Source organism: Telmatherina bonti, assembly GCF_933228915.1.
Source record: "Telmatherina bonti genome assembly, chromosome: 12".
Taxonomy (NCBI): domain Eukaryota; kingdom Metazoa; phylum Chordata; class Actinopteri; order Atheriniformes; family Telmatherinidae; genus Telmatherina; species Telmatherina bonti.
In genome coordinates this window covers 32,239,110-32,383,288 of record NC_136610.1, presented here as the reverse complement: position 1 = coordinate 32,383,288, position 144,179 = coordinate 32,239,110, and the positions used below count along the sequence as shown (strand labels likewise).

Sequence of the window (144,179 nt, the reverse complement as noted above, 5' to 3'; positions counted from 1 at the left end):
CTGGCTGTAGTAAGATGTGGCCAGGAAGTTGGCAAGGTGAGCAGGCGGGTTACTGAGAGCTTCAAATCAAATCCAATCTAAATGTATTTGTACAGCACCTTTCATACATGAAGCAGTGTAAAGTGCTTTACATATGTTAAAACAACAAGGAGTACAAATAAACACATAATTATTCACACACACACATCCTGAACACACCCCACAATCCCATGGCAAAACTCCAAAACAATCTTGTTTCTCTTTAACCAATCATAATAATTAAAAAAAAAATATTAAAAAAAAACAGCATAAATATCTGGCTTGGCACACTGTGAGGAAACAAGATCCTGGGAATCCTTTCACACCAGGGGCCAGTCCACCCAAAACCGTAGAACACGTCACGACTGGAACAGTCACGACTCAGGGTAGAGGCAAATCTGCACCACAGCCAACTACTAGAAGTGCAGGAAAACCACTTGCGGAAGCCGGATTTACTACAGAACCAGTTAAATTAGGTACGTACATAAGGATCCTCGGGTTGCTTTGGTCCAGTTTTTCCCTCTTCCTGACCAAGGATGGCAAATGGCAAAGTCTTATAGGATTATCCAATGAATTGACTGATTTGTGGTCTGAGGTGTGTTAAGAGTGATTTTGTCCTGACAATCCACTCCAAAACACATCGGAGCCGACAATCGCAAATTTTAAACTTGAATATTTACAAACAAAAATCTTCATGTGTGTGGAGGGATTGTGACGTGGAACAGAAGGTAGCTAGTAAAGAAAGTGAGCTGACTGAAAGATGAAAGACTATAGACTATAAATTCTCAGTTCTCGCTGTATTCAGGCTTTTTAAAGTGTTTTGAGTTCAAGATTCTTCTATCAAAAGTGGTCCAAAGACCACCATCTTTGTCTCGTCTTGCATGTCCTCCTTCATCCTGGGTGTTGCATTTTCCCAGTTGTTGCCATGTGTCTTATCTGTTTTCAGATCACATTTCTGAGGATTTCTGGCTTGGAGGACTGGATTCTAGATCACAAGCGGGACAGAATCATTTTGTGTGTGCTGTGATTCTCAGAGCACACCACATACAATACTATCAAAATGGTTCAATTCCTGATTTTTTTTCCCCTTTCCATGTGTGACATCTCTAACAGAATAAAAAAAAAAAAAAGATATAAAAAGGTTTGAGTGTACCAAGCTTTAGACCAGGGGTCTTAAATTACCCGACTAAAATTAATGAGTAATTGTGAAGAAGTTGACAATAAGATGTTTGATCCATTTGATTTTAATCAGGGGTGTTGAATCAGGGAAACAACAAAAGCCTTTTTGTTTGCGGCCCTCAAGGACTCGAGTTTGTGGCCCCCACTTTAGACAATCCAGTGAAGGTGAGAGCTCTTTCAGGTCCTTAAGAAGCCGGGGCTAGAGGAGCTGCAGGTGTGTTCAATCAACACTTCATAGTCAAACCTGAGCCTCCAGGAAACCTGCTCAGCTCCACCTGCTGCAACACACCTGACACATATTCATTCATTCGTTCATTCATTCATTCATTATCTTAACTGCTTCATCCAATCAAGGGTTGTGGGGGGCCTGGAGCCTAGCCCACCAGCCTTTGGGCGAGAGGCAGGGTCCATCGCAGGCCAAAACAAAGAGACAAACAACCGTTCACGTTCACACTCACACCTAGGGACAATTAAGATTAACCAATCCCCACCAAACACACATCAGACTTAATTAGCAAACTAGTGCAGAGCTTGACATCAAACTCTGTCTCCAGTCTCTGATAATGTGTTGGAGTAAATAAAACTTACAACAAATATTGAAGCTCCCCTACCATGATCCAAATAAAATGGATTCTAAATTGTTTCAAAGGCTGGATTTTATTGTAGATTCTAACTTGCTAAACATTACATTTTAGAAAGCTTTTGTTGCTGTATTATTGTTATCATTATTACTATTTGTTTTTTTTAAAGAGACCTGGGGATTGATAATTATCCAGATGATGGTTTTGACATTTTTACCTACAGCAAAAGTGGCCTCCTTGCCAGAGCAGCATACAAGCCAAGTGTGTGCTTACCCAATCTTTTAGACTGATTAATATGTAAACATCCATGGCTGTAGAAAATAAATCGACAACAACATGCACAACTTCCCTGAATGTGAAACTGCATTCTTCCTCTTTAAATCCTACTCAGTGTTCGGGACATGCTCGGGTTCGGGTATGTTATTTTCATGTAAACAACATTAACACATCTGACCGCAAGTGTTTTATCCACCATCTTGATTCTCCCCTTTTCATAAACGTTAGTAGAGACAAAAGCTGGTTTTTTTTGTCCTCACTCAGAATCATTATCTATATTTGCATAATCATCACTCTGGGGGAAACAATGACTTTGTTTATTGTGTCATTATTTAGCATGCAGAAATAATTTACAAGGAAATGCAACTAGAAGCAAAACCTTCTCTGCGCTTTGATGTGCCTCATTTTCTTACTGTCACATCCAGGCAAAGCTTTAATTGTTGTACTGCTTGTGCAATGTGGTGCAAAGGGAAATTAGGGTACTTTACTCTATATTTGGACTCTTTAATGTTCTGTTGGGTCATGCAGTGTTTTGTTATCAAATACAAACTGGACCAATATGAAACCATTCATTACTCATCTTCGAACCTGCTTATTCCACTTACCAGTCAGGATAGCTGGGGCCTAATCATCAGACAAGAGGCAGGGTACACCCTGGACAGGTCACTACTCCACCACAAGGCTAACACAGAGGAACAGGCAACCATTCAGCATGCACATCTTTGGACGATGGGAGGAAGCCCCAGAGATAATCCAAGCATACACAGAGAGAACATACAAACCCCACACAGAAAGGTCATTTCTCATTCCAGTCGTGGCACAAACCAGTAATGTTTTTGCTGTGAGGCTCTAGTGCTAACCACTACACCACCATGCAGCACCTAACATGAAACCCTTTTAAAACAAACAGCTGTTAAAACCTTTACGTAATAATTCAAAGACAAAACTCATATTTTTCTGGTGGGTGTTGACATGTAAGTAAATATAAATAGTAGATTCACATAACGGAGAATCTAAGGTGCATTTATAATGCCATGCTTTAGTGGACGAACAACTGTGCATCATCTGCATAGCATTGTAAAGTTAGTGTAATGGATAGGCATAATTTTTAACCCAGTGGTAACATTCATTCATTCATTTATTATCCTAACCGCTTAGTCCGATGATGGGTCGCGTGGAAGCTGGAGCCTATCCCAGCAGGTCGCCAGTCCATTGCAGGGCCCAGTGGTAAAATGTAAACAGGAAATCTGAGAGGACAAACAGTTCGTCCTTAGGAGACCCAACCGGAAACTGGCAAATGAAAGGAGGGGCTGTCTCCCAGTGTTAGGAAGAATAAATAGAAGTCTAAATATAGTCTGAAATGGCTGAAAATGCAAATTAAAGATAGCAAATACTGTATACATTGGCTTGTTTAAATTTAAAAGTTAATCAGTAGATGAGCACAGCCAATTGTGGCAAAAATCTGAGCCATCTGAAACACTGATATTTAAACCCATATCAGGAGCGTGGTCTGAACTGCCGGTGGATGGTTTGGAGTTTAACATTTTTTTCAACAGCTTCTTAATTGATAAAATAATCTTGAAAACTAAAGGACAAGGACAAGTAAAGAAAAGTGTATCCACAAAGATAGAAATGTGCTCATTCTGTCGTTTTACTTGATTTTTAAAGCCTTGCAAATAATATGGTTCATTTTTATCAATCTTATAAGTCTTCTTCAATGTTTTTCTTATTAATCTGTGTAAAGGTGCCTGAATGAAAGTAGGACAAAAAAAATCAAATTCTCTAATTTGCTCCAACAAGTTCCAGGCTACCACTACTGATCATGCTGGCTACCTTAAAATAAACTGTATTTCACTTCCTGAGTTACATATTCGCAGAGCCCCACATGTAAGATATGCGAAACTGGTGAAAAAAAAAATGGAAACAGTATTGCACAATGTAATGAACATTTAATTCATAGATTTAAAAAACAATTTGCTTTAAGTTTAAATGATCTTTTTCTAATTATTTCAAAATAAAGCTGATTAAAATTGTGACAAACTCTTTTTTTTTTAATTGAGAGCAAGATAGATTTATTAAACTCAGATTGTATCAGCATGTTTGGCCTGAATCTGACCAGAACTGCTCCAGTAAGTGCAGAAAAGCACAGAGGTGGGAGTGTGATGATGTGTGGTTGTATAAAGAAAATGCCTTTTTTAGATATTGCTCATGGGTACATAAAAATCTTGCTGACAGTGATTCCCAGAGTGCTGAAGTGGTGCAGAAACACATGATATGTATGCAAATGTTAAAAGTTGTAAAGTGAATGACAAAACGGCCCACTTCACTGCATCATGTTTGAACTGAAGTCAAGCTGCAGGGGTTGATATCTTCACACAAGTTGATGACTAAGAAGGGTTTAAAGCTCTGTGTGGGGAGTTTGCTTGCGTTGTGTGTCTCTCAGAGAAAGAGACAGTCTGGGATATGGTAGTCAGAGAGGATTGCAGGGTGCTGCATCAATGCCTGCAAGTGTTTGGCTTGATGCTGACTTTGGACCACTCTTCCCACGAGCAGCATCTTCAGAAGTGTGTTCCAAGTTGCTTCTCTAGGGCAACCAAAAGCTGTGAAGGTAGAAACTTGCCAAATCCCACCAGGCGCTCTGTAATCCCCATAGCTTTTACTAAAGACTGACCTTTTTTCATTGCTGATTTACGGGAATTTTTTTAATGGCCTTTTTGCTCTGGAACTGATTAGAGGCAGGATTCTTGTTCTTATGTCACATACAGACAGACTGGCAGTCAGACCTACTGTAATCTGCATTTCCACCCCCCTTTCCCACCCCTTCCTCTTTCGAAAGAGGAAGTTGAAGGTTTATTAGAATTGGTGGCCTGTGATTGTGTTTTAATGAGAGAATGACTGTGGAGAGCAGATAAGGCACCCAGTTCAGGCTGAGAGGTCCTTGGTGGGATTAAAATAATCATCAAAAAATGCCATGTCTTTAAAAAAAAAAAAACACACACACACACACACACACACACACAAAGGAATAAGGCTGCTCCTGTCGTCCTCTGCTCCACTACCTATTCATCCCTCCATCTCTTCCTCCATCCCTCCACCAGTCGGCCGGTTGACATTCCAGCGTGTGATGGCCCCCCGCTTGCAGTGGAACGTGACATTTTCTCTCATCACTGTCTGCACAGAGCCAAATTCTCGTTCCTACAGATTAGAGTGGGCCAGTGAGAAAATGTGAAGATGGGAATAGGGTGGAGGGAGACGTGCTAGATGAAAAAGAGTGACGAGGTTGGTAGAAACAGAGACAGAGAGAGAGAGGGAGTGATAAAGAGTGATGCAAATGAATTATAATGAGACATTCAGATACAAGCAGCATCATTAGTCACTGCAATTCCTGTCTCTCTGTGCAAACTTTATTTGCATATTCCTTATTTACCGTCTATTGGATTTGAGCTCCGTTGTGGAAATCAGACGTCTGCTGGGTCACACAAGGACATTCATGCTGTGTGCTGAAGAAATAAAGAGGGAAAAAATGGGAGGAAAATTCTAGACACAAGACCAACGATGGTGAACATGGTGACTAAGTCGCATTATATACAATTTATTTATTTATGGTAGACTTGCCAAAGAAAAAGTCATATATAAGCACATGACAAACATAACAAAGGGTTTGTTGCAAACCTTTTAGGCTTTTCTGTATGATGTAAACCTGATCCAGACCATTATCTGAGTCCAACAATATTCAAAGGTTTGGAATAATAACACAGTCATGTGAAAAAGGATGTACATGTTTATTTTGTCAAGACACATTTTAAAATAATTAACCTTAGCAGGTCTCAAGATTAGTTAAAAACTACCAAAGAATGACATTATTGGTATATTACAAAGTAATTTTTAAAAACTAAGCAAAAGAAAATGTTAATTTCACTGGAATTAAGAGTGAAGGAGCAGTCTGTGCTGCAAATGATGCATTTGAATTTATCATCATAAAGAGTGACCCAGATCCTTCAGGTCAGCTAAGACAATATCAAGAACCGGCCTCAGTAAAGATATCAGAGAAGCAATTGTTGCTGCCTACTGACAATTTAGAGTACTTCATATAAAAAAAAGTAGTTGCAAAAGACAGTCATGACTGCTGCCAATCTTCCCAGGAGGGACATCCTGGCAAACACCAAAGTGATGCAGAACTCAGAAAAAAAACAAAAAAAAACAAACCAAACACAAAAAGCCCAAGAGTTTTTTTTTATCTCAGACTCTACAGGCCTCAGTTACCACACTAAATGCTAAAATTCATAGTGGCATACATACAAAAAATCTTAAGAGCTCTCCTAAAAATATTTTTTCCTGATTTGAAGGTGAAGCAAATCAAATTAAAAAAAGAATAATATTCCATCATTTTATTCTAAAAGAGTAAAACATGGTGGGGTTAGTATGATGATTTGGATCTTTTGATGCATCTTGATCAGGACAACTTATCAGTGATGAAATATGAAAGTCAGGATGATACGAGCAGATTCATAAGGAAAACATCTGAACATCTGTCTGAGCTGAAACAGGAGATTCAAGATTCAAAGATTCAAAATGTTTATTGTCAAATGCACAGTAAGGAAGCAAGTTTTACTGTAAAATGAAATTCTTACTTTGCCATCCACACTGAATGCCATTAAAGATTAGACTACTGAAACTCACTTTATATTGGGATTGACCAGTCTCTTCCCTGCTATCTACAGCTGGTCCAGAACTCAGCTCCCCGCCTGTTAACGGGGAAAAGACGGTGTGAGCACATTACTCCTGTACTGCATTCTCTTCACAGGCTGCCCGTCTCTTTTAGAATAGCTTTTAAAGTTTTACTTCTGGCGGCACCTTCGTACCTTTCTGAGCTTCTGCACCATCAACATCCTGTTAGAGCTCTGAGATCTGAAGACCAGATGCTTCTAGTGGTCCCGAGGACTCAACTCGTGACTTGTGGAGATGGAGCCTTTTCTACAGCAGCCCCCAAACTCTGGAATGGTCTCCATCTTTCTATGAGGTCAGCCAGGACTTGAAGATGTTTTAAGTCTCTTTTAAAAACGGATCTTTTTACGTTGGCTTTTAACTCCCGAGAGCATGATGACTACGTCTTTTCTGTCTTATAATGTCTTTTCAGCTGTTATATTGTCTTTTTAGCGTTTTTTTTTATGTTATTAATCTTGATTTATTGTACCTGTACAGCACTTTGGTTTCCTCGGTGTATGTGAAAGTGCTCTATAAATGAAGTTTTGATTGATTGATTAACAGAAATAAAAAAAAACACAAAGAAGGTCATACAGTCTGATATCAATATGGAAACATTATGTAATCAAAGAATCTTTTAATAATAAGATAAATATTTTAGAATGCCATAAAGTCCTTATCATAACCCAATGGATTAATAAAGTCATAGTCGGTTCAGTTAATTGCAGCTTCATTTGTAAAGTGCCTGTTCACAGTGAAGTTGTCTCAAGGCACTTTCTATTCATAACCAACTCCAGCCAATCCACTGTGATGCCACTAAAACAAATCAGATTTGTCCAATTTATAGTAATTGTGTTCATACAAGCCAGCTCAAGAGAAATAACAGTATAGCTACTGTAACCAATGGATTGCATCAATACAATACTGTGCAGGAGGTGGTTTCAAGCTCCGCCCCTCTGGGTTGGATCAGTTATACTGGTACCCCAACAGAAGAAGAATAGTAGGACAGCTCAGGTCTGATATTAGGGTACTCTTCCCAGTTGTCATATTTGGAAACACAAAATAATGCGCCTGCCCCACCCTGTCCCACCCTGCCCCACCCTGCTCCAGCCTGCATCTAGGCATGCCAAAGGGTCCAACCTTCAGTGATCACCAGAGCAACATCATGTAAACTGTAAAAATGGCTTCCAGAAATATGGAATGCATTTTAGCTCTAAAATTGATTGTTTTCTTGTCTCTAACCAACTGCTTTTGACTCCTCTAAGAAGTCACGTAACTGTTTAAGTTACGTGTTAATAACATGACTTCATCATTTTTAAGGCACACATGTGGGAATGTACCGTCCAACACCCCATCCTGCTCATTATTCAGATTTTTTTACTTTGTTTATGGAAAAACATGAGAATAACATCTACTCTGGGTCACATTCAAGGGTACCAACAATATAGTTGTTTGGATTGGTGGACTTTTTACAAATGCCTCATCAGTCAATGTTAATCTGCACAGTTTGAGATCTTAATGAAATTCTGAGGAGTATTTTAGAGTGTGAGGTATCATCGAGTTGCGAGATGGGCGTTAAACATTGTTTGTTACCAGCCTACCGAACAGCACAGACTGAAACAAAGGGACTCCACAGAGGGAGCTGTGTAACTTTCATTTTAATTATCAAACATAGAAAGCTAGAGTGTGATAAGGTGGCAAAACCCCACAGGGATGTAGAATGGGAACTCTGTTCAACTGGAACTCTCCCTTATTTACTTCTCTCGAAATGCTGTTTAAATCACTCTAGCTAATCTGAGAGGCTTTACCAGTGTTGATGTGTGTGTGTATTCAGTGTGTGACAGAGAGAGGAGGCAAGGGGATAGAAAGGGAGCGAGGTAGAGTTAGTTTAAGGCCTCGCTCTACAGGGAGAAGGGATTATATTTCTCTGCTGTCATGTGTTCTGACATTCAGAATGTTATTAAACTTCAATAGGCTGAGCTCAAGGTTCACTGATTACTCTTACTGGAGCTGAATCCATTATTCAGGGTTTACTTCACACCGTGTGTTTACCCAAATCACAATCACACCTGCACACTGAACACACTGATGCAAATTCACCTGCAAAAGGACTTATATATGCGTACATACAGAGCTATACTGTACGCACCGTCAAAAGAATGCAATGGACTAAACTTAATATTGTGACTTTAGCAAGGCTTTTTTTTTTTAGTGACTTAGCAAATTTGATTTGTGGGCCTGCTTATTGACTTGCAGGAGGGAGAGGGTGAAGATTCAGAGGCGAGAATGTCTGCAGTAAATGTGGCTTTCAAGTGAACTCTTGACACTGACAATGAGAGAAGAAAGAGATTGGCCAATTCCAGCACCAAGCAGATACACCCCACATGAATGAAAAATGTCTCCCATTTCAAAGAAGTTCTGTTTCAAGCGATGGAAACATTAAGTGAGGTATTGCTTTGTGGGAAGGAGGCTGACGTAGGAAATTCTTGATTATTGAGTGAAATATAACATTGGGATGGAAGGTATTTCCTGTTGGTTGGTTTCGACCCCATCCACCAGAGGGATTGGTTGGGAGTCATGCTGGGTTCAGATGGGCAGCTCCCGAACCTTGATCACTGGGGAAAGTAGCCCTGCACCACAATCCCCTCATCTGTCATTCTGTCCGAGGCGATGTGGAAGACCATACATCTCTTCCTCACCACCTCTCCAGCTATCCTGCACCCTCTGTCTCAAACGCCTGTTTACTACCTCCATCCGTCTTCCCCCACAAGGCCGCCGTTGCCTTCCTCTGCTGAGATGGACAGCTGGGAAAGAAAGGACAAGAAGTTAGCTTGAGGCCACCTGTTTTTCTCCAACTTCAGGAGGGCTGGCAGCAGCATCTTCCTTGTTTCCACGACGATGGTCAAACACAAAACCTCAACAGAGGTTGTTAATCCTGAGAGCACTGGACGAATGGGAACTGTCCTGTGATTCACCATCCCTCTCAGTCAGTCCCTGAGTGAACCTTTAAGACCACTGACACATACAAGGACCAATAAAGCTGCAGCTGAATAATAACTCATCATAACCTCATATGTTTTCATTTACAGAGCAAAATAACTGCATTATGGCTTATAAAACAATGGCTAATGGGGTAAGTGTCAGCTTCAAACTGTGAGGCTCACTGTGTGCACAGACCATAGAAGAGCTACAGTAATGTGTAACTCTGTCCTCCCTCAGGCCCACATATCTGTGTCTGGCTGCTTGTATATTGTGGTGGAAAATTATTTTTTGTCACAGCTATTTCTCTACACAACACCTGACTCTAACTATGTTACTGTAGGAATGCTCTAAAAAAAAAGCTTTAGAAAAAAATCAAGGCTGCTAGCTTACCTTTCTTAAAACCCCAGATTTACATGCTCTCTGTATCTCCCAGGAATGAAGTTAAAAAAAACTTTAAAAATGTCAAGAATTGTCACTAAGCAAGTCTGCATTTGAATATTGGAGGTGTAGTGATGGAATAAATGAGAATAAATCAGCCGCTGCTGGACTTTAGAGCACTAAGGTTAACAATGAGCACACAGGTTGGCAACTGGCTTTATAGAACTAAAAACATCAGTCAGTGTTCAGATCCCTGCAACCAAATAAGACTTTCCTAAGTTTGGAGTTTAATTAAGGTTGGAAAAATGAAAGCTAATCAGTTAGCATAAATACTGAATGCATAACATAGATTTTACAGTCACTCTTAAGTAAAGGAGACACATTACAAAATAATGAACGATATATATGTCCAAAGAACTACTTTAAAATCCAAGAAAATTTCAGTACATTTTGTGAAAAAACATTGAAAGTACTGATCATCTTATTTTCTTTCATGCTGTACTACAATCTTTCTGGTCCAAATTACAAAATTGGTTAAATCGTACTTTTCCATTGTCTCCAATATCTATTAATAGAGATGCCATCATATTTGGTATGCTGATTAAATACAAGAAAGAAGAACTCTGCATGAATCTCTTTCTGTGTTTAGCCAAATTTTTTATTCACAAATGTAAAGTTCAGAAATGCTCCCCGATTTGATCTTTTTTGAAAATAAACTCAAATTGTATTTAAAATCTTTGAATTGTATGAAATATCCTATCACTCAAACAACGTATTCCTATTTACATGATATTTCCTTGGACTCAATTGTCTTGTTACCTTTTGCAATGTTTTGTCTCATATTTGCACTTTTGATTCATTTAATTTTTTTTATGTATTGCTCAACTTATTCACAATTGTTCCCTTATTTCAAATGTTACATTTGTAAAAGCACAGCCATGTTTGTTAAATTGCATATATTCCCTTATGTATGTTATCAAAGAAAAAAACAAAACTTGACTTTACACATACAGCTGTTGTGTTAAAGCAGATGGTTTAGTCCTTCCTCAGGAGGAGATTTGGAAACACAACCGAGCCCAGATTTGGAAACATTATCTTATATCATATTTATGATATTTACAAATTAGTCTACTGAAGCGTATAAAAACATTACCTGCGGTACACACACACAGCTGTACACTGCAGATTACTCGTAACATATGACAGTGTTGCATCTTCCTTCAAGATTGTGTTGAAAAGTGGATGTTTTAAGTCTGCTTTACGATTTAACTGCTGCGAAATAGTCAGGAAATAAACTTGTACCTTCATTTATTTCTCTCTCTTCAGTCATTTTCTAACTCGCTCAACCACTACAGCTTGCACTGTGTGCCATCTCTCCCCAGCAGATGGAAAATAAATTTATAAATTGGTCTTTACAAAGGGTGAGGAACTCTGCTTTTGGAAGTACAGAGTTTATTTGCTCTCAGCAGACAAATAACGCAAACAAAGGTGTATCTTAAAATCTTGTTTCAGGGGTTGCTAGCCTTGACATAATTCTGACCAGCAACATGTTGCTAATGCCTGATAGTCCAGTAGATTGGTGGATTAGATTTGAGAGCCAACAAGGTTGCTTTATTCCAATAAGCTACAGCTTTTCTATTTTACGTCTCTGGTTTAGTTTCTGTCCTGTATGGCACCTTTTTGACTCATTTTTTTATTTAGTCCCTTTTACATTGCCATCCATGGAGTCATAATCTTGTAATGGTGATCTCAAGCCCCTACTTAATTTAAATTTCTGCTTTTCTGTCACTGTGTATTAGGGATTAGACCTAAACCACTGATCTCTGGGTTTTAGTTGAGGTTTTTCTAATCTATTCTAGTTTAGTTTTGGTTTTCTTGTATTATTTTGTCGGTTTTTTTCTTCTGCATTTTTGCTTCCTGTCATTAGCTCATCTGGTTTAATTTTACTAACTCATTTCACCTGTTTCTTGTTAGGTGTCCTCAGTGTACTTTTACCCATCAGGTTCAGTTTTTCCATTTCAGATGGTCATCATGTTTCCTTTTCATCAACTAAGTTCATGACTTTATGTTTTACAAGTCATGTTTGGTATTATTTTGTGTATTTTTATGTATTTTTTTTATATTTCAATTAAACCTTAGACATGCACCTACCCACCTCCTGCTTTTTCAGCCGACAATTAGGTCCACATTCCACAGTTTATATAGACTTTGTGAAAAAGTGGTTAGTTTAAATTCATTAAAGGATCATTAGCAAATTCAGAATTTTCAAACTTGTGATAATTTAGTAAACCACAGAGACTTGCCTAAAACATGGGGTAGGTAATCTTGCTCAGTGACATGTGTTCTTACTCTGGTTGAAGTGGTTCCTCGTCCTGATAGTAGTCTATACATTTTTATTATGAAGAGTAAAAAATATAGTTAGACCCCTTGGTTTACTGTAAATCTCTGAAAACTCTGACCATTAAAAACGTTCGGGCCGAACTGCAGTTGTTCCTTTTTTCATATTTTGTAAGCTTCTTCTCCCCTCCTCCCCCTCCTGCAGAGCATACCTGACAGCCACACCCTGCATATAAATAGTCATGAAGAAGAAACTCGGAAAGGAAACATGGCTGAGAAAATGCAGGAAGGATTTCTCCGCTCGGTCAATAGCCTGGCTCGGTTTTTTTTTTGCCTCCTCCTGCTAAACAGCCGAGAAAGAGAAAATCGAACTAGAAAAGCACTCGGAGAGCGCAAACCTCCACCACGTCCTTTAAAAAATTCCTGGATCTAAATTGTGATCTGGGTCACCACTAAAATTAAAAGTTCTTCTTTTTACATTTCCAACAACTCCTGAAAATTTAATTTACTCAAAAAGTTATTGATGGATTTTATCTTGAACATAAACAGATAAACGCTGGTAAAAACATAACCTGCTTGGCGGCGGTAAGAAAAAAGCCACGGATCACGCAAGGAGCAAAACCAGAGGGGGAGGAGCCAAGACAGGGTGCTACTTTCACATCCTGCTTGCTCCCCAACATTACCTACCCTAGCTTTAAAGCCCCACTGTGGCAGATTTCCTCACCCAGGTGACCCAGAGCGACGGCTAGTCAGCATTCATGTTGCAGCATTATCCATTTGCCAGCATGTGACTCAGTGGCAGAAAGTGAAACTATGCTGTAAAGGGATAAACCAGGGAACAATAAAAGTTTTGTAGTGCAGTTTGTCAGCCTCTGGATGCTGCTGGGTAAAGATGGCTCCCAGATTGTGTAAAATCTTAAATATATAATATGTATTTTTAGTCCTGTCTCATGTACACAACTCAGAAAGTTAATGTCACTTTTTCAAAAAATGAAGTTCGTAAAATAAATGTGAAGTAAATTTGAAACAAGCGTGATTTTTTTTTACTCCTGACACCAGAGTGCACTCTGCTGGATGACAGCTAACAGTGTGAGACACACACCTGTAAAGTTTGTTTAGAAGCTCTTATAGACCACACTGGATTTAAACCAGATGCCAACATTCAACGTTTCCACATGTTTGAACAGATGTTCAGACTTCAAAGTAGCAACAACCTGAACAGGCTCAAACCTCCAGCTCAAATTTAAGACTTTGACAATCCTTCTGTGTGTCTTGAAAAGAAACATGAAATACATGTTCATCAGTTTTTTATTTATTTACCTCTTTTAGCCCTTTAGCAGGAAAGCCAAGGGGTTAAAACAACGTCAGGTTGGATGCAATCTGAGGTCAGGATTTGACAAACATTAAATCAATAAAGAGTACCAGTGACCGGCAGCATTATCTATCAGCCACAAAGAGATCAGTCCTGACATTCCTCCTGAGGTGGTTTCACAACCATTCACACCTTCATCCACTCACAACTTTTAAGGTGCTGACAGAGGTCTAATACCTGAGACTGCCCACCAGTCAGTCAGATCTGATGAAGCCTCTTAGATGGGAGGAGGTACATCATCTCTTGGTGACAGAAACAAAGTCCAGTCTCTTCCTGGTTAAACATTTAGAATAGACTTTTAAAGGTAGAGTATATAAGATTTTCAATATTTTCAAAATAAATTAACTAAAAAAAATAACTACAATCATGATTAGGTAGTTTTTTTTTAAACACGTAGGTTCCAGTCTGTTCAGATTTGATGCATTATTAAATTACAAGTTTAATTAATGACAAAGACCCTTGAATGTTTTCTGACCAGTAAAAAAAACAGGACTTTTTTTTCCACCAGTAGGGGGAGTATAAGCCCATTTATTGCAGAGCGGCTCTGAGCTACAGCTCACAAGCGATTGCTGCCCTCATTGGAGCTGGCAAGGAGGAGGGGTGAGGGGTGAGTTTTACTCATTTTGCTCACCTGATGTTTGCCACCTGGTGGTGGAAAGAATCGCCTTGAAATCTTACATACTCTGCGTTTAAGGCATTTCTTCTCAAATTACTTTTCTCACATCACTGTGCAGCAGTGGTGGGATAAAACTTTAGTCCCAGCGTAGCTGTGACCAGTCTGGATTTGTGATTAAAACCACTACCCCTTTTCTTTCTCAAATTTTTATTTTTACAAATGAACAAAAAAGCCGGAGAAACATTTGGCAATAAGTGTACCTACTTAAAAGTCATGCTAATGAACATACAGGTTCATTTGTATCTTGGTAGTTATCTACATCTGAATCGGGGCAATGAGTTCAGATGTGAGCCCACATGTCCCCTCAGACTCGACCTTTAAAGAACAGAAGACAAGAAGCCATGCATGTATTAATACTGTAATATAAGTTTGATCAAGGAAGAGCTAAGATCATACTGAGGCAATTTCCATGTCTTGACAACATGTCAGATGCTTTCCTTAGATTTCATACTGCCATGAGTGACAGACAGTCACACTGAAAGAACCGGCCTGAGGGCTGGATGAATGAGAGATGAGAGGTGTTACATGCTGTAACGGGCCTTTAGTCTCCCAGCATGTCTGCAAGCGGTCGTGTATTGGCACTAGTGCCCGGGTTTGTGGGACATGTTGTTGCCCATGTGAAAAAGCAGAGAAAGAAAATAAAAAAGAAAAAGAAAAACTCCCCCTCACTGCCTGCACTGCCTGGAGCTGCTGGTGGGTGTCAGCAGCACATATGAAGAAACAACAGGCAGACACGGGAGAGGATGCAGGTGAATTATAAGCAACTTGTATGAGAAAAAATAATGAGGGAGCGGCAACATCCGTACAACTGAAAGTGAGCAACTCTGCCCTTTTATTAGAAATCAAGGAAGTTCATTCAAGTTGTTTCGAAGGGAAACAAGGTTTTTCCTCCCTGATGGCTGTGAAGCTTTACTCTGTCCCTCAAACACAAGCCGACAGCAGCTTCTTCACCACTATTGATTTCCTTTCCACCTGAGTTTAGAACAACATTGTTCTCATGCCAGGAGAAGGCACTGCAACAAAGTTAATCTACCTCCGCTCACAACCACATGACTGAAATGCAAACCAAGATGAAAAGGGAGTTTTTGGGAACCCAATCTGATTTTTAGAAAAAACAAGAAAACAAAACAAAACACCAGAAGGTAAAAATCAATGGTGAGCACCACCATGACACACATAGAAACACTTAAGCATTATTTTCCGTGTGTGGCACAAAGGCTCACAACATTACTAAGAATGAGGCAACAGGTGTCATCTGGAATTTCATGCTGCCATTTTAACTCACCATGTGGGCGCCATGACAAGTTTCCTGAACGGTAATTGGCCGGTTATAGCTTAGTTTTGATCTGCTTTGGACTTTTCCTCATGCTGGTGTGTGTCAGGCCGTTTAAGAGACGTCTAACTTCTTACCGAAAGCAGAATTACAAGAACCAAGTGAGCAGATCAAGCAGCGCCAGAATAAATTGTATTTAAACTAAATAAAAGTTTGTTTCAGGGGCTCCATTTGTTTAGGATGGATTCATCTTCAAGAACAGTGGGTTTGCTGAATGTGTGTGTGTGTGTGTGGGTTTGCAGCCACATCTGTTTGTCTGAGTCTCTTGGAAACTCGCCCTGCTTTTTATTCAAATATCCCCATCAGAGAATTATATGCTTATTAGCCTGCTCATGAATGTATACATGGAGTCTTGCGTAGATATGATGCTGCTTCTCTCCAACATGTCTGTAATGAGGAAAAGACTGTGAAAAATTGACAGCTGGACTCAATTAGCAATCATTTACTTCAACAAAATACTCTCTGTGCTTCTGCCATTTTCTTCTCAGTTTCCTGTTATAGCATCAAAAATGCCTGCCTTTTTTTTGTATCACCATGCACCTGCAGGTGTTTATGTGAACATCATCTTGCTGCTGAGGGTGTCATTTCCAATATATCACTGAAGGAACTGCAGTTTCACAGGTCATTTTAACTCATAGCATAAGCAAAACACCCAGATTTAATTTTAGAACTCATAATAAGGCCTTTTAAAATCTGGAGACATGTTTGATCCTTATATTCATCCAAAGTATTATTATGTATGTATAGCATAGTAAGTCCATTAAGCAGTCTTTGAAGTGAACAAGCCCTTATTATGCTCATTTGCCAGATTGCGAAGGTCAAACAAAATTGAGTTGCACGTTAGTGTGAAAAAACAGAAATAGTCTCACACCAACACTCGCAAAGTAAATGCACCCTCCCATATGAACACACTCTCTTTACACATGAACAAAACTATATGTACAGATACTATATTGAAACTGAAAGCAGCTGCAGGGAATGAAAGATGAAGTCCCGTCTTATGTTCGATGTAACATGGTTGGAAGTTTACTCCGGACATTTTCATTCTGGTAAGTGGGAATGTTACTTTTTAGTTTCTCTGCATTTTGTGACCGAGGACCAATGGACACTGTGGCACAGCATGCAAGCAGGCTAAGGAAGGCTAATTCAAACACCATGCAATGAAACAAGACCGTAGCATTCAGATAAGCCACAGTATTTTGATCACTGTGTCTCTCCAAATAATCCCTATAAGAGTCTTTGCTATATTTGATTATGTAGACTGACAAATAAATAATTAGTGGAAACTAAAATGGAATAAATTGTCTAATCTGATGTAGTCACAACCCGCTGAGAGCTACAGATGAGATCCACAAAGATGCAGCGAGCAAACGGACCGCTGTCGTCTTGAAGTTTGTTTCCCCTCCAAATAATTTACTGAATATTTGCGTGCATTGAAGCGGTTGTGTGTATTGTCTTTATTTTTCTCCTGAAATATCATTTCCCTCCTTCACAATCCAGAAGTTCTCAGATTTTCATCCTACTTTTTTCCTTTTCCAGCAGGGAAACATGATGGTGGTTTTAATATCAGATATTGTTTCCTCCGTGTTTGGAAGGAAGCCGATTATTACAACTTTCAAATTAATACCACTGACATAATTCAAAGTGAAAAAAAAGAAATTTACATACTTCTTTGTCATATGTATTTGATTTGATTAGATTGATCTTTAATAATAAACAGTCAAAACATCTCAGTCCCCAATTGCCTTTTTAAGGCCTTTCATGAATGTGTCAAGCTGGAAACTGGTTCTATAAGAGCGGAGGCCATGCCAGAAAGAACTGTCTTCCGTTCTGCTTCTGGAGACTTTAGGAGCCAATAATAGTCCTACATTTAGTAAAGAGTTCCAGAGGGGCAAGCTTGTGCTTGCTTGTCAAGCACTTTCTATGTTAAAAGAAGAGTTTTAAAATGGATTCTAAACTTTACAGGGAGTCAGTGCAGAGTGGCCAACATAAGAGATATGCAATCCCTTTTTCTGGTTCCCATTAATACCAGTGCAGCAGAATTTTGAACCTGGGGGGATTTTAAGAACTTACTGGGACAGGCTGATAATAAGTTGTCCAGCCTGGGAGTCACAAAGGCAGGAATGAGTTTTTCTGCATCTGTTTGGGAGAGGTTGTGTTGGATTTTTGCAGATGACAGAAGGCAGTAAAACAAACCAAATATAAAACACTTAAAAAATTCTGGACAATCAAATTATTTTCCTCACCACGTAGATTAAATTGCTGCTCAATAATTTCTATTCTTGCATTGCTTTTGTTTTAAAATTGTTACATTTTACTTTATCTGTCAATGTGTGAAGAGATTTGTGGCACTTGTTGCTAGAAGGTTAAATAAATGAAGTTTATTATTATTTATTAAATATTGCAGTTACACTGCTTCCCGTAGAGTTCTCCTCGCTGTAGCCGTTAGCTGATCATTTATCACAAGCTGTGCAGAGATGAAGGAAGGTAATGCTTCAGCTGGGTTTTTATCTCCACTTCTCAGAGGCAGAACACAATGAACAAAATTTAGAGTCAATTTATGCTGAAACCAGGGACCATCTAGAAGCTTAAAGGCTGATAATCAGTGATTTATTATCTGCAGCCATTCCTCAGCTGCCTCCAACGTCTTAAAACAGCTCAGAACTGCATCATCACCAAGTTTAACATACAATTGATTTAAACTGTAATTACATTAAGATTAATTGAAAAAGTACATACCAAAACAAATAATATGCATTAGATTGTTTTATAGCCAGAAATTGCTTGACTAAGTACTGACTGAAGGTTTGTAGCTCTTTTTTTTGTTAATAAAAATGTATCTCATGGAGACGCGAACAAGTGAAGAAGCAGAAAGTTGAAACTGGCAACCCAGTGGATGATGCCGAAAAGTCAGCAGTTTATATTTAGCTCAATCTTGTGTCCATATTGAGGCTTTTAGAATATATGTACATCTTGGGAGCTTGTTTAAATCATTTCCCCTCCTGCATATGTGACACAAAACGGGAAAAGACAAACTATATTGAAAGAAATGAAAGTTATGAAAAAAAGGCTGAATATTACTGGGCTCAAAGGCCTGTATGTGTTTTGACACAAAAATAAGCAAAGCCGGAGATCACCCAAGTGTGCTTTCTTCAAAAAACCTCTTTACAAAATCCCAAAGAAGAATTTCGAGTAAAGCTGAGTACAGGCACATCTAAAAAAATGAGAATATTGTAAAAAAGGTCAATATTTTTTGTCACTCATTTCATAATATGAAACCCAAATATTATATAGATTCATTACACATAGAGTAAAACATTTCAAACATGCATTCCTTAATATTTTGAGAATTTTGGCTTATAGATAATGAAAACCCAAAATGCAGTGTCTCAGAAAATATTAAACTTTTTCATAATATTCTGATTTCCTGAGATGTACCTGTGTGTGTGTGTATATATATATATATATATATATATATATATATATATATATATATATATATATATATAGTCTGTGGTGCAACTTGGTGCTGGTGGCTGGGACGAGACATAATGTCCCAGATGTGCTCAACTGGATTCAGGTCTGGGAAACGGGCGGGCCAGTCCATAACATCAATGCCTTCGTGTTGCAGGAACTGCTGACACAGTCCAGCCACATGAGGTCTAGCATTGTCTTGCATTAGGAGGAACTCAGGGCCAACTGCACCAGCATATGTTCTCACAAGGAGTCTGAGGATCTCATCTCGGTACCTAATGGCAGTCAGGCTACCTCTGGCACATGGAGGGCTGTGCGGCTCCCCAAAGAAATGCCACCCCACACCATTACTGACCCACTGCCAAACTGGTCATGATGGAGGATGTTGCAGACAGCAGAACATTCTCCAAGGCCTCTCCAGACTCTGTCACATCTGTCACATGTGCTCAATATAAGCCTGCTTTCATCTGTGAAGAGCACAGGGCGCCAGTGGCGAATTTGCCAATCTTGGTGGTCTCTGGCAACTGCCAAATGTCCTGCACGGTGTTGGGCTGTAAGCACAACCCCCACCTGTGGACGTCGGGCCCTCATACCATCCTCATGATGTCTGTTTCTGACTGTTTTAACAGACACATGCACATTTGTGGCCTGCTGGAACTCATTTTGCAGGGCTCTGGCAGTGCTCCTCCTGTTCCTCCATGCACTAAGAAGGAGGAAGCGGTCCTGCTGCTGGGTTGTTGCCCTCCCACAGCCTCCTCCACGTCTCCTGATGTACTGGCCTGTCTCCTGGTAGCGCTTCCATGGTCTGGACACTACTCTGTCAGACACAGCAAACCTTCTTGCCACAGCTCACATTGATGTACCATCCTGGATGAGCTGCACTACCTGAGCCACTTGTGTGGGTTGTAAGCGCCGTCTCATGCTACCACTAGAGTGAAAGCACCGCCAGCATTCATAATTGACCAGAACATCAGCCAGAAAGCATTAGAACTGAGAAGTGGCCTGTGGTCACCACCTGCAGAACCACTCCTTTATTGGGTGTGTCTTGCCAATTGCCTATAATTTCCACCTGTTGTCTATTCAATTTGCACAACAGCATGTGGAACTGATTGTCAATCAGTGTTGCTTCCTCAGTGGACAGTTCCATTTCACAGAAGTGTGGTTGACTTGGAGTTAAATTGTGTTGTTTACGTGTTCTCTTTATTCCCTTTATTTTGTGAGCAGTGTGTGTGTGTATATATATATATGTATAATTTAAAATGTTTAAACAAAGTAAAAATACTTAGATTAGGACAGAGCTCAGAAAAGGAAATGAAGGAGACACACAGGAAGAAAGATGTTAATTATACAGTAGACCCCAGGATGTCAGAGTGAGGAAGAGCAGGGCAGCTACTGCAGCTGATGTCACTAATCATGGGGTGTGACCCAGCATGACATCCTGCTCCAATGTAACACACAAGCACACTCATGCACAAATGCACAAATTGATAAGTGCTGCAGTGCAGTGACACATTTCTATATTTATATCCTCATTATGATAATAATAATTCAGACAGCATATCATGCAAGGCAACTGTTGCATGAAATGTATCTTCCAGGTAATGAAAGCTATGTTTTCGTTCCCACACAGTTTGCACAAATGGAAATTTGCACGTTTGAATGTAGATGAGAAAATAGACTGATTAATTTTGATTTGTGCACCGACAAGTAGCAGCTTCCATCACGTGTCTTATTTGGTTTGTGATTATCATATCAATGTGGACTTAAATGTAAAGTAAAAACAAAAAAAAGGAAAGGATCATCACATTTTCATCATTATAAGGTTGAGGATTTGTTGATTTTTTTTTAATCTTCCTCCAGTTGTTTGTGTAGTTCCCTAAAACATGCTAAAGGTTCAGTTTCTGCGTCGGTAAAGCAAAGCCTGTAAGCTATTTCTGGCAGTCAACAAGTCTGCTGCACACCGACACGGTGCATTATTTACCCTTGTAACCCCTTCCCAGTTCTGCAAGTCCTTGTGAAATGTATTTTTGAAAGATGCCATAACTGCACTAAAAGGTACGTTTGATGAAGAGATCTCTCAGTGCTGCAGTGCTGTGATGAGAAATGATGGAGCATTTTTATTCTTTATTTTAGCATAGTGTGCATTATGTCTGGTAGGGTTTATTAGACGTCTGTTAGTTTTTACTGGGTGTGACTGAAGTAAAAGGCTGCTTCTCCACAGTGACCAAGCTTACATATTCTTCATAGTTTTACTGGTAAATACATTTTAATAAGCAACATCGCCTCAGCTTTAAAGGTACATTGTGTAAAAAGGACTGACACCTCGTGGTAAAGATGGGTATAGCTTTAAACGGCAAGGGCAGAAAGGACAATGCCCATCAGTTGCTAAAATTCTTGTAGACATAAACATGTTTTTGTCTCACTGGATCCAGTCGCTTAAGGTGCAACAATAACCGCACTGCAAGTTACTTCTTTGAAATTATGCATGCGTACTTCAGTGTCCTTACACTTACAAGGCCTTTTATGATTTCCAACCTCCCCAGCACTGTAATTTATATTATTATTTTACCCGTATTGCCCATCATTTGAACGTTTCCTCTTACTTTTTTTTTTCTCTATGAATGTTCTACTGTTTCTTTTAAGGTGCAAAAATCAAATAAACAAATGTGGCTTTCAGGCTTTATTCATTCCAAATGTGCTCTCACAACTATCAAACAAAGTTTAACTTAAACAAAGCTGAGAGGGCTTTCACTTCATGTATGGAATTATTTGCCTGATTTGAGATGCCTCAGTAAATATGGGGCACAGAAATAGCAGCTTCCATGTATGTGGACACACTACAAATAAATAAAATTGGTTCATTCTAAGAATAAAAGAATAACAGTTATTTTATTTGGAGAGATTATATACCAACAGAAAAAATTACATATAAAGAGATATTCTTTTTATTTTTCTGTCACTGACCTTTAATTAAGCTACATGCCGCACTTTTCTGCTATGGCACCGTCCACCACAGGTCATATCATATTTCACAAGACTGAGTCTGGGGGATTATCCTGGGTGAATACACCTGAAGGCGAACTCCACCAGTTATCCAACTCATAGTAACTTTTTTGTGCACCTCAGAATTGTATTTTTCAACTTTTCAATACAAAAACCATTGCAACAGCCTCATGTATAACATCTTTATCATCTTTCAGTGAATGAGGACCTGATTATGGTGATCTAGCCTCAACAGTCTCTGCTCACAAGCAGCTGTGAATGGAAACTATGCTTCATATGATTCAGCAATACCCCGAAGTTGTACAATACTTAGCAGCCACTTTTAATTTTGTAATTTAGCCATGATTGAACCAGAGAGAGGAAAATAAATGATACAGGGATGCTTACAAGTGAAAGCATCAGAATTTCAGAGTTAAAGCAATATTAGTGAATGCCCTTGTAAAACCCTTGTACCGGAAAAAATTAAAACTTGTGTATAAGAATCAGAAAAAAAAGATGAAAAGGAGAGAAAGCACTTCAAAAATATAAAGTTCCAATTGACGACATACGTGTTCCGAATCATAATGTCACCCAGATAAATAGATGGAATGGTGCCAGACTTTATAATGACTTTAGTGGAAAATTTGCGAAGCAGCTGCCCTAAAAATAAGGACTGCAGACCTGAGTCCTGTGATGGTTTTACATCTCAGAGTATGAAAGGAAAACCTACACAATCTGATTGTCTTTTTTGTGGTGGTGGTCCCAACACTACCCCCAATTTTAACTCTGATGCTTTACATTCACAACCTTTGCTACTTAAATATACACTCACAGGCCACTTTATTAGGTCCAATGGCTCGTTAACACAAACAACTAACAGGTAGCAGCTCAATATATTTAGGCATGGAGATATGGTAAAAATGAAGCTCAAACTGAGCATCAAAATGGAGAAAAAAAGGGATTTACTTGAATTTGAACACGGCATGGACGTGAATGACAAACAGACATGGGTATTTCAGTAACTGCTGATCTACTGGAATTTTCAAGCTCAATTTATCCATGGCAGGGAGGCAGAAATGTTTTGGTAAAATCACAGAACAAATATCCATAGTGTATTCCTTTATTCAGTTACAAAAGCATAATGCCTTCCTTCCAGGACACTTTGGTTAGAAAAAAAGAAAGGATCAAACTCTTAATAGGTGTTTTCTCTCATAATGTTTTATATATATATATATATATATATATATATATATATATATATATATATATATATATATATATATATACCACAGACTATATATATATATATATATATAGTCAGTGACACTCTGCAAAGTAAGAACAGAAACAAAAAAAACATACAAAAACAGACAAAAACCTCCTGGTGATTCCAGTAGTAAAGTACATTGAAAAACAAACAAACAGAAGAACAGAATAATATTCACATTGTGTTAAATTTCAAGCACTTAAAAATACTGTCAGGAAATATGTCTTGAATCAGCAACAAATGGAGAAAAAAATAAACTGAAAACTGGCAGATTATTTAACAACTGTGTGCATTACTTTTTATACTCCTCAAAGTGCCACTTTTCATAAAATCCCAACTCTCCCTTTTACAAACACAGTTTTTATTTTTTCCTTTGTCTTTTTTCTTTTTTTTTAAAAGAAATCTATTCATGGTATATAAAACATGTTTACCGACATAAAGCCTCTGTCGAAGAGTGCTGTGCTGTGTACTAATTAATACATTATCAGGAAAAAAAAGACACATATGAAGGAGGAAAGGAGCAGGTCTAATTCTGGTGCACCGACGCATGATTTACAGGAGAAATGTTTTCACCTGGGAACAAACAAAAAATCATTTTATATACAGAACATATGATATCAGTAAATTCTGACTTCAAGGTTATTTTGCTCATATGATGACGTAGAATTACATTAGGTTTGGTACCATCAATATATATATATATATATATATATATATATATATATATATATATATATATATATATATATATATATATATATATATATATATATTCTCTGGGTTTCTGCTTTAAAAAAAAGAAAATATATGTGTATGTATATATATATATATATATATATATACATACATATATATATATATATATATATATATATATATATATATATATATATATATATATATATATATATATACATGCATATATATACATGCATATATATATATATACATGCATATATATATATATATATATATATATATATATATATATATATATATATATATACATACATATATATATATATATATATATATATATATATATATATATATATATATATATATATATATATATATATACATACATATATATATATATACATACATATATATATATATATATATATATATATATATATATATATACATACATATATATATATACATACACATATATTTTCTTTTTTTTAAAGCAGAAACCCAGAGAAGTGGCGAATGAGTCCACCCGCTCTGTCTCAGATGTAAAATATGTGGTCAACTCGAGTTTAAGGTACATTATCTCACAATGACCCCTGGTTTCTAACAGCAGTGGATATCCCATTTCAAGCAACAACCTTCCAGTCACCTCAAAGTAGAATCACAGCTTTGGACTCTCTTAAGACTCACAGATATCCAGCCTGCGGGATGATGATGAGATTCAGGACATTTGTTGTTCGGAATCACTATAATTTGCCATCTTGTCAAATGCAGTTTTCCTCCAATCTGGTGCATCTGCTTCAGCTAAAGCATTTTGTGTATTTCCTTTGATACCTCCTCACAGCGCAAGTACACGAAATAACTGTGCTCAGCCTTGTAAGATGTTTGAAGGTTGAAAGGAACTAAAAGATAAAGAAGCAGGAAAAGATGCAGAAGGAACAACGTGCAACTTTTATCCAACTTCTGGCTTTGTTGCATTGTGAAAAACAGCTATTAGTTGCTCTGCCTTGACAAATTTTAATTTCAGGAGTTTTAAAGACTGTAATTTTCTCACTGTAAATAAAATTTTTAATGAAAAAACCAAAACTGAAAAAAAAATGCTTGAAGTTTAAGCTGAACTTTTGACAAAAACTGAAAGAAAAGCTGTTGATTATGTCCCATCCATCCATGTAAGCTAAGTAACAGCAGAGTTCAGACTTGTCTCAAATTACTGTTATTTAGAGGACAATGCAACTCCCAATAGCCCAGTTTGTTCCATTGTGAGCAGCGTAAGACTTTCCTGCACATATGAGTGTGCCATTTATGCTTCTGGTGGAAAAACTGCAACAAACCGGTGAGTTAAAAACAGTAACTTTTGTGTTTCTCTGAAATTCTGCTCCCAATTTATAATGGAGTCTATGGTATAGCCTACTCTCGTAGAGGCTATTAAAGTGATATTTTATTAATTAAAAGGAGATGTTTGTTTATAAGATCTGTCAGGATTTCTCTAAACAATGTCAAAAAACAAATCATTTTCATAGAAATCCCATAAAACAATGTGTGCAGCTCCTGATGTGGGCTCTGGAGCTGACCAATCCTAGAAGTCTGACCTCTCTGGCGTGGGAAGGAGGGAGGGAAACAGCATCCCCAACTTTTCTTTTTTTTTTATTAGGAAACTTGTAAATATGCAAAAACACTTCACAAAAGATATTTCATGGAGTACTGAAAATAAGATTTACATGAAATTGGTCTGAGTGGGCTGCACAGCGTTCCAACACCCCTATTGAGATCTAAATGCATGGCCTTGAACCACTTCAGAGCACTCTGCTGCTTTACTACTTGTCGTTTTTCCTACACATGCATAAGCATACTGTGGTACATTGAGCACTTCTTGTCACTACAGTGATGCTGCATTTAAATCACACGGAATTAAAGAGTTTTATGACTTGAAAGCAGCTTGATTTTTAAGAGTTGTATTAATGAGTGGGAAAATGGGAGCTCCTGTGTGTTGTAAATGCCACAGAGGACCACGCATGGAGCTTGAGTAGTTATGGTCAACCACAAAGCTTTGACTTTCGCTTATTTTTGTCATTGAAAAGATACCAAATACCAAAGCAAGAGAGCCCATCAAAGCAGGAAGAAATCATTACTGTGCAATGATTAAAGAGTAAGATCAGAAATAACATTGTGAACTCATGGTAAATAGATGAATGACTGTCATCACACTGAGACTGAAATACTCCTGTTCAGAAATCTGTAACCACAGTTTTCTCCCCACCTACAGCTATCCATAGAAAAGAGAGCAAACGGGAGGAAAAAATACAGAATATTTACCACATAATGAGCTAAACACGAGTGCAGCTGTTACTGGAAATATTTAGGACATCGATAGAATCTTGGATTTATTACATTTAGCTTCATTCTGTTGATCACACAGCAACGAGGCTAAGCCTGCAAACTGGCCATGACAGTCCTACAAATACAAAATGCATCACTTTTAGTCATTTGGAGTCAAAAGTTCCGGCATCTTTTGGGATGGAAGTCGCCTTTAGGCTTTGCCGCCCTTTTGCTCTCGTCTCTCCCGGACCTGCCGTTCTGATTTCTCTGCCCTTATATGATCTGAAATGGAGGACTCCACCACTGAGCAGCACAGTGATCACCTTAACCTTGACCTCCAATAAACACAGACGAGAGTCACTGTAAATCTCTCTGTCACATCAAGTGTATCTGTTTCGCCTCCTTCCGCCGCCAGCTAGCAACAGTGAGACTAGGCCAACTTTCTTTATATAGGCCACGCACAATCTGCAGGGGATATGCCACTCTCAATAAATTGCATGTGCTGCCAATTTCATTAAAACTGAATACAGGCTGAAAATACATCACGGGAGAGGAGGGAAGTGACAATAATACAAGGAGGATTTCTTCCATAGTGAATTTAAATTCATTAATCTTTTGCTTTTACATGGGCTGCAAATACACTCCAGAGGATGTGAGTGGGTATGTCATGAATGTCACAACAGGCGTATACAGTGTAAGGTCACTCAGTACTATACATAGATAGACAGAACAATGTCTCTTTCTTCATTCTCTTTTCCTTTTAGGTCAAGGTGAACATTTCTGAACCTGCCCACCAACTTTTTCCATCTATAAAACTCTGTGTCTACTGGCCAACTGATGGCCCAGCAGTAACAAGTGTACAATGTATCTGTGTGTGTTTGTGGAAATGGTCATATGGCACCAAGACAAGGCATGATGTGTGGAATGAGGCGTAGCAGCAATGCATGTTTGTTGCGGAAACCTTCAGTCGAAGATAAATCAAACCACTTGTGACAAAGCTGTGCGCTATAACATTAGTGTAAACCATCATAAAAACTCCGGCTATGCTACACAGAGCACTTTGTCTTTCTAAAATGGAGCGTTAAATGTGACAGTAAAAGAGATTAAGAATGTTCAAAGGAACAATATCAAAGTGTTTTTCCTCTTCTCTGACATCTACGCAAAAAAAAAAAAAAAAAAAAAAAAAAATCAAACAAAACAAAGAGGAAAAAAAAGAAACAAGTTCCCGCCGGCCATCAGAAAGCAACTAGGTAGTACAAGGTCAGCAGTGGAGGTCAGGATATTGCACACGCAGACTAACGTCAACAGCTCCATTGAAATGGCACAGCGCAGGCGTCACACTGAAGAGTAAAGTTCTTTTTTTTTTTTCTTTTTTTTTTTGCCACTTAAATGAACACTGTAAAAAAGTTTCAAAAACACCCCCCTCCCTCCCTCCCTGCCCCACATCAACGTCTTCTTTATTGCAGCACATTTCCCTTTTTTTTATTTTATTGGATCTCTTTTTCAAACATCCTCTTATTTAAAAATGTTGCGCGTCTCTGCTGGAGTTTGTGAGGAGCGGTTCCAGAGTGCGTTTTGGCAACAAGTTCAAGTCAACGTTCAAGTCGGGCGAATTGACAGCCAGGAAAAAAAGATCGGCCAAACCAGGCAGCCATGATTACTGAGGTTAATGGAGTCTTGTGCTCGTCTTCTGCCCCACCCTGCTGATCCCTCGCCGCCAGCACAGTAACGCGATGATCACATGCCGGAGGCACCCAGTCCCATGCTGGCGGTGTGGCTCATGCAGGGCAGCGTCTGAACGGTCTTGGGAAAATCGTGGGTGAGGATTCGCCCGTTCTCTCCTCCGCTCCCGTTGCCGCTCATCCTGGACAGGGTGGAGCAGCGCATGGCATCGTTGATGGATTGCTGCCAGAAACAAACATGACAGTTAGCCTGCAGACCAGGTCACAGGGGGGTTAAACGTATGCATCACATTAAAGTCAAACAAAGAACGAAGCACATAGAATTAAGTGGCTCTATTAGGGAATATGCAAATCATCTGGACTTAAATACATAAATATATGCACATAAAAAGCTCATAATGTTCCAGTCTGAGGTGGTGCTTGCACTCTAAGAAATTCGAGAGCAGAAGGAAGTGTTCAGAGTCATAAAGTGTTGGTTTTCTCCCTGCCTATCAGAACCTGAGAGATATCCGCGTGGTCATTTGGGGTGCTGGTCACTGTGCATCAAATATTCCAATTTGTAAAAAGGAGGTGCAGAGCAAAGTGTGGGCAGTAAGAAGGGCGCCGAGGCTTCACTCATTGGTTTAATAGCTTCATTCTCCCTTCTAGCGTAATAAAAGCCACAAGGCTCGAAGGCTGATCTAATGATGCGTGATGCTCGCGTGTGTGTCAGGGTGTGCGCACGTGTGCCCCTTCCTTTCCCACATTCTCCTTTTCTATAGCTGATTAAATTGGGCAAAGCAAGTGCGATCTCGAGCAAGCGCTAAGTGCTGCATGGGGATTGGAGAGTTACAGCAGCCTCTAATTGGAACTGTGTTTTTGTTTCCTACAAGCCAAACAGCATAAAGGCACCGCCGAACTAATAGGCTCTTCGCCATTCTCATCAGCATACTGATCAGGTGCCTCTTCGTGGGCTTATTAAAGTGTAACAGATTCATGTGGAAGATCTCCTCCTTGTTTCGGCTCTGCCTTGTGTTTGTCTTTTTACATGAAGAGCATATGAGTGTGCCCTGAGGAGCTTTGATGTTGGAAGAATAAAGACTGTTTGTTGTAAAGTGATCCACGACAAAGATGCCTCACAGATATGATCTGGAGGAGGAACCTCACCATCTTCCAGCGAAGAACAGAGCAACTAGTCCTTCATTTCACACCTCTGAACATACAACTGCTTGAGTTACACTGTTTTAGGTTAAAGCAGGGATGGAAGACATGCGAGCCGCACCAGGACCGCCTCATGATATACATAGAAACGATGTTCACCACAATGGGCCCTGCTTTTGCGAGACAATCAGCAAAAAGAGAAGAAGGAGCAGGGGAGAGATCTGCTTAGAGCGACAGAAGTAGATAGATGTACCACTGTGATTTAAATTGCCTTTATACCTGTGCTGCAAGGTGAAAATTATGAAAAGTGTGCACGCAATGACTGTAATGAGTCTAGTAATGGGATTTAAGTCAGAACATTGGCAAGCAATGGGGAGGAAATCTAAGTAACCACATGATACAGAAGAAAATGTTATTGAGATTATGGCGTAAAATGTTCTAAAATATAATAAATAACATCTTAATGAGTTTCTCATTCATAATATTTCTGGTGGGAGCCAGTGGTGTTGGCTGTTGTAAACTAGGATATAACATATGGATTATTCCATGTCAGCTCAGTCATGAGTTCCAGCTCAAAGTTTTGAAGCTGAGATTATTCTGTTTGGTAGTAAAGAGAAGAGGCTTGGCACTGGTTAAACATCTGGAGACTCAGCCTTTAAGAGTCCCTGAGTAGGTTTGTAACCTTTAGTTTTGATAGACTTGGATCTAACTTTCAGCAGCCATATCTCAGCTATCATTAAGAAGCTTTTCACCAACTCTGAAACATTAACAGAATTAAAAGTTTAGTCTCCCAGAAAGACTTGTCCATGCATTCATCTCCAGTAGACTGGATTACTGGAATGGTCTCATGACAGGAGTTCCTACAAAGATCACTAAACATCTGCAGCTCATCCTGATGCTGCTGCTGGAGCCATAAGAGATCTGAACACATCACACCAGTTTTAACATCTTTACACTGGTTTCCAGTCAGTCATAGGATAGATTTTAAAACACTAATGATGGTTTACAAATCCCAGAATGGTTTAGGCCCAGAATACATTCAGAGAATATAAACGATGCAGAGTTTGTCCAGACTAAACATGGAGAAGCAGCAATTAAATGTTATGCTGCAAATAAATGGAACAAACTGGCACAAAATACACTTTTTAATCCAGGTTAAAACACTTTCTTTGTTATGAGCCTATGCATGAAATCTGCACAACTTTTAACTGATTTTTTGCTTTGAATCATTGAACTACTTTTATTATTGTATTACGAATTTAGTGCAATTTTTACTGTTTGTTGCTGCCTTTTACTACTTTTTTGCTCCATCTGTAATGCTTTCAACATTTATGTAAATTACTTTGAATTATCTTGAACAAGAAATGTGCTATACAAATAAACTTGCCTTTGTTTGATCCATTTCTTCTTTTGATACGACTGAGCTAAAATATCTGAGCCTCAGAAAGATTATTTATTGATCTAATTGTGATTTTCAACAGAGGATGGGTCATTAAAATTGCAAATATTTGTTGTTTTCACAGAGTTGAAAAGATTTAAAATCTGTTAAATTGATTCGTTCTTAGCTTTGCGATGGACTGGCGACCTGTACAGGGTGTACCCTGGCTGGGATAGGTTCCAGCTCCTCTGTGACCCTGGATTGGACTAAGTGGTTAAGAAAATTAATGTATGAGTGATTTTTTTCTGGTTTACTTTTCTTTAAGAGTAGTTTCAAGGCTGCAGGTGTTTAAATTTCCAGAATATAAAAAACCCCCATAAAAAATAAATATAAAAAATAGAGAAAATGAATTTATGAATAGTATAAAGACTGATGAAGCTGATTTAATGGAATTTGAAGTTAATGTTGTCAAGGCTTGAAAAATGTGTTAATTTGAAAGAAATATTTTGATCGTAGGAGGGGTGGGTCGAGAACATATTAGATGGAAAACCCTGGCAGGGGTACAAAAAGTGATGTCCATCATCCACTCACCTTTTTAAGCCTTTAAAAAAAAAAAAAAAATCTATAATTTAGCAAATGATGAAATCCTTGTAAGTGGTAATCTGATGTAAAAAGTAAAGTAGATGTGTAGAATCATCAGTTTTTCATGGGTATTTTACTTTGGATGATTCTGAATTATTTGCAGCTTTAACTGCTGCATAAACATTTACATGCCATTAAGAATGACAAACATTTACTTTGAGTCAAATCTGCAGTTTTATCAGTGTTTCTTCAGCATCCTTGTTGAAACTAAGCACATCTGATGGTTTTATGACTAAAATGCAGATTAAAATGCAGAGATGAGGGACTCTTTCTGCAGTTATATACTTTTCTCTTTCACCACTGCACAGCTGACACGGAATAGCCCATACTGTACATCATCACAATCAAATCTGAACTAAATGTGATTGCATTACAATGTTACTCTTAGAGCATGAGAAAAACAGGCATATGGGCAATTTTAAAATCAAGTGATGAACACACTGCAAGGGATCAGTGACAAAGACGGAGCGAGGGAGCGGCAGAGGTAGAGAGAAGTACAGGAGAGCGGTGGCACTGCAGTGGAAGCCGTGAAAGGCCCTACTGTGATCACGGTTAGATGGGCGGGAAGAGGTGGAGGCAGATGTCATCATCATCATCATCATCATCATCATGGTTTGATCGCAGCGTTTCCTACCCCGTGGCTGTGCTCTGCCCTTATATCTTAACAGTGTTGTTGGCGTACAGGCCGTAGCTCTGCAGCTCTGTGTAGGGGGCGCTAGCACCACTGTCTAAGGCTGAGCAGTGAAAGGCCTGAGCGGCTGTGGCGGCAGCAGCTCGCGCAGTGGACACCTTCATTCGGCGCGACTCAGTCCGGGACTTGTAGCAAAACTCCACGAGCGCCACCAGCATGGCCAGGCCCAGGCCTCCGATCAGGATGTAGAACACTCCCGCCACGTTGCTGAGGCTCAGAGCGCTTGTCTTGTCCTGGATGTAAAGAGGGGTCAAAGCCAAGTCGTAAGGAGTGATTGTGGCAAGAGAAAACAGGTATATGACATCACACACATTTACCTACAGACAAACAGTGACACACAATAATCACAACTGATCAGACTCTAATGTAATACATATAGCAAAGTGACAAACTCAACTGCACACATTAACCCACAGTAACAACAAAGAAAAAGAAAAACATGCTGTAGGCTTGTCTCACAAAGCAGGATGTATGTTCCACGTCTAAGCTGGATCCCTTTAGAATTTATTTTGCATTTCCTATCTCACAAATACAACTACAGTAAAACTTTGTGATGAAGAATGAAACGCAGAGCTTTGGTCCAGGCTTGAAGCTGAAAAGCCTTTATGACACATGAAGTCAACTTCCAAATGCAAAGGAAAGAAAAGCTCCCTGTTTTTGTCACTTCACCATCTGTACTGATAAACTTTGTAATAAATCATGTGTAGTACAGCCGCAGCCAGTTCTCACAGAAGAGTAAATAAAGCAGGTAGCTGTAAAAGCCATTAATAAGATCTCCTGCTGCATGCTAATGGAAATGAAGGGCTTTCAGAGGCTGTTGACACCCATACTGTCTGACTCATTCCATCACTATAGGAACAGAGTTTGAGGCAACTTTATAACACAGTATTTAATATGATGTATTATTTTTTAGCACAATGTAGAGCAGAATTTAATTAAAATAACAAGGAGGTTGTCTGCATACCATAAATCAATTTATAGTGATTTATTGAAATTACAATTAAGCAATCATCCTTGTAAACCCCCCAGTATATAAGAATATAAGAAACAGTAGGGAAATGTTTCATTATTCTGTTGCAGATGTATGTACGACGTATATTTTCTAAAAATTTGTTAACAAAAGAAACTAATTTCAATCCCAGACCAACTTCATTCTGCAATAAAAACATTAATCTGCAATCTGTAATGTGTTAGCATACAACAGGTCAAGGACAAAGAAAATTATTTTCAGCGTGTTTACTGACTGTGACCATATTATCATAGTATGTTAAGAGTTTTATGGCAGTAACATGTTGTTTTAATAAATTTAAAAAAAAAAAAAAAAAAGTAGAAAAACCAGTCTGCCCTCTTTTTGACAGGTTAGGGTGCCTTTACTGAGTAAAAACAGGGGACTTGCAGATTAATTCCACCAAAAGCTTAGTATTTACAGGCAAAAATGACAGACAGCTCATCCCTATATACTGAATATATATAATATGTATAATATGTATAATAAATCTTATTGTAGTTGTAAATGGAACATTATAGCGACCCTTTAAAGGTGATTCTGAAGATCAAAACAATTATATTTTTTGGGAAAATGCAGTCTAAATCCATGCTGAAAGGCACCAGCACTACATGGAATAAAGGAAAAAAAAACAAAACAAAACAGACTATTGTGATTAATATCCCCACACAGACTCTGAGATAGCTTAATAAACCATTATTATTTTTTAATTAAAAACAGTCTTATGGTGCATCCAGTTATGCAAGGAGGATGTCATACATCAAATCTGTGCAGAAATGGTACAGATGGACAAAAAGTGAGTGGGCATGTGCTCTGTGGTCAGGTGAGTCTACGCTTCAGCTGCTAATAGAAAAAAAAAAAAGAAAGAAATTGAATTATATGTGCCAATAAAGCTGCTGGCTGGTAAAGACCCTATTTTGCCTGAATTACAACAGTGTGGCTTCACAGACATATATTGTCCTGCAGTCCTGATCTGTGTCTACTGAAAGTGCAGAGCATGATAATGAACAGAATTATACAATAACATCCACAGACATCTGAGTAGCTGTAAGCTTGAATTCAGAAGGAATGGACATGAATATCTCTTGCAAACTCTGTTTGTATCTTCGGCTGTCAAATGAGAGAATTCTTTGCAAGAAAATAAACTTATCTTTTCAAATATCTTAGATATTATATCTGGGGTGGCACTGGTCAGCTAGTCAAGTAAATTTGTTGTTGACCAGCACAGCAGGAAAGAGCTGCTGAGACATCTCAGCTTTTTTAAATGTGATTCAAAACACTGTTTCCAAGTCTTCTTGGAACTGTTTTCACGAAGACGGTGTGCACCAAGTCTCATTTGAAGAAGACAAAAAACAGCTCGAGTGAGAGTATAAATGCTTCTCTCCATGCTCTCATTCACATCTCATCAATACAAATAAAAGTAAAAACAATGACATTCAAAAAGACTTCCTACATCAAGCTGGTCATTGATGACAATATAAATAATTTCCTTTGCACATGTTTCTGTTAAGTAAAACTTCAAATCGATTCAGAAATGGCAGAATAAATTTTCAAAGGGACTTTGAACTTGTTTTTGGAAATGGAAATTGAATTCTTGCTAAATACTGTGCATATTTTACTTCACATATTATAACTGTACTGATATGAAGCCCAATTTAGTGGCAGATATCAATGGATTTATTTGTTTTTCCCTTACCTGTAATTGGTATTTAATCAAGCGTATTGCTGTGGGTATGCTAGTTTGTTTTCATATTTTTTGACGAAAAGTGCCATAGGCCGGCACACCAGAATGGAGTGCTCTATATAATGCAGAACGACTCGGTCTGGAGTCCCTCCCTTTAATGGAGAGTCGCATCGGTCTTAAACAAACCGGCCACTCTGATTAGTTGATCTGAGGAGACTCTTTCTTCTTGAGTTGTGTCATCAAGTATTCTTCAAAACATTCAAGATGGCGAACGGACGTAGTTAATTTTTTTTGCCGTAGTTTCTGACTTATGATTAGGTTCAAAAAGCAACACCGAGTTGCCAATAACGCCATGTAGCCTCAGGTTTTAACAGCAAAAATGACACAGGTCATTTATGTCTTCTGTACTGCATGCCATGTTTATTTTCTCCTGTTGCGTTCGCTCTACTGAACACTTCTTGACATTGTAGGCTGCTGCTTTACTGTCGTCGCATACGCCATTTTTCTGATTGGTTTACTCTGCACTTGTTTGTCCCGCCCTAGAAATCCGTTGATGCGAGTCAGTCCCCAGACTCTACGCTGGTGAGAGTCTGGCTTTCCAGGCTACCAGCGTCACATTAGATTAATAAAACCTTGTACATCAAATAAGTTCGAAACATAACAACTCACTTTGTGAAACAAGCCCCAGTTTCTTGAAACAGATGTTGTCTTCATATTTTAATCACACATTGTTTCTCAATTCACAATGTGTATGAGTATCACATATCCATTCCATAATCATTTAACCATGATTCACAGTTTCAGGGAAAGGGTTACAGGCAAAGCGCATTACCTTTCCACAACACATGCATTCATGCAGCAATTGCTTTCAATAAAGTTAGCTAAAGTTTTTAGGTTGACGATGCTTCTTATTAGTTTTTTTTTAAAAATCTCTGTGGCACTTATGCAGACGTTTATTAATAAGACAGTAAATGAATGAATCGAGCCACAAAATTTAATTTGTATTCACATTATAGAGGGAACATATGATTTGTCTTGTCAGCATTATTTCTTATAAATAAGATTTTCATTGCATTTCCAGGATTGGCTTTTTGGAGGACTAAAATGCAGGTCTTTGCTCCACACACATAAACTAATTCTTTCTTTCTAGTTTATTGAGCTGCTAGAAATGCAAAAGCTTCCTATGAGTTTCTTTTCAGACAGCAAATCCAAGGAAACATTTTAGATTAAATGTCTGTGTGTGTGTGTGTGTGTGTGTGTGTGTGTGTGTGTAAGAGAGAGAGGGCTTATATTAAAAAATATCAACCAAACACAGGCCAAATTATAAATTATGTTAATGAAATGGGCTAATATATCTAACCATATATAACTGTTCAAAACTGTTTGATGGAGGTTGGTGGGCATTTTTTTGTTAAGAGGTGAGAAAATTGTATATTGATCATGTCGTGAGGATGGAGCCAAAAGCTCAATTATGCACCAATAATTTAATTCCTAAAGGAGTAAAAATGCACCTGACTGCAAATAGGCTACATAAGCAGGAACTGATTCTAGTTTTATGGCCCTATTTAAACCTTTTTATGCTATAGTAAGCTATGCTAACTGATGACAACATTGTCTAACACATAAATGTACAGAAATGGTCATTTGTTTTCATTTACTTCATTTATTCTTTTGGTGTTACTTGAGCTTCATTCATTCATTCATTTTCCGAACCGCTTATTCCAATTCAGGGTCGCGGGGAAGCTGGAGCCTATCCCAGCTGGCTTTGGGCGACAGGCAGGGTACACCCTGGACAGCTCGCCAGTCCATCACAGGTTACTTGAGCTTGGTGTCGCAAATTGACAGAGTTTACATGAACTCTCTACAGTGAGAGAATTGGGGAAGGGTTATTTTTAAGGCCAATATTTAAAGATTAACACTAAACATATTAAACTAATTCTTAACCACTTCTCCCAATTTCCCCAGAATGTTTTAAAAAACAGTTTTCAGAATGATCAATATTTCATATTTAAAAAAACAAGATAATTTTAACACTATCTGTATGTGAGTTTCTGTGAGCCTTTAGATGGTTGGTGCATTTGTTCAATAATCAACTACGTCGCAGATATTTGTACTGGTATTGAACAGTAAATCTCTGACAACACAAGCTCATCAATGGTAGGAAGAAGGAGAAAACACCAGAGTACCACCAGAGTACTGGCCCAAATATAAGACACTGTTTATGGAAATCCAGCCCAGTTCACATTAGAGGGTTAAATGTGTTTGTGTAATTCAAAAAACTTTATGTTTTCAGTGATAACTCAGCCTCTAATCTGCAAAGTGAGCTATGATACGAGAGCAAGGTTTTGTGTTATGTAGCTGGAAAACCTGAATTTATAAAGCTACTGTATAGATGAGCTGAAGTGAACTCCATGGCGTATGGTCAGGTTGAGCAATATTCCAAACAGGGAGAACAAACAATTAGTTCCTAGGGAACTTTAAACTATGAAAGGAAAACATGAATATGTCTAAATCACCTCACAGTAAGCTAAAAAGCAAAAAAAATACCCAGCAATCACAGTGGATTGATGGGCTCCACAGTGAAAATAAATCAAAGAATTTGCAAAGTAATACAATAAAATAGAAAATTATGTTTGATAGATAAGAGACTAACATGGAGCTTTCCTTATAACATGGTGCTCCTGTCGCAGCATGTAATACAGCAGAGTGTACCTTCACATTTTCTACATCAGAGCTGGGAAATGTTTGCCTGGGGACGCTTTTTCACACAATGGTCTGCATTTTGTTAGATTTCTTATAAAAGAAAATTTCATCAGACACCAGAATATTTAGAAATTGAATGTTTTTCTAATAATTTAATCAGAACATAAACAGAAAAAGGTACTTCCTTTTGTACCCCTGTTGTATCTAACAGGTGTGTGTGCTGATAAGAGGATGAAAAGTCTAAGCAGGGGTGTATTTGAAGAAGTTTTGATTGATTTATTGTGTTCCAAAATATTTTCTGTTGATTAAAGCTTAAGCCAAAGTGATTTAATCGAATAATAAGTTGTTCTGTAAACTGTTCTCCTGATTTTAAACAATTTTCTTGATCACTTATGTCTGCTTTCTGTTGATGATGACTGCATTTTAATCAAGTTATTTGAAAGAAGAAGTCGTTTAGTTGCTTTTGTGACACATTTTTACATTTAATGTTCCATCTTTAAATGTTTTCAACCATAAACAGGTGAAAGGTTAAAACTGTTGTCTTATATTTGGGCCAATGGGGTGGTACCACTAGAGCCACGTGGAGGGGTGTTGCTGTGTGTGGTACAGGCTGAGGGCTGGATTTGGGGCTGATCTAGGATCAGGAGCAGGGTTATGCTGGGGAGTGCTGTGAGGTGTCGGGTTTGGGTTGGAGACTAACCTTTCTTGCGGCGTCGTTGCTGCCACACTCCCCCTTATCGTACCACCATTTGTTTTTCAGTTTGTCTAAGACGGCTTGCTCATTGAGTTTCAACACCGCTAGGTTTACCGGGATTCTTCCAACCATAAGGAAATAACATAAATAACATATTATCCCATGTTATTTTATGTTATTAGTTAAAAAAAAAACAGAACAACACACATAGCAAATACATCCACACAGTACTGCTCTGGCTTGCTTGCTTATTGGTAAAGGAAAAACATGACGCATACACACACACGCACGCACACATACATATGAAGCATAAACATCATTAGAAACATCAGAGTCAAAGTGATATGCATTAATACTCCATCTAGCTTGGTTGGCTTGCTCCTTCAGAAAGTAGATGTGTATTACTATATCACTTTGGGTAACCGGCATTCTGCTTACCCTCCCTTGTGCAACACAGATGTCTCAACAGATTATTTAAAGAGAATACAAAATTGACCACATTTGGTGCCTCTGGTTTGAAGAATTTCTGAGGTTTAAATCCTAATTTTCGTTTTGTTGAGGCAGTGAACATGGCCTGCAAATCCCCCTCTCTGTGGATGTAAGATTCATCCTCCCGCTGGCCAAATGGTTACCCTCCTTTGCACTATTCAATTGCTCTCACCCAAACCACAGAGAATAAGTGTTGCAGGAGTGGTAGAGTGGCGCGGACCTGCCGGTTACCCCTCTCACCACCCCGTTACCCGCAGGGTTTATCGAACTGGCTCTGACCTTGGAGTCCCCGCCCCCGCTGCCGCACTCTCCCTTGTCGTACCACCACTTGTTTTTCAATTTGTCCAAGAGGCCCTGCTCGTTCAGTTTTAACACCGCCAGGTTTACTGGGTTTCTTGAAAATAATATGAAACGATAGCCATTAGGAGACAGTCTATGGGGACAGATATAAAGAGTTTGGTCGCATGGTGTTGGTGAATATGGCAACACTGACTTGGGATTTAGAAACTCTCCTGCATTTAGCTACTGATATGAAGCAGGAGTGCTGGCTTTTGATGCATGTGTTAGCTACATTCCTGCAATTGGCTGGAATGCTTGAATGCCCATACAGGAATTGAGTCAGGTTTTACCAAGCAAGGGCCTCAGAGAGAGGCAGAGAACACACTCTAAATAGAGACGCCTTGGATGTGCTAGTCTGTTTACAGATGGTAATTTCCTTTAAGATGCCCCAGCATACACATTGCTGTGGTAACCAACCTATCAATATTAAACTATAACAGCATTGTGGTGAATTGAGGTCTTTGTTGATTAATTTATAAAGATCAGCAGAGACACATGCAGCCAGAGGCCTTTACTGTTTCTGTTTAGCTGCCAAGTTCTTCTTCAAGTTGAATCCTTAAACTGAAAGGAAATTATATGGCCAACCACAGACAGACTCATAGACTCATCCACAGTGTCTCCCCATGGGTTGCTCTCTCTCTGTGATAAAAGTGTGTGTGTGTGTGTATTTCCTATAGCTGACTGGGCTGTGAGCAAAGATTTTTCTCCATCCACAAACTACAGAAAGGCAGAATCTATAATCAGAATTAGCATAAAATGAGACAAGATTACAGCCTCGGGAAGACTTTTTCCCTCAAATCAGCACTGGCTCTTTGCAGAAGGTGCTTGGTTTAGTGGTATTCTGCCTTTCTCACCAGCAGACACAGAAGAGTCTTTATCCACAACCTTGAGTGTACAACACAGCTGTAGGGAACACAGGTTTCTTCAGGGCCGGTAAAACCTCTGAATTCTTTCTCAGCCCAGTTGACTCAGACAAAAAGAAAGAAGTCAAAGTGCACGGACATGGATGGTCTCTGAGGTCAGCAGGTTATTGTGTTAGTTTGGAAAGTTGGTGGTGGGAGGTGAAAAGATGTCAGGGAGGCTTCAGGATGTTAGTGGGACTGGGTAAAGTGTCACGGTGGTGGCTGGGAGTTGTACATGAGAGAAATGAAAGAAAGAAACGCAGGAAGAACAGAATTCATACAGAGCATTAAACCGGTTGATCGGAATGTGTTCTCTGAAAAGATTCCTGTAAAATGAAATCACTCCAAAGTTTGCTTTAACGTTTTGTTTTACAAAGTGAAATGTTCAATCAAGCCTGCAGGTAAAGACGAATAACAGCCTTCTCACTTAAAAATATACAGAGCAAAAGTTTTGAACCACCTCAAAATTCTTCTATTTAGTTGGAGGACAAAAGTAAAAGAAATAAAAAAATACTTGCAGCTTAATTAAAGAAATACAAAGCAAGAGAAAGATCCAGCAAAGAGCCAACTGAAAGATGTTTCAACCTCTTCCGAAACAATTTCCATGAAAAGGTGGCAATCAAGAAGCCTAATGAAGGATAACAGGGAGAAATGGCTGAGGCATGCCAAACGAAACAGAAAACTGGACTGAAAATCAGCGACTACAAGTCTCATAGAGCGATGAATCCTTCCCAGAGCCTGGACTGGGCTCAGAGCCTGGTTTATCTGGACCAAGAACAAAACAAAATGTAACCAACTTTCAAAGAAGAGCTTTGGAAGGTCCTTCAAGAAGTCTGGACAATTATTTCTGAATAATGCTTAAAGTTTTCTGAGCTTTCTACAGTGTTACAGTGTTGAATCCTCATCAGACATGTGAACGGCACTGTTTTTTATCACCTAAACACATGTTTGAGTTTGAGTTTGAGTTCCAGCACGCTCTCCGTTCGGTTTCCATGGCGATGAAAAACGCGTCGTTTTAGAGAGTTTTTTCTACTTTGAAATCCTTGTGACGTCCCGGGGGATAAGGTTCGGTGATTGGTTACCTTCTACTGGTTAACAAGGGCATGTACAAATACATCAGGCGGGTGGAAAACGTCGGATAAAGTTATTTCCAACGATGTCTGGTGAGTTTACCAAAGAGAGACATCCTGCTGCATTCGTTGCTGTGGGTTGCTGGTTTCCACTTCGTTTTCAGGGTCTGATTCAGGTTCAAACAAGTAGGGCTGTGTGCTATGTGTCGACATTGTATTTTGTTTTTTCATATTAGCCTAATCCTTCTGTTTATGAGATGTTACAATGACGGCGAAAGCAGGTGCGGTGCGAGCTCCCGATGTAGTGCAGTGGTGGGAGGCGGGGCTTAATGCGGAAGAGTCTCAATCCACTCGTTTTGCCCGCAGGCTGATCTGACAGCCTACGGAGAGGGTCGGTCTGAAGTAAATAAAGAGATTTGTGACAATAACTCGATCAATCTCAGCCCTTCTGGTCTCAGAAATAAAAATAATTAGGCTGAAATGCACATAATAGTTCCACTTTAAAGAATTTACAAGAAGGTTTGTCCAAGAGGGTTCACACTGTGTCAAAGAATAAAGGCCATACTGAGTTTCCAACTCAGAATCCTACAAACCTTTACACATTTCTTTTTCTTTTTCTTTTTCTTTTTTTTTATCAACTACCATTAATTTTTTCCAATTTTGCTGGTAAAGTAAAAAAAAAATAAAAAAATAACGGGGTGGCTCAAGCCTTCTGTACAGCACTACAAGAAGAAAAACAATACATTTTAATGTCTCAGCTTTACGGTTTATATTCCATAACTTCTAAATAATTGATCTCAATTCTTCATGTTCCCAAGAAACATTGTGATCTCCAACACAGCGAGGAGCCAGATCTGTTACGGAATCAGCAGACAGCTTGTTTGCGCACACACATTAATTAGTAACACACTGCAGGCATGATTGAACCAAACTCTTCAACTACACAGGTCATTCACTGACATCTCATTACAGGTGGGCATTAAAATATGAAATCACTCAAGTTTGACACGGTTTAACAGCACTCATCCGATCATGACTGTTTGCTAGCTGTTAATGAAACTCTGAGTCAGACATCTGTGAATGACCAATATAACAACCTGAGAGTGACAGACATCACTCATCCACTAATAACCAAAAAGAGAGGGCGATAATGTGGGCCATCCTTGGCTGTGAAACACAGCATCCTGCTGCTATGCCGTGGGTCTGGACCAACCACTCTACGTGAGTTCAGAGCAGATTAATTTCACCACCTGCCTGTAATTGCTATCACTAATGCAGCACTTACTTGATGTGCAAAATCAGATTTCCATGAAATTTAAAAAGGAGCATCTTAAGAAACATTTCTACTCAGTATTCTGACCCCTGGCTGTCAGCCAAGGTGGAACCCCGAATGAATCCTCAGCGAGGCTGAATAAAATCTTCCTGTATGGCTCCTTTCATTAAAATGAATGAGGCCTATTAGAGACAGATTAAAAGCTTCAGATGCCACTAGCATCTGCACTCTCTCTATGGTTGCAGAAGAAATATGAATGGGAAGTTGGTTAAGGTGTTAATGTGATGTGGACTGACAGCTGCTGCTCATCAATGGGAGAAGAAAACCCAGAATGAATTATCATTCATTAGATCATTTATAACTTCAAATGTGAAAATCCAACTCTGCAGACTTCACAAGGTGTGAGCTCTGGCTTAAGTGGGAAAGTAGCCATGTGGGATGCTGATTATTCAACATATACTCCAGGTTTAGAGTCTGTTTAGCAGATTTACATCATGGACTTTTGTTTCTGTCCTTCTAAATGGAACTGGAGGGCTGCAATGACACAAAGACGACACCTCATGGTCCTACTTTGCACTTGTGCTAGAGCTCACAAGTCAGCCTAATCAAGGGAAAGATGAAGATGGCCTTCAGCCATGCTTGATGAAAAGAAGAGTCTGATAATGAATGTATGATTAATGCCATGCCTTCTCCATCCAATCTGAGTACAGTAAGAATGAAGAAAAGAATATCACAACAAACACACTGTAGTATGATAAAAAGATGAAGAGGGAAATCAAAGTGCATGATATTGCACAAAATCAATGTGGTTTTTATTGTTAAAATGAGCGAACACTGTGCTGTATGGGTAAATGAATGGATGCAGCAGCAGGGGATTTACCTGAGAGGCGATCCTTTAGGTGTGGCGATGCCATAACCTTTGGAGTCCAAGTTCCCGCCCACCTTCATAGTGTCACACGGTTTCCTCTGCTCTATGTACTCGTTCATGGTGGACTCCAGCAGGTAGGCGTACTTGCCTTTGGACTTCCTCACTCTCATCACGCCCTCATCTGTTGTTTTGACGAACACCGATGGGTCGGCTGATTTCATGTAGGACCACATCTTCTCAAACACAGCGATCTTTGACCTCTGACATTCAGAATTGATAACGGGAGAGGAATAGATGAACAGGGAGAGAGACAAGGTCAGGGTTAAAGTCCTTAATTATCTGCCTCCGTATTGCATGTTAAAGTCAGACACCTTGAAAATGTTCCGTTAACAAATAAGTAAGGACGTGTGTTCTCACGCACTTAAACAGGTCGATGTTTCCTCATGAGAGAGTGACTCTTCTAAAAACAGATATAAAAAAAGGATTTGGAAATCTATGAATGATGAGTCCTCACCCTGAAGAACTCTTTGGTGGAGCCAGCATCCAGCGTTCCATAGGCAATCTCTGTCTGCTTAGCAAGATCCTCCGCACTCTCTATAGGAGACACCATCCTCTCCACGGTGAGGAAGGCAGCCAAGTTCGCAGTATAGGATGAGATGATGATGAGGGTGAAGAACCACCAGACGCCACCAACAATGCGGCCCGAAAGAGACCTAAAGGCAAAGGAGACGACATCGATCATGACTGTTTGCATCTTTGATTAACAGCAGTGATTGATTATATGCTAACGAAGGAATTTTGAGAAATTGCATAATTTTATGATCAAATTTACAATCGGTACAAGCAATCTTAATACATCACGATGTTCACATCGTACAAGTGACCTACATTGCATCACACTCGCTCTGTACTCATACACTTCGTTGCACCAGGCTTGGAGAGCTTAGCCCAATCTGCTGAGGAAAGATAACCAGCTGCACAAAGGCCCACTCAGCTTCCTGCCTGCCAAATTAATCTCACTTAAAGAAAGTTGCCAATACGTTTCATGAAACCACACGAATTAATTGTTGGGGATTAATAAGCAGAGGGGAACACTTAACCGCTGCTCTAATTGCACTTTCAAGAAATAAATAAAATAAAAAATAACGATGAGCAAAATCCCCCCCCCCCGAGTCAAATCCCTGTCTTTCCTCGCCGCATGTCTCTTCACCTCAAGAGAAGCCAGCTAGAACAGCAACGACAGGAATCATGTTCTGTTGCATATCAGTCCCCCGACAAGCGGCGGGCCAGAGAGTGGTGGAGCTTATGCAATGAAAGTGACACAAATCTGAAACAAAAGGGGGCTTTCATGATTCACCTTTGTGCCGTCAAGGCAAATGGAGCGTGAACATGAAGGCGAGATTAAGTACGCAGGAAAAAAAAAAAAGAAGGGAGAAGCTGAAACATAATCATTTAAGATGCTTTTCAGATGATGGGTGGATGATGAAAGAGCGGCAGCAGATGAGTGGAGAGCAAACACAGAGTGGATGCGGAGCCTTTGAAAGTAAGAAAGCAAAGCTGTCTGCTTGGATGAGTGTGCATTTGTGCGTACAACTTTGACTGTCTGTATATTTTAATTTGATTTGAGTGCTGCTCAGAGGGGTAAAAAAAAAGCAACATGTATTTCCACATAAAGTTAATATTTATCACTGCAGAAAATGATTAACTATTGTTTGTATCCCTAAATCTTGTGTGCACAATTGAGATAATCTTCATAAATATATCAAATGTTCAATATCAAGTAATTGTAATATGACATCAAGGTTAATTAAGAATGTTTAAAGCTATTAAATGGTAACTATGAAGACAATTTTAAGAAGTGGTTACACATGCTGCCCACTGAAATAAGCTTTAACGAACAAATTGTTTCACTCGGTGTAATACAAATAAGTTTGAGGTGAAGGTCTAGCACTGTACGACCTCCAGCATAAAAGACTGTTCTAATCAGCACGACGACGAGTCTTGACCTAAATTCTTTTGGAAACCTTTGGAGAGGGAAGAAACTTTCCAATGAAAAAATAGGACTAATCCTTGAACTTGAATATAAAGCAGGAACAGCGACTGAACTGTCTGCAGACAGGTGGAGCGAGTTCCAGATGGCTGGAAAACAATGTCAGTCAAATATGGACATATTTAAAAAACTTCAAATCTATAGTTAGAGGCCACAAACGCATCGTTTTATACACCGAGAGCGATGTCAGCTGCTGTTTTTTTACTTTCATGTCATATATTACGTCATTACTTTGAACCATCTGCCACATGCTGTAACTTATCCTCAGACGGCGCTTTGTGCATCGATCAAGCTGAGCTAAAAAAGTTAGAAATTTCTTTAAAAGCTTCTAATTTCATTGTTCATCATCACATTTGGGAAGAATCTATAACAATAAGTTGAAGCTACACTACAAAAGTTTCTGACCTTAGAAGTCATTTTGACGGCACACTTATATTTATTGTGGACATTACTGGATTTGTTGTTGCCTAGCAACAACAGTGGCACCTGCATTTGGCTTTACACCACAGTGATACACAAAAGCAACAGGATTTTGTAACCACTGGCAAAAATGACACAACAAGACATAAAACCGGTCAATATGGGAGTAACTTTTACTTGCTGGGGAGAGCGCATAGAAGAGACAGGATGCAAGATGGATGATGAGTCAGCCTTCGTAATAAGATACCAAAGTGTAAAAATGCCAGACCTCTGAATATACAGCTATTTGGCCTGCAACTATTATTCAGTTCACTTCTTGGTAAGAGCTTTCCTGAACTCCAACAAAGAAAGAGCTCTTACTTTTACTGTTGTTTTTAAATTAATTAACCAAATTAACTAAGTCGTTATCTCAAGGACAGATCATAAATTATTCAGTTATCTGGAAAAATAAAACAATCCTTGTTATCTCAAGGTAACACAATAGTGAGATAACAATGTGAAAGGATTCTTTTTAAATCATGGCCTCTCTTGGTTTCCTCATCCCTCAAATGTTCTCAGTTAACTATTAAAGGCAGAAAAAAAATGCTGATTTTCAGTTTTCACACTGTTTGTTCACACAGTCCTAAATGTACGACACGAGAACGAAGGGCAGCGTGCTTGTTTTCATTTTATTTAAATCTTTTATCACACAAAAACTTAAAGAAATGGACGTTTCAACACAGTTCAAATGCGTTAATACAATCTCTATTATTTCTATATCAGTGTTCAATTTACTCTTTAACCTCTAGAAATCCATCATGTGGTTCTGTGAGGAAGGAAGACCGAAAGGACTCAAAACATGATGGTTGGGAAAGAGAGTAGTGGGTTTGGATGAAATAGTAACAGAAGTAAAGAAGAGATGGTTAGAGGGGGGGCAGAGAAATGGCAGAGATGAAAAGTAAACTGCTGGTACCACTAGAAGCAAACATTTTCTTCAGCTCTGACTGCTGCTGCCCTCCAGAGCTGGCGGTAAACAGCTGCTTAATCCTTCCCCTTCGCTCGCCCTCTTTTCTTTCCCTCTCTTCCTCCTCCCTTCCTTTCCTTCCCTTCCTTCCACCACACATTTTCGCCCTTCCCTGTGCTTGTGGGCTGACAGAGGTTTGTCTCGGGCTAAGACAACAACTCGCCGCTAACGCCAACGCATTCAGGGATGGATGCGCACATGAACGCATGCTCTGCCTTGCAGAGAACAATGCGTTAGTTTGTCTGTGGAAGAGAACAATGGGGTCACCGCTTGTGAGTGATGATGGGCTGTTTGTGTGTGCGTGGGTGTGTGTGTGTATTCAGTCTCCTGCAGTTGTCTTCCTCACCAGTTGAGCAGAGAAACTGGCAAACACAAACCTGTTTGTTTCCTTTTGAACTGCCTTTCTCCCAGCTTCCTTTCAGCTTCTCATACATTATTCCACAGCAGCCGACCTCAGTAAAACATTAACTAAGCCGCCTTATTACAGGAAAGGAAATCGTCTAAGCAGGACTGTAATTTCATACTCTTGTTAAGGCAACGATTAATCAATTATTCACTCTGCTTCTTTTATTGCAATGCGAAGAAAAAGGAACGTTAATGGGAGCAATGAGAGCACCAACTGAACCCTGCCGATGCACACTGGAAAGAAGTAAAAATGTACTGTGAACTATTAGATATGTTATTTAATCTTTAGGGATGAAATGATATATCTAATAGTTGGCTGACAGACATAATACTGTGCGTAGTACTTCATCGTGGAGTTATACTAAATATTCACCAGCTGAAGCCCTCAGATCTCACAGACTGGCCCACATTTTAGCTTCCTGTCACTGTTTAAGGATAATAGGAAAAAAACAGAGTAAATTATCAGGTCAAATATTGATGACAAGCATTTTTAAAGCGAAAGCTCTCATATAAAGCAGGGTTTGGGTATAATCGCAGTTTCACAAACCTGAATTCGGACTTTTACTTTAGTTTCAGAAGAATTTTCCAACATTGTTCATAGTAGAAGTGACACTAAGGTCCTTTTAAATCGGATAAAGGTTGAGATTTTCCCCAAGTGTTTCTTTTCTTTCACAAACCAAAGTGAAGTTAGAGAAAGCCTATGCAGCACAAAGTGGCAGGAAGTGGGGGAGGAAGACTTTGATGACTTATTCAGGCAGGAAAAGCAGAAACTGATGATGAGCAAGATTTGTTAATCCGGTTTCTCATGCTCAGATAACAGCAGTTATCTGATGAAGGAAATCAAACGATGCTGTTTAATGGTTTATCATAAGTCCAGAAATCAGGCAACAATCACATTTTGGGTAGCCTCGCTGATAGCACACAGCTTTTATTTATTTATTTATTTTTTTAAAGAAGCTAAGCTGAGTTAGTTTTCCTGCCAGGCTGCATTTTGTGGAAGTGAAAAGAAGGGATCGCTCAAATAAACCAGCAGTGTGTGGTGTTCGCAGGCAAATGGGACTTTTTCACATTAGTGGTTCAGTGCAAAATCTGTGGTGAAGGTGCCATATTGTCTTCCATTATTATACAATCTCTCTTTGTCTCAGCCTCATATAAAAATGCAACTCGCTCCTACTTTGTGTGTCAACCAGCATCAGGCTGTCTGGACATGACTGTATGAAAACACAAGCAAGACAGGTGCGATGCAGAGACATATAAAACACACTGTTGATTTCTTTCCTAATGCTGGCACCATAAAAACACAGCTTTTATTCTTATTATCTTCAGGTCAATAAGATCATTAGTTCTTTTTTGTGGTCTGCTTGATACTTCAGTAAACAAGCACTTCTAGTTTTGTTTTGCTCTAAGAGCTGAGATAGGACACTTACTAGAGTGCAGTGAAATCAGTATTAGCACTCGATGCTTCCCTGGTTCTCCTCACAATGCAAATGAATTACGATTTGAATGACACTGTATGTTTGCTTCCCACCTCTTTGATGCCCATTAAGCTCAGAAGTATTTGCTCGTGACCTGTATGCACTTGTGTATTTATGTTTTCAGACATTTGCAGAGTCCAAACTGACAAACTCGTCGCTGGGGTTTTTAACCTGCAAGTTGTACTTTTCCAGTTTCCAGTTTTACCATTTAGCAAAGTAATATAGAATATAGCTGAAGGAACAGATAACTTAAGCTGGAGCTGTTTTACTGCAGCTTTCACTTTTCCTCACAAGTGATCTCATGCATTTACCTGCATCAGTGCAGAAAAATGAGTTGAGATGCATGTTTTTTGCTTCTTTTTTTTTTTACCCTGTCCTTTCTAGCATCATAACAAACAGAACAGCAGTCTGTATGTGCCATATTATGCCAGACAGATTTTGCTCTGCCAAGGGAGACAGGTCATACATATGGCTGCTGTTGATATTCTGAATATTTTAATTATTCTTTTTTTTTATTATAATCATCGGATCCGATGTGGCAATGCTAAACCTGGCAGGGGAAGACAAAAAAATGAATAAATAAATAACATTAAAAAATAAGGTAAGAAAGAAAGGAGTGGAGAGAAAGGTACAGAATTACAAATTGTCTGAGCTGCCACAATAATAATATGAACTGCTACAGTACTACAGGATACATAAAGCAGAATAATATTAATGATATGCAAGAGTGCAACAGTTCTAAAATACCTGCAGAGAAACTTAACATAAACATAAGCAGCATTTAGCAGAAGCAGATGGATACAGGAGCACTTTTGTGGGTCTGGATGCGTGAATGTGCACATGTGATCCTGCCACAACCCTGCCTGTCTCTTTTCTGAATACGACCCCACCCTCTGTTTTGTAATACCTCGTTCTTTGGGGACTAAGGAGTGCTAGTCATGCAGCCATCCAAACAGGAGGACATTTGGAGAGCTTAAATCTCCACCACTAGTTAATCTCCAAAAGACCCGGATGGCCTACAACTGTAGCATAACGCGAGACAGATATTTAAGGACAATGGGAGGAAATGAAATGAAATTAACTCTAATTTCTTTCTTTGGTGTCATTGATTTAATTGAATTCTTGAAAAGAAAGTGTCATGGACGCAACATATGTGGAATCATCTCAGATCTACAGCTTCATCCTCTACAATCTGATCTCCACACAGCTTCCTTGGAATCTGCTGGAAAACTAAAGTCTCATTAGAAATTCCCCTGGCTGGCCTCCCCTTTTCGATGTGGTAATTAGCAATGACTAATGACTTGCAAGTGTAAAAAAAATGAGCCAGTAATGGCCACATTACAATGGATTAGGAATTACGGAGGTTTAGATGAGAAAAAAATGGTCTCTAATTATGGTGTGATTCTAAGACAAATCAGGGACGGAAAGGGAGTTTCCTGCTACAGTGCGTTTTATTAAATATTATTCATTTATTTCATTTTTGTTCAAATTGACCGAGACAGCTGTGAGTTGTTCATGACTGAGCACATCCAGCCCCATATGTGTGTAGTGCATATGTAAGACAGAGCGTTACAAAGCGGAGGTTGTGAGCAAAGAGTAGCCTTGCAACACCTACACATACAAGTGGCGTACTTAAATATTTGTATCTACACACACTGAACTCTTAACATTAGTGAGTATATGCTGACTGATGGCCCCCTGCAGCACGTCAAACTGCTGAAGATATTCTCAGAACCCTTGATGAGAAAGGATGACAGATATGTGAAGGTTAAAGGCAGAGTATGTAAGATTTCAAGGCGATTCTTTCCACCACCAGGTGGCAAACACCAGGTCGTGAGCAAAACCACAAAACTGCTACCTCCACAAACGACCACAGGTTGGAAGTAATGAGCAAAACTCTCCCCTCACCCCTCCTTGCCAGCTCCAATGAGGGCAGGAATCGCTTGTGAGCTGTAGCCCAGAGCCGCTCTGCAAGAAATGGGCTTATACTCCCCCTACTGGTGGATAAAAAAGTACTTCATTTTTTTACTGGTCAGAAAACATTCAAGAAGGGTCTTTGTCATTATTGTCAATTAAATAACGCATCAAATATAGACAGACTGGAACCTACATGTTTAAAAAACTATCGAATTATGATTGTAGTTATTTTTTTTGTTAATTTTTTTTAAAAATATTGAAAATCTTACATACTCCACCTTTAAAGAAAGTATTATTTATGTACATCAGAGGAATCATGTTATAACTCATAGATAAATCAGAGATCTGATGTGTGTGTAGTCTTCTCCAGTTGCATTTACTTCTCATTCAAATGAGAGCTATTCTATAGATACACAGATACTTGTCTTCCCAAATGCAATGAAAGCGTTTTGTGCATTTGTTTTTTTTGGAAGGCTGTAAGGTGCAAAAATAAAAATGCAATTACTGAGGTGACTCATGGAACAGCCTGATTTACTGTGACACAGCGCGGGCAGAGACTGATGGCCTACTGCTTCATCATGCCCGAGTGACATTATAGTAAACGTGCCTCATAATCTGTTTGCCGCATTATTTGGAGTTGTGGATCAGCAATTATTATAATGCTCATCAATAAAGCTGCTTTCAACTGGTTTAACAACCTTATTAGTTCAACAACATATATCACAGGGCTTTTGTAAACGAGCCTTAGCTCGGCTGTAAATGTTACGAGTAGATAAAAGTTTTATGATTCCCCATAGTCTCCCTAACAAAAGTAACTGGTTATTCAAAGCACGCATAATAACACGGGCATGTCAGGAAATTAACCAGAATGAAGTATTTATAAAAGTGATTACTTTTTTATGTAATTCAGCGTGGTCCCGGAAACCACATGCATAACGCCGGTTTTGGTTCTCGGCCATGGCTCAGAACAGCGAAAGCCTGAGCAAATGTGCCAAACTGCATCTGTGTGCAACAGATAATGCTTTTACAGCACATCAAGTTGCAGAAAAACATGCAGTTTTTCAAAATGCACTTGTCTAGTGCTTTCAGTATGTGCAGCTTTCCACTGCTTTTCCTCGTTGCTAAAGGAGGATCTGAAAGATGAGGACATGTTCTAACCAGCATTGCAACCACACTGTGGGTTTAGTCTTGTTTTTTTTTTTTTTTTCTTTTTTATGCTCTCATGATTCTTAGATTCTCCTCTTTCACAAGGCTTTCATCTCTAAGGCCAAACTAACATGCAAGCTTTAAACATGGCAGGAAAAAAAGGGAGGGTGAACAAGCATGTCTCTTTCCTTAAAGGTCAGTATTACCATACCATTGAGTTGAAAAGGGAGCATTATGATAATGTTTCCACCCCAAAGCAAACACGCCACAAGCTGGTAATCACACTCTTTCAAGTACACGATGGAAGAATTTTACAAAAGCGTCGCTGCTGTAAATACTTTTAATTGTTTAATGCATGTTCCTGTCATTCAGACAAAACAGGAGTTAAGTGGCTGCTTTGCAACATAAGGCCCACTTAAGTGGTTGAGCATGATTACAAAATGGTGTAGCTTGAAGGCAAAGAGTGCGAGTGTTGGTGACAGGAATCAGCGCGATGAAGATGCGACAGTAATCCTCGTACATACACATAAACGTGTTTCCTCAACGATATGACGAATGCTGTCTAAGCCACATGTAACCTGAGCTAAGTCAGAGCTGGCAGGCTGTGAGAGCGCTTGCTATGCACCCACACACACACACACACACACATACAAAGCCTCTTAGTCACTCCAGCAAGAAAACAAGAGTCCAAAGACAAATACATCGCAAGTGTTCACTGAAAATCAATAAAACATAAATACACTTACAGTTCATCATCTCTCTGTAAAATAAGAGAAAGATACACAACTACGTCCTCATATATTTCACACTTGATCTGAAGCTGCATTGCTCAAAAATACATTTCTCTATATGGTTGCTATGGTAGCACAATCTGCACTCCAAACAGTAGAGCTGAGCTGAGAGAAACTTCAGTCACCTCACTCCTCTTCAGTCTGCTTCTGTCTCTGTAATATCACCTCTATAGTAAGAAAGGTTTGTCATTGAAGACAGAAACCTCTCATCAGGTCTTCACAGGCTGGGAGACACAAGCAGTGAAGCCTGACATCTTTCCAGTCAAACTGTTAGTTAGGTTAATGTTGTTCAGGTAGATTCCCCCCATGGTCCGGGCATGATCATTCATACCCTCCCACACCTGGGTGGAAGCTAAAACACTCGCTGCATCTGGATACATCCTGCATGTGTGACCAACTTGACAGAGTACACACCTCTGAGGGGATGGTATCTTTGTCTGTGTACGAAGCATGATACTCCACTGAAATCCTCTGGGAGAGAGCGTGTGTGTGTGTGTGTGTGTGTGTGTGTCTACACATCTCACTGATTCCAGCAAGTGGGTGTGCATGCATGTATGATCAAAAGTTGCCTTCATGCCATTCTCACATAAATAAAACACAAGTTGTGCTGTGAACTAAACTGAAGTGTTTATGAATAAATCATCCTTTCCACACACATCTGCCAACTGCTTTGTGGAAGCTCGGTAATTCTGCAATGATGTAACTTGCTCCCGCATAATATGATCCACTTTCTTGTTGTTTGTGACAACAGTGACAATGATAACACGGTGTGATGCTTAACTGATCCCTTTGTATGTTTTCTTGGTCGCAAGAATTCCCATTATTCCTCTGAAAGTTTGCTTAAAAACCAAACAGCTTCGGTTGTTTGATCAAAAAAAACGAAAAAGCCATTGTTGACATCCAAAATACGGCACTATCAGAAATAAATTAAATGAAAGACAACAAAAATGTTTCAAAGTATGAAGGTAATAGCAACAGAAATGTAATAACTTCACAATTTTCACTGTTTCCCATTATTTAGATCCATTCGCCAGTTTCTTTAGAGTGCATGAAACACTGCCAACCATGCTGATATCCTGCTACAAGACATTGCTTTTTTTTAAACTAAGTTTCATTATCAGTCATTGCTAACATAGGGCTGAAACTACAAGTTAAATTACAAAAAATGTTGCAAATAAAAACACATTTCATAAACCTCTTCCCCCCCCCCCCAAATTTCAACTTGTCAGCTGTATTTCTCTCAGTTAAGAATATCTCTTCAAATTAAGAGTGTTTTGACTTTTATCTACTGAAGATTACACACTCAGAAATAAAAGAAATAGCACAACTTCACTAAAGAAAACTGAGTGTCAACTAGAGAAACACAAAAACCTGCAGGATGGAGGCGGGGGAAGATACCAGGAGATGAACTGACATGCCTGCAGTTTGTTCACTGTTTTCAGTTTGTTTTCTGTTTTTACAAACAGAAAAAATCATCATGATAAGAAGAATAAACTAAAATCCTGTCTCACACGAGAAAGCGACAGTATTTCTCTTTAGCAGCTGGTCTGTGCACTTTCCAGATGTTTCCCAGAGAGTTGTTACACAAGAGCACGTCACATGATGGTAAATATCACCTGATCGAACATTTATTTTGGAAATGGGGTTGTACCTAAAAGCTGAACACTGTAGTGTGCTAAAGAACATATTTAGGAAGTTTTCAGCATTAGGTGAAGTTTAAAACCCCTCATTAGATTTGTGAAGTGTGAGAGACCTAACACTATGTTTAGCTAAATGATGACAGTGAGAGTTTATTGTTTCTGTCTTCCTATGATCATATAAAGCTGTGATAGTCAATCCTGTCACAACAAGAATGAAAAAGAGAAGATCAGACTGTTTACGTTACTGTATTATAATAAGCCCACATTAAAGTTTTTCTTCTTAATTCTCATTTAAAGTCATTTTTGAGAAATAATAACTGATATGATATTATCGAACAATTTATTTATGGTCTTATTTATTAAATTAGCTAAATACATGTACGTTCAGGACGCTGTGTTGCTGCTCTCTCCTGTTTTGCTTTGCAAAATGGAAAACAAGCACCAGTGGATGACAAGAAACTCAGTTTGAGAAATGTTGACCCTCCCCAGGTTACCATAATACACCACATACAATCTATTATTGAATGATTCTGACCGCCAGGCTGAGAAATTGCTGCTGTGGCAGGCCGTGTGTGAGTGACAGAGCTGATTTATTTCAGCCTACAATCATGTAACAGCAGCAACACAGGCAGCGAGGAGTGGAGACAACGCCACAGGGCCTTGCACACTTATATGCACACACAGACAGGTTCAAACTGAGGTCCAAGTCAGGTATGACACTAGTCTCTGCTATGAGTTTACATTAATTCTACTTTAACAGCTTTCTTTAACTTCAGTAAAAGACAGAAAGCTTTTTTTTTTTCATAAGCTTGCTCATTTTTATTATGTGACATAAACAAAATCTACCTTTTGAAAATGGTCTGAACATCTAGATAATTAATTTAATTTAAAAAGAATGTATTTATACCAGTGACACACTTAAATACTTTTCTTGAATCTGAGATTTTGCTCAAGATTTCATAATTTAAATACAGAATAAATAAGCAGCTACTGGTGGCAGAAACTGCTTGTGGTGAATGTGTGGTAATTTTCTTTCTACTACCAGCATCATTCATTCATTCTTTCATTCATTCATTTTCCTAAGACTGATTAAGGTTTGCATTAAAAATGGAGCCTATCCCAGCAGTCATCGGGTGAGAAAGGGGGTACATCCTGGACAGATCACCAGTGCATGGCAATATAGCATCATCATGCAAAGATTAAAAGAATATCACAGGTAGACTCTAAACCAGTACAGCATGTAAAAAATTTGTGCTTTCCAGTTTGTTCACTTCTGCCACATGGAAGCTGGACTTTCTAGATGCTTATGGAACATGTCAGGAAATTTAACTCAAGTAAAAGATTTCTTGTTTGTCACCATATTAATGATAATCTGTACGAGTAAATCAGACAGTCTGAGTAAATTTACCTGAAAGTGTTAATGATCATCTCCTCCAAAAAGAAAAACACTTTTCGTTCAGAGAAATCTGGAGACTGGCAGCCCAGTTTCTTTGGATTAGTAATCTGTGATGATTAATTGAGCAGATTTAAAAGGTAAAACGGTGAAATTATAACGATGTTTTAACACAGGTGTTAAAACATCAGGAACCAATCAGCTGATTCTGATGATCGGTACCTCTATCAGGTGTCAGAGTCAAAGAGAATCAAGAGGTGTCCCCAAATTCCCATTAAAAAGACCATGTGGACTCAGAAACAAGAAAAGCCCTGGACAGAATATCAAGGAAAGAGAGTACTTCACCATACCTCTACCTCCTTTATCTCCATGGAAACAAACACATTAAGAGGTTTTGAAGTGGAATAAAAATTTGACCACAAAACAAACCAGAAAAGTCATAATTTCTGATTAAGTGATTTTTTTTCTTTTTTGTTTGCTGCTAATTCACAAACTTTTAGTCACACTGTGACGGGACATCATCGTAATCAGCAGAGTCTCGGGTTTTACATGTTTGTGTGGTTTGCTTTAAGTGGAAACATAGCAGAAGAACTGAAGTGGACACTGATGTTCTTGTGTTTTTGTTAAATTCTCGTAAAATTTGGTGGAGTTTGAATTATGTTTCATTGGAACTGGTGATAGCAACGGCTCTAGGGGTTAAAACATTCTAAGATAAATCAATCCATTGGAAAAAAAAAAGGATCCTCTGCAGGTGGTCTAGATTTCTAAAGTTTCCAAGGACCCTCACATTTAATCAAGATTTTGGAGGCAATTTCGGAATGAAGGTGCAGAGAGGAAGCTGCCACACAAAGGGATTTCCAAACCCCACACAGGCACTGGCAGAGGTAGAGGGAGCTCTGAAGGCTGGAGAGCAGAGCGGATGAGAAGAGGACTGAAAAGAGGTGATGGGGAAAGAAGTAAATGGGTGGATGATTGGATGGATGGAGTGGTGTTTACGTGTGTGTGTTTGCGAGGAGAGGGAACAGTCTCAGAGTCCGCCTGTCGCCAGAGATAAACACAAGGAGGGCCCAAAAGCACAGACTGTGGCTTATGGGATGGCTTGAGTGACAGTCCTGACATTTAGAAAGAGCACAGTAAACAAGGTCTAACAGAGAATAAATAGCGCAGGGAGCAGTGTGGCCAATACACACAGAGTGACGTCCTGTATGCATCCATGTATCACATCAGTGTGCGATCAGAGATGTGTGCATGTGCGCATGCAAAGATGCACATGAACTTTGATGCACAGCTACCTTCAAACTGATACAATCAGCGCTCAGCAGCAGGCCAAAAAAACGCAGTAAGTGCACGTTTTTAATAGATTCAGTGCACGCACACGCACGGAAGTAAACAGGGAAATGTAACACGCTTACTGATTAATCCAGGACAGAGTGGATCGTCAGTGTTGTTCCTTGGCCTTTTGTCTCTAATTAAATGGAGAAGCATCAGGACTGAAGAGTTTCCAACTACCTACATCACTGCTTAATCCCCTCTAAAACACTCTGCTTTACTAGTTTACAAGGACCTGTTAAAAAATGCCACCAGCTCCAGAAAAATGTTGTTTTTTTTCATCCCTTTGTTCTTTAATGTTTTAAAAAATAAATATATTCATACAGTATTCATTAATCAATCAGGGTTTGTCAGGGTTAAACCTTTTAAATACAAAATTACAGTAATTTTCAACCATGTCTAAGTTCACCTGTGCATCCCATTCCCCCACAATAGCACTTTATTATAAACCATATACATATCTGCACATCACAATGCGTACCACTTTTCAATGACACACTGGTAAACATTTCAGAGAGCAGCGAAGGTCTCAGTGTCAACTGTCCACCATACTGTGGACTGTCTTAAATTTAGTTTGTTAAGCTTCTACAGCGTAGAATTCTTGTGATCAGTACGTTAATGGACCCAGATTTTAAAAGAAGTTGTTTCTAAATGTCCGTCAGAGTTTCAGAATGCTTTGGCCCTCAGTGAAGGCAGACTACAACTTTAGTGTAAGTGGAGATTTGTAGGTTAAAGTGTTGTTGATGGATGGGTGAATAAAAAGGATGTGAATCTAACAACTCACACTCACAATTCAATTCGATTCCAATTTGTGGGGTGGCGATTCGCTTTAGAATCGATTTTCGATTTTTTTCCATACAATTCCCCACCCCTAGTGAGTAATATTGATGACAACTAAAAACTAATGCTTTCAAAGAGTAAATAACAATTTCTCTTTCCTCATCTATATTGTGACTTCCAAACAATCTGGTTAAATTTCCACAGTCAGCTGCAATGTAAAGCTTATCAGTAACATTTTATAACAAACCGAGTCAATAGCTTTGTTTTTGAATCAGTGTTGAGATGAGACTGTAAAATATGGAATCAGATTTTTTTCAGAATCTCCAAGCAAAACTTTTTAAAACTCAAGCAAAAAACAACAATTAAAACCAAAACTTTCTAAAACTTAAGTAAAATATACACCCATGTCTGTTTTTATCAGTAAGTGTCCAGTTTGCATCAGTTTCTAGATACAAGTCTAGAGTATACTTTTATGGTTATAAAATGGTTATAAGTGTTATAACTACTGTGTGCTGAAAAGTGAAAGTGGCTGAGTTCATTAGGATTCAGAAGGAAACAGTTAACTCACCTTTTAATGGTTTTATATTGTTAAGCAGCACAGCACAGATCAATGCTAATGATTAAAGGAAATGACCATTAAACAATAGCAAAACCACAGTTTCAAATTTTTTGTCAGAGAATCAGAAGTAGTTTCCATTTTCAACTCCTTAAACTTCCTAAGAAAGTGTTTGTACATCTCATCAGACTACAGCTGTGTCGCTCCAAAACTCACCAGCCAATCAGAATGCGCCCCTGAAAGAGCCCACCCATAAAAGTTTTGTGTCAGAAATAAAACCAAACAATCGAGAATCAAAACCAAAGACTGTGAAGTGCAACCGAAATAGCGAGAAGAGAAAAAGAGGAAGAGGAAACTACAAACAAAACTACTTAATTTAACCAAATAAAAGCCTAATAGTTTTCATGATGATTGATAACTTTTTATTTTGAGATCATTTATGTTACTTAAGTTTTAGAAAGTTTTGGTTTTAATTGTTGTTTTTTACATGAGTTTTAAAAAGTTTTGCTTGGCGATTCTGAAACAAATCTGATTCCATAGTCCAGCAGCATCCTGAAGCTGAGAAACTACGTTTAACTTTTTTTTCGGATCCTGCGGATCACATGACAGCTGTGTTTTGTTGCACAGCACCATATCTATGCCAGTAACTTAATCTCAACTTATTAAGTATTTTTAACATGTATCATGGCTGATTTGGCAAAGAAATGCAAGAGGACATTATTGAAGGAAGTGAGGTAGAGAAAGAGGATGAATAAAAAAGCAGAAAAGTCAACATCATAAGACTGACTCTGAGAAAAGACAAGGTGCAGGACGGATATCATATTAACCTTTATTGGCGGCACCAAAGTGCAAAAGTCTGCCAAAGTTTAGTAGTGTGACTAACTTTGTCTAACTTATAGTGAGTTAACCTGCCAAATTTAGAAAAAAAATAATGGACATCCTTTAGAACTGGGTAAAAGCTAACACATTATGTGGGTTGTGAGAATATACTCACATATATGCATAACAATGCTGTGTGAAAAGGTGTCCTATGCAAAGCACAATATATTTCTCAGTGACCTTTCTGCGTGGAGTTTGCATGTTCTCTCCGTGTATGCGTGGGTTCTTTCCGGGCACTCTGACTTCCTTCTACCATCCAAAGACATGCATTTTAGGTTGATTGGTTCATTTTAATTGTCCAAAGGAATAAGCATGAATGGGTGTTTGTCCCTCTGTGTTGGCTCTGTAATGGACTGGCGACCTGTCCACGGTGTACCCTGCCTCTCGCCCAATGATTGCTGGGATAGTCTCCAGCTTCCCCGCAACCCTTCATCGGAACATATGGTTAGACACAAAGAACATTTCATGTTCTTTTAAAGCCTGTAGACAGACTCATAATGCTTTTGGAGAAAGTTATCTAAATGCTCCTTCCTCTGTGTGAATATGCGCTGTGCTAACTACAGCAACTAGGTCACCCAAATTTTCAAGGGAAGGATGTTTTCTTCAGGGCAGATCTCAGCAAGGTGAAACATTCACTGTGTTGGTTTTTAAGACACCATGAAGAGGCTGCCATGATGGAGCCTCCAGCATGTGCTGCCAAATATTTAATGTCTAAATTTCTGTCATATTGACTCCTAAAACTCACTAAAAGTGACACAATGTAAAGGTCACAGTATGAAACCTGTTTCAGTCTTTAAAGTTACCAACTCTACTGATGCCATAAAGCAGTGTTTCTCAAATGGGGGCACATACACCTCGAGGGGTACTTGGAAACATTGGGGGGGTGTGAGGAAGTAAACAAAGAAAGAGACCTTGTTCTATCTCTCTGACTTAACACACATGATTTCAGTTTGTCAGAATTACTGCACACAAGTAGAAATGTACACGTGTGTACATTTAAAGCAACTTCTAGATCTGGAAAGGCTACTCTGATCATCATGTGAATTACTCAATATTTCATTTTCAGATACCGGGGATTAAATGTTGTCTTTTTTTATCTGTGCTGAACTGGAAGTTGTAATGAATGTGCTAATATGTAAAACTGATCAAATATGTGAATACATTGACAAAAAAGAGGTAAAAAAAGCCATTCATTCATTCATATTATTTTCTAAAAGGATAATACATTTACATTAAATGTAAACATCTTTATAATTTATTTGTGCTTCCTTGTACTAAAAACAAACTCTATATCAGGACTTTTCATTATTTATAGGTTACTATGATGTGCTTTTACTGTTCAGACCACTGGTTACGATATCTCACTGCATGTGGCCACTAGTAGTATAACCCCTGGTTTAGGGGCTACTTGGAGAAGAAATCATTTTACATAAGGCAAAATGTTTAAAAACAAAATGTGGAGAGCCACTGTCATCAAGGACATATTATTGAACATAGGTGTACTGCCACTATGCTGCCTCTCTCTTTAACAATAGCAGCTAAATTCAAGGCTAACAACTGAAATAAAAAGACAAAATATGTTAAAAAAAAACAAAAAACAAAAAAAAACTGGTTCATTCTGCAGTCAAAAGGTGGCAGCAAAAGTGCCTTAAGCTAAGGAATGATCTATTTTGTCCTTTTAGTCGCAGTCAGTGAAAGGTCTTGCATCAGCCGTGATCACTTGCCCCCAAGCAAAACAAATGCAAATCGCTGAAAATATGCATGAACACATACAGTATCTCGCTCACAAAAACACACGGTGAAAAGGCAAGTTTTTGTATCCAGAAAGGAGCTACAGGGATTAGACTATTAGAAGAAGCACAGTGACATTCTTTCTCTCTCCTTGTGTGGCATATGAAGAAATCAATAGTTACTGCAGATGCATTTTCCACCTGTACAACATTTGGACAAAAGGCTTTGTCCTGTGTGAAGCACAACAGTCTCCAGGCAAGAAACAGTAAATGCCAGGTGAAGGCACATGGGAGGAGGGATTCACTCCCTCCATCATGTACTGCAGAGCACCTATGTGCAGACTGCAGCCCTGCACATGTATGTAACAGGTACTTTATCCCCCTTTGATATTTGTGTAAGCTGTGTGAGGTAAATGAAAATACATCTGGTAAATGTCACAAGATGGCATCCATGATGGGAAACAAAAGCAGGGTGCCGTACATGGCTGTAATTTCTTTATCTGCTTCATCCATTCTCATATCTTTCAGAAAACATGGATCTAGAGCTGGAAATTGGTTTTGTCCAATCTGTACTAAAGTAAACAAATGAGGTTTATTTTAGTTTCTTGTACGCATGACGCGTTCACGAGGGAGCTTTAAAGGATGCTGCCCTTTAAACAGGACTAGGTCATGTCTTTCTCCAGAAGCCAGATTGTTCGTTCCAAATTCCTGAAACTACATTAAACAAAGCAACCACATTTACTGAAATATTACACAGCATCTCTAAAGCAAACCACACACCATTAACCTTTTTGTCTTTGTTTCTACCACCATACATACACACAACTCCAAACTGTACAAATACTTAAAGGGTTCCTATTATGGTATTTGGAGTTTTTTGAGCTTTCTACAGTGTTACAGTGTTGAATCCTCATCAGACATGTGAACGGCACTGTTTTTTATCACCTAAACGCATGTTTGAGTTTGAGTTACAGCACGCTCTCCGTTCGGTTTCCATGGCGACGAAAAACGCGTCGTTTTAGAGAGTTTTTTCTACTTGGAAATCCTTGTGACGTCCCAGGGGATAAGGTTCGGTGATTGGTTACCTTCTACTGGTTAACAAGGGCATGTATAAATACATCAGGCGGGTGGAAAACGTGGGATAAAGTTATTTCCAACGATGGCTGGTGAGTTTACCAAAGAGAGACATCCTGCTGCAGTCATTGCTGTGGGTTGCTGGTTTCCACATTGTTTTCAGGGTCTAATTCAGGTTCCAAGATGTAGGGCTGTATGCTATGTGTTGACATTGTATTTTGTTTTTTTATTGAGTTCATATTAGCCTAATCCTTCTGTTTATGAAATGTTACAACGACGGCGAAAGCAGGTGCGGTGCGCGCTCCCGATGTAGTGCAGTGGCGGGAGGCGGGGCTTAATGCGGAACAGTCTCAATCCTCTCGTTTTGCCCACAGGCTGATCTGACAGCCTATGGAGAGGGTTGATCTGAAGTAAATAAAGAGATTTGTGACAATAACTCGATCAATCCCAGCCCTTCTGGCCTCAGAAATAAAAATAAATTAGCCAGAAATGCACATAATAGTTTTACTTTAATGTGCAACATATGTATCTCAAAGACAACAAAAACTCTGTCTACTCATGACCTAACCTGCTTCTCATAATGCTGACTTTTATCTCCTCATATCCTCCTAATCCCTCTGGAAAGCTCAAAAAGTCAACCTTAGAGTCTCTAATTTCAGACACTTAATGAGATTTTTAATTGGTGACCTTTGGAGAATGATTTCAGCTCATGAGAGCACTTGATGGGAGCCAACATGCACCACTACAGTCCTAACACCAGGATCCTTCAGAGCACCCTCTCAAAAGAATCATATGGGTTTTATTTTTGACCCACTTGGAAATAAAACATCTAATCCTTTTAATGATGTATCTGACAAGACTAATTATCAACCTTTTTTAAACAAATAACCTCATATTTGTATTCACTACAAAAAGAATCATACGGAGGCGGAAAATGTTAACTAAAATAAAACACAGACATGTTACAAACTCCTGTCACTGCAGCTGATCACATGACTGGCAAAGAAGAAAAAAAAATCAATTAAAGACATCAAGTAATTTGTGTCACTGTGTCAGCGACTCAAAGGACTGTGGATGAAAAAAGGCTTGAAAATGTGTTGCCTCAGTTTCTTACCGTGGTGAGATATCGCAGCCTTGCTGCATGAAGGCTCCCAGTGAAAACCAAAGGGAATTGAAGATGCCAAACTCGTTGGTCTGTTCTGGACTCTGCTGGTTGGTATTCTGCTGCGTTGGCGTCTGGGCCTGCTGCACCCCGTTGGAAGCCGCTGCTTGTGTAGGAGTCTGCGGCTCACCGCCCTCTTCGTAGTCCTCAGCGTGCCACTCGTACGGGCTGAATCGACTCACAAGGAAGAGGACGACGCTGACGCCGATGTAGGCGAAAACAATGCACATCCAGATCTCGTAAGCCAGCGGGTCCAGGAAGGAAAACACGCCAGGTTTGGATTTGGTTGGTTTCTTGATCATGATGGAAATACCAAGCGACATGAAGGGCTTGGAGAAGTCTATCACCTCTTCCCGGACAAGGGTTATAGTGAGAGGAGCCACAGCCAAATCTGCTTTCTGAAGGGAACGTACAAACACACGACAGGCTTGTAAACAGGATTTCACAGAGCCATTAATCTATACTATCTTCTATCTTTTATGCTCTATCTGTAGAAGCTATAACAAATGCCCTTCCTGTGAAGATCTGATGCTCAAGGTAAGAAAGAATTCTGAAACAAAAGAAAAAATAACCAAACGGCTTCATGGCCTGTGCAGATAAACGTCTGTAAGGCTTTCACTTAACGGTGTTCAAAAATGACCTTTAGTGGCTGCTTTTTTAGTCATTTCTACACAACAACAGCAACAAAAAGCTTTATACTGTAGACTAATGCGATTGTTCCTGGGTGGCCATTTGCATGTAAATCAAAGCATAGGTGATTTTGTCTGACAAGTCTGCAGGTTTGTATCAGAGCAGCAGTTTGGAAACGTTTTGAAACCAACTGCAGATTGAGATGCAGTCTAAATGCAAAACTTTTCAGGCACAATTTAATTTTTTTTTTTTAGTTTGACAACAAAGTGATGTAAATAAATGAGAGCATCTTTATTGGAAATTGAGCAGTTTGAAGCAGATTTATACAAGAAAAAGGAAAGGGACTGACACAAGTCCGAATAAAACGGGATATCGGGAATGATCTAGTAAGATTGGCTAGTTTACGCTAAAAATTGTTGATGTTATTGGTTAGCAATCAAATGGCAGCATTTATCCAATACATTATTTGCTATGTTTAATGTAGACTAAGCTTGCTTAATATCAGCTCAGTGTCAGAATCTGTTGTTTTCCTGTTCTTTCATTCCTCTCTGCTTCACATGTATCTTTATTTGTGTCTATTCTGCAGCCTTCATATACATCTCCATTCCACACTCTATTTGATCTGCTGCATGTTTTCCTCATGCCCATTAGTTATCTGTCTTTTATTGAGAGACAAACAGACACAAACAATGCATGATAGAGAAAAGTATTTGAAACAAAGTGTCTTTAAATAGGAATTTATTTTGAAAGAGCTCTGCTTACTCACCCCGTACACCAGTTCACCAACCATGCCGTTCCACATCTTGGTTTCAGGATCTCGGGCTCCATACTTGCCATCAGAGACAATTTTCAGTTTGTACTGGTAGCCCACATGCTTGGCTATCTCTGCAGCAAGTTCGACGATGTAGCCCTCGTACTTATCGTTCCCTACAAGCTGCTCATGGTTCTTCTTCAGCATCACATACGGAGACTCCTGTTTAAATGTAGAACAACTATGATCAGCTATTTTGTTTGTCACTTTAGTCAGTCTGAAGTAAAGATATTGGTTTTCAGAAATAACTAAGTATATGTAAAAAATAAAAGTATGCTGAGAAGTTATTTTGATGTCTACTGTTGTTGAGCTAAACAAAAGAAAACATTGTGGACAAAAAAGAAGCTCTAGCATGTAATTTAAGAGGGTATTGTATGGTTATCTTTTATGTTATAGTGGCATTGATTTGTTTCTTTATCGCAGCTCACTAGTCTTTGGAAAGGAAGAAATTACAAAAGAAAAAAGGAAAAAAATTAAAAAAAATTTAAACAAAGTTGACCACAAGATAACTAACAAAGAAAGATAATCAGCTAATAGTACAAGGTATCGTTTTGGCTTTGTTTCGTGAGAGTATGGTGTGATTTCCAAATACAAAAGGTGCCTAAGTATGATCATCTTGGCATCGCCACAATGAAAGGAGTTTAGATAATGTGTGGCTTGCTGCAAGAAATCAGAACAGTTCAACGTGATCATGAAATGTGACTTCAGATCTGATCTCAAGCGGCATCACATCTGAGCCACATCACGGAAGCAGATATCATTTTCAAGCCCTGACTTCAGCTCCAAGGCCAGCCTGTTCTTCATGTCATGTCAACATCTGTGCATTTTACACTGACCAACAAATTACAGCTGACATGACACCTGGGGTCCGGCTTTATTAATTTAAAAATGTTATTCTAAATAGATTCCCAGTCAGCTCTGTTTGAACTTCCCACCATTTGTAAGACTATGATTCCCAAAAAAATGTTTTTGTTTTTTTTTTTAAACTAAGGACATTTTTATCAGAGCATTGAGATACAGGATATTCCTCTATTTATTACAGTTATGTGTTTTCTCCAGCTACGTATGGTTTTCATGACAGTAATCATTGCTTCGCAACACTGAAGGGCAACCAGCAGACAAATAGAAAACCAGGAAGACAGTGGAGATAAAGGTCTAGTGTGCAGTGCTTTCACGGAATATGTCTCTGCAGACCTTACAAACACACACACACACACACACACACACACACACGTGCAAAGAGAAACAGGGTAAGGCATACAGACATCCCCCCAGGAAATAATCTCATTGACCTTGAACAACTTCACCAAGATCAGCCGTCACTCAACCATGTGAAATACAATACAGATATACACATTTATGCACACAACAGCACTCATGCAAAAAGCAGGAGTGCACAAAGAGATCACAACCCCAACATGCTCGATCGATCAGTTAGAGATATCCACAAGATCTCAAACATTTATTGATTCTTTCATTAATTTAAAAATGATCAATTTTTTTACTTGTATGTTAATATTTCTGGCTGAAAACCTGTTAGATGTAGATCTTATTAACCATAAATAAAGGCTGGATGTTAACCCAGGCGACATTTACCTCCATTTAACCAAGTAGCTTTACTGCTGGGCAACTTGTAAAAACTCCACTAACTACTGAATGTGTCATGTGGGAGACACGGTATCTATATGTCATACAGATTCAGCAAAATCTCTCTAAAGAGGTTAGCAGATTACAGCTGGAGAAGGATTTAAGGAAGGAGAAGAAATTCTGCTGACTTCATCGAGTGGAGTGAACTTGTCGGAACTCTGTCATAAAAGAAACACAGACTCCCTCTATGTCAGTTTCTCCCATGTCAAACTCAACTCCCCTCCGTCCTAAAACTCTTTTTTTTTTTTTACTCAGACTTACCAAGATAGTTGTGACTATATAAGTCCTGTTCAGCAGTCCATAAGTGTCGTTGCTGCCCCTTATGAGGCTGGCTGTGGTCACGTACTTTTCATCTTCGTTCCAGTAGCCCACCTACGACGAGGAGAATGTGTTACAAAAAGTGCCTGAATTTGCTAAAATGTTGTCAATTAAGATTAAATTGGCATGTTTTACGTGTTAAACTAATTACAGGAGCAGAGTGTAACAAAGTCAGGTTGGTCGGCTAACAAAAGTAGCAACATTAACCAACATTAGCATTCTTTATGTGCTAATCTTAATCATGTCAATGCCAAAGAAATACAAATCAAATTGGTTGTTTTATTGAGTTAACATGGTGTAGTAGGTTTGCTGTCATTTCAAAGCTATGTTTATTAACTAGCTAGTCATCACTGATCATCATTAACAAGCATTACTGTAAAGTTAGCTAGCTACTCTATAACATTATTGATCCCAACTGTACATTAGCAATATATTAAGTTGGATGAGTACATTGAACATCTTGCTGATGACTGGATAATTAAAAGGGGCTCTGTAGAGTGACAGTGGTTAATATTAAATTGAAAGAAAAAGAGAATATCTACATTATCAAAATGCCCTTTTTTGTATTTACTTTATATTTAAAACTTGAGTAAGTCCTTATTTTGTCACCAGGAAACTACAAATAATTTTTGGCATTGAAAATGACTTTCAATCTATATTTCAACAGCTGTAAAACTTCCCACTGCATTCAGTCTCCCGTATCCCTTTTCATCAGCTGTGGAATTTTTCAGATTTAGTGAAGAAAAGCAAGATGAATCTTAGTCTCCCATTTAATAAAATACCTCCTTACTTAAAGTAAATGCATGAATAATCAGGTGATCACTCGAGAACCCCCTGTAAAAGGTTAGTCTAACATTTCACTGTAAGTACAAGTAGGTTGCTTGTTACGTGAGCCTTAATCCTCACTTAATTAAACACTTTTTTACTCTTAGCTCAGAGCATCTGTCAGTGTAATTTATATAGTATAATAAATCGGGGCACAGACCTTTCTTGGACTTAAATCTTTATTTCTTTTAATTTGCTGTCACAGTTTCAGTTTTTTATTGTATAGGGGTCTGTATGAAACAGGAAGACACAACTAAACTAATCTATCTATCTATCTATCTATCTATCTATCTATCTATCTATCTATCTATCTATCTATCTATCTATCTATCTATTTAACCCTAAACAGGGTTTTAAAATGAGCATCAGGGTTACTTAAACAGTGTGCACGTTCTCAGTGTGCGAATCTTAATCAGGTGCCTCAAGGTTACCTTCTTAGGTCCAGATGGGGCCAATTCCATAACACTGACAGTGTAGTTGGTTCTGCGGCCTTTCTCATTGAACTGAATGTGACCAGTCAACCCATCAATACGGACCTGTAATAGTGTCAAAGATAAATAAAATGTTACTTCTACACTTCAACTCTCTTGTCAGATAGATGAATGCTGTAATGGGTGCTGTAAAGCATGATAGTTTAGTCTTTGTCTTAATTCATGTGGTACCACAAAACATTTGCATGTCATATTTACAATGAAAAACATGTTGAGAATAGCTTGCATGTGTTTGTATACTAATCATTTGTAAAATTCCACAGAGCTCAGGTCCATGCGGAGGTGAATGGCAGATGGTGTGTGCATGTGTACAGTGCAGTGTGTTTGTCTTGGCTGTGTGATGGAATTAATTGAGCGAACACTGCTTCAATCTTCAGTCTGTCCGCAGGCAGATGGCTAGATTGACTCTGAGCAGGCTTCTGCATCGCCACTCTGCAGACAGAGCTGTGGGCTGTACGCGCACACACACGCTCACACTCCATGCAGCTATACATGTTTCCTTACAGGCACGTGGCATTTATTCAACCTCAGGACTTTATATTAATTATTAATGCTGTTCTCCGATAGAGAACTGAGAAATGTAGCAAAAACTAAGTAAACCAAGCTTTCCTCCTTGGTACACATGTATGACTGTATCTATGCGCATCCATGAGATCATGAGGTTTCACTGCAAGGCCGGCATTACCCATTCTACTGCCAAATATTACATTTCTAAATTCAATTGCTGATGTCATATCCCATGATGATCACAGCTGAGTAATATTGCCAGCAGGTTTTGTTTACTAGGCGTGATGTCACATTTGATACTTTGGAGCTTTCATGTGACTTAATGTGAACTTTACACGACAGAATGAGACCTAATTTGTTCAGCCAGCCCCAACTCAAGAACCGTTAGTCAATGTGCCAGTCAGGGATGTGTGTCTGAGAAGGGTTGTGTATGCATGTGTATGAATGTGCATCGGTATGTCTCTGTTCGCGTGTGCAGACCTGCTGCAGGGCTCTCTGGATGTCTATGCCCTGTCCCCAAGGAGCAGGTGGGTTGGCGAGACACTCTCCAGCGTTGCCCCGGCGAGAAATATCTATCCTCTGTCTCCTTAAATTCTGGAAGGCCGTAGACATGACTTTGACGCCGTCATATGTTAGAGCACCTGTGTACTGCAGACAGATAGCAGATGATTCAAACAGAGGAAGCGTTTATGTGAATCAAGGCAGACATAGAAGAACATACCTCTGTGACTCCTTTTGAACATCATCAAATATTAAATTATTCAACTTTATGGTTTATAATAAAGTGCTATTGTGGGGGAATGGGATGCACAGGTGAACTTAGACATGGCTAAAAATGATTAAATTATTAATTACAAAGCATGTCCGTCACTTCAACTCTGCTGCAACTCTTACTCAACTTTTCTTTAACTTTTTGACCCTGGAAACACACAAATGTTTGCAGTGGAAGCAGTTTTGCTTTGCTGGACAACATAAATTAATAATCATTTAATATAAGAAACCCCAGATGTAAATCAGAACACTCAGATAGGATCAGTCCCATGAGACTTATGCAGAACTACTTCAGAACTTTTCCCACTAGACTGTTCAAAGTTACAAACTAAGCTAAAAAGGGGAAAAATTTGAAAAGCTTTCTTGCAGAAAAAAAAAACAAAACTTTTCATACTGCTTCCAAGTAATTTCCATTAATATAAATATTACATGAAGTTAAGAGATATTACTTTGAGTCCACTCTTGCGCATTTTGGAGTCTTTGTTGTCAAACTCCATCCACTGCTGGACAATGCGGCTCACACTCGGCTCGGAGTTGTTGACAAGCTGGAAGCCGGTGATGTTGGCACCGCCTTTCCGCAGGTCGGTCAAGTCAATGTCCAGGAAACCCTGAGACAGAAAGCAAGACAGGCACAGGTAAAAAATAAACATAACGTAAAAATCACATACCTTAGTACAAAAACAGAAATACTGTAGCTGCAAACCCAATTTCAAAGCATTATAAACATGGTTCATTATTTGCACATCTTAAAAAAAGAAATACATCACAATAAAATGACCTCTGTGGTCACAGTTATCTGATCTTTGTGCACACAAATACAAGAAGCTCATCCATCATGATGTGCCTGATGGTTTGCGTTCACAGGGATGGGGAAGTGGACATGAAGTTAAAGGGGAAATTAAATGACCTTGATACCCAATCTGAAACAGTTCTCTATATCAATTAAACTTTTGGAGCCCTGCTTTGGTAAATGTGGTCCATAGTTTGAGTGCAGCTGCTTCTCCCCCCTCCCTTTCTGTTTATGACTTAAAAGGCCACATGAGACAATTCTAAGCACTTGGAAAAGTGAATTTGCTTGCAATATTTCATCTCGACTACCAAAACAAATCAGTTCATCCTTCAGTCTTAGAGAACATCAGGAGTAGATCTGAAGAAATCCTTCAAGGCATTCAAGAGATATTTCTCTCTTGAGAAACTGACGGAGAGCGAGATGGATGTACAAATGGCTGAACAGCCCAAAAACATAATGCCTCCAGCCACAGCTGTCACCAGCGCGGCATAAAAAGCAGAGGCAAAGACGTTCCATTTAGAGCAAATTCACGCCTATTAGAGAATGTGTCAGTAGAGGACATCCTGCATTGTGTGACCATGATCTGTAGTCTGAGCGACACACTTTCATGCCGATTTGGATATGTGGCACACAGTCCTGTTTGCACATTTGTCACAGTGGTTCCCAACACACTCTTCACTCCAATAGACCCCTAAAGACAAATACGAAATACTTGCATGTCACTTCTTTCCTTCTTAAATCAGGATTACTGCATTTTCTACTTGATTATATTTGTTATAGTACCAGATTACTAATTCTGTCACAAAGACTTGTTAGTAAAATCAGTCAATTTGAACTCATACAACTGTGTTAGTGTGTCTGTGTGTAAACTTAAGAACCTCTGACGTGGCATGTTTGTAATGTTCCTTAATAAAATAAATCATTTAAAAACATAGCTGCAAGTGATTACACAGAAAGTACTTCACTCTGCAGCTTCTTATTGTTTATTTTACTGCTTTTGTCATAATGATATGTATAGGAGGGTACAATAGGGGCGTAAATCTTAAGTTTAACCACAATATTATACTGATTTGATGATAATGATTTAATGTTAGTCGACATAACAAACTGTCATTTTTCATTTTTGATTTATACCACGGTCAGTGATAATTCCAATGACAGCTGGCTGCATTATTTACATATAAACGCACACGTAGCTCGGTGAGTTAAATCACTGTAATATCCTTCCGTTATGGGGCGTCACCGTGGCGACGCCTAAATCAGCTGATTCAGATATGCTGTTTTTTAACAGGTGAATGAGAGAAACATGTGGCGGCATGGATTGTATGGGAAGTGGAGTGGTGAGCGCCCCTCCATTGTGCGGTGTCACTGTAGCAACTCGTTTATCAGCTGGTTCAGATCCGCTGTCTTTTAACAGGTAAGAGAAACACACTTTAGCTTGACAGCGGTTGTTTAGCATAAATAGTACATCGAGGCCAACATGAAATAGTTCCTATACTTTTGCAGATATAGTAAGTGTTGTAAAAAAGAAATACAAATGTGTTATAAAATGTTTACTGTGTGGGACCATGGTATAAGCAGATTAAACGACGAGGAGCCGTGCATTACGCTGTTATAATACACAACGCGGAGTTGAGAACACCGTGATGCGTTCCTGAGGAAGATCCAGGACAGGCCGGAGGAACTCCACCTCTCACCTGGCTTGGGAATATTTTGGGAACCCCCCGGATGAGCTGGGAATGTTGCTGTGGACAGGGAAGTCTGGGCTTACCTGCTTAAGCAGCAGTCCTGCAACCTGACCCAGGAAAAGCAGTAAATAAAAATGAATGGATGGATGGATACGTTTACTTTTGCCCCTTTTTAGTGCATTTTTGTACTGCATAGTTTTGTACTCTAGACCAGGGATCCCCATACCTGGTCCTCAAGGAACGGTGTCCTGCAGGTTTTCCAAGTGTTCCTGCTGGAACACATCAGACTCAGTGACTCAGACAAGCTCTGCACATGTCTGATAAAAACACATTGATTTGAATCAGGTGTGTTGCAGCAGGGACACTTGGAAAACCTGCAGGACACCGGTCCTCGAGGACCCGGATTGGGATCCCTGCTTTTGACTTTGGTTGTGTTTCTGCTGCAGGGTTTCAGTTACTTGTAGTACTTACAGCGAAGTACTTGATGAGAAAATCTTCTAAGTGGTGCTTTCTTCAAAACCTCTTGGAACATTTAAATACATGCATTTTAATCCTCACTGATTGTTTACTTTGCAGAAAATACGAGGAGTTAAAAAATCCTCACAGCACCCTTGATGCCAAACGGAAAAAAAGAACATGAATCTTCATGACTAAGTTAAAATAGATTGACATTGTAATAAAAATTTGGGTGGGAGCCAGTGGTAACGAAAGACTAAATTTCAACTAAATTTACTACATTGTTTATGTGCTTCACAAGGGACAAAAGTTTCTTACATAATTAAAAAAAGAAGATTTAAGATTAAAAAAAAATTCTCTCTTTGCTTTTTCTTTCTTGAGAGAGAAAACTTTAAAGTTTAGAAAAAACAAACAAACAAACAAAAACAAAAAACACATTCTTTGGACAGGTTAGTCCAGAACTAATCTTTGACAGACCTCACCAATAGCTTCAGTTAACAATGTCAGGCACAAAACCTTCCCAGACTGCTGAGGAAAATGCAACACATGCTTCCTACAAAGTAGAAGAGAAAAAGAAAAGAGATTTGCTGCAATGCCATGCGGCTGTTTTTCAGAGAGGGAGAACCTGCAGTTTCAGCGTCTCGGCAGTGAAACCAGAGTTTTGACTGATGAGAAGAAAAGGTGCCTCTCTGCTTTGTCACCGTCTTCTGTCTGACAGCACACAACGTTCAGTGTGTTTTTTTGTTTTTTTTTCTTTCTTCTCTGCTCTGACATGATGTGTTGCATGCCGTTCGAAGCGTTGGCTCTCTCTTTGTCTATCTCAAACTCTCTCTCTTGTTGCACTTCCTTTGATCATCAGAATCCATACAGTAAAACAAATACAGACAAATAGAGGAGGCTTGTTGTTAGCTGGCGTAAAGTTCTCTGAAGTAGTTTCACGGTCCTTATTTTTCCAGAGGAAGGTCATCATGGTACAAAGTAAAGTCTGCCCCTTTGTACCACCACTGTCTTCCGAATGTACCTGTGTGTGTGTGTGTGTGTGTGTGTGTCCAGGTGTCCTTATTTCTCAGCTGAACAGACAGAATTGTGTCTTTTCTTTGTTCTGTGAATTAGCTAATGCTGAGCACTGAGCTGAAGAGGTTACTATAGAAACTAGCCTTTGCTAATCCTAGACGTAGTGGGGTTGTTGCAGAGGGGAGATGGTTGTGGTGGTGGGGAAGGGTTCCTGACATATAATGTTACAATATTTAGGTGCCGATTGAAATTCAAACTATTTCCTGTTCGGATCCAAACACACAACAGAACAAACACAATTCTACAAAGCTGCGAGAACAAAGAAAAATAATCGAACTATATTTAAAATCTAACTTTTCTTTTATACGAGCCTGTTGATACGTCCCGATATAAATGACTGTGACCACTTTGCAGATCGGTCGTTCGCACCATCTGAGCCTTATCATTTAAAATTAAATCTGGCAAACTGGCCAGACAAGAGAGATGGAGCCAATCTAAAACCCCCGCAGTGAGAAACTGTTGAAGCCAGCAGCTGCATATTAATGTTGTTATAGCCACAGTTTCTGTTGGTGTTAGTTTTATTATCATTTGGCTACATTTAGGAAGCGCTGCAGTGGTCACTTAGACAATGTGTTGTAAAGACATCTAATAGATATAGCTTGCACATACTGGATGTCTGACCCTTTTCTGTCACTGTGAGCTTGCACAGACTTTTGTCTCTGACAATCACAGGTCCCCCCTTTCGTGCTTTAGTCTGGTATTTCTGTGGCTTTGACAGAGAATTAATAGCTGAAGTGGAAAATAGAGTGAAAAGATGTAAAACCGGATAGTTCCAGCCTAATTTATCAGGCATGAACAAGTTTATTAAACTGGTGATAAAGTGCTGAAAGTCTGGAATGATGTAACAGGAATCCAATTTCAATATCTATTCAATGGTGGTGTGAAAAATTGTGTGTTTTTTTAAATAAATAAATTCAAGGAGATAATAAAAAGCTGTTATAATGCTGATTTCTTACCAGGTTAGCCAGAATGTAGTGGTAGCTCTTGGCATTCTTTCCTTGTTCAACAATCTGAAAGACAAGAACAGAAAAATAAAAGATTTGAAGTTTGTGAAACATAAACAGTGTGTGTGTGTGTGAGAGAGAGAGAGAGAGAAAGAGCAGCGTTTCTTAGCAGTACACAGGAGACTGCCAAATTTAAGGTATTTGCTCTTGTGCCGGAAAGTGGAGCAAGCCCACAAGACATTCGACTTACAGTGGAAATATCAGTCAGAAACAAGGGGCTGAAACCCCACATATCACATAAAATCTGTAAAAAACACATATCAAAGCAATGCTTTTGAGCTGTTTTCTGTGAGAGTTTGAATAAAGAAATTCGTGCCCTGAGTGAAGCCTGACAAACAAAAACACAAGTTAATAATAAATGCTGTCTTATGATCAAAGGAGCTTTAAATTGCATTTTAAAATACAATAATATAGCATACTATATTTTCCTTTCCCTTTTCTTTTAAGCAGTATTCCCATGCGAGCTCCGATTTCAGCTTTCATCTCACATCCCAATGACTTAAAATATTCTGTTTCACTGGAACTCCATAATTCATTTTCTCAGTGTCAACCTGTGGACAAGCCCCTCTTTGATGAATATAGTATGTCTCTTTCCTCATTGTGGGGTTGTAAGTGTTGAACTGCAGGCACCACATCTCAGTCAACCACAGATTTTCCAGGCATTTGTCATGTCATATCTGTGTTCCTGGAGGTTAATTTACAAAGCCAGCTTCAGGTAGGCTTATTAAAAATATTACAGTCTTGGGCTGATCACATTAAATTGGGGCAAAATAGTGTAAGAAGTGTGAAGTTACATAAACATTTCAACTAAGAGGAAACTTGCACTAGAGAGTGAAGGGACCCATAACCCTGAAAAACAATAATCTGTATAACCAACCAGGTAAATAGAGGAACAACAAGAAGACAGGTTCACTGCTACCTACAAGAACATAAAACATAAAATCTGCACTGATGGCACATCCACCAGCATGAATTATAAATCCATGGGTGCAGTTGTTATGCTCACAAAGTGCCAAAACACTTGTGCAAGGCTGAAAACTAACATGGTGGAAAGTTATGTGTCTCTGTGTCACAGCAGCTTCCCATGAAGGTGACATCGCCAGTGGAAAACGTTGGGGATGTTAGGACAAGCAGAGGCGAGGAGCAGAAATTACATTTTTAAAATGATCAGAAATTACTTGATTCTTTTCCATAAAAAAAACCCAAACTATTTCAAAATACTGTTCAGCGCCTTAAACCACTGGTGACTTAAAGACTTCTCACATGGCCCAACTTTTCTTTTAATGCTCAATAAAACAGAATAAATGTGATTCAGCCCAAAGTCAATGCAACACAATCAGGACACATCAGATAAATTCTGGCCGCTGCCATCGGTGGATGCTAATCCTGTTTGTCACAAGGGAGCTTGCAGTCAACAAGCTGAATATCATCCAATATTGATGTTAGGCCAATATAGCTCTGCATCCTTTAAAAAAATCATTTGGTAGTTGTTGTGGAGGGTTTCTTCCAACAGAAGTCCTCTATGTTCTCAGATTTCTTTGGGCGTGTTAAACACAATGCTCCTCTCAGAGCAGACCACAGATGTGGAGTAAAACCTTCAGCTTGGATTTCTACAGTAGAAACAACACATGGTGGATTGTAAGGTGTTTTTAGCATGACTATTATCCTTTATCCTTTTGACTTTGCATCTTTGCATCAGACAGTATCATGTTTGCTTCTGCAATTTGCAGTTATTTACTTCAATGACTGTTGCACGTTCCTAACGTATCACCAGACAGCAAATTGCCTAGCATGACAGATTCAAGTCTATGCTTAAATACTGAAAACATTGTTTTGTTCTGTTGTCTTCTCTCATAAACTCGGCACTGCCGGCTCTGGAGGAAAAAAGTTTCAATTTAATTTAAGTAAGCATCATGCTTTTTTCACATTCACGTGTTCATTTGCAAACCTCTTGTCATGCTTTTGGCCTTTTTTTTTTTGTATTTTTTAGTTCCGGTTTCCTGTTTTATTTGGTAGTTTCCTTGTTTAGTTCCCTCATCACTTGTTTCCTGTCGTTCATTAAGTTCACCACTCATTTAGCTTATTAATGACACATGTGTCTCATTCTGTTTCCCTGTATTTATTCCCCTTTGTTTCTGTTCCCACTGCTGGTTCATTTTGTGTGTGCGTGTATTTGCAGTCTCTCCTGTTTTCCCTGTCTACGGCCTTGTCCACATGTAGCATGGTGTCTCACGAAACGAAGATATTTTTCTCGGATTTGGCCTGTCACCCACACATAAACAGATTTATGCAGTCAAAAACGATGGTTTTCAAAACCTCCGACCAAAGTGAAGATGTGTGAATACTCTGATTGCACGTCGCACGTGGACATATATCGCTTTTTAGAAGCAATAGAAAATGCCATGACGTCACATGTGCGACCTTTGTTTACAACAGCATGGACGTCCTTGATACTGTGACGGCGTTTTCTGTTGTCCAGGTGCTTTGTGCTTGTTTTACAAACTTAAATATCGCTCCACATAAAGTACCAACGGTAAAAGATGACATCAGGGACAGTTATTTTCCACCACCTAACCAGATCATGTTAGAGGCATGTTTTGTGTTTTGTGAAAGTGACGTGAGACGGAAGGTTGTTCTGATTGGATAGGATTGGGGGCACTACTGCTGCCTAAACATTTGACACGCTTATGTATGTGCTTAAAAACGAAGTTATATGTGTGGATGGATTTGTTTTTGAAAAACAAGGTTGTATGGACTGTTCTTTTCTTACCAGCCAGACGGGGGAAGATATTTGGTTTTACAAAAAAAAAGTCCTAAGTTTTGGAATTAAAACACCTTGGTTCAGCATCCTGCCTCCAGTCTCACCCATTTGGGTCCACACCTCCACCTCACTGTGACACCTCTGGCCCTGAATTAGAGATGAGGAGGAATAAAAGTTTTCTTCCACAAAGGTCATGTTTGTGTTTGTTTCTGTAGTGTAGAACATGCTCAGTCTCTCAGAGGAGCTTTTGCAAGCAAATGGCTTGTCAAAAAATTGTTCCCCTGCTTGCTGGACATTATTATTTTAACTAAGAGTTGATAGCTGCTGGATGAGGAACAAGTAGTACTAAAAAAATGTTACAAATTTACATCACCTGGCCTTTCCTAACAATGATTTTGAGCCATAACAAGCTCATTAGAGATTAAAACCTTGGCATAAGAGGGGGGAGCTCAATTCTGAATGCTCTCAGCAGATATTTAAAACCGCTGGCCCATGTATAAATATTAGAACTATGAAAATAATGGCATGGATGAATTGGAATGAGAGGAACAAGACGGTACTTGTGTGTGTAGCCGGCCATTCATCGCTGGTTCCTGGTTGTATCATGGCCAACTCTAAAAAAATGCTGAATATAAACCTCTTTAACAGGATGAAGAAGTGATGAAGGACTGATTGGCTGAAAACTTCTTGATTTCTAACAATAAAAAGACTTCATTCAAACCTGGAAGCCTGGACTTGTTACCTTTCGTTAAGCTCTTGCTATTAGTCTGAGAGTAAAGTTGAGAAAGTTGAAACTGGACAAACACAAACATAATTTGGTTAAATCCTAACTTAAATTCTTCTTCATAAAAAATAAAAAAAATAGTGATCCCAGATGACAAATATCATGTTTGATAAACTAAAAGCTTACATGTTGTGTAAATGTGTCATTAAATTCAAGTTTTATTTATATAGCACATTTAACACATCCTCAGTCGACCAAAGTGCTGAACAAAGTTAAACTACAACAGTCATCTAAATAAAACCAAGTAGGAAACATTAATACAAGAGATGCTGAATCCAATGAAGGCGCTCTGTGTGATAGCATTTTGCTTTGTGTGTACTTTGTGCTCATTTGTTTGTGTGTTATGTGTGTCTAAAGATGCTGCGGGTCATGACAGACTGTGGCATTTGTTATTAATGATGACCCCAGCACTAGGCAAATCCTGAGGCCAAGCCTCGAGCAAGGAAAACTACAGCGATGGAGGAGACACACACAGCAGTGCAGACAACAATACACCCCAGACACACACTCATTACTGCCGCAGTGGACTGCCAAATGGAAAAGTTTTGGCTGCGAGTAGTTTTTTAATTATACATGCAAATTCTAGGAGTCATTCAGAGTTTAGCACCAAAAGAACAGGTCGCTTTCTGTCCCTGTTCAATAAGAAAAGCAAACAAAAAGCAAAAATAAAGCAGAAAAATATGTCAATGAGCCAAAAAGTCCTAAATTGCTTGTATGAGAAATGGCCTCAGGACACTGCTGGTGACATTATTGTAAGACAGTCTGTGTACAGTCTGAGATGAACTCAGGGTTAAGTTTAAAGGGCAGAACAGGAAGAGGTTTAGGCGCGTGCATGTGTGTATATGTGCTTATTCGGGTGCACAGGCAGGGCAGCGTGGAAGTGGGGAGCAGATGTTGGTGATTGATGGCAGCCGTCTGAAGGGGGAACTTCTCAGGCTCAGCTCCTGTAAACTGGTGAGAACTGATGCAATAACCTTAACTGTAGACACCAGGCCATCAATAACACTCACACTGAGCTCACACACACTCACACAGATCCGGACTATGTGTGTGGAAGTGAGTAGGTTCTTTTTTCCCCTTACAAAAAATGCACTTGAACAGAAAAAAAAAAAACACAGCTTAACTGAAAAATGATACATTATATGCTTAATATCAAGAAAGCGAAACAAATTTCACCTTGTTGACTTCTCTGCTGGATAATATTGACCTGAGAAAAGCAGCAATAAACCACTTAAACTTTTAGGTGCTTTTTAAAATGATGAGTTCTTGACTTCAGTGTCATAAAAATTAAAAAGGCATCTAATTTTAGGCTAAAACAGTTTAATTTGCTGTTGAGACAACTGTCCTTTGCTGATTTAACTAGCTGTCTCTGCGAGCTCATTAGTTAGTACGGTTTTCAGATAACTTAGACCGAAAAGGCTATGATGGTAAATAAATATGTAACCTACTATGTCTGCTTAACTGATCTATGATATTATGCAAAAAAAAAACAAAAAAAAAAAAACAACAAAACAAAACAAAACTGAATGCCCACAACAAAATATTGACAAAAACAAGAGTTTATCTTGAAACAAATATTTTAATAAATATAAATAAATAGATAAAATGAAGTGGTTTTCCGATATTAGCTGCAGTATTTTAAACACCTAAGAAAATTTTCATTCACTAATTTATTAACTTTATATTGTAATTTTAGCTTTTTTTTGTGATTGCAACACAAACAGAGAAACATTTGAGGTAGAAAATACGTAATAAACTCCTGAAGCATGTTTATGAAAAGGTCTGCATAATGCAACAGGTATTTTGATAATTTTGTGATGATTTTTGTCTTGTGATGTCAGATACTGCGCCACAATCTCAGAATAATAATAAAAAACATAAAACCTTCTTTTTATTTACATGACAATGTCACACCAAGCTAAGATAGCAGAGATGCAAGCAGTACTAACATGGTAGCACATAAATGTACAGTTACCTCCTGATGACATTAGTGAACAGTGGCTTCAAAACACATTATTCTGTACATAAATCAATACTTCAGTGATTGTAGATCTGACACCATTTTAAATGGTTCTGCACTAGACCTGATCAGATTTATCAAATGGTTAGAGTATATTTGCATGCCATAGTCATCACTTCCACACTGACAAACGGTTGTATAAAAATATACATGTCCACTGTGGTACTTATAGTTTAAGTTTTGTGTGTGTGTGTGTGTGTGTGTGTGTGTGTTTTAAACCAATTTATATATTCATTGATGTGACAGGATAAGGAGAATCCCCTGTATTTTAAAAGTACTTTGGTTTATCAGAAGCTTCTCAGGTCACGTCTCAGGTGACTCAAGTCAAGGATTTTTTCTCAAACATTTTAAGGACATCACCCTAAAATGCTCTTCATCAACTGTACATATATTTTTTATAATCCCTGCTCTGTTCTGATGTTTGTTTTCAAAGCATGTCATTTAAAAAAGAAAAAAAGGATTCATTGTGAGCAAACTGAATGAAAAAGGAGCCAATCTCCATAGAAAAACTCGAGAACTGTTGCTTTAGATCGCCTTAAATAAACAAAGCACTGGCACAGGACATGACTGAAATGGACCATTTTGCATACTGAATAGCTGTACTTCTGCTGCTTTAACCCTTCGGCCCCGCAGGCTACGCTTTGAAACGTCTTCCTGAAAAAGCATTCTCAGTTACAACTGCAGTAATCTGAAGTCAAACTAGACAGCATTGGACTTCAGGGGATAAGAGACAAGCTGAGATAAAACAAGTTTCTTATCTTCATCACCAGACCAGTGTGGGATTGAAAAAGAAATCACCATAAACAACCAAACAGGTGCTCTGGAAGGAGACTGAGACACTGACATGTAAAAAAAAACTGACTACAACAGCGAAGAAGCAAAACAGCTGCTGACGTAAATCCACATAAAGTAAAGCACACCAGGACAGCTTCTTCAGAGACCAAGATTAGTTCAGAGAGAGTTTAAAACCACTGAGTTTTCTTAAAATATACAAAAGAAAATAAGTGGTATAATATTTCTAGTTCATCTCTTCCTGCATAGATTTTGGGTTTTGGCCTGAAAAAGACTACACAAATAAAAAGTATTCCCTGAGCTCAGGTGTACACTACTTTATCACATGGAGACGTCCACAGTTTGACAGGTCTGCCTTGCTTAGTTACTGTTGCCAAGCTATTATTGGACAATCTCTGTTTGGTTGGAAGGGGTCGGTGCACAGTCAATTGTGATGCCAAGATCCTTTTCCTTTTAACAGTACAGGGGTGAGTAAGAGATGATCCTATCACAGAGGAACTGCCACCTCCAAATACCATCACTGTGTTATTTATCCTGCTTGTTCTTGATGCTGCGGCAGACAAAATACCAGGGGCAGTCATCAAGCAGCCCTCGTTTCCATTTCTAACTCTGCCTCTGTTGCTCTTCCTCCATCCTTTATTCATCTGGTAAAAATGTTTATCATCAATATATGTTATATATCTGTCAGAAATAAAAAATATTTATGTGTTTAAAGCATCTCCATCTGTGAGGGGGGTTGTGATGGTGGGGGTGGATGATGGACATCTATCGAACTCCAACTTGTCTGTTGCTAAGAGATAAGTAAGCTAACCTGGAGTTCACAGGAGATAACCAGCTAACAGAGGAAGGTGGGTTAAAGCTAAACCACGCTGTTAACCAGCTAAAAACAGCAGCTGTGCTGCACAATTGGATATTGGGTACCTGTCGATCATAAGGACACACCCCTAAATTATCCTGAATTTTGAGATGAAATTGGTTATAAATTGAGGAGTTATAAAATTATTCACTCCCCTACAGTTGTCATGAATGTAAACCTGACCTATTAAACAGAAAATGGTGTTTGTACCAGTCTGTAAACATGTTTATTTCTGCTGTGAAATTGGCCTTTTTAACATGGGAGTCTATGGGGATTTGCTTTGTTTTGGTTCCCCTTGTGGATGAGGGGTGGAACTACAACTTTTAGCACTTTTGCATAGGCTTCCCTTTTAATCTCTGGAGGTTGGCACTCGGTTTAAACATGAAATTCTGTTCATTGTTATTTCATGTGCAAAATGGCTGCATGTTGTTCCATCCTTATAAAAAAAAAAAAGCAGAGTAAATCTTTTTTACCTTTTTGAGGATGCCAGTGAGCCTCTCAGTCTCACAGTCAATAATTATCTGTCCTTCCTTCCTCTTGTCCAAATCCTGGAACACTTTCAAGAAGGAAGCCTCAGTCATGGTCTCCACGTTTACCGAGGTCACCAGCCAGTTCCGTTCTGCTGCTGTGTCCAGAACCTTCTGCAGCACTGACAAGCCTGGGCAGGAGAAGACACATGAAACACATATTTTTAGGTGTCTTTATTTGGTTAGTTATTTTTTGGAACTGAAAGAGTGTATTAATTAAACATTTGTGGGTATTTACGACTAAACTTTTAGCAAAAAATTATGAATGAAAACTTCCTACTGAAAGCAATTGACATGTTATAAGGTATTTTCAGACATAACTGCATGCAAATTAGTCTCAGAATCTAGCTTTTCATGTGTTGTCATCTAGTATGAGATGAAAAAGAAAAGATTTAAAAACCTGCAAACCAAGCGAAAGCTGCGCAGAGAACCATATTGCAACTGGTAAGCTTATCCATCAGAATCTCCCCCGTAGCTTTGGTTATAAAGGACAACTAGTGGGACAGTCTATTAAGCACACTGACACTTACAGGTGTAGTTTTGCAGCTTGCGCACCACCACGGCTAAATAATCACCACTTTCACACTCACAAATAATAAGCCAGCGCATCATCATGGGCGACGCACTTACAGCCAGCTTTGTGTCCTTTAAGCACCAATTACAGGTGGCGTTACTCAATTACACTGTCACCGCGATGCTGCTGAGACACTCGAACATCACAGAGAAGCAGACAGAGCAGCCAATGAGCTCAGGGCTTATGCTAAGACAGGAAATAAAAAGCGATTAGGGAACACATTGATCTTGAGCTCTGATTTACAATCTGACTCACTGTTGTACTCCATTGCTGGCAGACAACCAATCAGATTCCTCTCAAGCTGGCAGTCAGAGTTGTTCCACAAAGAAAAGTCATTTCAACCACAGCAAACTAGCAGCCATTATTCAAATGAGTTGCAGCAATTACAAAACTTAGAAATGTAAACTAATACACGATATGGCTTTGTTTGCTTTTCTTTGCTAAGCTGGGAAGCACCGTTAAAGCCGCCATCAGGCCTGCATGTCGTGTTTTTTTTCTTTACTTATCCAACACGGTTGTTTGCTCGTGTTCATGCGGCTCTTTCTCAAGTAAATCCGCACAAATTCACAAAGTCTCTAAATCCACAGAAACAACAACGTACACTGTCAAAAGAAGGATGAAAAACGCAGTCGTAGTGGGTGAAAGATGATTGCTTGGCCTTATTGGAATGCACACCAGCTGCTCTCCAGGCAATTCACGCTGCTTATTTGACACCAGCTCATTAAGAAAAAGAAAAGATGGATGGTGCTTTAGTTCAATAAGTGACTGAACCTAACATATACATAAATAAAAAAGAAAAAAAACTGAGAACTGTGAGTATGTAGACTGTAAGTTATGTGAAGGAGTTGGTAAAGTGTTGTGTGCGAGTTAAACTGCGATGCACTGCTTGTGTGACAGCGTTTTGTCCGCTTCATTGTTGCTAATGAGTGAATAATTGCAGTTCTTGGTGCTGACAGATTAAACAGTAGCTGTGAAAGCAATGATAGGAAGGAGTCAGCTATCTTTGAATGGAGTTCATTTCAGGTGTCGGGGAAGGTTTCAGCACCACGGACAGCGCCACCACACACTGGACACAGCTTGTTACCTTAGCTTTAATTTCTTTCAGAAAAATCAGTGTTTGTTTTTCATCTCTTATTTTTTTTAGAATTGTTTATTGTTTGTAAACTGTTTTAGAAGCAATGAAGAGTTACTTTATTGTGTTATTTATCTCTTTTGATTGTTTTATTTATTCTCTTGTTTGGTTTGTCTGATTATGTACAGCACTTTGTTTCAACTATGGAAAAAAGTTAGTTGTGTTGAGTTGAGTTGTGAATATATCATGTCTGCATTATATACTGAGATGTAAGCACACAACTTAGGAGTCGTAAGGATCCACTGAAACTATGAATTGATAAGTATCTGCAGTATTTTGTAGTAAAAATACACATCATGCAGGAATATCCGGATTATTTGCATTTCTTTGTTTAATATTATTGTTACTAACTAACAGATATGGATCTGTTTGTTAAGTGTGTTTTCTTTAATGTCTCTTTGGGTCATAAAGTAAATAAATTTTATTGTCAATCTTCTGTCTTTCCGTAACAATGAATTTCACAGTCTGAGATTCAAAAAGTAAAACTGATTCTAATTTTGAGTTAACAAATCAAAGATGTCATTTTCACACACGCACACACACACACACACACGCACACACACACACACACACACACACCCACCCACACACACACACACACACACACACACACACAGACACAAAGGTCATGTGGCAGCACCTGCGACTCAGTGAGATAAACAGGTACCTCTGGCCAGTCTCTAGGAGTCATGTTTAACTCCTAACTGGGAATCATTTTATTTATTTACTGAGAATTAAAACTTATAATTTTTTATGTGCACATGAATAATTAAGAGGGCTTCAACCATGGCCACAGATTACATGTGCATGTGAGAATAAATGTTTTTTTTTAATTTTATTTCTTAGTGACCCTAACAGGATTTTATGCATTTGGTCTCCTTGAGACTTTTTTTTAATCTAATCAATGTGACTGAACTATTAGGAGACTTTTCACTCCCTTAATGCCTCTCCTGCTTTCTTTTTCTTTAACTCACATATTAAGTACTCGCATGAAATACCTTTTTTTTTTTTTTTTTTAAGTGCTTGATGTAACCAGTATAAATTTAAAGCCAGCTGGACAGGGGGGTGGGGGGCTCTCAAGCCTGGCCAGGGTGAAAATGCTCCCTGAAAGACATCTTGGTAGAGAATAATATCATCATGGAATCTGTCTATCATACATCGGAATGCTTTTGGCCTGAGGGAAACATGGAGACCTGGGTAGCAGGCAATCATGAGTAGAGAAAATAACACTTTAGGAAACCATTTCCTGAACATTGTTTATGACGAGTTTAATGGGCTATCAACTTTATTTTCTCATTCTTGGCTTTTAGAAATAAAAAAAAAAGATTGGTAGCACATTTATCTAATTTATAAAGGGACACTCCAATGCAAGAGGAGACAGGGGGGCAGATGAAAAAATGGGGGGGTGCAGAATATTAAAAACTCCCTAACAGGCGGAAGACTGCTAATGCATGTAATATATTTTTATATCATTATCTGGCTCAGATGGTTGAGTTAAGCAGATAAAAAATATTAATATTTGTGCTGGTCATAAAGGAAGTGCCCACAAAATTAGAGAATTATCACCCTGTTCACTGACAGTATCCCACAGAAAGGAAGGACAAACCTTAAAGGATTAACTGAAAGAGCAACGCAAACAAATACTAAATAGACACAGATTCATAAATAAATACTACACAGTTTCATCACAACTACAGTAAACATGATTTTCCTTAAGGGCTTTAAATAACCCTGAGTGAGGGGTGACTTCAGTGTAGTATCCAGGCAACTAAGAACTACTCATATGGACAGGCTCCAACCCACTACTCTATCAGAGGGGCGACCCAGCACAAACACACACCTACACACACTCTTGCATATAAGCATACAGCCTGACTCTTTCAGTAGATAATAAAGAGATCTCAGAAGATAAAAATAATTTCTGGGCCAGGAGCGACCTTGTAAGCCATCCACATCAACCGAGCTCGAGACCGCGGTGAAATCTTCACAGTTGCCGAAAGACGCAGCGTTCAAAGCTTTCTTCAGCTTGCCAAGTCCTCTCACATAAGTCAAACCCAGGAGCAAATGAAAGCTCAACCCATTCTGCACATCTGCATCCGCTAAAAGCACACATGTGCACGTATATAAATGCATTAGTGGGTGCATTTTGTGCGTCCAAAAGCTTGCCTGCCAAGTGCTTTGGCGGCTGTACTCCAAAACACACAACACCTGGAACAGATGGCATGGCAGAAGGTAAAGCTTTTTGCTTATAGAGGAGAAGGATGACAGGTGTTCTACTTCATTTTTGTCTGCCTATGCAGGAGGGTCATTAAAGTGGTTTAACTTTAACGCGTCCATTTTTTTTCCACTACAAAAGGACTGTAGCAACGTAGGTTGCTGCTCAGGACTGCTCAATAAAAGGCCTAATCTTTTCTTTTTTTTTTCCTTTGTGTGATTTATCTGGCAGTCATAGCAGGTCAGTGTTTCTTTTTGCGCTCTCTGTTTGCACAAAGAACACTGCTGTTGCCATGGCGATATGACGACCATCACAACAAACGTTACAGAGGATAAAATGCATGCACACGCAAAGTGTTCCCGCTCACTTCAGTGGCACATTCTTTTGTATTGTGCAGAGTATGAAAAGAAACTGAGTGGATGGCAGCTGAGTTTCCTACCTGAGTCAGAACTGTACATGTAAACAAACTTGGTCCATCCATAGTGGTCGATGACTCCCACCAAAGCGTCCTGAAGCTCCGGCCTCAGCTGGATGACGAACTGGTTGGCTGTCTCGATGGGAAAGGACGGCGTAACAAAGCAGACGTGCAGTGCTCCGCAGAAGGACATGAGCATGTTGACGGTCTTTCTGTCATACAGGCCAATGATGGCATACACACCTTTAGAGAACTGGGAGCAAACTGCAGAGAAAAAAAAAAGAAAACATGGAGCAGAGATAAGCAAGCGAGCTCTAAATGCGACATCCTGAGTAATATCAGAGTAGAAAGCGTTTAATAGTGAAAAGTCTTTGATTTTCAGAAATTTCACATAAAAAACAAGCAAACAAACTTAAAGGGTTTTAGTGGTTAGAATTTAAAGTAAAAGATTTAAAAGCATGAACTCATAACTTTCAGAAAGCCCCTGCAATTTGCAGTTTTTGTATTAAAAACTTGTGTACAGATGTACACCACTCCAGTCGAACAATGATGCTAATGCCTCACGTGCACAAGATACAGAACATTTCAGAAGAATCCAAAAGGAGCCGTTCTGCAGAACTGGATACATGCATTAAAATTTAAACTTGTATACAGAAACCATGTTTGGACTGTTTACTATGCACAAAACATATTTATTAAGGAAAAATATAAACATATCCTTGAGACCATATGAATAGATTTTGAGAAGTTTAAGCTTCATTTGGTAAAATTGGAAAGGAAAAAAGGAAATGTGACACTACATTTATTAGAATATAATAGTATTTTTTTTTTTTTTAGATTAGCTGATGAACTTTATTTTATTTAGTTGTAGGTGCTATAAATTATCTGCTGTGGTCTAAAGGAACTGAAAGACTTTTCAGGGATTATTCTGTTTTTAAGTCATAAAATTGACTCATATGCAGCTTTAGGGTTCGAATGGCTGATCAGTTCCACAAAAGACTGCATTTATTGTTTGCCTGTAAAGCGGCATTCTCTCGCTCTGATGATGTCTGTGTGTGGCATAATGTGGGCTTTAATCTGATTGTAAAACCATTTCTTATTTGACCTCTGCAGGTGTTTTCTTCTGGTTAGTGTTTGCATGACAGAGACAACAGACAGAACTAATTTAATTTTCTCTATTTCATCAGCGAGTGTTCGAATGCAAAGCTTCTTCCTGGTTATTGCTTTTATTGTTTCAGGATATTTGTAACAGAAAACCCCATGCGCACAAATAGCTATTAAAACCAGAAATGCGCATGTCTGCCAAAGTTGTAGTCATGAAACTGTATGCAGTTTCTGCTTGATGTTTCATGGTTCACTTCTAAAGGATAACACCTCAAGCTGCATGGAGCACATGGGACAGCACACTTTTTTTTTTTTTATTTAACCTTTATTTAACCAAAAATCCCCTACCGAGATTGAGAACTTTTTTTGGAAGGGAATGATACACCAAGATAGGTAGCAGCAAGATACGCTAACAGCACAGTAAAATCTAGTTTTTGAAGAAAAATATCTTGAGAAAACTTCCATGCCACAACAGCAAATGGAGGATGATGACACCAAATAATACAGGATAAGGAAGGGAGGATCTGCAGGAGAGGATGAACAATCTAGTATGTAGACTCCATCGAAATGAGAGCAGAGCAGTTATATGTTATGTATACATGCTAAAATGCTCATTTAGGAAGTGATTTTTCTGACTCTTACGCTGCTTTTCCTTATTTCACATCCAGAAACATAAGCAGTGAAGAAAACTAAGAAAATACACTTCAGATGAATCAATAATGGAAACTTGGGTTTGAATTAAAATGCACTGAGCAACCAAACTAAAATGAAATCACTGAAATAAACTATTGATGTTGTGAACAAATGGATTAGAAAAAGACCGGAGAGTGATGTCACTCGTCAGACTTTCTGAAGTCTTCCAATTAAAATCATGTTTATGCACCACCAGTGTGTGTGTTTTGCCATCAGTGGAGGAGTAGAAGGCAGGTTAGGAGTACGGAAGTTAATCAATGCATCCCCAGGGTTCCATTGACATTTCACTGGCAGCAGGAGGTGGTTTCCATCTTTCATTTGCTCCCCCTCCCACCATCTCACCATTTTCCTCCAACTCATTGTCTGTTTGTCACCCCAGCTTCCTTCACAGCCTGCTATCTTGAAATAGCAAATTAATGCTAACAGCCGTGTTTTTGGAAGGTATATCCTCTCAATAGAACATGATATCTTTACACTTGCAGGTCTGGCTTGGGCTATTTTCTGCTAAGGCGATGGGTGAGCCTCACTTATCTTAGTATTTGCCAAACAGATTGAAGTCGCTGCCTGTATCCGCGCAAAGGCCAGCCTGCTGCCCAGAGAGCCGAGGGAAAGACAGAGAGAGGATGGCCCGAACCCAAAACGCCTAACCTGTCACAGACCTGCACCCTCCGGGCAGGCACGTGTGTGTGACGGAGATAGAGGGAGGAAGAAGGGAGAAAAAAAAACAGCACTATCACATAAAAATACATGCCCACACACATATAAACACACATGCACATATGCAGCCTAGAGAGCTCCAAAAGCCTGGTGACTCACCCTACTTAAAGCAAGCCCTGAAATAGACATTTTGCACCTCACCACTGACTCAGTAACAGAACTATCTTTCCTTCATGGTCTGCACACGCTCTTGCTCGTAAATGGACGCCTTGGTTTTTTTTTTTTGGTTTTTTTTTACCTCTCAGCTACAGCTCTCCACAAGCATGCATTACAATTTTCTAGGACCAATTTCAGAGGTGTCCTCTGCAGTCTGCCTGGATGAAAGGTAATGAGAGCTTGTTTGACTTTTTGTGCAGTGTCCCATTAATCTGCCCCACAGGAAGTTACCATTTCTCACTGAACATGACTCATTTTTCATACCTGCAAAGGAAATAAAATTCACAACAAAAACAAAACAACAACAAAAAAAAGAGAGATAGAAACATGAAGCCATGTGGCACAGACCTCTTACTCCAAGTTGGCAGGAAAACCATGTGTCCCCCTAACGCCACATGAGCATGACACAGATCATTAGTGAAACCCAGCAGTCCCAGTTCAGATAGCAGCATACAGCAGAGGCAGAGTGAGAAAGTTTGGATGTGAGCGGCTTGTTAGTGCTGCTCCACATGTGCAACGACATCCGAGTCAGGGCTGAGAGACCTCCAGTGATCTTGAAAACCCCGGCAACACCTGTCCTCCCTGGCACTCTGTGTCGCCTCACCACAGTTACAGCTGCCATTGTGGCAAGGCTGAGGTTACCCGGGCAACGGTCTGTTTCTCTGGCAGGGATTACAGGCTCACACTTGCTGAAGGACTTTGGGAAGATGGGGAGGGAATTGTGAGCATTTGGACTTTTTTGTCATAATTAGGCTGCCCCTCAAGGAATTAGCAAATTTGTAAAACTGACTTAGCTTTTCAAATTCCTTGGATACTTTCTGAAATAATGGAAGATCTGCCGTCCAGCTCCGCTGCATATTCATTTACTCAAAACAAGTAAGGGATAATACCCATTTAGTATTTTCCACTATTGTATTTAGAGGGGAGAGGACGAACCGGAGGCTAGACTTTGATTGTTCCCTTTTAAAAGCCATTTATCCTCGTTTTGGTTCCTGTTTGTGGTTACACAAATAAGCTTTAGCTTTTTGCTGGGCCTCAGCTGTTTGCTTACAGTTTAACTCTAATTAAGCAACAAGGCAAGAGAAAAAGAAAGAATTCTCTCTGCTCAGGGTTAGGCAATAAAATCTTTCTGCATCTGCATGGACAGCCAAGACACCTCACCTGAACTGTCTTCTTTAAGCTTTCAGAACTTTTTCTGTGCATGAACGAAAAGTTCATTTGCATTCGTTGTGGCCAAAGTGTTACGGGTTTCAGAAGAAAAAAGATGGATAAAAAACTAATCCAAAAGGGACTGATACTCAGACAACAGGAGGAGCTGTCAGAAACAACTCAAGTCTTCCCTGTTCTATATTTCCTGTGCCCAGCAGCTGTTCCTCTGCTTAGCATGAGCCAAATATCAAACGACAGACGTGTCTGTGCCGGCTGCACAAAGAGGGCATGTTTGTGACAGTTGCTACTGAATCTAAATTTATGAATGATGGGACTGCTACCGGTGGTGGTGGGAGCAGGGGTGGGTTTCCTTCATACTGGTCATAAATATTTAACTATCAAATTTAAGTTTGACTTGACAATTAAATAAAATATTACATCAAAACAGGATTTTCCTTCACGAAACAAAAAACAACCTAAATATTTGACAGATTTTTGTGAATAAAACAAAAACTAATCTATTAATAATTTACATATACATTAATATTTGCTAGATATCTGGCAAAGACAAACATTTCAAGGTGTCCTTGAACATGCTACCTGCCTCCCAGCTGCTCCACATGAGCTGCTCGCTAACTTGTAAGTGTATCTAACTGCAGTATTATAGAGCTGTTTCATTGTGTGGGTGTATGTGTTTCTCTTTTCAATAGCATGCTTTTAAAAAAAATAGATAAATAAATGAAAAAGAAATCAGTGCAATCACTAAATTTAATTGTACCAAGTGCACTCGCCACTTTATTTTCAGGGGTTCACAAGAATCAATACCAGAATGGTCTGATAGCAGGAGTGTAGTGCATTTCACTTTTTACTTTGCAGTGATAAAATGCTAAATTCTTTTCCCCGTATAGACATTCTCAACATTTTATGCCTCCACATGCTGTACCCCCTGCAACACAAACACTAAAAGAAGCATTTTTGTTTCCTCGCACCAGCATGCTTCTATACTGTGCAACATAAGGTCAGAAATACAGAGGAAATTTCGTCTCTGCAGGATGCTGAGTTCTGCTGGAGGGAGTGTACTGATTGGAGGGTTCAAGCTCAGTCATCCTGAAAGATCTTTTTTTGTGATAGAGCCTTTCTGCAAAGGTCCGACCTGCCAAGCGAGTCCATAAAATAGGACACCTGATTTAGGTTGCTTATCTCACCTGCTGATCCAACCGTATACAATTCTATGTTCTGCATGTTATTTGTTGAACAGCGCAAACAAAACCTGCTTTCCCATGGTATAAAATCATGTATTTTTCCTCAGGACGTAGCTGGACAAAGACTGGGAACAATGAGATGCTAAAGCCAGCTGTGCTTTCCTCCACTTCTCCATAACCCTGTGTGTGTATTTGTACACAACCTTCACTGAGCATCAATCCTACTTCTATGCACAGGTTTAATACCTAACCAATGTCACCTTCACACCACTAAACCACAGCTTTCACACAAACAGTGATATCTAAGGAGGTTAAATCTGCGTTCTTTTCAACACTTTCACAAAAGAGGCGAATAAATCTACACAATTTATAAAACAAAATTGCTAAAACGATGACTTATTAGTGTTTTTTTTTAAGCCATCTTGCTCTGAATGTGCAGGGATAAATACACTTTAATCATATACTTTAATCATAGCATATAACAATAATGGTGCATTATAAAAGTGTAAAAACTGCATATCTGTCCCTTTTCAATGAGGGAGACATGATATTTAGGTTCAGCATTACTAACAACAAAAGAGAGTGTTAGTGTTTGTGCATGAAGTCCAAAAACTCCACTGAGCTTCAAATATACATAATTAACTCACTTTGACAATCACCAAAGCAGGCTAGAAAGTGAAAAATATATAACCTGCAACTAACTTTATTTGAATAGTCAACTAATCTGTAAATAATTTTTTAGATTAGTCTATTAGTCTATTAGTCACGATTATTTCTGTCACGCCCACCATCTGTGCTTCCAGTTAACGCAGCTCTTTTTACAGGCTCCAGTATGTTTTACCCCACTCTCTTCATTTGCATCATTTGAATGCCAGTCAGTCACAACATAATGTATTTTAGTAAATTAGCTGAATGACTCCTGAACCAGTTGAATATTCGATTTAAGCTTCACAGCTTACTACTATTTTTTTTAAACATCCCAACCTAGCAATAGTGTCATATCCGAGCTATAAAGAATTTGCCTCAAAAGGAAAACAAAAAATATATATATTTTAGCATCTTAATTTTCATAGAATTCCATTGACATGATTATTTACTTCTTGAAAAAGCCTGTTTTGTAATCCTTTAAATCCTTTAAAATCCTTTAAAATCTTTAAAGGATTTAAAAAAATTCCTGAATCCAAATGGTAATGTGGATCACCACCAAAATTAAATCACTTCTTCCTTTTTACATTTCCAACAACTCCTGAAAATTTCATGAAAATCTATCCATAACTTTTTGAGTTATCTTGAACACAAACAAACAAACGCCGGTAAAAATATAACCTCTTTGGCAGAGGTAACAACGGCACATCACTACTCGTTAATGCTAACTTTGCCATCCAGAATGACTCTGAGGTGCTTTCGTTTTAGATGCTCATGCATGACTTGTGGTACTTTGCATCATTTCCTTGGTGTTTAGAGTTCTTATACTGTCTGAAAAGCTGTGGTTGGTAAATGGCATTAAGTTGCCTAGTGCAGTGTTTTATTAGCAAAGCCGTTGCGACGCGTTGACAATGAAATTACGCGTTAATGAATTTTCAATGTCGACACTGTAAATCAAATTGTTGCAGTCTTAATGTAGTGACATAACATTTAAACTGGTTATGTTCACTATTGGTCTTGTTTTGTTAAATATGTCTTAGTGTTAGCTGTCGTAATCTGTGTGCAAAATAGGCTACACATTGCGGCTGAAGTGTCTTTATACTGCATGAGGAACTGGTTTTCATGTAGGTCTTGGCTTGACAAGGCCTCCACCTTTTTATTTAAATCTATTTTGTGTATTTCCAATATTTAGGTTTAGGTTTTTTGTCTATATGTAGGCAGATGAATATAAACAGAATAAATCAGATTTACTGCTATAGATGCACAAAGATATCTGATCATTGGGGAAATATCTAGGTGTGACAATGTGATTTCTCTGACTCAGAAATGATGCATATTACTGATAAAGCATATCATCATCATCATCATCATCATTATGTTGTTTACATGATCACTTCAGGCTCAACATTGGCAGGTTCAATTAACAGGAGAGAGGTTGTCACAAGATGGCGCGATTGTCTCAACACTCAGCTCAATCTTTTAAGGTACAGCATGCACCAAAAATCAAAGGTCAGTGATTAAAATGAACTTTTACTGTCTTAGAATCAGCCTTTCATATTTACTCATTATAGGTACAAATACATGGAAGCTCCTGCTAGTTTTACTACGGTGTCTCTGAATTGACAAAAAACTCTAAAACTGCAGTACCAGCTTTGTTTCATAGGTGCTAGAGCGCCATTCTGAGTAGATAAAGTCTTAGAAAGCACATGGAAGAAGACCGTACACATGTGCACAAATCAGAAGTAGTTACCTGGATGCAGTTATTGCTGGACCTGAAGACACTGGATCCACGCAGGGGAAAAACATGTTAATGTCTGGAGGAATTTTGGAAACTGACAGTCATTGTCTCTTCACAACTGTGTTTGGAGTAGTTTTTATGCCCATTGTTACCACTAGATGTTAGTAATTCTTTCACAATGAACATTTAAACCTACAACAGTTTGAAATCTACAGTGTCTAGCCTGAGAAATGCCGTCCATTTCCGTGGAGGCTAAATAATCAAGAGGAGACTGGTTTAAGGCTTTGCTTTAAAATGATAATTACAGCTTTTTTCTCAATAACAACAATAGTGATTTGCAGAGGTTTCCAATAAACTGTGTCTCAGTTTGAGTAAAATCTCGTCAGCTACACAAGAATTTATGAGAATCACGGTTTTTGCCAGGAAGCCACTTAAGAGGTTTTTTGGGATTTTATACTTGCTGCCACAGCTTTTCTTTTTTTTTTTTTTTTTTTATTTTCCTCATCATCATTTTCCTTTTTCTAAAACTTTTAAATTTGCTGTAATTTGTTCCATACCGCAACATCTTTACCAGAAATGAACTGATAACATGACCCACCATGAATAAAGTGTTTCCATCACACTTTTATGATATACTTCTATATCGAAATGTCTAGAAAAAAACCACCTCATGAGAAAATAAATACTTTTCAGCAATATTTGAGACATTTTTTGTGTTTTTTTTTTTCTTTTGTTTCCATTAGCTTTTTTTTATTGCAGTATTTAGGCATTAATCTAGATGTAATAGATTGTCTAGGGTGAAAGAGCAGCTTGTGTCTATGATCATTTTAAATGGTTGTTTTGCATTTTTGACTGTTATTTGTGAACTAATCTAGACTTTAGAGAACATTTGACACTTGTACAAAGAAAAGGTTTTTAGATCCAGATCAAAAATTCACAAACCCTCCACAATAATTAGGCAATTTGTGTTTTTTTTTCCATATAAAACTGATCAAAAAGCAGTCAGGTCACCATGTATATATAATTTACTAAGCTAGCTGGTTATGAAATTGCAAGATATGCACCCACAGGCTCTCTGGAAAATATCTTTTTTAAAATATGGCCGGCATGAAAGCAGCTGGGAGATCGCTGTTACGTCAGGCAGTAATATACACCACCTTACAAGGAAAGCAGCTCATTCAATCAACCACAGAGCACGCTGAGGGGAGATAAACACATGTGACACTAGACACTGGAAGACGCACACAGTTATACCCCACTCAGTCACCCATGGCTAATAACTGCCAGATAATGCATGTAATAAAGAATAGAGACAATATTGTGGTCCCACGGGCCCCATCCATCTTCTAATCAGCTATGGTAATGAAAGACTCAGCACAAGAAGCAAATAACTGGTCACACATAGAAATATACAAGTGCTCAGAGCTAGTCTTCACTCTAAGGGTACAGATGCTCCATCCACCCACCTCAACACCCCTCTCAATGGTTTCGACTAGACAGCATTTCACACAGTTTGTGCTGGCAAAGAATCCCTCAGGTTTTTGGTGGGGGTGGCCTACTCTGCGGGCCCTCCAACACAGCATGACTCACAGTCCAATCAATCTCCCTCTGCACAAAGGACAGGGAGCAGGGGACTGAAACACATCTCCAAAAAGGATCTGCATGAAAGTCCCCACACAGGACCGAGTAGGAGGTTTCCAGAATCTCCTGCAAAAATGTATTTACATCAACAAGCACGTCCGGCGATAATGTGTCAACGTAACAGGAAGAGATTATTTAATCTGTAGAGATTCCAGCAAGAAACTGCATAGGGAAAAATGAAAAACATGTTTTTAAGTTGTTTTTTTTTTCTTTTTAAAATGGTAAGTTTTGCCTCACTGCCTTCCCATCTTTCTAATGTAGCCATATGCCCCGTGGAGTGCTGCGCTCCGGGGAGGAGTGCCTGCCCTTCCCTGGTATAAACAGCTTTAGCTCTTCGAGCTCAAGTGAGATTTACCGTCTGTGTGAGAGCAATAAAACTGCATTCATGACACTGTTGTTCCGGGTGTTTGTGGCAAATAAAAAGGAGAAAATGGAGGAAAATAAGACAGAAGGAAAAAAGAACCAGGTGAGTCAAAGACAGAAAATAAAACAGGTTGAGAGAAACACAAAGAGAAGTCAGTGTGGAAATGCTGAACTTGTATGCGTCACTCCCAGGGGAATGGAAGTCATCATCGCAAGCTGAGCAACCAAACAGCTCGGACTATAAGTCATAGAGTTTCGGACACTCCTGAGAGATTGCATTACTTGAAAAGAGGGTAATGGAAGGTTAATAAGGATGAGCCCAAAAGCAAGTGAGCCTTGAACATGTAGGTGATGGCGGACAGAATGTGGAGAATCAGAAGCATTAGTGCCTGTGAGAGTAGATGACAGAGAGAAAACAAAGGGAGCAGATGCCAGCCTAGCAGTGGGAAACACATCGACCACACAGTGAAATCGAGATCTCTTTCATTTCCTCTAAGTAATAAAACAATGGCGCTGCATCGCCTCATTAAATGGGTAATCAAGGATGTGAGAGCACTCCCCTCAGCTCTGAATATCTTTCTCTCTCTCTCTCTCTTCCCATGTCTCACTCTCTATGCCATTGTCTCTCATCTTCACCGTTTCTCACCACGTTTCCAATCTGCTTTGCTGTGAGGCCCCGCCGCCTGCTGAATAAACGCTTACCTGGGCAGCGGGTCAGGAACACAGCCCAGACCAGCTCATGTTAGGGGGTATGGAAACTCCAATTATCTCCTTAACGATCATCCCTTCGCAATTATCCCCCCATCTGGGTATGAGTGTCGACAGGTGCAGAGGGACGATCCTGCTCACACACTTTTGTTTCTCTGACAGAGGAAGTGATGGAGGTGGGTATGCAGAGGAAAGCGGAGCCAAAAACGCAAAACGCAGGTTCATTCCCAAAGTCAATGAATTGTCTTCAACACTTTTTGGATGAGAAAGTTTAAAGGTATGGGAGGTGGAAAAACGGTTGGAGCAAGCTACATTTTTAAAATACAGAAGTGAATAACAATTCCTCCAATGCACAAAAAATGCAGTGCTTGAAGAGGGATTGACAAATGGCAGCTGACCTTGACAAACATTTTCCTATCTGATTGTTTATAAGGGGCTGATCAAAACGATTGGATGGTGGATGGGGTCTGTTCTACATATTTTTGTGTTAGAGCATTTAACTAATTGGCTACAATCAGGGTGTGAAGGAGATTTTAAGCAATACAGTAAAAACATGCTTCTGGAAAACAAGTGACTTCCTACTAAGGAAAACTGGTTGAAAGGAACTATCGTTAGTGGAATATATTTGTGATATTGAACAAAATAATCAAAAAAGTTCCTCAGAATTCAACATGATGCCATGTGAAAGTATTATCATCAGCCAATAGTTGAGAAAAAACTTGAACATTGAATCATTTGAAAAGCCAGATTCTAGGAAAACACAGTAATTTAATAATGAATTATTGCATTTATTACTGATTAATTCTGTAAACAAATTATTGCTTGTGACAGAATTTGGCCACTATATTGGGAAAGTCTGTTTCAGGCTGTTTTCATGTTCATTTTGTTTTTTGTTTTATATATAATTTGTTTTATGCCAATTTACACTACAGTGTTAATACATGTAATTTCCATGCTATTTAACAGAGAATATGCCAATTTTATAACCTATAAATATTAAGTAGAATCAGCATTCATAAAAGGAGATGTTCATTCACTTGTGAAATAATCAGCTGGGAGAAAGAAAAAAAGACAAAACAAACACAGAAATAAACAACATGGGAACATTCTCAACTGTATTTCCTTGAGGGGGTCACAAACCAGTGGTCTGGGTGGAGACACAGGATCCTGAGTGATATAAACCAGAAGCTGGTAAAATTCTCAAAATGTTTTAACATTTTTATCTAATCTGAGATGGAATCATCTTTTATTAAAGAAGAAATCAGCCTCATCTATAATTCTTATCAGCTGGAACCTTTAATTCATGTACTGGACCAATGAGCAGCCTTTATAATCCAGCTTCCATTAACAAGGAAAATTGCATGTTATGTGAATGTCTTAACATGCTTTTTGTGGAAAATTTAGTGAACATCTGTAATTTCACCACTACATATCACAGATTAGTGTAAGTGCAGTTACTTTTTTGTTGCAGAACAGTCGTCTTTCCATAAGTCTGCACTCTAAATCTCTCCTACCCTCTTTCCTTAACCTCATAATGCATGCAGATTTGAATGTGTGGAGCTCATTTATGTGCAAAAACGGATGTTTGGTCACCTGCAATTTATTCAGAGAACTGCTCAGACAACTAGGTGGAGACAAAAAATAGGTCTGTCCAAAGAAGCTGCCAAAGGAAAAGTTTGCAAAAATATAAGGAGGAAAAACAAAAAAAAAGTAGAGAAAAGAAAGTTCTAACTTAGTTTACAACAACAGTGTGATTTCTGTAAAACAAGTCAGTCATGCTGCAGAGATGTTTCATTTTACAGTTTTTAATGTCAAACATTTCTAACCAATGGTCCGCAGCATTTTCATACCCCCCTACAGAATCAGCACATTTAGCTCGGAGCCAATGGAGCGCATCAATTAATGTAGCTGGTACTGCAAAGGAAAATCATTTTTCCAAAAGGGTGGAGAAATTACGACATGGACAAGGTGCACTTTTACTTATGGAGTGCATGCTTTGCAGTGGGAAATGAGCTCTCTTAAATGAGCAAGTCAGGTTGCAAATTTACCACAAATGCAGACTACAAAATTCGTAAAGCCTCTCCCCACATCCATCAACTCCTTGGCATGGCAGTGGCTCGCAATCTCGAGTCTTCCCGCAAGAATGCAAGGATGCCCTTTCCTCTATTTTCCAGTCATTTTGTGGTTTCCACCCTGCTGCATTCCTTTTATATATGTACACTATTAGATTTATTGATGATCAAAACATAATTTTGGCATATGAAATAATATTACCAACAGTCCACTATTATTTAAAAACATAGCAACCTTGGTACAGTTTTATGTTTTTGTTTGTATCTCAACAATGAATCAAACAACATAAGTATATTTACAACCAAGTGGAATGTACTTAGAATTAAAATAAAGATCGGGTACGCTAGGCCTAGCTGCTCTTTCAACATGTGCAAAATTACACAATGTTTTCTTTAGTGAAGGGTTTTTTTTATGTTATAATGTGTATATGTTATGTTATTATATAAATATAATCACATTGGTTATTAATAATGTTTAACAATTTCTCCATGGTGCAGTGGTAAAGAACCCTTTTGAAAACTCCTGTGTCCACATGTTCTTCCAGATCACTCCCATAATGGAATAGAATCTAAGTCAGACTATGACCCATTCTCGTGCCAAAAATCTGTCCAGTAGTTTTTTGGGGGGTTTTTTTGCCTAAAGTTGCAAACAAACAGACAGACAGACATACAGACAGTCAAACAGATAAACAAGGGCAAAACCTACTTGGTGGATCTAAACAAACATCAAGCAAATTAAGCCTTTAAAATCCCAGAAGAGAAGCTCTCTGCTCTTGGACGTTTTGTGAATCTGTGAAACATCTCTGACGTACAGATCTCACACCACTTTAAATAAATGACACTTTTTTAGGCTGGTCTGAGATCTGGCTGAGGAAAAACAGATCAGAGTTCCCAAAATGAGAAGCAGGTTTTAATTATTTCCATCACTTTCAAGTTAAAGTTGTCAACAGCGATAATTTTCTAAGTTCATTTGTCCAAACTATGAATGATTAATCAGATGTACATTGATGTAGTTCTGAGAACTCCAGGTGAGCGACGTCTCAGCTGCAGCATCGTATCAGTGTATCAGTTAATCTCAGCTATAAAAGATTATAGAAATCATGAACTTAATATCACTGTAGCTCTGCAAAAAAGTGTGTGTCAAGTGACTGTTTCTTGTGAAACTTCTGCTTCCGAGCCTCCGCAGTACGCGGCTCGAGCTGTTACCACATTTGCATCGGTGCAAATAGCATGTCAGCTATATGTTTAACGAAATAAGGAATGTTTTTCATTTCCCCGCTGGTCTTCTGCAGGTTATTACCTTATGAAGATTTAACAAGCAAGCTAACGGCAGCACAGTCATCTCCACTGACAAGTGATAGTCGTATGTGTTCCTCTTCTACTAAGTATCCAAGATAGAGCTTATGCAAGTCAGAGTTGTAGGAATTGAACACACACACAAATCTGAACCACAAATCAACCACCTAAAGTTCTGGTTTAAGGGCACTTTGTCATAATCCTGGTGATATTCTGACATCATAAGATCAGGACACCACCTAACAACAGAAGTTATTGCTGTACTGAGGTACATACACCACTCTGGCTTTTCTTTCAATACATTGTTAAGATGGAGGAATTCCCATTGTATAATTCTACTTAAATATCCTACATTCATGATATAATACCAGTTTAGTATCAACATTTTGCGAGAAACTGTGACAAAATTTACTTGTAAAGGTGACGGCGCGTACGACAGAAAAGAAAATAAGAAATACACAGAAAATAACACAGCTCAAGAAGAATACATTTGAAAAACTATCTGACAAGAGTCATGTATATATCATGTGGAGCAACATTACTGTGTTAAAGGTGTGTAGATGGATGTGAAATAAGAAAACTCCTAACTCTTGATCCATTTGTAAAAGTGTATAAAAGAACATTTACAGCAACATGTGGAGAAGATTAGCAAATGCAAAGCTTTGCAAACTATCCATCTGTAAACATGCCTGTCATTGTGCAGAGCATATAACACACTGATGCACTTAAATTGTGTAAGCAGAGAATTAAGTTGTTCCAATTATAATATATGTTCTGTAACTGCTTGTAAAAATATTTCACAATCAGTTTTCAAAAAGCTTAAATGTAATGTGTATTGACTAATGTTCACTTGTTCATAATGCGTAACGATAATATGCTTTATTCCTTGTTTTATTGTTCGCTGCTCCAACTTTCAGCAACTGTTGAGGGTCTGGTATGAAAGCAGGTCAGTCATTTAGTACTGTAAACATCTGCGCGAGCATCCTGACAACAACAGCTTTGTGCTGTCACCATCAGAGCAGTTGCATAATGTCACACTGTCTTATATCCATGTAGGCTTTGTTATCTCATTAAAGTACACAGAAGCTCCCAAGATGTAGTCTGTGACAAAAGAGGGGACTCTGCTTCTGTCTTTGCTGTAAAAAACATGACAGCTGCCATCATCAGACGCTCGTGCCTCCACCCTGCAGCACGAATCCTGGTCCTCTTCTCAAAACACGCATTTTCTAATTGCCAGTCCAACACATTTCAGGCCGAGACCTCCAATTCCCCGCTGTCATTACCTCCAGAGACAGCAGATTCTTGCTTTAAGTACTTGATGAGCATATATAAATACAGAAGATGATTCAAAACAGGCTTACAAAACCAACCAGGACAACAAACAAACAAGTGTGGACACAAGCACTACGGGATGTGTGTGTGCTCTTTATGGGCTAAATGAAATGCATGATTAAGATATGTTTCTCATCTTCACAACAGAATTACCAAACCATGAGGCGCTGGATGGCCATTGGGGGCTACTTTAATGTGACAAATGGTTCTTACAAAATGATAGTATGAAATTGTGGGGAGATTAGGTGACAGGTTGCTTATTTTCTTTCTCTTTTCCTTCCTGCCCCAATATGTGCACCCCTTCCACTATTATTCTACAAAACAATACAAACACACACACACACACACAAGACACAGAAACAATCTCCATCTCTCTTCTGCTCCACAGTCTATCACTCCACAGCATGGGGAGTTTTGGCTGATCTACATTGATTGCTATGGGCCATTCCCCGATCCCTGGCTCTCTGTTGGAAAAAATAAAGAATAAATCCAAGCTTTCGCATTCATCAAGCCAACACCTGCCAGAGCCAAACCCAAGAGAACTTCCGTCACTTTCTTTTCCCATTTTTTTTCTCCACACTAACCCATTCTTAGTTTTCTTCTCAACAAGTAACTGTCATGTCCCAAGCTGTCAGGAGGGACTGGTGCCTCCTATTTGTCTCCTGTTTTATATAACAAATTGAAAGCTCTGAAATTCTTTGAAACATACAAGATGTGTGGAAGTCAGTGACCACAGCTGCACCTTAGTGACTACCACAATGGCTATAGGAGCCGATTTCTATAACTGTGTTTCTCATTGGTGCTGTTAGAAGGCGCTGTATTGTTACCTGGGTAGGTGATGCATATAGGGGGAACACGTCACTAGTTTGGTAGATGTTTGGCCTGTAAGGCAAATGGTTTTTGACCGCAGGGTGCGACGTGTAAATGCCACAAGATTATTGCAGATGGAATAAAAGATGGATGAACCTGAAACCAAAGCAATCTGAGTGAAATCAATCACGGTAACGCGGCGCGTCAAAACACTCTCAGGCCAAGATATCTCAGTAGCTTTGATTAGACTTAGCTCCTTCAATGGCTAAACAATAGTATACAACGCCTCAGAGCTTCACTGACACCAGCCACGGGGCTTAAAATGGCAGCTTAGCCTCCCACCGTCCTCATCCTCTCAGGTTAATGCTTTCACACAAACAATCACTCCAATCTGGGGTATAGTTTGGCCCCAGGGGGGATGAAAATGAGTGAGGTAAAATAACTGTATAGAAAACACACACACGTGTATACACGTGTATAAATATATACATACATATATATATATATATGTATATATATATATATATATATATATATATATATATATATATATATATATATATATATATATATATATATATATATATATACATGTGTGTGTGTGTGTACGTGTGTCTGTGTGTGTGTGTGTCTACCACAATAGAAAAAAATCTCTCTTAGAGAAAACTTTATTTTTCACCTTCTCCAGGCAGATCCTACGGAGAGTTGAGTGTTTCCAAGCATTAAAGTGGTTAACAGAGTCAGTTCAATTCCCTTTTTTTTCTGCCAGGTTTTTATTACATATTTATGCTTATAAATCCGTGGAGTGATAGCTTTGGATGTGCTGCATTGAATAATACATTAAATGCTGCACAATAACAAGCTCCGTTTCTTGTTAGCTTTTGTGCGTGCACACAAGTGTGGAACCACAAATTTCACCGAGCAATCACACGAGCGAGCACACGTCTCTGTTTAGCTGATGAGGAAAACCTGCGCCTGGCAAGCATTACAAGACACTCAGGGTAGCATGTTTTATTTATGTATGTTAAAATGTGGCTTCTTTTTATTGAATTATAGCTTATAAGAAAAAACTTCATCCCTAACTTCCAAAGACATATTTCTATAGTGGCTTGAAAGAGATTAAGTTTTAACAGGTTAAAGAAAAAGAAAAAAAGAAAAAATAGGGATTTTGGGAGCTACACTAAAAGTTTACACAGGAATAATTCCTCCTAAATTCAACTCATCCAATCTGTAAGGTTATTAACTTTATTATTTGTCTTGATTTAACCAGCTTCACAGCAATAATAAACTTATTTTTAAGCATGAGAGCTCATACTTTTGTTAAGTTGGACTTTTTGGTTAATTCTTCTGACAATTCTTCTTCTCTGCTTGAAAAAGTTCAATCGCTTAAAGCACATATAGCACATGAGAAAAAGGTGGCAACAGTTTCATTCACCAGCTGTTGACGTCTAGAATAAGCCTCATTTAACACTCTCTTGGTGGTTGGTTCTCTTGGTGCATTGTTTGTTACTGCTTTTAAAGTCTTCTAAAATGAGGAAAATAACATCAGAGTTGCTAACTCACACACAAAACATGGCAGATTTAGCAAAAGTTAGCATGATAGAACAGTTTTGCAGCTCGTATTTGGCTTCTTTCCTTATAGCCACCAGATCTGGCCCGCATCGTCCTTCTCTTTCAGTCTCTTGGTCACACTTGGACCTTCCTTTATAACAAGTCTTACAGTTAATGGTCGTCTAGCCTTCCATTGGTTATCCAGCCATGGGAACATCCCATAATGTACTGAGCATTTCCTTTTAATTTCTCTGCTTGTTTTCCTCCATGTATAATATATATGACAGTATTGACATGATTAACATTATTTCTCCTTTGTTTTTCAGGTCTTCTGGGATAAAAACTGCAGTTCATGTCTATCTGTCTTTCCTGTCCTCTCCACCCCAACCAGTCGAGGCAAATGGCTGGCCTCCCTGAAACGGGTTCTGCCGGAGGTTTTGTCTTCCTGTTAAAACAGAGTTTTCCTTTTGACTATCGCTCAGGACAGGGGATTGGATTGAAGTCAACATTCGATGCAATCTGCTGGTTTCTCTTAGCTAGGCTCTTTCTTATGAATTGGCTTGAACTGATGTGTCTGTTATTATATTTTTCCTAACTTAACATGATTGGTTACAATTTACTTGGTATTTCCTGATTATTCACACAGAGTCTTGTTGTCTTACACCTCTGCATGCTTTTAAAGTAGACATGAGCATGCTATTGTCACCAGTAAACATATTCAGTGGCATTTAAGTAAATTTATGACATTATTAATGTTCCATATTGACAGCAAACCGCGCTGTTAGCTTCCAACAACACTTGACTTGATTTATCACATACGTTTGACAATCCCATGGACGTGCATCCGCTTGCATGCTCTGACTTTGTGCACATCCTGTCACTTGGTGGTAATTCATATGTGTCCTTTACGCATGCCTTAAAGAAAGCACACCCCACCCCCACCCTCATCTGTGCTGTATCGATTGGCTGGCCAAGCTTCTGTGCAGAGCTCCATTCATTGATTAAGGCTGCCTCATAGATCTTCTCCCAGACCTCTTTAACTGACCCTCACACACCCAAAGAAATACTGCTGCCAACATCAGTGTGACAACACAAATCGTCTTTTCCATGAGCTCTAATTAGTCCTAATGAGAGGCCTGTCTTCAGGATGGACATGGAAGCAAATGAGAGTTAGCAACTCGCTAAGCTAAAAAGTACATCTAGTTTCAAATTTCTACAATCTGACAGGTTGGATTTTGCTGCAAAGTGCAGCATTCAGCAGACAGGCCCAGGAATAGTCCAAGCTATCGCCACACGGCTGACATCAAAGGGAAAAGTAGATCATATAGGAATGAGCCTGCAGGTTTTGACATAAAGCTACTGAATCAGTGACGTCTGTATTATAGCTCGAATCAATAGCAGATTATGCTAATGTTAATCTAACTTCAGGGAACGGTGAGTAATGTTCCACACGTACAAACAGAATTTCCCGCAAGCAGCCTCACTGACAATGTGAACACAAAGGCACATATAGACAATGATCCCCAGTGGTTGACAACAAACACAAGCCGCTCATTGTTTGTATCCAACGTAGTTTATCTGGTCTCACTGTCCTCACCTTCACCTCTTCTCTAATGAACCCCCATGAAGATACACAAAACCCTCCAACCAAACAAAACTACACCACTACTCTTGGTCTTTTGGCAAGTGCCAGTTAGGTGCCATATGGTTTATATATATACTTATGTGTGTGTGTGTGTGTTGGTGCAGACTTGCTTCTGAGGAAGTGGCTGGTCATGAGAGCCAAATGATGAGCATCACCCTCATCCGGAGCTCCATTCATCCCTGTGCACAAGGGTCCATTCACCCTGCTGCTTTTCACACTCACGGACCCTCCGAGAGCGGGGAGGGGGGGGCAAGTTCCCACACTCACATGCTTACAGAGGTGAACTGTCACTCACTCAAGACATCCCACACAAAATGGGCACCCTGATGCGAGATCACGCACACACACTCACTTCTCCACATCTGCATACTAAAAAGAAACCGAGGAAAAAGGCTGCTTTTCTCATCTGACTCATTATAAACAAGCCCCAGAGCCCTACCTTTCCCCTTACAAACTCGTCTCTAAAGCCTCCACGTCCACATTCTGTTTTAGAACAAGTGACACGCAGCAGGACGAGCTGTCACTTTCATTTTTGCCATCTCCTTCCGTTTTGAATCTTTCTGACATGCTCTTACCACAACCCACCATCATAACTATGGACAGCAATGATGTGCCTGACATGGGGGGGGGATGTCAAATTGTGCATGGAAGGTTGACAGGGTGACTGGATGGAGAAAGCAGGGATGGAAATCTGTGGCTGTCTTTCCGCGCTACAAGTGACTGGATCTAACTAAGCTCCTGTGAAAGCTGAGAATTGGATGGATGAGAATTGCTTGTTCAAACAAACCATTTCAGGTGGTTTCCTGACAACGACTAGATCCAGATAATCGCCAGGCTGATAGAGAGGGAAAAAAAGTCTACATTTTTGCAAATTCTACCTCGTAACTTAATCAAAAAGAAGACGGAAAAAAAAAAAAATAGCATGAGGCAAAGCGTGCTGCATGTGTGCAGTTGGAGTTGTTCCTCAGCGGTCGACTGTGCTGATGTCCGTTCAGCGGCTGCACGCTGGGACAAAGACATTAATGTACCCCACCACCACCACTACCTGCCTCCCCGCTGCTACCAGCTCAGCATTTCATCCAGAGGAGAAATTCCTGCAAACATTCCCCAGCAGCCTGCCCCTCATCTCCGCGTCACACCGCCTTCTGAGCACAGGACTGTCTCATTAATGAGGGCATCTTGGGTGTGTTTACATTTCATTACACGGCTCTGCCTGGCTGGCCTAAATGGCTGTGAGGCGGGGAGAGTGTTTGTTGAGGTGTCATATGAGGACTTCACAGGTTTTGTGCTCCGCTTTTGTCCAAAACATGTCTGGGTAAAGCATGTGGTGTTGTAAAGACAGTGTTATTGCTGGAAAAATCTGGGCCGTTTCCAGGCAGACAAGGATAAATCAGCTTTTACAGGTAGCATTTAACACAGCTAAAGCTGAGTGTCTACAAAACTGCATCTGTGCTGTTGTGTGTTTTGCTTTATTTCAAATCTGATTTGAGACTCACAGCTGATTTGCACAGAACTGCTGCAACAGCAGTGGAAGGAAAAACCCGACTAAGAATGTCATTATCCATGAACTGTTTCTGTTTTTATAAAACAGCATTCCCCCCCCCCCCCCCCCCCCCCCCCCCCCTCTTCTTGGTAGCATCACCGACGGTGATGAACTAACAGCCAGTTTTTGAATTCCAAGGAGGATTCAGTGTGGCAGTGCCGTGTCTGAGAGCAGTGATGGAATGTCTGACACTAAAACACACACACACACACTGGGTGGAGAGACAAACGGACACAGTTGTCAAAGGGTATCTCCTGGAAGTGTGCGACTTCACTGAAGTGAGTGTGAGTCGAGGATAGAATGAGAAAAACATGGCTGAAAAGCCTCAAGGGCGACAGAAATCTTCCCCGAATACAAAGCAGGGATAAGTGCAGGGTTAAGGAAAGATTAAGCTTTTTAGACTTGACATTTCTTTTTTTTTTTTTTCTTTTTTTTTTCCCGTCTCTCTTTTCTGCAAAACTCATGGCACTGAGCTTTTGTTTGGCTGCCATAATGACACACATTATCACCCAGTGTGTATCCCACTGCAAGGGTTTAAAATGTTGCCAGCAAACCTTTGATTTCACTGCTAACCTGCTGCTTTGTTCCTTATATAAAATGCTGTTCGGGTTATATATCACATGCACCCACAGATTTCTCTGTCTGGATAAAATGGGGTCCAAAAAGTTGAAACATCTACCTTGCGCGTGCGTGTTAGCGCGTTTCTTTTCTGAAAGAGGGTTAAACCGTTTGTCTATTGCAAGAAAATGATCATGTGAAGCGTCCAGAGACGTTTTCTGTCTTTGTTTCGCATCGCATGGAAACGCTGATCTGAGCTCTGCCTGTTTTCTGCCTCGATCATGCTGAGAAAAAATAAATAAATAATAAAATATACAAAGAAAGGGAATGAAAAGCGCACTGGGCTCAGCAGTTGCTGTTTTATAATGCATATAGCTGTAAAAGCTGATGTTATATGACAGTTGGGTTCTTCCTCTGCTGCACAAGCTGGTTTTAAATCCCTTTTGCTACCTCTGCGCGCAAATCACGGCGCAATCACGCAGGGAAAAAGAAGTCCTTCGTGGCCCCACGCAACAGTTAATAAGATAACATGGCAACACTGGCGTTGCAGCAGGTCTCTAATGTGTGCAATTGTAGCCTAAACTGGCATATTTGCGCCAATCCATAGAGTTCCACACGCTCTTTCCAAAGTCCAACAGGCTGAATGCGCAGGTGGCGATCACGCACGCGATGATCAGGCAGAAGAGAGCTGTTAAAGCCAATCACGATCAGTTTCTATGAATATAATACTTACAGGCATATGTCATGGAGAAGCTATTCCCCATTTTGACCATGTCCACCTGCGGCACCAGTTTGGGGATGTCCTGGTGGTGGGAGAGGGCGAACCGAAACACCTCATATTCGTGCGAATCGGTGGGAAACAATCCTCCTGTTGAGCAGCAAGAAATCAGGAGTTCGTGTTAAGACACTCTAAACATGCAGAAAAGCAGGTTAAGCTCACACACAACCACAACACGGGCTCAAGTTGGAACAGAAGGTGTTTTTTGTGTGACCGGGGGGGCTGATGCGCGTCGCCATTCTCACCTATATTGATGTTACTTGGGAAACTTGAGCTCGAACCCAAGCACATCCCCAGTAAACTGGTGTAGAGGATGGTGAAGCTTCGCTGCATATTTCCGTTTGCATTGGCGAAGGGAAAAAGAGCCGAAATCCAAGCATAGGTTTGTCCGTGTGTGAAGTCAGATCCCCCCCACTGCGTCTCCTCCGCTCCTTCAGCCCCCCGTTAGAGCAGCATTTGCACCGACATCGATTCAACAGTGAGGCAATTATCGCAATGGCGAGAAGAGGCACCTTTCTCTCTCCTCTTTTCCCTCTCTCTGCTGATGCGCTCCTGTCCTTGGATGAGACAGAGAATGACTTCAGCAGGAGCCGCACTGCAAAAAATACACGAGTAAAAAAAAAAAGAAAAGAAAAAAACTGTTGAACCTTCATGAATATTTGAAATAATCCCCCCAATAAAGAAACTAGCACCGCGATTTAACTTATTTTTAGAAACTGCATGGAATTTGTATTATTACTATATTTTTTAACAAGAAAGAAAACATTGAAAAGAGTCTTACAGCAGCAACAAAATAAATTAAGAAACAAAAGAAAAAGAACGGTCTCAGAAGAAACAAGTGACAGTTCTCAATCCAACTCAAACCAACTCAAAGAAAAGTGATATTTCTCACTCATTACTTGTCTAATGAGCAGAAGACGATTATTTTTTGCAGTGTGCGCGTGCACACGTCGAGTCTCTGTGCCCCCGAGACGCACTGGATTCTTTGCAGAGTGGAGGATACAACTATTCACACATACACACACTCTATCTATCGATCTATCCATCTATCCATCTATCCATCCATCTATCTTTGAGACGATTATTCAAATGTACTCTCGTAATTATAGATAAAAACCTCCTCCCTCACCCACGCCCTCCCATCTCACAGGGTAGGGCAGGTGGCAGTTCATCTCTCATGCTCGGGTTCTCTACCATAATCCTGGGAGCTTGAGGGTCAGAGATGTCTGATGTTTCATCAGGTATCAGTTGGAGCCACTTCTCCAGTGTGGGGGACATGGCCCCCAGTGCTCCGATCACTATGGTTAATACTGTTGCTTTTTTCTCCAGTTCTTCCTTGAGGCCTTGGTAATTCTCCAGTTTCTCATGCTTCTTTTTCCTGATATTTCCGTCACTGGGGATGGATACATCGATCACTACAGCTTTCCTCTGCAGCTTATCCATGATCATTATGTCCGGTTGGTTGGCCACCACCATTTTATCTGTCTGGATCTGGACGTCCAAGAGGATCCTATAGCCCTCTCCTTCTCCAGCACCTTGGGGGGAGTTTCCCACTGGGACTTGGGGGGTCTCCATTCCATATTCTGCACAGATGTTCCTGTATACTATGCCATCTACTTGGTTATGGCGCTCCATGTATTCTTTGCCTGCCAGTATCTTGCACCCTGCTGTGAGGTGCTGGATTGTTTCAGGGGCTCCTTTGCATTGTCTGCACCTGGGATCCTGCCTGGTATGGTAGATCTGGGCCTCGATCGCTCTGGTGTTCAGGATTTGCTCCTGTGCTGCCATGATTAGTGCTTCTGGACTGTCCTTCAGTCCAGTCCTCTCCAGCCATTGATAGGACTTGTTTATATCAGCCACTTTGGTGATCTGCCGGTGGTACATCCCATGCCGGGGCTTTTCCTCCCATGATGGTTCTTCCATCTCGTGTTCCTCCAGACTCCATTGTCTGAGACATTCACTAAGTGCTTCATCCTTCGGTGCCCTCTTCCTGATGTATTTGTGGAGCTTGCATGTTTCATCTTGGATCATGGCCTTGATGCTCACTAGTCCCCAGCCCCCTTCTTTGCACTTAGTGTATATTTGCTGGACACTAGACTTGGGGTGGAACCCTCCATGCATGGTGAGCAGCTTCCGTGTTTTGACTTCTGTGGTCTGAGCTTCCTCCTTTGGCCAGCTTATTATCCCAGCAGGATATCAGATCACTGGCAGGGCGTAGCTGTTAATTGCCTGGATCTTGTTCTTGCCATTGAGCTGACTTCTCAGTACTTGCCTCACTCGTTGCAGGTAAGTAGCTGTGGCAGCTTTCCTCGTGACTTCTTCACTGTTACCCTCCGTATAGATTACCTTCCCTCTCTTTGTTATCACTCGCCCATATTTCTCCAGTCTGAATGACATTCTGATGTTTCTGTTGTAGATCCTGGTGGTGTGGATCAGTGAGTTGATGTCCCGCTCCCTCTTAGCGTACAGCTTGATGTCATCCATGTACAGAAGGTGGCTGATCGTGGCCCCGTTCCTGAGTCGGTATATTGATGTTCTCATGAAGACTTAAATAGTTCAGAAGGTAAAAGGGGGTCTAACCCAGAACCAACAGGAAGTAAAGATACCAATAAGTGTACTTCAAAATCCATTCAAAAGAAATAAATAAATGAAGATACTGAGGGTTTTTGGTTCTTTAAAGGAAAAAAGTAGAGAATGTTGAAAGGGAACGAAAACACCACACAGAAAATCAATCAAATAATCAACATGTTCAAACCTGAAATCTTCTTTACATGAGGTAACAGCGTTCCCACACCTAAAAATACTGCTGTATCACAAATCTCAGCTACAGCTACTCAGATGTAACTGCAGTATTTCTGTTTTTTTGTTTTTTTTTGTTGTTTTTAAACATTTGTTTATGAATCCAGGTCTTACAGTTTTAACTGGTTCAGGAAACGATTAGAGGTCTTAAGGCGAAATGAGTCACGCTTTGCTTGGTCGGTAACACAGGATTATAAATTAGAAACAATAAATAGAGTTTGCTGCATTTTGCCTGCCACTTAAGAAATGTGTTTTCAGTTGCCGGGGGCAACTGCTCATGCAAATAGCAGTTGGAATTGCAAAGTAAAATTTCTACTTTAGAAGTTTAAGAGAAAAAAACACTTTCTGGAAATTGGGCTTCACCATTGCCAGAATTTTTTTTAAAACTGGTTTGATTTAATGTGAAATTGTAGAATTCTGAATTAGGACTTTGTGCTTTGTGTCCTCTGCCCTAACCACCCTCCCTCACCTCTAATATAGTGCTGGACTGGAAAGCAGCTGATAAGCTGCGTTATGATTTAAACCATGAATTTACAGACAGCTACAGCCAATTATTTGCTGGAAGAGATTTACATGGCTCTATGCTTTGTAGAGTGTAAAACCCTCACGATATTCATAAGATTGATTGCAAACACCACTTTACTGTTTAATATTCTTGTGCGTATAAAGAATGAAGAGGTAAATCTCACTTTCAACACAATCAGGATTAAAGACGAGCCCATATGTCACCCAGCGTGAGAGTACTTTTTAAAATTAAAGTCCCCCACTTATTGTTTTTATAACACATTCAGGCAGTAACACATTTTGCCAGAAAATGAAATTTAGAAGATTAGAAGCTTATGCTGAATTAGATTTCTAGTGTTTCCAATTGAGCAGAAACATTTAAACCCTGACTGTCTACCTCCGGTACGCTTGAGAAATAGAAATGCAGGAAGTAAAAGGTTATCTAATTTATGAGTGATGGATGTCCTATAGATTCAGGCAGAATGGTCAATTTTTCTCGCTTTTGTTCAGAATGATGAAGGGTTACCTCAGACGTAAATGGTTGGACAGACTTTCATTACTTCATTCTTTTCCCCTCACATCTTTTGGTATTTTGTTCTCCGCGTGCAATAAGACATTTGATTAATGCATATTTTCCACCCAGTTTGATAGTGTTTGCCCTGAGTACCCCAAGGGTAATGAGTGCCATAGTCTTTTTTTTAATCCTGACAAATGCAAACAGATATTAGAATAGCATTAGATAAATATTCTTTAGCTCTAAGTAGAGGACTAACAATCACTGAAGAACTGCTTGTTCTTCCATAGTTAAACATGTCATGGCTTTAAAATCATTTCAGAAAAAAAGAAATGTACATTTAATTCCTAAAGACTTCATAATGGAAGAGTCTGTCCAGGAAGTTTTAAAAGAAGTCCATGTGAGGAGTATAATGAGGCTAGTCTGTCAAAATCTTACCAGTATCACTTGGGTTTAAGCGTTGGGAGAGAATAAAAAAAAGAAAAAAGTTTCCCTGAGTGACAATTTCATAGTTGAGCTTGATTCGATTCCTGGCTTCTGTAGTCCACATATTGAAGTTTCCTTCAATAACTGTTAACAAAACAAGCACTGCGATGGCTGAGAAACTGAAAATGTGAATGAGTGTTTGATGAATGTGTGTGAAAAGATAAATGTGACATGTAATGTAAAGCACTTTGACTTGTCAATAGAACCAGAAAAGTGCATTTAATGATGTGTCAAATAGGCTGAAGATGCCCTATGAATCAATCATAAAAGACCTGCTGTTCAACAATGACAAAAACAGGCTGAGATGGTGTTTTTTTTTCCATAATCAAGGCCTTAGTGGTTTATTTACAACAAAACACAGCATTGTCAAGAAAACAACCTAAAGGAATGCCCCAAAGTCCTGCTGTATATGTCCTGCCATGGCTGTACTAAAACCTGACAAATCTAGCTGCTAGAAAACTTATAAATCAAGCAAGAGTCGACAAAAGTGCTGAGATGGGAGTGCCATCTTGTAAGGACATTTTTATTTACATTTATAGACCTAATTCTTATCTGGTGAGATTCTCTTTTGTTTGGCTAAAACCTCTAAAATCTAATATAGAAGAGACAAAGTGGAAAAAGAAAATAAAGTAGGAAGATTGACTTTGAAAGAAGCTAATTAAAAATTCAAATGACCCATGAGTGTTGTGACCGTCAAAACAGATGTTTTTCTCAATTCTTTCCTTTAAGGCACAAAATCCACATAAAGAGACCAGGCTGGGCTTCTAAATAATGTAAATAAATTAACCACAAGGGCTTGATGTCAGAAACATATCCAAAGAGACTTGGAGCTGGGATCGCTGCTAAAGAGGTTGTTGAAAATAGTACTTGCCATAGATTTTGGGGCTAGATAGACATGCATTTTATTTTATTTTACCGACAGAAAATTCAACCAACATTTTCAATTGAAATATTTTAATACAAAATTGAAAAAAGTAATGAATAAATAAATAAAACAACAAAAGAAAAAGAAAAAAAAGGAGGAAAATCACCAAGACAGACAAACAGTTTTGCAAGGTACTGTAAATGTGAGTCAGCTAACACTGTAGCCTAAGTGTTGTATTGGTGGTGTTTGTATCAAACCGAGTTGTGTGGTTGAACAAACACTGTTTATCTGTCTTTCTTTAGTAAACTCTCATTTTCACATATGTGTCAAAAGGCTTCAGATTTCAGGTTATTGGTTTTCACCGAGAAGGGCCTTTGACAATGCTTTTGAGTCACATCAGTAAAATGCAATAACAAAAAGGAAAAACAGAAGCAAAGGAGAACGGGGAGTTAACCTGCTGCCTCTCATTTATTATGAGATTAAAGAAAGGGCATCGTGAGAGGATGACAAGTGTTTAGCCATTGCATTGCTTTTTTTTTTTTTTGTCTTGTCCAGCATTTAGGCAAGCAGAATGATGGTCTGGATGCTGTGTTCTGCTGAGCAAATTTTCTCTGCCAGGGGAAGCTTTATAGATATAATGATCCCCTTGACTTTCTGAATTTTTATTTTATTTCTATGTTTATTTTGTATTGTTGTTTGAATTGTAGAGTTTGTACTGCTGGACCAGAGAGGACAGACAAAAGACAGAAAGAGAAAGGAGAAAAAACACCTCATAAGAAAAGGGAAAGAGATAAAGGGAGAGAAAAGGGAGAGAAAAAAACAACTAAAAAATAACCCAAAAACAAAAAGAAAGAAAACAACCTACAGATGTATACATACACACATACAGGCACACACATACATATACACACACATACACACGCATACATACACATACATATACACACACGTATACACACATAATATATATATATACACATATATATATATACATATGTACACATATACATATACACATACATACATATACACACACACCTCTATGCACACACATACACACACATACATACGTACAAACATGTACGCACTTGCCAGTATTAACACATATACATACACATACAAGCCAACTTTAGATCATAGTAACTAAACTATGAATCTAAAAAGTTAAATATAAATGAGAAACAAACAGAAATGAGAAAACTAGCTGCTGTTAGTGAATAAAACTGCGTGACGACTCGGTGACTGTGTCACATGCAGAACATGCAGAGTGGAACGTGTTCCGGAAAAGGTGATCATGCCAGCGTGACCCCTCCCACACAAAGGCAAGAGGCACGCCAGGAGTACCCCCGAGACCAGGGCCATCGGCAGCCATCCCCAGGCGCAGACCCCAACCGCCCCACCCCGGAGCCAGCCATGCACCGACCCAGGAGGAGGCAGAGGGGGGTCCCAGCCAGAGTCCCCCGCAGTCAGGGGGAACAGGCCCCAGCAGGCCCGGACCAGCGAGGACCGGCCCCTCTGGGCACCGGCCACCCAGGGCAGACAGAGCGCGGGCCCCACGGCCCCAAGAGCCCAGAAGCAACCCCCCACCCCCGCAGGCAGAGGGCCCAGCCCACACCGACGGAGGGCCGGGATCCCCAGACCGCCACCGAGCGGCAGCCAGGCTGCACCCCAGCGCACCAGCAGCGCTCCCCGAGCACCAAGACCCTCCACGCACCCACGCACACAAACACACATACACACACACATACGCACACACATGTGCACACACACACACACGCACACACATGTGCACACACACACACACACACCCACACACATCCACACTTCCTCCTTAAACACACCCTATACACCCATTCTCTTACACACGCTCAAACTCACACTCTCCTACCCCCGTTCTTTATACACACACACCCCCTCACACACACATCCCTGCTCCCTCTATAATCACCCATTCTTCCATACACGCATACCCCACTCTACACACACACATACCTCCCTACACCCCTCTATCCACATTCACAGTCCTCATTGTACACCCACCCCATCACTTCCCTGTACCACCAACATAACCCCACATACACACCCCCACCCATCTGCATACACCCCCCCTTCCTCCTATCCCAGCGGCCATCCACTTTCCTAAATTCTTTCACCCTGATCCCCCCACCATAGCCATTGCATTGCTAATTAGAGCTGCGGAGCGGAGCTTTACCTGGACATTGATGGAGTATGTGTGTGTGTGTGCTTCCTGTTGTGGACCACATGCTCAATTATATACGGGGGTATAAATCGAACATGTGTTCCGTCATTGCTCCCAAGATATCTGGAAAACCCGTCATGGCCTAATCTACAGCTGCCAAGTGATTTGCAGAAGAGAGAAGCTCTTCTGCAAACATGCTCATACAAATGTACAGATCGCATTTTCATTGTAGAAGGTGGTCTTACAAGTAATCTGGTTGGAATGTACTCTGATGATTTTAACGGCTTCAGGTTTGCAGTAGATCACAGGTGTTAAACACAGGTGTTACCTCCATGCTATGAAGGAAATTCAAAAATTGGCTGATAAGAAGCTGCTGTATCCATTTGAATAGAATCAACTGTGTTGGTAAAGGGAAACAACAAACACCTGCCGGATACCAGCCCCCCAGGACTGGAGTCTGACACCCCTGCAGAGCAAAAAGTGACTGCAGTTGACAACTGCACACCACAATGTTGTGATTAAACAGGAAATGTATTAACGAGAGTGTCCAGTCTATCTGGAGCTTTACCCTTTGGAGCTCACCCAAGAAGGGAAGAAAAATTGAGTTTGAAGTATTTACATGGTATCTAACAACAAAAACAAGTATATTTACTATTTATTGCCATGTGATATGTCAAAATTATTGTAGTGCATTGTTGTGATGTTATTGTATCCATCAGGGCAGAGAAGACAAGTAACAGACTCTGTACACAGCATTTTGAGTCAAATCTAAGAGCAGGGTCCAGCTCCAGAGCTACTCTGCGAGGACAGTTCCGGCGGAGGAAGCATCAAAATTTCCTACAACACACCTCTTCAACCCAACACCACCTGGGATGCGGTCAGACAAAGGTTTGCCAACGCCAATAAAACACAAGCAGAGGAAGAAGAAGAAGAAAAGAAAAAGTTGAATGAAAACAATAAAAACTAAACTGCAACAAGCAGAACTAAAACTAAACAAAAGAAAACAAAAGAAATTCTAAACTATAACTGGTGTGTTTCCATGTTGTCATAACTAAAATCACATCAACATAACATACAGTACCAGTCAAAAGTCTGGACACACTCACTTATTGGATTTAATGAGAAAGTGCGTCCAAACCTCTGACTGACAAAGCCAGTCTTACTATTCAAGTGCTTAATATTGGACCTATTTATCAATATTTTTATGTTATAATCAACAGATCATGCAACAAACATTGAAAGGGGTGTTATTAATTAGGGCATTATGATGATGCAAAGTTACAATATGCTCTGACTGTTTTTCCTTGTCACTAGTTATTACACTCCAAGATATGCTTCAAGTCAGTGTTAAATAATTTTTTGTTTAGTTTGTTTCAAGCAATCTGGGTTCAGTGTAGTCTGCTATTAATACCAGGATTAATAATGTTGGTATTTGATTGGTCCATTACCTCAGAAAAAATAATCTGTGAAGAAATATAATAAATAAACAATATTAAGATGACTTTATTTCCCTACTATATTTGCTGCTTTTACAGAAATTTTAAGGTGGCTAGCCTCTGGTCTAGACTCTGCTGTATCCATATTTATGATGAACTCTTAGTCATTTGACCCAAGTATATGAGTCAATTATTCCTTATCCTGAATTTGGAAGCAACACATTCTTACAGATGCACAGTAATCCACTGGAGGAGAAGGAGGAAGAACAGGAGTGAAAACATCAGGAGCCCTTATTGTATTTATACCAACAAACCCTTGTTCCAGTGAAGCCTAAGTGCATAATGTAGTAATGTAGCATTGTTTATATGTTGTTTAGGATCATACTGCATCCTGCTGTTCCTGCTACCAAGTTCTTGCCTGAGGAATGAATATTAGATTTGAATATTTTTCATTAATCAAATAACTAAGGGTTAGATGGTGTGTACGCTGTAATTTGGTTTGCAGGTTTGAAACTAGATAACTAACTGGATCAGCTCAATATAAGGGGGAAAAAAAAGGAAAAATCAGCATTAATAAGAAAAGAAGAAGGGATAGAACTAGATTAATACATTCATTTTATCATATTTAGAAAAATGATTAAGATACATCTTCATTTATTTTTTACTTAGTTCTACATTTTTATAAAGAAAGATTTATTGTGTCAAGAGTTCCTCTCCAAATGTTCTCATTAATTTTCTTATTCCTGCAGGTATTTTTCCCTTTTACGATCACTCATACATTTTACTGATACTGTTCCAGTCATGATTACTGTAACAACTGTGGGAATTATACTAATGTCTTCTTCCTGATCAACATGGCAGATGGCAAACTAAGCTGTTTAAATTGTGACAGCCTGCCACCAGGCGTCCTTTTGAGTTTGGTTTGCAGGTGCTGCCAATGTTACTACCAGCACGAGCTTCTTCTAGGCCTATTGTGCTCTGACTGTGTAAGGTCCTCACCAGTCTGTGCTGGTGGTATCTGCCCAGTTACCTTGGGAGACCACGTTGCTTCTGATAGGCTCTGCATGTAATTTGGCAACGTCTCCATTTACCAATCCATTCATGATTTACACCGCTGATACAGATCATCACACATTAATGTTAGTTTTTGTGAATAAATAATATTTTTCTAAGCTTCCCACTTGCATTACCCTTCTTAGCCTTGATGCAATTTAAGGAAGAGAGTAAAATATATCTTTACCTCCATTAACACCAGACATCATCCTGTTTAAAACTTTTAAAGTTGAGAATCTATTAATGTATTAAGACAGTATTAACTTTGATGGTTTCATCGGATACCCCTGCTTGACTTCAAGAAGAGTTACAAAACATGGTATATATTTGCACTTTGCCTATACTGACCTCACAACTGAGGGTGACATAATAAAATGCAATTTGATGAATGAAATACAATATATTCCACAGATGCAAGGGTCAAAAAATCTGAGTGGCAGCAAGTTAAAGCTGCCGTTAGTAACTGGGAGACTTTTTTTTTTTTTTTTTTTTTTGGCACTTCGTGGCGTCCTATTGTGGAATAAACTCAGCAATGAGTTTTGTAATTTTGTAAAAAATTGTAATTCTTTAAGTCTATTTAAAAAGATGATTTATCAGTTTATTTTTGAGAAATATGCAACTTTATAAGTGAATTTTTCTTTATAAAAGTCACACATTGTGTATGTAATGCATCTGCTTTTGGTATTTGTATAATTTAAGATAACTGTACTTGTAACTGTACATTATCAGGCATACAAGCTTTGCTTCTGCCTATTTTGTTTTTGTTTTACTTGATCATTTTTTGTAAATGGACAAATTGATTGTGACTAATACAAACAAAACAAAACTAACTAACTAACTAACTAACTAACTAACTAACTAACTAACTAACTAACTAACTAACCAACTAGTTAGTTGGTTAGTTAGTTAGTTTGAACAATTTTGATTTTCCAGAAACCACGATTTTAATTGTTTAGCAAACAGTCTGAGGGTGAGAATCTTTCAGCAGTAAATATACTGAGTATATATATTGCACATGTACTGTTATACCAAAATACCAACTTGTCCAAAGGTATTTCTTCTTAACGTCATCAGACAGCTACCTCTGAAATTTGCCCTGGCAGACCTTTGCGAGTTTTCTGTTTGTTTTTTTTTTTTTTTATAAAGTACGTGTGTTTCTGATTTGTTCTGCTGACATTTATCATGCACATCCCTGGGGTCGTCATTGCCTAGCACCACTGTGACGCTGACAAACTGCACTTTACAACCCTTTTTTCCTGGATGATGAATCACTTTACAGCAATATTTTGCTTTACAACACTGCATCACACACCAGCAACTAGATTTTAGCAGGGTGGCCTTTTTGAAAATGCACCATGGCCGACTCATTAAAGAAATGCAAGAGGATATTATCAGAGGGAGACCAGCAAGGAAAGGAAGAAAGGGACAGAACAAGAGATAGGACAAGAGTCAACACTGGACTGACTTTTTCTGGCTGGAGGGACTTCAGAGTTGAGACAGGATGCAAGATGAATGCTGAACTAACCTGTGTTGGGGAGCGCATCGTGGAAAGATTTCATCATAGTTCAGTAGAACTACTAAAGCCATATTCTGCTTTTATTGTCTTACCCCGGGAATCCACTGAACTTGGAAGTGTTGTGGGAGTGCCGCGAAGCGGGTGCTCCGAGCTGTCCACCCGACACCCCGTTACACCAGCAGAGTTTAGAGTGGAACGTCTGTGTCGCAGTTTGCATGAGGATTGTGCAATCGTGCATTATACCTAGTGTAGGCCTACCTAAATTGCTTTGTAAAACTGCTTTAAAGTATATATATAGTCTTTTACTGGCAAAATCCACCAAATCCACTTTGGTTTTCATCACCTTATTTCATGGCCTTATATGGATCCACTCTGCTCCATATTGACATGGTTGCAAGCAGCAAAAATAGAACCGACGTGTATTTTAGAAAAGAGGAAAGCGGCGGAGCTTCTGGGATAATTCAGAAACACATCGCAGCGCACCTGGTGGAACCAGTCCTTTTTACTAGTGTTGCTGCGATCACCTGCGAAAGCACGGCACTTTCGTGTTCAGTGGATACCAGGGGTTAGAATGAGCCATTTATATCTACCTGTTACTGGTCTAAATACACGCTGCTATGGTGTCACTGGAAGGACATAAAACTCAGTGTGTCAAGTGAAAACCTTCTGATAGGCAAAATCATATTGCTGACCATGACCAAACCAAAACTTCAGGGAATTAGTAGATTTATGGAAGTATCATGTTGTATGTTAAAAGTGTATAATAGCTTTGATTGATATACTATTTTTGGTAAACACACATACACACAAAAAAAAAAAAAAAAACGTCCCCCATCACACAAATTACAGTAGGCAGTGTTGGAACATAGCAGGAAAAGGGAATAAACAATACCTTTATTATTGGATTATGTTGGCTTTGGTATGTAACTGATTATATCTGCACATTTGATTCATGCCACTTGTTGACTTAACGGGCCAGAAACGTGGAAGTATTCCAACCTCGAACAAAAAGCATAAGATACTACAGTCTGTAAATAAAATAATTAAAATGTGATTGTCAGCAGTTTCCAAAGTGATTCATATTAAAATGAGACAAAACAATAGTACATATTCACTTTCCCTTTTGTTTGTTACCTACATTATAATGATGAAGGTGAAAATCTGATCAGCTGATGCCTACGTGAAGAGAACATCGGGCATAAATAATGTGTGATCCAGTCAGGTACAGCATGTAAGAACATGGTCCTTCAAGGGTCTCTCCTGCTCAGAGCAGTTTTCTTTTATCAAATTATGGAGAGCCACTGCAGATGGTCACACTTAATATTCGTATCATTCAGCCTCATATACCCAGAGAGGTTGTTCCTGCACACAGAATACATTGAATCAGATAATGCCAATTATCAAACAGGCATATAGTGCAAGCAGAAAAACATTAAGTGGCGTTGGGAATAAACATGCTCCCCTGTCTTTTTTTTTATTGCCATTCAGGTGCTCAGTCCCTCCCTCTCTCTCTCTCTTACCAACTCTGTGCCTTGCTCCCTCATGCTCATATGGTACCTGCATAATTGCCTTTCTCCTCCACTGGCCGCAGGGGAAGTGGAGCTCTCACAACGTTACTGTGGTAATACTGATTGATGGAGTCGATACTCGTGTGGTTCCAGAACATCGAGCATCGCCGTGCAAAGACATGACGAATTTCGGAGAACAAATTATAATGGCCTGCATCATGATTAATCCCCTCTGGGGAAATGGAAATATTGTGAATACCTATGAACTCAGTGGGGACATAGCTTTACAACAGGACTAGACTCGGTGAGCTTTTGTTTTCATCGTTCTGCTGCACAGACACGGTGAACCATGACAAAAAGGAAGTTCCTGGCTAAGGACGGCCATATTTACATTTAAAAAACATACATATATGTATGTATATTTATATACATATACATTAATTTATTCAGTTTTCATCAAGATTTTGTATTAATGATTTGAGAGTCTTACCAGTTTGCAAAGCTTTCTCCCTAAAGATTTTCAGTAGGGTTCATGTCTGGACTCCTGATGGCCACTCCATGTGTTATAATGATGTCTCGTGCTCTCTGAACCACTTTTTCCCAAACTGAGCCCAATTAATCCCAACATTTTTATCCTGGAATATGGCTGTGCCATCAGGAAAGATAGAATAACCTGCTCATTCAGTATATTTAGGTACCAGCTAACCTCATTCTTTGGACACGTAATGTGTCTGAACCTGATCAAGTGCAGCAACCCCAGATCATAGACTTCCCCCAAATGGTTGTTTAAGTGATTACTGATCACTATCATTCAGGATTTCTTTCCAACTATTCTTCTACCTTGAAGACAATGGTTGCCCACTCTTTCCAGGTTTTAACAACACCTTGGACAGCTCTCAAAGCTCCCAATTTTACAGTAGGTACTTTTGCAATCTCCTTAGATATTTTCTCTTTTCTTGATGCAACACAATGATTTGAACCTTCTTAAACAAATTTGTATCTTTTTACATTGTTTAAGCATTGAATCAGTTAGAGTAAATAACTTGTTGCCTGCTGAGTTATATTTACCCATGCAGTATTTATCCAGTATGAGGCTCCTGTTTGCTTATTGGATCTAGGTGGTGACTTTTTATTAGACCAGGCAGTGTGCAAACATGTGTATGTAGACTATATATTTTGTGAAATGAGTCATTTGTAAGGGTGTCACTTAATCTTTAAATTAAAGATGGGTTTTCACTCCTCTATCCCTGATTAATAGTAAGTCAATGTGAGCTTGGAGGAGGTGGTGGCAGAATTCTGGTTTATTATCAAAGTCAAGGCAGTAATCCCACATTAAGATGGTGTTTCAATGGTATAGCTAAGTGTCTGTTACATAGCAGTTGACAGGCTGCTCATTTACCATCATTATGGCTGCCTTGCCTGATATTTATCACCACCTGGGAGATACAAACACAGCGATGAAGAGTAATCTGATCAAGTAGAACACTGAAGTTTTCTTTCAAGAGCTAAATGTTTGTCCATCCATCTTCTGCCGCTTATCCGGGGTCGGGTCGCGGGGGCAGCAGCCTAAACAGGGAAGCCCAGACTTCCCTCTCCCCAGCCACATTTGCCAACTCTGCGGGGGGGATCCAGAGGCGTTCCCAGGCCAGCCGAGAGATGTAATCCCTCCAGCGTGTCCTGGGTCTTCCCCGGGGTCTCCTCCCAGAGGGACGTGCCCGGAACACCTCACCAGGGAGGCGTCCAGGAGGCATCCTGACCAGATGCCCGAGCCACCTCAACTGGTTCCTCTCGATGCGAAGGAGCAGCGGCTCTACTCTGAGCCCCTCCCGGATGACCGAGCTCCTCACCCTATCTCTAAGGGAGAAGCTAAATGTTTGTGTAAAATATTTTGGGTTATCTTCTTCAGGCGCTTTACTGAAGGGATGAACCAATGTTGAGTCTACATGGGATGGACAAAGAACTATTAAGCATTACCTTGGGGTACTAGGTAGCATCTACTTGCAAGGGTACATTAATTTATTCATTTTTCATCATTGTATTGCATGTATGAAAAAATGGCAACGATAACATAGTTGACATGCAAAGATGGTGGTTTTGCTGAATCAAAATTATTCCAAAAAGCTATGGCATCTGACAAGTTGGGGTATCTTGGTGTGGTGTGCAGTGTGTGCTAAAAACCATGTAGCTAACTGGACAACTGGAGGAGGAAACATCGGGCCTAAACAAACCTACCACAGATGAAAATAGAACAAATCTGAACAGGAACAGGAAACAATCTAGCAAAGATGTGATGCAGGAGGGGAAGAATGCATCTGGTAATGCATTTGACTCAATTAATGAAGCCTCATCAGATATGGTGTCCATTGAAGGATGGTTGCCAATAAATCAGTCTTTCAGAAGGAAAATGGGAAGAAAAGAACTGGACTGCAAATCTGCAACAGGTTTTGTAGAGTGATAAATCATCCTTAGTGTCCAGACCACATTACACAAACCATGTGGGATTATCATGACAGAAGATTGAACAAACAGCAGATAACATTTGAAAAGGATCTCAAAATCTTCTTTTAGAAGTTAGTAGAACTTTTCCTGTTTTTATTTATCTTTACACTCATTGCAGCTAATACCAGCTTTTTCCTGAAAATACAAAAATACATAAGAGCTGACTCATGACTTTTGCAGTGTTATGAATTGCAATCATGTTTTGTTGCCTATTTGCCACCCTACTGTCAGCCGGGGAACCGATGGGATCACTGTATCAATAACAGTTTATGATTGCTTATGAATCTCAGTCTACAATCTGCAGTTTGCAGATTCTAGTTTACATTTGACTGTCAATTAAAATACATTTGATACATTTTCTGTCTTGCTGATTTGAGGAAGGTAAACATGTCTTATTTGCATAACTCCCTTTCTCCCTCTAACATCATCTATAGTGCTGTTTATCTAATAAAAGCAGGAATACATTTCACCTGAAAGTGCTTAATTGACCCACTCCCTAAATGTCTAACTCATCGTTTGAATATCAAGGCGGCTGTCTCTGTGTCGCTGTTCCGCCTTTGCTAACAGGCATTTAGGATCAATCACAACAAATTAGCAATATGTGCGGCTAATAGGGTCAGCCTGAATGAGATCAGATAGACTTGGGGAGGGTCAAATAAAATAAAGAATTAATGAGGGCTCTAACTGTCAGTCTTAGAGGCAGGTGTTTAATCGTGAGCTGCTTTTACAGGGAACGTTCTGGATAAACTCACTGCAGAAACAGTAATGGTGGCAGCCTCCACTACTTAGCCAGAGGGAGAAAAAGGAAGAGAGCAGAGGTTTCATGCTGACGTTATCATTATATTTTTACTCACTGGACCTTATTTATCTCACACAGCTGGTACCAGTGACCTGAACGTGCAAGACAGAAACACTCTTTGTTCTTGGAAACCATCATTAAAAAAAAAAAAAAAAAAAAAAAAAAAAGATAAATAATTGAGAAAAGAAAGGAGGGGCAAATATTAGATGCATAGCAATTCCATTTGTAATTATGAAAAGCCTACAGGAAATCTTTGATATTGGTTTGAGAAACCACCCTGCTGCCTTATTTGCCTTTCTATTTCTAAATACAGACACACACACCGGGCTCGGTATGATGGCTTGAATATCCCTGTATACATTGCAGGCAGGGGGGAGGTGACAGCTCCTTCCCTTGAAAGCAATCATACGTCACATATTTGCCCTGGGAAATCAGTGCAGACTCAATCAATTTGGAAATTTAAGAGTGTGTGTGTATGTGCTTTTGTGTCATCAGTACAAACCTGTACCACTAAAGCTGCATGAGGTGCAGAAGCTGCAATGATGCCAATCTCTGCCTGATGTGGCAGAGAATGTGGAAAGTATGAGAAAGAAAACACAGGTGGAAAGATTACTGGGTCTATAGGAAATTGTATGATAGTGAAAAGTCCTTCCACACACTCTCGACTCTCCCATTTAAGATAAAAATCCCCAAAACATGTCATTCCTATACCTCAGCTCAAAGTTGCACTTGCTAAAAGTAAATTAACCATCACTCCGCTTTTATCACAGGACTGAAGTGTTGACGGCAACACTTGAGCAACATGCAGAGTTATGGCCAAAGTCTGCTGCATGCTGCTTGACATGAGTGAGTCAAACTGTTGAGAGCAATACAGATGAACCTACTCAATGTTAATGAGTCAGAAAATCAGGTTTTACACACCCACCCACATGCAAGTGCTGAATATGCAAACAAATGGATATCCACTTGTAGCTGTAACGGCGAAGAAAAATACAAAACCAAAATGGAAAACCTGTCACAGGAATTAGTAACAGAAGTAAAGTCACAAAGACAAATGCTTTAGGAGCCGAGTGGAGACTCTCAGCACAACACAATGGGTTCACCTCAAATTCATCACTGCAAAAAAACACAAATCCTATTTTATGACTCATAAATCAACAAACTCATAAACTCATATTTTTGCTCCAGTTGCTCCAGTAAACACTGCGATAAACACACCCACACATCCATATAAACTAATTTGAAGTCCATGACAGAATTTGCAGATGAGTGTGTGAATTTAATAAGAAACACACACCTGTGGACTGTGTTTTCACAAATACATTATTTCTTTCTTGGATGATTTCACACAAAAAACACAAGTCAATTACAACAGCTTGAATCTGCTGCTACGAATCCTCAATGTTGTTTTTCTCTCTCAGACATGACAAATGCTGAATATTTCACTGTTGTATCATAGAAACACTCATTCGCGCACCCATAGACCCCACAGAATTCTGGTCTAATCAAATACCCTTGTTTATTTTCCTGCTCCATATAGGAAATCTTAATATGTTTTGATCGTTGCTTCGTCCCCGTTCCTGCTCTTGCTGCCAATTAAGCTAGCTGGCGCTACGTATAAATTAGTCAGTTTTGTGACATGTGACATTTTTTAATTTAAATTAGGGTGAATTCACACCGCCTCTTCTAGAAGCAACCCTTGTCCATTTGCTTGGAGGACTACAATTTCTGCAATACATGGGAATGGCCTTGTACTGATCAATGGACCATTCTGAGCAGAGGTGTAGAAAGTAGAAGTAGAAAGTAGAAGTCCTGTCCAGCAGCTGCTCCAACGAGTCACTAAACCAGGTGAATTTAAAATCAGCTCAGCTCCACTGCAGTAAGATGAGCCTGTGAGTGAAAACACCTGTTCTGAATGCATCTGTAGATCCAAAAACGTGGCAGGACTTGTACTTTATTTTGATTCTGAGAGACAGTCCATTATTTGTTTGACTGCCATGGTAGACAAGAAGCTAGCTGTTTTTATTTTGGTGTTAAAATCTGAACTCATTTTTACAGGAATCTGTCCAAGCAAGTGTTTTGCTAAGGCATGTTCTGTGTCACGTTCTCGGTTTTGTTTTCACACTGTATATGAACCTCACCAGAGTTAATTTGCAAGTGAACTGAGACCCTTGATTTTGAAGTGAATCAAGGCTCTCCTTGTTGGTCAGCACCAGTGTGAGTAAGCATTCTCATTACTTTAAATGAACCATAATATACGTTGAAGTAGACCAGGGTTTATTTAAAGCAGACCATTCACTGCTGGCGTGAATGCACTTTAAGTGCACCGTGAAACTAAAAGCCAGACTGGCTGAACACTACAACTTCCAACAGTACTCAACCGAGCTAAGTCTAGCAGACTTTTAAATACGATTTCAGGTTGCACACAGAGTGAATATTTTTCCACACAGGCGCTTTGGACTAATGACCTGCTGACTCGCCTTGTTCCCATCCGTGCAGGTCAGTTTAATTTAGATTATGCTTATAATACCAGTGAATAAAAAGGTTATAGCACTTAAACAACATTCAGTGCAATTGTAATCCACTTAAATATAATTCCTTGCAAACCAAATTAATCCAACTCAATTTGTCTCTTAATGCTGTATGTCAATAAAAAGCTGTTTAACTGAAGAAACAAAACAGTTTACATCAAATCTCTACTTTGAGTCAATTGTCTGTTCTGAGTATACATGAATTTACAACACTGGAAGGAAGGATGACCATCTGTCTAAACCAGTTGGGGGTTGATAGGATGAGAAAGACGGGTCAATAAGCACCACAGGCCATGATTACTGGCTGAAAGAGAAGAGAAAGCCAACTTAATGACAACAGTAATATCATATATTTATAAATACAGGTTAAAGGGTGAAAAAAGCAAAGTGAAATAATGTGCTCTGTGCAGCATGGGATGTTTCACAGCAGTGGAGGCCACAGCAGCATATCACCCAAGACATCGGTGGCTTAAAACTTTATAAAATCGAAAAGTTAAAAGCCTAATTTTAAAAGTCCTGAGAGAACTGGTTCCACAAGTGAAGAGCATTTCCCATTCTGCTTTATAAAACTCTAAGAAGCACAAGAAAGTTTGCAGTCTGAGAAGTGCATGCTCTGTGGGGAGAATATGGGAGTATCAGATCTGACAGATACAGTGGAGCTTGGACAATAACGACTTAATACTGTGTGTGAGCTTTTTCAAAAATTTTTAATTTGATCCTATAATTAAGAGAGAACCAACAAAAAGAAGTTTAAATTGAATAAATGTGATCTCAGACGTGTTGTCTGCAGCTCTCCATATTATAGCTGAGACATTTTTTGTAAGCCACATGAAGTTGCAAACACTCTGCTGTTAACAATGTATAAATGTACAATCTGACTATGGTTTTGTTTTACATACCTGCTGTTTTAACAAAGGGAACAGTAGCATTGTAGGTGCAGGAAAAATAAGGATTATTTTATAACTGTGAATCACGCAAAGCTATTCAAGTGTAGTCAAAGCAAAAAATATATAGAGAGCTCAGAATGACCATAACTGGTGCACTTTAGTGCACATGATAAGCTCTTGTTCTTTGTAAGCTGAACATCATGGCTTGGCAAAAGAGGAAAGGTCATGGACAAGTGGAGGAGGTCACATTTGATTCATTACTGAATTAACATAGAGACGGCTGCAGACAGTTGGGATTAGTAATGCTCAGACATGTGCTTTATATTGTATTCTTTCAGGAAGACCTACAAAGGAAAGGCTGAATAAAAGATTGGCTTAAGCTTCAGACAGTAATGTCAAACTATGATCCTACACATTGATGCAATGAGATTATGAAATGAAATATATCTATGACTGGCTAAAATCTGTGAACCTCTGTGAATATGAAGGTGAAATTACATTCGGTTTGTGTCATATAAAATGATTAATGTTTCAAGGACCATGGTTTTATTTGGGAATAGGCATATGCAACTCGGTATCACAAATTAATCCACTTCAAGTCTTATTAAAAAGAAAAGCAACATGAAAAACAGACCTTTAGTTATACTCTGCCTCAACTATTTGTCATCCTGATGATGCACATGCTGTTTTGAAGTTGCACTATGTAACTTTCAGATCGAAAACTCTGCATTTCTGATTCATTTGGTGGCACAGTTACATTTCTTACAAACATTTCTGGAGCGTTTGCAGCTTAGCAGCATCCTGAGGCTGAGAAATCCCTCTTTACAACTTTTTCATGCAAGGCATGACGTTTCACCCAAGTTTCGCTATACGCGCCATGTCACATGCTAGCAATCAGATAGCAAGACATCAGCTGTTTTGAATCCACACAGTGGTTGATTCAGCAAAAAAATGTAAAAAAGAAAAACATTATTGGACGTAGAGAGGAAAACAAATTGAGAAAGGGATAGGGCAAGGGGGAAGACAAGAGACAACTTGGAGCTAATTTTTACCGGCTGGAGAACACTCATGATGCAGGTAGGCTCCAAGATGGAACCCAAATTAGACGTCATCAGGGGCACATCACTGAGAAAATTTTCCAATGTTAAGTAGTGCTTTTTAAAACCAACTCAAATTATTCTAATAAATGACTAAACAGAAATTAGGACAAACATTGAGCCTTTCAACCCATCTTGTACTTCTTACAGTGATGAAGCAGGTAATGAGTCTTACAGAAGGCCCCATGCATGTTTGCTTTGTCACACACACAGCAACAATACTGTATCTTAACCTTTGCTTCTTTACAGCGCTCTAAACTCCAGCTCTGTGGGAAATTTTCATATGTGAAGCTGCTCATATGGCGTCATAACATGTCTTTCTGCTGTTGCCTAGCAACAAGCAATCTTTTTTTTCCTACACAGCATCTTCTTGCCATTATTGCTAAATAATCTTTTGTAATTTGAATTCTTTATGACATTTTTGTGAAAACCACAACCTGACTGATAGCTCAGGTATTGGAGGGGGTTGGAGAGTATGAGCTAACAGAAAACCAAAATAGATGGTTTGTCTAGTTGACCATTAAGATGGAGCAACCTGTAGAGAATTGTTATGTTAAGGTCCATGGCATCACAAAGCAAGCACGAGAAAACTTGTGATGATCAAGGTGTTCATCATAAGTTGTCAAGACAATTATGATCATTATTAGTGGAACATTGTGATGGTAGTATCATGGTTTGGGCCTGTTTTGCTTCATTTGAGACCAGATTGGTTGCTTTCCAATTGCAATGTAACATGCCAGGAGATCACTTTGATCACTTTTTTTTTTGTTTTTTTTATGACTCAAATAAAAAAACAAAAAAAACAAACAAAAAGAGGCTCACAAAAACAAACAAGCTAAAAAAGTGGCATCATTAAGTACAGAAGTTATGGTTATGATGCTGCATGTACAAAGTCCTGGCCTTAAACCTGCAGACATGTTGTAAAGGATGTAAATTAAGTAGTAAATGCAAAAACACATCAGAAATGTTCGGACCTGATTTGGTTCTGAATAAGGGAATTACAGCTTCAACTAAGCTAAATGCAAACTACATACAAGCAGAACAACAATACTTTAAATACATGAATGATCATGATTCACTCATTTGTTTCTTACTAACTTGTTTCTTGTAAGTAGATTCCAAAATGTAAATACCTCATTTATCACACAAATCACTTATTCTAAGCTTCACTAACAGCAAGAAAGTTCCTGCATGAGGTAAAGCGTTCTGAATATTGATGTAATCTACTGTGAAATGCTGAAGGGGCCATGACAGCAGCAGTGGGACTTGTTTGAAACAAACAAGGATGAAATGTGGCTCAATCCTCGTGAAGCCAAGAGAAAAAGGTCTGTGAATGTTGGTGAAGGTCACAGACCACTCTAGCTGCTGAGAAATCAATTTCCTTTTGAGCCAAGACGTCCCCTGTGTTTTATTGACCCATATGTTTCAAGTCACCCACTTCATTCTCTGGTCACCCCCCCCAAGTGCCTTATAGTACAAAATAATGAGCCACTGACTAAAGTAGAGAAGTGTGTATTCTATACATCAATACCTGATTATGAGGGTGATGGTTTTGGATTCCTTCCTTTTGTGCTTGCATAAAATTTGAATGCAAAAATTCGCAATATGAGCGACGTGCATGACCGTTTACCATGAAGAGTTCCTCTGTTTTGTTTGTGAATGCCCATGAGTGCTCACTTGTGTGTGGGTGTGTGAATGTGTGTGTGTGTGTGTCTGAAAATGCAGAGCTTGTGCTTTGCTTTGAAGGACAGGAAGCCAATCTGTTCCTCTGCAGATTAACTCCCTCATTCCAGACCCCTCTTTTCACCAGAACACCCACTATCTCTTCCGGTTCCTCCTGGCTCTTCTTCATCACACTATCCACTTCCTCCCTTATTGCCTTTCACTCTCCATCTCTTTCTCTTGCTCTCTGTCAGTCAGGCTACCTGCATGGGCTGCTCTGTGTTTGTGTGGGAGAGTGAATAATCTGTAACCGTGGAGGCGGTGTGGAGATACACCGCCGTTTTAAGAGCACATTGCCTTCCCTTTGAAATGGTCCTTTTCCAGCAAGGGCCAATGTGAAACATTGTCAAGGGAACTGGCCAAAACTGAGGTCACAGGCTGGGAAAAGAAAAAGCCACAGACTGCTCATGGCCATGGTTGCTGTGGGGAAAGAAGCCTGCTTTTCACCTCATTCAGAGTTGAAGTGAATGGGTGAAGCAGAACCACGCTCCCTCTCCAATTAGCCAAGCATCCAGCTGCCTGCTCTGTGAGAGAGAAGCAAAAGGCTAAGAGACGGATGAGAAATGAAGACAATGTGGACATCTGAGGGAATGAACTACGCACCTTCATGACCAATAAGAACCCTTTGCATCTCCTTTTCACCCCTCCATCCTCCCATCCAGGCTTCATTGAGGAGAGAGGAAGGGGTGGGTGCAGTGTGAACAGAGAAACCTTGAGTGGAAGCGATGGTGGCATTTGAAGAGAGAGAAAAAAGGCCCTGTGGGGTTCTGCTACCTCACCCACACATGTTTCTGTTTTTAAGTCTTTCAGTAATTGAATTCTGTGCTGAATTTCCTAAAAGGGGAAAAGATAGCAAGGCAGAGGAGGCTTGAAAAGGTGTATGCGTGAATGAGGGTGTGTGTGTAGCGCAATGCACAGGGGGTGGCATGGCGTTGGGTGAGGGGATATGAGAGTAGATGCTGGGAAACAGCGAGGGTGCGAGCACTCTGCACGCTTTCATTAGCACTCTAAATGCTAATGAATAAGTTCATAGCTTTGAAGATGCGGCAACGTTAAATATGCATGGGTTATCCAACACAGTACAGAGCTGGAAAAAGAGGGGTGGGAGAGGAAAGGAGCAAGAGATACAGGGAAAATGAATCAGTAAAGAGACGGCAGAAGGGAACGAAGGGAGCCGGCAGGGCAAGCCTCTCTCCTTTCCTTTCACTTCCTTCACACATCTCATCTCATGTATTTTCCTTTTGGTTGGTCTTGTTAAATGCTAAACACTAAATTGCTAACAGAACCTCCCGCCAGCTTGTGGAAAACTCTACCCTTCTGTTCTTCTTTCCTTTCCTCTGCTTTCCTCTCCCTACTCGTCAAACCCCCTCCCTCTCTAATAGGACATAATTTCTTTGTTATAGGCTTATGAAAAACAAAGCAATGCAATGAAAATACCTCAAGAAAAAAGATGAAATTTGAATTGAAGCCCTAATTGTTACAAATAAGACTTAGCACCACTTTTCATAGCTTTCACGTCTTCGCTCCTCCCTGCAGGGACAGATGCAGAGTCAGTCATTAGTGTTAAGTCAGAAGACATTAAGCCAAGCTGCTTGTGGAGCGGTAATGACCCGGCAGTTTGAAGCAACGACAACAGCAACGAAGGACAAATCTCCATGGAGAGCGGCTTCATTTTTTCTGTCTCGGTAGGAAGGGAAAAACATTGCATTTGGTCTGGCAAAGCACAAGACCATCAAAATGCACACTCACATCCAGTGGAAGGTCTGTAAAAGTAGCCGATAAATAACAGAGCAGATGTCTCACTCGAACTCAGCATTACAAATGGACTAGATAAAATATATGTAAAGTTACATCAGTTAACCAGTGCAGTATGCTGGTTATTAACAGGTTAATAGCTTCCATTAATACCTCTGCAAAAGTGACAGGGTGAAAAGAGGAGCTTCTTCAATTTGATTTCCAATTAATATGTATGAGAAGACCTGAGAGAGAGATATGATATGAAGACACATTATAAGAACTGAGCAGAGGTGACAAGCTATCTGATGACTTGGCTTAAAGAGGAAGTGGCCACACTATTAGTGTCTCATGACCAAAACTGAAAGCAAGGACAAAGGCTGGGTAGGGCACGTTTAACTGCTTTTTTTTTTTCCCAGCTAGGATTACTTTTCATATAATGCAAGTAATTATGAATAAAGATACGTGTGTGTGCATGTGTGTTCTTCTTTTTTTTTTTATTTGAAATTTGACATTTTCTCAGATGCTGGTATTTTTACTAGCATACAGGATCCTCTCTTGTTTAATCCCCAACATAGGACGCTTAGGGGAAGACTTTTGACCCGGTGTTGTCTGATCTAGGATTTTAACTTCTCTTTGCAGAATTTGCATTTGATGATGCATCCAATATTTTCAGCTAACAAAAGATCTGAACAGCAGGCAGATAGAGTCTTCTGAGACATTAACCATCTCTCCTGTAGTCTGAAGCATTCCATATGTCTTCCATCCTTTATTATAAAACTGAGCTTTCATTCATAGGATTGTGAAACCACTGCATTCTGCTTGTATTTACACAGCAACATTTTAGTAACTAGGAATCTGTGAGAATGATGAACAAAGGACTGAAAGACAGAGATCCTTTCTTACAGTAGCCTATATTGTCTGATGCTTGCATGTCTTATATTACATAGCAACACTTGCATGAGCAGCAGTCTTTGTGCTTCATCCTGCTTCTGATAGGTTAATGGGTTTTCAAAAACTGTCTCAAGTACTTGATTTGAACCAAAGCTGGACAAGTAACATTTCATGCCGTAAAAAGGGCCAAACAAAAAGACTTACACTACCAGTCTACCAGAAAGGTTGGACATATTATCCCGTTGGATTTAATGGAAAAGTGTGTCCAAACTTTTGACTGGTAGTGCAGATTGGCAATGTGTCTAGAATTAGCACAAAAGTAATGGATAGTCCTGATAAACCTGCAAGCTTCCACGTGAAAAAGAGAATTTAAAGAAAAAAAAAAAAAAACAGAACAACATAATGCCTTAACTTCAACTTGGTCCTTTTAGCCCAAAATGTCCATAAATATGCGTTAAAACTAGTAAAAATATTTTTAAATGATTTCAACCGCTACACAATTTGGAGAAGTTTTTTTTTTTTATTTATTTTTTTTTTTTTTTAGAAATATTAATAGAAAAATGGAAAATAAATCAGACCCTGAAACTTCCCAATTTCCTAGAAATCCCTAAAAATACAAACATTTTGGTTTACCTTTTATAGACTCCAGCTAGGTGTCTGTGTTCCCCCAGGAAGAAGAGGAGGAGCTGGGCACGGGCTGCTGTTTTTGGGTAGATCACAGCAAAGCAGGCAGGCAGTCTTCGAGGAACCAGCATCAAATTTTAAGATTGAATTGTGATTTCCTTACTCATCACTGTGACTTGTATGCTAACGCTAACTGGCCCTCTCTCCTGTAGGTGCACTCATTGGCTGTCGTGGATTTATAAAGCTCCCCTTGGATGGGATCCCTTGTATCTTCTGCTACTAAAAGCCAGTAATCACCGTACTTTAAAAGTGCTATTTTTTATCTTGATACGCCTAGTGTCCTGACTGAGTTAGAAAAAACAGTCTTTTAGTGCTGCTGTGCCTGCAGCCTGGAACTCATTACAATCTGAAAATGAAAATGTCTCATTTAATTTTATACCTTTAGTTTGTTTTACTTTCCAGACAACGAGAAGCTAATCTCAGTGCCTGTGTTTTTAATTGTTTTTGATCTCATTCTTAATCATGTAAATATATTGGAATATGCATCGCTTGTTCATTTACGGGCTATTATTTTCTCTATTCTAAGATGTGCTGCTGACGTCTTGACCAGGTAACCTTCGAAAAAAAAGATTTTGATATCATTGGAATTTTTAAATAAAGGTTTAATAAATAATAAAAGACAAACATAAGTGGTTGTAATGACACTCAGATGTTACATCCACATGCAACATCAAGCCAAGCGTTTCTTGTGGCAGGCCATTTAGATCATGCTGCTAAGCTTTAGGGAGACGCAAAGTCATTCTGCATGGAGCAAGATCCAGACTGGAGGCAGTTCTGCAAGGTCAAATTCTGGTCACTGGCAGCATCAGCCTCTGCTGGGTAAGCCCAGTGACCTAGAAGATGATGAAAGTCCCAGCTGATGGTAGACTTTTGTACATTTAGACACCACACAGAAGAGGAATAGGTTGCAAATGCATCTCGGGTGAGCTTACAAAGTCATGACTTGAACTAAACTACACAGCACAGCATGGTGTGAATTTAGGGTTGCATGGAGATCCAAAATTCACTCCTGTAAAGGTGAGATTTGCATGTTGAGACAAAACAAATTTGTAATTACTTTCATGGAGTGTCACACATTAATAATCACTTTATTATCACAGAAAAATATTTCATGCTTCAGATAAACTGATGTGTAATTTGTAAACTATTAAAGAAGTAAAAATATGAAAAAAATATACCGATAATATGATGGCTGAGATGAAAATCAAACTTCTGTTTGATTTGATTTATATGTTTCGATAAAGGGGCCAATAAATTTAAATTCCAAAAGAGGCCCCTTTTATATATGCATCAAAAAGTAGCAAAAATCATGCATGTGGACACAATTCAATTAACTTCAATTCAGCTTTAATGTTAAAGCTGTAATTCATAACTAAGTCATCTCAAGGCACTTTTCAGATAAATTCAGTTCAAATCAATTCATCGTGATGCAAATCTGCATCAGTCTACTTTATAATAACTGTGTTCATAAAGCAACATGATTAATAATAGCCATGCTAAAGAAAACTAAAACATTGCACTGAATCCACTCTTTGGTTTAGTCCCCAATCACAAGCATGCACAGGGTGGCGGGTCACTGTTAAGAAGAACAAAACTTTGTTATAATAGGTAAACGACCCGCTGGCAGAATCAGACTCATGGATGTCGTCTGCCTCTATCGCTTGCATGTGGGGAGGACGGGACAGAGAGATTGACAAGCACCACAACCTCTAACAAAGAAGACTTCCTGAGAGAAAAGAGAAATACAAGTTGAAGACACTAATAATATCATATATTCATACATGGAAAATAAAAAGCAAAGAAGTGAAAATAGACGGAAGTAGCCAGTACTCATGGGACATCGTCTTGCAGTCGAAGCCTATGGCAGCAGAGGTAACATGGCTGAGTGGTCCAAGCTGTAAGATTCATTTTGAAAAAGAAGGTTTTGAGTTTAATCTTATTGGGATGGAGGGTGTCCTCCTCCTGAATCCAAACTGGGAGATGGTTCCACATGAAAGAAGCACGGCAGCTGTAGCTTTGCCTTCCATTCTACTTTTAGAGACTGCAAGCAAACCAAGTAGACCACAAAGGAAGAGACGCAAGTTTTTGTAACGTGCAAGTCTGAATTCCATGTGCTCATATCTCATCAGGTTGTAAATGTAAATCACATCCAAACTTTACATCCAAACTTTAAACTTTCAGCACTGTTCATATCAAAAAATGCACAAGTTTTAGACTATGAAACTCTTCCATGCCTCTCCCTCTCCTCCCATACATGCCCTCCCATACGTATGACTCAGATGCACTCCCGAGTACTGGTTAGGTCTAAAAACAGCCGGGTATCTCAGAAAATATGAACTGGATAGAGAACTGCTAGACTATGTTGACAACAATCACAAGAGCCATGGAAGTTACATAAAAGCCTTAAAAGTTGAAGAAAATTAGCATATGTAGGCACTGGGTGAAAAATAACACCCTACATTTCAGCATAAATCCCATGGAATGTGTCATTTTGCTGTGGGAATGCTTTGATGTCAAAACGAAGCGCTTACTGTAACATATTCTATGTAAATGATAGCAGCACTGGTGCACCTACCTTTTTTTTTTCCTCATGCATTGATATGGCTGTTAATGACCAGCTATTTGTCTGCTCACGGTTGACAGCATTAAAGCACATTACTGCTCCATCTGTACCACTGCACTCTCTGTTATGAATTATGCTGTTTAAATGGATTCCCTCCTTTAGAAGAGCTCTGGGCAGGGTCTGTGGAGAGGCATCTAATGGCAGCTAAATGAATTCATGCCCAGATAAGGCGTAGGCTGCAAACACAGCAAAGTAACAACAGCTGTCAAAGATAGAGGGGGAAGCAGAAAGTGAAGGGAGCGACAGAAGAGGAGGAAAGTGAAAAGGGAGCAGAGATGGAGCGAGGTACAAAGATGTGGAAACAAATGGAGTGTGGGAGCAAGAAAATGAGAAAAAATGTGTGCCGCGCAATCCAACCCTTCAACAAGTGTGTGTGGGAGAGAGCAGAACAGAGAGTGACATTGCTTGTGAGGAAATCTATTGATCGCAACAGCAGCCATTATTCTCTAAGTCAAGACGCTGAGGCAAATAAAGAAAGAAAATCTGATGGATGGTATTTGATGTTCTTTATGGAGCTTTTCCCTCTTGGGGGGCATTGATTTGTTATTGATGGTGTTCATATTTGGTTGTCAAATTTCTTTACTTTTTTTTCCCTCCTCTAAATTACAAATGCTTGTTTTTGTTGATTGCATCCATTTAGGCCTTCAAAACCGAGGCTTGAGCTGTTGTCACTGTTTGTTAAACCTATCAGATCAGAGAGGAGTAAGAGGGGAAAAAAAAGACGTGAAATTCCTTCATTTCTTTCTGATGTGTACTTTTTTAAACTGCAGCTGACATGCAGTCATGCTTTAGCACAGAGCAAGCAGAGATATGCTGAAGGGTAGAGAAAAGGAGGCAGAAAGTGTACCAACAAATGAGATGGAGGAGGTGGTGGTGGTGGGGGGGAGCTTGGTGGGGAGAAAGGAGAGGAGGGAAGCATTTACGTATGATGGATGAGAGGTGGAGAGGGTTGCAAACTGTCAGATGTTCCCTTTATCTCTCTCATGCGTTTTTGATTCTCAGAGTGCAGAAAGGTTGGTGGGTGGGAGGGCCGAGAGGCAAAGATAGAAGGCGACAATAGAGTTGGGGGGGATGAAGGAGACGAGGAGGAGGAGGAGAGGCTGTTACATACATACCTGGCAGAATATTGCCAGCACCTCTGTTCGTCTTTAATGAGGCCAAGATGAACATTATGCAGATGAGCCTTAATGGAGCGCAGACTTCCGCCAACGATTACTGCGTCTCCATCTTTCTCTTCTTTGTCTTTCCATCGACTTTACTCCGTCTCTGCCTCTTCATCAAGTTTTGTTTTGTGTGCTTCTGCCATTTTCCATCTTCTTTGAAATTCTCTCACTTGCGTCAAAAATCTCCCCTTTAAACACACCCTTGTGTTTGCCCCTCCAGCTTCACCGCCCTCATCCGTCCCATCTTTTCAGGAAACAAGACTGTGCCATCGATCTCCACTTCAGACTTTCTGGCTGATCGGGAGATGAATTGGGCCCTCGTGATGTAAAGATGAGATTCACTGAATGAAGCGTTTCTTAAACCATCTGTTGGGGAGAGGAAGGGGGAGGCAGATGAAATGCAAGAAATGACAAGAGGGAAATTGAAGATAGGGAGCTATGAGTAGGACTGCATGCATCTCAGGTGGAATTTTAAGGGCTATTCCTGAACGATGGTTCATCAAGCTTCTTTCTGCAATTCATATGTAATTGCTTTTAGACCTGTTCCTATGGAAACTGCAGATTTATTTTAAGCTGTTGGGGGGGTTCGTCGCCTGCTCCCTTAGGGGTTGGCGCCACCATTAAATGTATTGTGTGGATGAATAATCCACATGAAACAGAGACCAGCTTGCTGGACCTCAGAGGATGAACATAATGCCTCAGGAGAGAAAAAGTGAACATAAAGTGGGATAAGAGTGTTACGTTTCATGCAAATATTAAATGCACAACTTGTTGTCACATGAGACAATAAGAAATCACGAGATAAAATCATTTCTCTTCGTGTGTTTGTGCTCACTAACGTACAGAATACGTTTATATGATACAAAGACACACTGTCACACACCAACTCAAAAAATGTAGGGCAAATCCCACTTGCCTGACAAAAAAGATGACATCTTCATCCAGCTTGTCAAGATACAGATCAGTAAAAATCCTAATCATGTCATGCAACCACAAAACAATTGAAACGCATAAATACATAAGCCCATGCCTTTTTTTTTTTTTTTTTTTTTTTTTTTACCTTTTGTAATAGTTTAGAAGTTCCATTAGAGGAGGTATGACTGGAAATGCAAAAGATTTCTGTGTTTTTATCACTTTGGAAAGTCATATTTGATTTACGGCTTTCGCTGTAGGGGGGCCACAACTGTGGCATGCCATCCCTTTTCATTGACGCTTCACCCAGTTGCTTTTATTGTACTGTTTCTCTCATTATTTCTTTTTCTTCTGTTTCATTTTCATCCGATTTACATTTTAACATCTTTTCATATTTTAGTTATATTATGTTCAGCACTTTACCAAGGAGCTGCTGATGTAAATTGCTTTATAAATAAAGTTGGCTTGACTTATTCTTTTTTAAATGTGACTGATAAGAAAGTGTCATATATTTTCTTCCTTTGTGCAAACCAGCATATGCCTTTGGTTATGCCTGTAACAGACAAATAAATATCGAGCCATGCAGGTTTAATTATCGTCCAAAGCCCCGGAGCCTTTTTTGTCCTTCTATTTATGTGACTAGTGCAGGGCAACACAAGGGTGTAATATGGGACTCAAAGTAATATGCAGCACTTCAGCCTTATCACTAATTAAGCTTTTCATATGATAGTATGATCTTTAAGTCAGTTGTGGAGTTACAGAAGATCCTCACACGTTGTAAGGTAAACGGCTTATCACAGCTGCATCCTGTCTTCATCGTACTCCTGCCTAGGGCATCCCGCCATGTGAATTATGCATGGCTCTCTAAATAATGTGTTGTTAACACAGAGTAATGAGGCTGATACTGGTACTGGATTATGAATTTCATAATGGGAATCATCTCTAATATTGCTGCTTTAATTCTTAGTCGAGCTGAATTGGGTCAGGCACTAAAAATGCCAGAATCAGAAATATTTAGCATCAAAACCATCTGAAGGTGATTCAGTTGAGAGTTCAGCTCATTAACAATTAGTTCTTAAATATTCCAAGAAAAAGAGCACAATAAGCACATTCCCTCTCACTCTATCATAGATCAAGTCCTCCATGTCTTTGTTGACTGTAGAAACAGGAAGCCAGTCCTCATAGTTGTAACTCTGCCTGCATTCGCGTACTCAAGCCTGAAAGGATCACTGGGTGCTTTTCAGGAATACTTCATTTAATTCCAGTCTGCCTTGTGTTTTCAGTATTGAAACCTCTGGGACGGGTGAGGAGGGAAGAAACATGAGGGGTTCTATACAAATGCTGCGCTGTTAGTCTTGAGGTATTCTCCAACACTCCAACAGTTTGATAAAAAAGAGAGTTGTTGCATGAAAATCGTGGGACTACAAGGTATTAGTTTATAACAGTATTAGGAATTAGTGTATAACAGTTATTATTTTGGATAGCTTTTTATTTTTGGATACCTCAAGATGAAGGCAGGTGTTTTTTTCATTTCTCCAAAATTCACAAAGACACAATAACAAGAAAAGTAATCTAGACAAGCTGACAAACCTTAAGTTTTCAGCTCATGGCTGGAATGAAAATAATATGGGCCTTATTCAGAAAGGTAGAAGAGAAATGCTCATCTGTAAAAAATATTGCATGGCAAGTTAAATAAAGAGGTAATGTAATAAATAAATAAATAAAAACAGGAGGTCACTGAGTGATTTCACAGTGTGTGAAAAGCTACTTAGTATCTCCATAAGAGTTCTGACAATGTGACTAGATTGTGTCAGTCAAAAGTACCTGACGGATCATCAGCAGGAGTACCTTTATATAGAGGTTTTAACCCTTTGCTGGTCTTGGTCATTCTGATATATCCAAAACATATTTAGACAACAGGAAGTACGTTATGTCAATAGGCAGCTTTACACCTGGGCAGACAAGAATTACATGAGGAATTCCACAAGTTACCACCCTGGGCCTCTTTTGTTTAACATCTACATTCTCCCACTGGCGCAGGTCATACAATAACACCATAAAGTTACCACTACTATGCAGATGACACACAGATTTATATTACAATGTCATCAGGAGGCCAAGGACCTGTATAGGATCTGGTACATGCACTGATGAGATTAATGACTGGATGTGCCTAAATGTTTTTCAGCTAAACAAACAAACAAACAAAAGAAAAAACTGAGGTGATTCTCTTTGGAGCCAAAGAGAAACGACTACAGATAACCACAGATCTTCATTCTGAACACCTATAAACCACCAACTGGGCCAGAAATCTGGGTGGTGTGATGGACTCAGACTCAAATTTTGAAAAACTCATTAAATTAATAACAAAGCCAGCTTACTAACACATTGAGAATATTTCAAGGATAAACAAATCTGATGGCACAGCAGGGCCTGCAAAATTAGTTCCTGCTTTCATCTTTAGATTACTTACAGGCTCCATTACTGTAACAGCATTTTTATGGGTCTTCCTAAAAAATCTATTAGACACCTGCAACTAATTCAGAACTCTGCTGCTCGAGTCCTCACTGAAACAAAGAAAGTGAACCACATCAGTCCAGTTCTGAGGTCTTTACACTAGCTGCCTGTTCGTGAGGATAGCCTTTCAAGTTCTGCTGCTGGTCTATAAAGCTCTGAATGGTTTAGGAAAAAAGTACATTAGAGACCATTTGTCCCAATATGAACCTACCAGACCCATCAGGTCTAGATCAGGTTTTTTTCATCAGTACCTAGAGGCAAAAAGAGACATGGAGAAGCTGCAGTTAGCTTCTATGCTCCACATGTCTGGAACAAACTCCCAGAAAGTCTCAGATCAGATGAAACACTCAGTTTATTTTAATCCAGTTAGAGACCCTTTTGTTCTCAGCAGCATTTCAGTGGTTTTTATTTCAGTGTATTGAGTTTATTTCCAGTCCAAATCTGGATGTTTCCTTTTTTTTAATGTTATTTCTTTTCCCTTGCTTTCATGTTTTAATTTGAAATTATGCTTTTTTTCTCATGTTTTATTGTCTCTGTAAAGTACTTTGAATCACCATGTTGTTGAATTCTGCTCTATAAATAAACTTACCCTGCCTCGCTAGGGAAAGACATCTGCAATAATATCAGCAAAGCAACTGTTGCTCTCCATCAATAAGTGAAGGTTCAAGGCCATTTCCAAACAAAGTCCATTATTTTCAAGTGGACTTCAATCCACTCAAGTGGATAATATTCTTAACAATTTCCAATCAAATGAATGACTCGTTACCAGGCCTTTTCAGAACTGAATAACAGGTGGGTGAGGGTATTCAGGCATTTGAATTGATTCAGGTGTGTTGGAAAAGAGATGCATCCAAGATTTACAGGATAGTTGAGGACAAGACTTTGGCCATTTTACACACAAACACCTCATGTCATGTGACAAGTAAAATTGTGGAGGGGTGATGAGTCAGGCTTGTTTTGCAGCCATTGGGCATGGACAGTCATTGAATCAACCACAAACCTAAGACATGAAGCAATCTCCATGACAAATAGGGTGAAATTGGATTATACAACAGGTCACTGAGCCTAACCTCAGCAGCAAATATATAGACGAAAGATCAAAACAATAAGTTGTTGTGATGGTCCAGTCAAAATCCAGACCTCAATCTGATTGAAATGCTGTGGTGAGATCTTACAAGTTGTGCATTTTCAACAACCTCCAAGAAACCTTGTGGGAGGGGGCATACATTTCTTCATAATAAACTGTCAATGTCAATGTGGTGCTGTTCAATTGTGGGCTGTAGCCATAGAGTGTACATAAAAGATGGATGGAGCCTCCATGACATCACCGGCAGGTTTCAGAAAAGCTGAATTGAAGCTCATTGGGGACAGATGGTTCCCATTGTCACTATCTTGACATTGTCATGTGTGCTGTCACTCCCGTAAAAATCAAAAATGGGCAAAGACGTAGAGCTGAGAGGGGGCCGTTAGTGTATGGGTGGATAATTGAGACCTATAAAACTCTGAGCTGCCTGTAGCGAAATGCTAACCAAGTTAGCCCAGAGATAATGGGAGCTAACCAGCAAATGGAGGTAGGCGAGCTAAAGAGTCATACTGTTAGCCAGCTAAAAACCGCAGCTGTGCTACATTTACTTTCCAAATGTTCATCATCATCTAATTTAAAAACTAAATCATGCACTTGAGAATTTAAAAAACAATGTCCCAAAATAAAACATGCTGTTAAAGAAAAATGCTTCATCATTGGAGTAACTGAACACCATCGCCTGATATGATAGACAGATGCTAAACAGATGTTTTCCACAATTCAGACAGCTAATTGGTTGAGCTTCTGTCTTCTTGTCATTTGCCATTTCTGCTTGGGAAAGGTCAGCTGCATACATCGCATTCTCTCGCATCGCATTATTTCACGAGACTGATTGAACATTTGTTTCAGGTGGAAAATTGAAACGAGGGTGTGCCAGTTTGGTTGCATACTCTTACTGATGGTGTGGCATTTAAGTATGTTTTCTTTTTTGTTTGTTTGTTTTGTCTTGTCCAGCATTTAAGCAGGCAAAATGGATTTTCTGGATGCTGTATTCTGCTGGGCAAATTTACTTTGCCAAGGGAAGCATCATAGATATAATGCTCCCCTTGATGTTCTGGATTTTAATTTTATTTTTCTATTTATTTTGCAGAATTGTTTGTGTTACAAAGTTTGAACTGCTGGACCGGACTGGAGAGGACAGAAGAGGGACAGAAAGAGAATCGAAAAGAAGAGAAAACAGAAAACACTTTGTAGAGAGAAAAAGAGAGAGAGAAAGTATGTTCTTAAAAGCAGAAAATTTCTTTTAAATCATTACTTGTCCTTATCAAAGTCAATGAGATGCTTGAGAACACTTGCAGGATTTTATCACCACATCATCCACATGCAGAGGAAGATGAAGAAATGGGCTAGAATTCAGTGTCACAGCTTCTTGAGCCCTGACAAGCCATTAGTGACTTTAATGTGGCTAGTTTTAAAGGTTTTACCATGCAGACCTGAAGATCATTAGGAGTCTTAGCTTTAGCTCCTAATCCCTCCATTTAAGAGTGGACTTGCCTCCCCAGCCAACCTTGTAGTGATGGTTGCTGCTTCCAAACAAATCTTCAGCCTTGACTTGGTTTTGCGTGTTTATCCATGAGTCCACCTTATATAATTGCTTTGCCAAGGTCAAAAGACCCAAAATATTACTTTTCCTTACTCTCACATCTTACAGAAATAAATCTGTGGAAGTATGCAAAAACACTTAACCCCTGGTGTGCTAGGGGTACTCCTTTCCAGTACCTGTAGAGGATGTTAACAGGTGTTTCAGGCCATGGCTGTAATTGCTGGTTTTACATAGCCAATCAACAGGGCAGTTAATGTAATGGAAATTAAAAACAAAACTGTTTCTTTGATGTCTGCTTTTTAAGCCTGACAACAGGGAGTGAAGGTTGAAACCCAGTGAGAGCAATCTTTTAACAGGAGGTGCTTTAAAAACCTAGAGCAGAAAAACTCGGGCAGATATAACACCAATCAGGGCAGAACGGATAAATACCTCATTACATTTTAAAAGCCACACAACCTTTAAAGATAAAAAGGCCCAGAGGGGGCTTGTTCAGTTGGAATTTTGACTGTCAGCCCAAGGGGATTTTTGTGAAGCAGTTTTACTTTTGTTAACATGAGATAACCAGCCCTGCTGGTTATAACTGAACCATCATTAACTTGTCCCAATTACACCGATGCATTGTTGCCAGGATTTTAACCATTAATTACTACATTTTCTATTCTCCCACTGGCTGACTGAGGGTTTGTTATCTGTAAAAACAGCATACCAGGGCGCTAATATGACCAACTGTGGTTACTTTACAAAGAATCCATGTCTGTAAAGTGGGAGAGCTGAGTTAATTTAAATTCTTTAAGGGGTTACTGGGTTTGGGTATTGGAAGCATGACAGACAGATACAAGAAATGTGATATGATGAGAAAACACCCTGCAGTTTGTTCGTCAGATCTGGTTGAATAACCCGGTATACAAAGCAAGCAATTGGATTGGTCACACAAAATT

General features: G+C 39.3%; 1 protein-coding gene across 1 annotated transcript; it reads right to left on the bottom strand.

Annotated features, from left to right (window-relative positions):
• Window positions 1–28,308: 28,308 nt before the first annotated feature.
• On the bottom strand, window positions 28,309–108,004 carry gria1a (glutamate receptor, ionotropic, AMPA 1a; the record flags this gene model as incomplete). Its single annotated transcript, XM_079250362.1, has 16 exons — window positions 28,309–28,476; window positions 32,203–32,337; window positions 38,960–39,074; window positions 43,145–43,392; window positions 43,647–43,845; window positions 62,835–63,280; window positions 64,279–64,485; window positions 66,232–66,342; window positions 67,545–67,649; window positions 68,592–68,759; window positions 69,332–69,490; window positions 73,847–73,900; window positions 81,581–81,765; window positions 85,995–86,234; window positions 107,627–107,761; window positions 107,917–108,004. 16 exons carry the CDS (start codon window positions 108,002–108,004, stop codon window positions 28,309–28,311), a joined length of 2,763 nt encoding a protein of 920 aa, XP_079106488.1.
• Window positions 108,005–144,179: the final 36,175 nt, after the last annotated feature.